Source organism: Sapajus apella, unplaced genomic scaffold, assembly GCF_009761245.1.
Source record: "Sapajus apella isolate SASKATOON/1434 unplaced genomic scaffold, GSC_monkey_1.0 scaffold12, whole genome shotgun sequence".
Taxonomy (NCBI): Eukaryota; Metazoa; Chordata; class Mammalia; order Primates; family Cebidae; genus Sapajus; species Sapajus apella.
In genome coordinates, this window is record NW_022436952.1 from 2,645,037 (window position 1) to 2,782,796 (window position 137,760).

The window sequence follows — 137,760 nt, forward strand, 5'->3', positions numbered from 1 at the left end:
CAGCAACTGGCCTATATGCCTACCTAATCAGGCAATGGCACTTCCCAAGGCCACAGACAGCCTGGCTTGGGTAATGCAGCCAGCTCTTCTACAGGCAGACGTCAGAGGAGGCAGCCCTAAGGAGGCCCGATGCCCAGGGGCTGGGGGGTCCTGATGTCCTGGTGGGACTGCAGGAGGTTCCCTGGCCCACCTCACTGAGCCTGGAGGCTGTCACAAAGGGGACAAGGGAATGTCAGGGGTTTCCAGGGCATTGGACCGGCCTCAGGCAGGCACAGGGCAGGCATCAGCTCCTCCTCCATTGCTGTTTGCTGAGCGAGAGCCTTCCTGACGGGGCTTACCTCTGTGCCACTGTCACCTGTAAGGCCGGGCCTGGGAAAGGAAGCCTTTTTCCTTTAAGGTGCTCTGATGAACTTTGGGGGTGACTTGGCATGAGAGAGCACAAAAAGAGACACACAGAGATAGAGAGAAACAAACGTACATAGAGCTGAGAGAGAGAGAGGGAGGGAAAGGGAGAGAGTCAGAGAGACAGAGTCAGTGAAAGAGAAGATAGTGAGGGCCCTGGGCTAGTACTAGGCAGGGAGGAGCATTCATTCACACATTCATTCATTCATTCACACATATTTATTGAAACTTACTGTCGTAGATATAGGGGAGATGGGGTGAATTGAGACAGGCTGAATAAGAAGAGACGACATGAGGAAGAAGGCAGAGAGGAACCCAGCGCGTGCGTGGGGCTTGGGACAGAGAGCAGGAGCTCTAGGCCTGTGTCCACTGCAGCTCCTATTCACGGGAGGGCACGCCCTGGCTCCACTCCCGCCTTGTTTAGCTCTGTGACTGTGGCCAAGATATCCTCTCTGAGCCTCAATTTCCTTTCCTGTAAAGTGATTTAAAAACTAACACGCACCTCCTAAAACAGCTGGCGAAGATTAAGTACTACAGGGCAGGCAAAGCAATGAAGGTCTTGCCCACAACGCTGGAGGGGCCTCGATGGAAGGAACCATGACCCTCCAACCACCCTGTGTCCTCCCCAGGCCCCACAGGCGCAGGTCTTTGATCTTAATGGGGGCTGAATAGGCCAGAGGGATGGGCTATTAACAAGCGAGGGAGCTGAGAACCCAAGTCACTCAGACGGTCCATGGGGAAGTCGGGAGCAGCCACAATGCCACTGACAGTCAGAAAGATGTCCCACTATGTGCCAGGCCCACACCGGCAGTTTTGCAATATGAGCTCTTCTAAGCCTCACAGCAACCTTGTGATGTCAGTACTATTTTTTTTTTTTTTGAGACAGACTCTCGCTCTGTTGCCCAGCTGGAATGCAATGGTGCGATCTCAGCTCACTGCAATCTCTGCTTCCTGGGCTCAAGCAATTCTCCTGCCTCAGCCTCCCAAGTAGCTGGGATGACAGAAGCCCACTATCACACCCAGCTAATTTTTGTATTTTTAATAGAGACGGGGTTTCACCATGTTGGCCGGGCTGATCTCGAACTCCTGACCTCAGGCAATCCAACCACCTTGGCCTCCCAAAGTGCTGAGATTACAGGCCTAAGCCACTGTGCCTGGCCAAGGTCAGAACTATTTTTTTTCCCACTGAAATCCTTTGCTTGACTTAACTCCCTATCCTGTAGCCACACGGGACTCCTGCCCTGGCCGTCACTTTGCTTGCTCCCACCTCAGGACGTTTGCACGTGCTCTGTGCCCCTCCCCTTTTTCCTTCTCCTGGCTCACCTCTCCTCCCCCTTCACTCAAGTGTCTCTTTTTCAGGGATAAGATCCCTGATGCCCCAGCTCATGCCACATCCCTTATTATGTGCTCTCCGTTCCCCCACCAGCCCTGCTCGCCTCAGCTGTGAACTGCATGTTTATTTTTGCAGGTCTGTTTTATCCCATAACTGTCCATTGAGGTAGGGACTTGCTCATTACTATCTCCAGCACTCAGTCCAATGCCTGGCGAATAGTAGGTGCTCAATAAAGGATGAATCCAAATTTACAGTGAGGAAACAGGTTCAGAGAGGGGAAGCAACTTTCTCCAAAATAAGTGGAAGAATCTGACTTTGCACTGTGACCTGCCTGGCTCCAAAGCCAGTGCTCTCAGCCTCTCTGCTAGGTGTGTCCCAGCAGACACAAGCCTGGGGTGCCTAGAGTCAGGTGGAGGCACCTATGCGGGCCCACCCTATCCCCTCACTGTGGTCTGATAGGGTCTGGCTGGGCAGGGTGGTGGCAATTGCCTATTGTACGAGAAAGAATCAGTGTTGACAGACAGGAGCAGGTACCCACAGCCCTGTGCCAGTGGGCAGTGCACGCTTGCCTAGATGGCTCATGGAGGTGGGCCCATGCTCCAGGGGAGGAGCCGTGACTCAGGCATTGCTCCCTCTCCCTCAGGCTGACTCAGGTCCCTCCCTGGCCCCACCTGGGGCTCAATGACAGACAGCAATGGGGAGCAAGTGGGGGGTGTGGGAGGCTGCTTGCAGGCAAGCAAGAGGGCTCCCACGGCCAGAGCAAAGCTGTCCTTGTGCTGCCTCCAGGTCCCCATGCCCCCAGTGGATGATGCCTTCCCTGCTGGGGACACCTTGCAAGTGGAATCTTTGGTTCCCTCTCTGTCCCTCTGTCTGCCTATCTGGGTCCTCACATCCCCTTCTCTCCTACTCCATCCATTCCCCAAGGGGAGGGCCTGCATTTGGGAGGCTGGCACTGGGCACAGGCTGCAGCCTTGCACATCAGCTGTAGAGAGGCAGTGTCGATTCTCACCGGGTCTCAGGTGCCGGCTGCCGCGGGCTCCATGGTTTTCATTCCTGGTTCATTCTTTGGAGGGTTCCCATGGGAGGTGGTGAAGGTGGGGCTCAGAGTGCAGACTCTGAGCCCTGAGAGGCTGGAAGAGTGGGCCACGTCACAGGACCTAGAAGAAATCACTCACTCAGGCCACGGCGGTTGGTCTTCCTCCTCTCTGGCCCATCTTGCCCAGTCTGATTACCCATGCCAGGCAGAGAGCTTGGGATAAGGGAAAAGATGGTGCCCAGCTGCAACTGGAGTAAGACGTCCTAGCGGGACCACAGGTGCTGCCGGCTCCTCTTTGTATTGGAACAAGCCAGATATGGGGGGAGGAGGGCCAGTATGGTGGGGGCTACATGTGGGCAGCAGTTGGGGATTCATCTGGGGAGGCCTCTGTTTTTATGGCCCTTGGCAACACTGCACATAGGGGCTTCACATGAGGAGACTGAAGCCAACTTTGAGGACCACAGGAGAAGGGAGGGTGAGCTTGGCAGGTGGTCTCGTCCTGCCTCTCTGGGGAGCTCCTGCTCTCTCCACCCCACAGTGGTTCCCATGCACAGCTCACTTTCCCCGGGCAGCTGGGGGGAAATCTGAGGGACGAAGCCTGCTGCTCTGGGCTGAGTGAGGCTCTGAGCGGGGCTGGAGGGTGGGAAGCAGAGAAGGTGGGTGAGGACAGGGATTGGGGTTTGGCATCAGGGCTGGAAGCCAGGGCCACCTGTCAAGAAGGCTAGCTGGCCAGGGGTGCCCAGCTGGGAGCTTCTGCTCAGTCTGGACAGTCTCAACTGTTCTCAGGATCTCCCAACACAGACACATTTGCAGAGGACAGAGCAGATTCTGGAAGCGCCACTCTGCTGGCTCTCTCCACAGTGGCCCATCCATGACACCACCAACTTCTCCATCTAGCTAAGGGGCCCAGGACCCGGGGCTTACTTCCCAACCAGAGTGGCAGCATCAGCCTGGGGATGGGGAAGAAGGTAACTTCCCAGGCCTGGGACCATGTTGCCAGCAGATTCCGGGCCTCCTAGGAGAGCTTGGCGAAGACCTTGAATGATTTAAAACCACTTAAGAAAGTAGAAAGGGAATGAACTGATATCCACTAGTCTTGATCTAAGAGTCTCCCATGTATTAAGCATTCATAAAATGCCTTCAGTATTCTCTGAGTATTGAATAAAAGAGAATGAAATTCTCTTTTAATTCTCAAAAATAAAACTACCTGTTTAATTTTTAACATATTTTGTACCACCCATTTAAATGTTTATTTGACACATGTTGGTAAATTAACTCACCTTTCATTTCAACAAATATATTTATAAAGGAAATCTGACATTACTACCAAAAGAGGAAAATCATAATCACTTTCCAGAAGCAGAAGGAAATGATATACAGAAAGACTTAACTTCTAATTAGACGCTGTTACTTTCTAAAGGTTCTGAGCCCAAAGCTGGCTCTGTTTTTTTGAACAGGGTGATTGACAAGTGTGGCAGGGTGTTAGAGAGGCCACAGTGTCCAAATGAGATTTCCTCCTTGACTAATCAGAAGATTGAAAAACAGGAAAAGAGGCTGGGTGCAGTGGCTCATGCCTATAATCCCAGCACTTTGGGAGGCTGAGGCAGGAGGCTCTTTTGAGCCCAGGAGTTCAAGATCAGCCTGGGCAACATAGTAAGACCCCATCTTTATGAAAAAAAAATTAGCTGAGCATGGCGGTGTGTGTCTGTAGTCCCAGCTACTTGGGAGGCTGAGGCTGGAGGATGGCTTGAGCCCAGGAGGTCGAGGCTGCAGTGAGCTGTGATCCCACCACCGCACTCCAGCCTGGATGACAGCATGAGACCCTGTCTCAAAACAAACAAACAAACAAACAAACATGGAAAAAGGAAATCTCTCCAACGGCTTCAGTATTAATCTTATTCTTAGTTTTTGAGATGGAGTCTCGCTCTGTCGCTCACGCTGGAGCGCGGTGGCTCGGTTCTCAGCTCACTGCAACCTGTGTCGCCCAGGCTCAAGCGGGTCTCATGCCTCAGCCTCCTGAATAGCTGGGACTACAGGCATGTGCCACCACACCTGGCTAATTTTTTGTATTTTCAGTAGAGACAGGGTTTCGCCATGTTGCCCCGGCTGATCTCAAACTCCTGAGCTTAGGTGATCTGCTGGCCGCGGCCTCGCCAAGTGTTGGGATTACAGGCGTGAGCCACTGCACCCACCACTTCAGTATTATTTAACAGTCTCTGAGCATGACTTAAAATCACCTCGAGAAATACCAGTCATCTACGCTGCCTAAACATGTAGGCATTGCCTCTTCCAGCCCCTTGCTTACCATCCTGGCCTCTCTTACCTTACCTTTAGCTCTTTTTCAGCAATGAGCATCTTTCTGGAATGTCTGGTATCTTTCCTCCCTCTCATATGGGTTGGGATTCTATTTGGACCAGACGTGCAAGTAAAAGATGAGGAGGGCCAGGCTTAGAGGAGATCTTGCTGCCAACAGAGAGAGTTTTCTTCTTTTTTCAGTACATGAACTTTTACTCTTTGTGAAGTGCTTCACAGAGCCTGGAGATGAGTGTGAGACGCTGTACAAACTCAGAGGGCTAGAGGACAGGAAGACGGAGGAGGAGGCACACGAGGGATCACTGAAGATGAGTGATGAGTAGTTTTCTGCATAGAAAAGATGGAGAGGGACGTTGCAGTTTGAGGTCATTGCAAGTGCTGAGCATTCTTGGAGGGAAGAAGGGCGTGTGGGAACATTGTGTGATTTTCTAGGGGGTCTGGAGGATGGTGGGAGATGGGACAGGAATGGAAAGACGGCGACCGGTCTAAGTGCCAGGAATGTGGACCTTATCTTGAGGGTGAAGGGAAGCCAGTGAAATGACATTGTCAGACATGGATTAAAAAGATCATTCTGGCTGCTGTGCACGAAGAGTCGGAGGGACACGGGAGAGGCAGGGAGGGCAGTTAGAAGCTGATGGCTAAGGTCTGGGTGAGGGCAGAGTTGATGGGGACTTAGGGAGCTGGACGGTCAAAGGCAGCAGAACATTTCTTGAGCATTTCTCATGAAGTCTCTTACTAGGAGATGGACAGACTATTCATATCAGCCTTTTTCAGAGGAGGAAACTGAGGCACAGTGTAGTTAAGTAACTTATTGAAGTCACACAGCTCGTGAGCACAGAGCTGAATGGAGCTCAGGTAGTCGCACTGGAGACCAGCGCCTTCTTCACCATTCTCTTCCAGCCTTGGTGACCAGAATATACATCCAACTTTCTGCCAGGAGCAGGGATAAGTCACACTTCTCTGTATCCCCTCCCAGGGCTCTGTATGGAGTAGGAGCTCAACCAAGGTCAGTTCCACAGCCCCTGCTGGCCCTGCAAAAGGACAGGACAGTCGAGCCACTTGCATTGCTGCTCGGGTCAGCTGGCGTCAACACCACCTTGTTTATTTGGTCCACTTTCTCCTCCCAGGCCTTCGTGTGAACGCTGCACACTGTCCTCGAGCGCCGGCGGGCACAGTCTCTGTGCCTCTCTCCATCCCTTGGCCACACCACTTGTCTCCTCATCAAACTGGAGTCTCCCAAGGGCAGAGCCTCAGTCTCCGCAGAAAGCCTTGAGGATCCTGAGAGCAAGGACTGGTTTCTCATCCATCTGGGGCTCCAGAGGGCAGGGGCTGTGCCTCCGCATCCTCTGCGATAACTCCCTAGTACCCTGGTTCCATCTCAGTCCACAGTGGGCACAAGGTGGGAGCCAGGAGGGATGAGACAGTAATTACCATCAATCGAGGAGGAGACTCTGCTCCTGGGAGTTTCTATCCCAAAGGGGCTAAGTCTCAGACCTGCTGTTGGGGCCAGCCGGAGAGCAGACTCCAGGATGTAGGTCACCCCTGTGGCGGCAGAGCTGATTTATGGTGGCCCTGACAGCCTAATATCATCAAATTACCCCACACAATGGAGAGAGGCTGGGTCACCTCCAGGCAATCACCAAAGGACGCTGAGCCTGGGGCAGCCTGGTTACCTCTGTATCCCAGATCTCCTTCAGATCCGTGGGGGGAGGCTGGCACAGACCAAGGGCACACCCAGGCGTGCCACCTTCAGCTGGGGGTATAAGTAGGCAGCCCAGGGACGGCTCTGTACCCTGCACTTGGGAGTCAGCAGCACTCCTACCACTGCTTCTCCGCCCGTGAGCTACCAGCTGTGTCATGAGCTGCAGACAGTCCTCCTCGTCCTACTTGAGCCGCAGCGGTGGCGGGGGTGGCGGTGGCGGCAGCATGAGGTCTTCCTTCAGCCGCTTCAGCTCCTCAGGGGGCGGTGGAGGAGGGGGCCGATTCAGCTCTTCCAGTGGCTATGGTGGGGGGAGCTCTCGTGTCTGTGGGAGGGGAGGCGGCAGCAGTTTTGGCTACAGCTACGGCAGAGGGTCTGGGGGTGGTTTTAGTGCTGGCAGCATAGGCGGCGGCTTTGGGGGTGGCTCCAGAAGTTTTGGTAGTATTTCTGGAGGAGGCTATGGTAGTTCTGGGGGCTTTGGAGGTGGCTTTGGTGGTGGTTCTGGAGGTGGCTTTGGTGGTGGTTCTGGAGGTGGCTTTGGGGGTGGCTATGGGGGTGGGTTTGGGGGCTTTGGAGGTGGTGCTGGAGGCGGTGATGGTGGTATCCTGACTGCTAATGAGAAGAGCACCATGCAGGAACTCAACTCTCGGCTGGCCTCCTACTTGGATAAGGTGCAAGCTCTAGAGGAGGCCAACAATGACCTGGAGAATAAGATTCAGGATTGGTACGACAAGAAGGGACCTGCCGCTACCCAGAAGAACTACTCCCCTTACTATAAGACGATTGATGACCTCAAAAACCAGGTAGGTGCGGGAGACAGCAGTCTCTCTCTGTCTGTGTCTCTGTCTTCTTTCTCTTACATTCTTTATCTTCCAAAAACGTAAAATACTAACTCTCAGCTCAGACAATAGCCAGGGAATCCATCTTTTGGAAATGCACGCTTTCATCAGAAACAAACTTGTATTTGGTTTCTGGGGATCCCAGGATAGAACCTTGGCCTGTGCTCTGGGTGTTCATTTCCACTTCCTCAACTTTCAGAGTTTGGGCGGAACAGAGAGGAGGTCTGGGTGAACATGGGCAGGGCTGGGACTGGACGTGGAACCTCCTTTAGACCTGGTCTAAGTCAATACTCTCTCTTCCTTTGTACTTCTCCTGGGTTCCTTTAGGAGCGGGTCTTGATCTTTTAAGGTATTTTGGACCTGGTTGTACATGTTCGTTGTTCAAATGATGGAGAGGATCCAGAACTCTGGGAATGGAAGTTATCCATCCATCCATCCCTCCCTCCCTCCCTCCCTCTCTCTCCCTCCCTCCCTCCCCCCACGTGTCCATCTATCTGTCCAATTATTCATCCTCTCAGTTCAGTGAGTGACTACCCTCAGCGTAGCTCTGAGGAGACAGTCATGTGCTAGACTTTGTTCTGGTGGAGCTCACAGCCTGGCTCTTCAGCCTTCTCACTCATTCCTCTTGTTTTCCCTACTACATGTCTCTGGGTGTGCTGTTTCTTCTATTCCAAACCTCTTCTGTCTATTCACTCATGTTTCATCTTAGCCATCCTTCAGGGCCCAATTCAATTCCCAGCCACCTCCTTCTTGAAGTCTTTCTTGATCTCCCATTGCCATAGGCCACCTCCCCTTTCCTTGAACTCTTTTTAGGACACTTTGGACTTTGCAGTCAATCGTGGGCTCCTTGAGGAACAGGATGTCAGTAATTTCTAAACCCTACAGTGCCCTTTGCAGTAGATCTTCAAATATCTGTTGAATGAATGAATGAAGGCCACACCAAACATCTTTGCTGAAGGCTGGAAGGGGTCTGTGCCATGTCCTGGCTATTGGAAGTCCCGCATTCCTCCTGAGAATCTTCCTGGATGGAACCCTCACCTCCTGTGGCTTTGCCTGGCCTCTTGCTCTCCCAGCATTGGGCCATGGCATGATTTCATGGCCGTGTCCTTTCTTTTTTTTCAGATTGTGGACCTGACAGTGGGCAATAACAAGACTCTCCTGGACATCGACAACACTCGCATGACACTGGATGACTTCAGGATAAAGTGAGTCCTGCTCCTCTTTTCCTCTCCCACCGTCAGCCCATAACGCCCTGAACCTCAGTGCTCTGGAGGGCCTGGCAGGGCCTGGTTCCCTCTTGATTGTTTTCTATGCCTGGCCGGTCTGCAGGTTTGAGATGGAGCAAAACCTGCGGCAAGGAGTGGACGCTGACATCAATGGCCTGCGGCAGGTGCTGGACAATCTGACCATGGAGAAGTCTGACCTGGAGATGCAGTTTGAGACTCTGCAGGAGGAGCTGATAGCCCTCAAGAAGAATCATAAGGAGGTAGCGTGCTGGGGCTTACAGTTTACTGGGGAGAGGGAGGAGCAGAAATGCAGGGATAGCAGGGAAGTGTTGGCGCTTCACCTGGGAGACACCCTCTCCTTTACTCTTGAGGACACTTTCAGCTTCTCCTTGCCATCACCTATGGTAGTGGGTGGCCTTTGGCTTCACAACTGTGCCCCCTTTTTGTGCCCTGCGAGACCAGAGGGAGAAAGCTGAAAGGCATGAAGAGGACCTTATCCCTGACCTCATCTCTCCTTCCTCCCTGGCAGGAGATGAGTCAGCTGACTGGGCAGAACACTGGAGATGTCAATGTGGAGATAAACGTTGCTCCTGGCAAAGATCTCACCAAGACCCTCAATGACATGCGTCAGGAGTATGAGCAGCTCATTGCTAAGAACAGAAAGGACATCGAGAACCAATATGAGTCCCAGGTGAGCAGAGTGGGCTGCCCATTCACCCTCCTCTCCCTGCATCTCTGCATCTCTCCATCCCTCCCGTCTCCCATTCCTTCATCCTCCTACGTCTCCATTGCTCAGTGCAGCTACCATTCGTCCATATTCCAACGGATGTCATTCAGCCATCTTCATTCACTACGCACAAACATCATTACGAAGTAGCTTCTTAGTGCCATGTTTTATGTAAAGTATTGATGTTTCAGAGGTATTGATGTCCCAGATATGAGCCAAACAAGATTGCTGCCCTTGAGAATCTCACAATTTCTTAGATGCGTGTGAACAAAAGCAGAATATGAACAACTTACTTCAATGCTATGTAATGTAAGACTCTAGGAGAGGGATACAGTGTGTCTCCCATACTGTACTGAGCTCCGTGGTGGTTCCCTTCCTCCCTGAGTCTCCAGTGCCTAGCCAGAGCCTGGCACATACTTGAAGGCATGGTCTGTACTGTCTGTGTGTCTGTGTGTGTGTGTGTGTACGTATGTTTGAAAGGTGGGGACGTTTGGAATAAGTTTAGATTAGAAAGATGGCCATGAGACAAAGTGTGAAGGGCCTTGCAACCTTGTTGAGAGAGAATGTCACGTTGAGAGGACTGGACAACCCTGCATGGCTGGAGGATACCCAGAACTCAGAATGACTTGTCCTGGCTTCAGCTCAGCCTTGGCCCTGGAGGCGAAGATCCTGGTGAATGGGGCAGAATCTTGCCCACTGAAGCTCCTGGCCCAGCTTGATGCTGAGTGAGCCTTTGGTTTTGCAGATAACCCAGATCGAGCAGGAGGTATCCAGTAGTGGTCAGGAGATACAGTCCAGTGCCAAGGAGTTGACCCAGCTCCGGCATGGCGTCCAGGAGTTGGAGATTGAGCTGCAGTCTCAGCTCAGTAAGGTTGGTATTGCTGCTGTGGACTCTTTGCCAAGGTGGGGCACAGGAAGGCTTTGCATCCCAGGAGTGGGAAGAAGAGGAATTACGATGTAGCATCCCTCTTAAAGCCTTCTCCTGACCTCTAGAAAGCAGCCCTGGAGCAGAGCTTGGAAGACACGAAGAACCGCTACTGTGGCCAGCTGCAGATGATCCAGGAGCAGATCAGTAACTTGGAGGCCCAGATCACTGACGTCCGGCAAGAGATCGAGTGCCAGAATCAGGAATACAGCCTTCTACTCAGCATCAAGACGCGGCTGGAGCAGGAAATCCAGACCTACCGTAACCTCCTTGAGGGAGGCCAGGAAGACTTGTAGGTGCCCCAGGATTTGGTGGAAGCTCTGGGGTCCCTAGGCCTCTGATACTACTTCTGTCTCTCTGGATAGAGGCAGCTGAGGAAGGTTCTTACACACAGGGTCTTATGGGTTGAGGACTTCGTCATCCTGGGGGTAGGGGGACCTCATGCATTTGGGCTTTGGGGAAGGTGGATGGTGACACTGAGAGAAGGGGCTGCTTCCCTGCTCCAGGGAGGGGAGGGCTTCATAGTCCCAGCTGGAGGCTCCTCCCTCCCAGCTCTGGTGCCAGCCTAGACTCTGTCCTCTGCTTCCCAGGAAGGAAAACAGAAAGATTCATGTTTGGGTCCTGACTCTGTCCAGGTCCATCCTTCATGTATGTATGTGTGGGGGGCGCTCATTTTAACTCTCTTTCTTTTTTTCCTTCTTTCTTAGTGAATCCTCTGGAGCTGGAAAAATTGGCTTTGGAGGCGGCCAAGGAGGTCAAGGAGGAAGTGGATCTCGAGGTGGAAGTGGAGGCAGTCATGGAAGAGGATCCAGGGGAGGAAGTGGAGGCAGCTATGGTGGAGGAAGTGGTTCTGGAGGAGGAAGTGGAGGTAGCTATGGTGGAGGAAGTGGCTCTGGAGGAGGAAGTGGAGGTAGCTATGGTGGAGGAAGTGGAGGTGGCCATAGTGGAGGAACTGGAGGCAGCTATGGAGGAGGAAGTAGCTCTGGAGGAGGAATTGGGGGTAGCTATGGTGGAGGAAGTGGTTCTGGAGGAGGAAGTGGAGGCAGCTACGGAGGCGAAGAAGGAACCAAAGGAGGAAGCGGTGGCAGCTACGGAGGGGGAAAATCTGGTGACCAAGATGAGTCAAAAGGTAAGAGACAATCCTAGGTTGTGGGGTGGAGGGAGGCACAACTCTAGGTTGTGGGGTGGAGAGTCAAGGTATTACCGCCCCCTTTTTTTTGAGTATTTTTGAATCTCTGGGGAACACAGATTCTGAATAGAGCTAAATGTTAGGGAAATCTCCAGTGAGGTGCCAGAGACCCTTTGGTTCTGAATTGATCATTATTTTTGACAGAGCCTAGGATGAGGCTAGGGCCAAATCTACACATGGCCGAGTCTCAGTAGTGTGGGAAATGGGGTGAAAATTGTGCATTACCATGACACATCCTATGAGGTAGGTTTTAGTATAATCCTCATTTTAAGGAAAATGAAGTTCAGAGAAAATAACTAACTTGCTCAAAGTCATACTATCACAAATGAGGGGTTCAGCTCTGTGGAGCTTCACAGCCAGTACCTTTAACCCACATGAGGATGGGGGACCTGGATCAGCAACAATTCAGGTGGAAAAGAGACTCAGAGTTTTAGTCAGTGGTTGGCTTGCACAAGTTATTACATGATGCAACTGCCAAAGGATGAGCATAACCTAACGTAAGAGAGACTCACACAGGTGAGCTGGTCTCCAGATCAGGGAAGATTTCCCATGTACATGTTGAATTTTATAAAATAAAAATGTAATATGAAATTACAGTAAAAGGCTGTGTAATATGACTGGGAATGTTTAGTTCTGAGAAGACTTGAGGTGCCTGGGAGCTGCCCTGCAGGGTGTCTGGTACGATTTTGTGTGTCCGGTGCACTGCAGGGCCATGGATGTGCATCTAGGAATAAGCCTGGGGCCATCTTTGCCTCAATATCCAACAACTGACTAACAAATCTGTTGAATGGAGGGGGCTGGCTCATAAGCCCTCCATTCTCAGAATTGGGAGTGCATCTGCCAGGGTTGCTGCAACAGAGATTCAGGAATTTGATGGGGACCACTAGGTTGGGAGACCCCAGGGTCCTGCGATCTCAGGATTTTCCAGCTCTTTGAGTTCCATTGTCCTGCTTCGAGTTTCCCCATCTTTCCCCAAGTCCCGGCCTCTCTGACTCCTGCTCATAGGCCTCCCTTCTCCTCATCTCCTTTCCAACTCTCCACAGGCTTCCATGGGCGATACTAGAGCCCCTGTAAACTTCTCCTGCCCAGCCCCAGCTGAGCATCCTCAGATGGGCAGACCCCCGATGAAGCCTGCTGATTGGATCCTGACATCAGGAATAGGTGGCAACGAGCCCCTGTGCCCGTTTGGGACTGGACTGGCTTGGCATATGTGCCTCTGGCTTTCCATTGGCTTCCAGCCCTGCTTGGCCTTGATGACTTCAGGGTTGAGGAGACAGACCTCCTTCCTCTCTCTGGCCTGGGGTGATCTCACACCCTGCATGACCTTGACTATAATAAAGCTTTCCTACTGCAAATCAAACTCAGACTTTGACTCATTTGTTCTTCAGCTCATGTTTGTAATCCTAGCACTTTGGGAGGCTGAGACAGGGGGATCACTTGAGGCCAGGGATTCAAGACTAGCCTTAGCAACATAGTGAGACCTGTCTTTACAAAAAACTAAACAAAAACAAAAACAAAAAGTTAGACAGGCATGGTGGCATGTGACTGTAGTCCCAGCAACTCGGGAGGCTGAGGTGGGAGGATTGCTTGGGCCCAGGAGTTGGAGGCTTCAGTGAGCTATGATCGCCTCACTGCATTCCATCCTTGGTAAGAGAGTAAAGGGATAATCAATTGAATCTGCTATTAAAGTGTGGGTTCACTTTTCTATTAGTTAACTTTTGGTTGTAACAAAGGAACTCAAATTTAGTGGCTGAAAACAACAAGTGTTCATTTAGCTTACAGTTTTGTAGTTTAGACTGGGCAGCTCCGTTTCCCTTTATGCATCTATGGTTTGCTGCCAGTCAGCCAGGTGGCTCTGCCTCTGGAAGTTGGCTGGATGATGGTTGGAGCGATGAGGATGGATGGGCTATGGGATCCCCATCCTCCAGCCAGTTAGCTTGAGCAAGCGTTCCAAGATAATGAGCAGAAACATGCAAGGCCTCTTGAGGCTTAGGCCCAGAGAAGTCACTTTGGCTGTATTATATTGGCCAAAGCAAGTCACAACTTAGGCCAGATTCAAGAGCAGGGAACTAGACTTCTCTTGAGGGGAGGAATTGCAAAGTCACATGGCAATGGGCATGGATACAGGGAGGGCAACAACTGAAGGAATTTTTAGCAAACAATCTACCACAGTCGATTGGCAGGTTGTGTGTTAGCTATGGAGAAAAACAAGACAAAAATGATGTGGCATTTGCTTGGAAGTTTTCAAGTAAAAAATATAGGCAAAAATAACGTCCTTCAAGGCAAAGCAATGGTCATGCCACAGGATATCAGCCAACAATATTCTCTAAGGATTCTGATAGTCAAAAATCCTTTTCATCACTAGGGACACATAGCCCTCTCAGCCTATGTACCATGTGCCAGATACTATAGCTGCCGATCAAGCTACTCCAAAGTGCAGAGGCTGGAAATGACAAAATTCATTTTGTTCAGGAATCTGCAGTATTGACAGGGCTTGGTGGTGACTGCCTATCTCTGCTCCTCTTGGTTTCCTTGCAGCTCACAGGCTGGGTCATTTGAAGTCTTAGTCACTTACATATATCTGCCCTAGCTGGGGCTCCCTGGACATCTCTCTCTATCTCTGTGGAGAGTCTCACTGTGACCCCTCCAGCACGGTAGTTTCAGGGTAGCCCGACTTCTTACATGCTGTCTCAGGGCTCCCAAGAGACATGTCCCAAGTGAGAAACCACCGGAAAGAGGCTCTTTGACTTTATCACCCGGACCGGGAAGTCACACAGTGTCACTTCTTCTGTAGTCACAGGCCTGCCTAGATTCAAGGGAAAGAACATAGACCTGTGGTAGGCAGAATTCTGAGATGCTTTCACAAGATTTCTGGCCCTGGTATACACATATCTTCTCCCAGTTATTTGATCAAACACTACTGCGATGGGATTTTGGTAATTAAGTTCTCAAATGTGTTGATCTTAAAAGAGATTATCTGGCAGACCTGATTTCATCACATGAACCCTTTAAAATCCAGGAGTTTTGTCTGGCTGTCACAGAAGTCAGAGATCTGAAGTCTGGGAAGGTTTCAATGTGCCCTTGCTGGTTGAAGATGAAAGGGGGTCATGGAACAAGGAATGAGGGTGGGCTCTAGGAGCTGAGGGTTAGCAAGAAAAAGGAGATTGCAGTCCTCCAACTGCAAAGAACTGAAGTTTTCCAAGATCAAGGCAGGCGTTGGAAGCAGATTTCCCCCTGATGAGAATTCAGATGAGAGCTCAGCCTGGCTGACATCTTGATTTCACTTATGTGATATCCTGCAGAGAGAATCCAACTGAGCCTGCGAACTGTCAGTGAATTCACAGGTGCTGTTTTAAGCTGCTGAGTTTGCAGTAATTTGTTAAGCAGAAATAGAAAACAAACACAGACCCAGTCACTAGATGGAGGTGTGTCCACGGGACGTTGAAGAACAGCGTGTGCGATGGGATATATTGATGTGGTCATTTCTGGAAAACACAAATTGCCACAGGCTGGCTGAAATCACTAGGAGAGGGGGTGAAGTAAGTGTACACTGAGGGCACTAAGTGACGCAGGAGCCCAGGGGGACTTAAGATCCTGGAATACGTGGAGACGGGAGCAGGCAGGTCATCGGCATCTCTGGGTCAATGGTGGCTCTAGCAAGATGCCTGAGCAGTGAGAGTTTGTGATTGCTTTTCTAGAGCTCCACTGTTAATGTGCAACTGATTACTCTTCTCTGGTTCTTTTCCTGCTACCTGCTGTCTTCCTCATTTACCATTTTACAAATCTTCTTATTTATTTATTTATTTTTTTATTTTTGAGAAGAAGTCTCACGCTGTCGCCCAGGCTGGAGTGCAGTGGCATGATCTCGGCTCATTTTGACTTCCACTTCCTGGGTACAAGCAATTTTCCTGCCTCAGCCTCCCAAGTAGGTGGGACTGCAGATGCCTGTCACTCAGCCCAGCTAATTTTTGAATTTTTAGTAAAGATGAGGTTTCACCATGTTGGCCAGGCTGGTCTCGAACTCCTGACCTCAGGTGATCCACCTGCTTCAGCCTCCCAAAGTGCTGGGATTACAGGTGTGAGTCACTGCACCCAGCCCATTTTATGTATCTTTTCTCTACTTCAACTTGAGAAATTCTCCACTTTGAGTCTGAAGCTCTCCGAGGGAGAGGCCAGAAAGTTGCTTTTCCAACCTCCCCTGCATCTTGGGCATGGGCCTCTGACAGTTCTGCCACTCGGGTGCGCCCACACAAGACTTTTTCTTTTTAACCACGGCATACCATTGGAGTGAAGGACTTTGATTTTGATGTAAAGGAGGTGCTGAGTGGAATTTGTTATGGCAGGAACAAGGCTGGGCAGAGACATGTGGTTTGTTGAGGAAGCAACAGCGGCGTGGTGGCCAGCAGTGACAGCAGTAGTATCTTCCTAGAGCAATCATTGACTGGGATTTGTTCTGTTTGCATACCCCCAACCTGATTCTCTGCACATCCTGGAAAAGATGCTCAGTAGTTCCTCCTTATTTCACAGGCAATACATTAGAAGACCCTGAGTGGATGCCTGAAGCTGTGGATAGTACCTAGTGCTGTATACACTACGCTTTTTCCTATACATTCATAGTTAAGATAAAGTTTACTTTATAAATTAGGCACAGGAAGAGATTAACAACAATAACTAATAAAATAGAAGAGTTATAATGATATACTGCAATAAAGATTATGTGAATGTGGTGTCTTTCTCTCTAAATATCTTATACTGTAGATCTCAGCAACCTCAGCATATGATTTTTTTTCTTTCCGTAGTAAGTTGAGAACTGTCATCTTTTCTCTTAAATAAAGCACTTTGCGTCTTCCCTTTGGCAAATCTGAATTATCAGCATCACTGCTCTTGCACTTTGGGGTCATAATTAAGTCAAATAAGGGAACACAACACGGCAATAGTGTGACATTTGATCTGACACCTGAGACAGCGACTAAGTGGCTAGTGGCTGGGTGGTGTATACAGTGTGGAGAGCTGGACTAAGTGACGATTCCTGTCCTGGGCGAGACGGAGTGGGGCTGTGTGAGGTTTCATTACACTCCTTTAAAACCGGTGAATTGTTTATTTCCGGAATTTTCCATTTCGTATTTTTGAATGACAGTTCACCACAGGTACTAAAGCTGTGGAAAGCGCAACCATGGACAAGGGAGAACGACTGTATTGCTTTCTCTGTAGGTGAAAGCAAATTTATTCTGGTACGCTTTGTTTATTGGGATAGAGAAAAAAGAATTTCCCAGTGATAAACTGTAAAATAATTCATGGCCATCCTCTAACATCTGTTCATGTTCTGCACAGAAAAAATAGGCAAGTTAACCCTACATTTATCAAATACTTTTTTTTTGAGGTAGGATCTCACTCTGTTGTCCAGGCTGGAATTCAGCGGTGCAATCACAGCTCACTGAAGCCTTGGCTTCCCAGACTCAAGCAATCCTCCCATCGCAGGCTCCAAAGTAGCTGGGACTACAAGTGTGTGCCACCATGCCAGGATAATTTTTGAAGTTTTTTTTTTTTTTTTTTTTTTTTGAGACAGAGATCTCACTGTATTACCAGGGTTGGTCTTAAATTCCTGGGTTCTCTGCTCATCTTGCCCTTCCAAAGTGCAGGGATTACAGGCATGAGCCACCCGCTCCTGGCCCGTCTAATCTTTTATGTGGCACTAATTTCTGTCATTCCCTTAGGGACGGAGTATTGTTGGCCATTTTTATAAACCACGTAATCCTTCCTCCGTGGATCAGGAACCAGTTAGTGACTATGTCCAGTCTGCCGCAGACACTGGGAAATAGCCACAGGATTGGTCTGAGACACTGCTGGGCTCATGAGAAGCAAACTTGGGCTAAAACTCCATTAGTCATTTGATCTCTGTATTGGTTACACTCTCAATTGCAACGAACAGAAACTACTCTGGCTATTTTAACAAGCAAGGGATTTTCGAGAGCTCTAGATGTCTCAGAGAGTCATTAGGAGGGCTGGGGAAACAGAATCTAGGCTGATTTTCCAAGAACCCCTGAATGACAAAGCAGAGTGGGTCTGCCAAGGGAGTTGCTGCCTCTGCCAAGACCATGAAGCCACCAAGTCAAAATGGAGCCTTCTGAGTCCATTCTGGACTCATTCTGGACTCAGCTTGAGTTGCAGAGCCACACTGCTTCTGCTGTGCATACCGGTAAGCTGGATGCCCAGGTGAACCTCATTTCCTCCCCGACCTATCTTCTAAACCAAGCCCACACGAGTGCGTCTGACTGGTAGAGCCTAAATCGCTCAGCTCATTCAGTGTCAAGAGAGGCTGGGAAATGCAGTTTTTAGATCTGCCTGGAAAAGAATAGTGACCAGATGACAGATACAACCTACATGCACACGAGCTTCCATTCTAACTGGGAACCACAGTGTTGCTCTGCCTTTTCAGAGATTCGAATTGGTTTGGAGCCAGTGTCCGATCACCCCTAGAGGCCTCAGTAGTCAGCGATTCTTGTAAATACCTGCAGATTCCTGTGGGAGGGTCAGGGTAGCAGTCCCCGCCTTCTCCGCACCCAGGTTCTTGTCTGGTGTCCAGGAGGAATCAGGTCACACGAACTGTGTGAAAGGTGATGAATGCGAAGACTTCATTGGGCGTTGGGCGGCTCTCTGTGGATGCACAGTACCTGCTTGTGGTGTTCCTGCAGGACCCTTCCTCAAAACCTCCCTTTCATTCCAAGTTTTCTGGGTCTATGAGCCAATTCTGATTTTGGAATTGGAATCACAGGGCTCAAGACAGGTCTCTTCCTGACCTAAAGTTTTTTTTAGGGGATGGGGTAGTGAATGTGGCAGGTATGGAAGAGCGACTCACTCCTATCTGTTTCAACAGCCTTCTCATGAGCTTTCCTGTACTCAAGAGGCTGGTAATCTAAAACCTACCCTTTTCCCGGCTCCCCTACAGCCATAGCTTAGGTTTTCCCAATCAGATGCACTCTGTGAGTCATGAGTTGAGTGGGGAGAGAGGTAGAGGGGGAAAAGTCGAATGCTTTTTCTTTGTGTAGACCTGCCAGGATCCTGTATGGCCCTGGGGCCAACATCTCTGGTAGTGGCTTCCTGATTCCCAAGCTTTCTGACTGTGGCAGACCAAGAGTTCCCTTGGGGGCCACTTCTGTGGTGTTAATATGGAAGCCATGCCAGAAGCCCAATATAGAGTCTGTTCCTTCAGCCTTCTAATGATTTTGCGAGCACCTAATGCCCTGTATTAAATTTATTTCTGTTAAGAAAGTGAGACTGCTTTCTGTTACTTAAAACTGAAACCTAGCCGGGCATGGTGGCTTACGTCTGTAATCCCAGCACTTTGGGAGGCCAAGGTGGGGGAACCACCTGAGGTCAGGAATTTGAGACCAGCCTGGCTAACATGGTGAAACCTCATCTGTACTAAAAATACAAAAATTAGCCAGGTATGGTGGCGGGTGCCTGTAATCCCAGCACTTGGGAGGCTGAGGCAGGAAAATCCCTTGAACCTGGGATGCAGACATTGCAGTGAGCCGAGACTGTACCATCTCAAAAAACCACAAAAAGCAAAAAACAAAAACACTGAATCTTGACTGGTGGGCTGCTCATGTATTTTTGTCCTAAAGACCCATGGTCAATTGACCACTATCACAGACTCCTACAGATTTTATCCTAGTCCAGCACTTCAGCTTTGCAGTGTTGTACCTGAGATGTCATCTTCATTCAAACCACGAGGCCTAATTCAACTACAGCACCTTCCAACCACATCCCCAGAAAACAACTGTGTGTTTTTCAAAGATGCTGTGTTCCCCGGATCTATGTATTTTTCTCTCCTCTCCTCTCCTCTCTTACCCTCCCCTCCCCTCTCCTCCCCTCCCCTCCCCTTCCCTTTCTCTCTCTCTCTCTGTCTCTCTCTCTCTCTCTTCCTGTCTCTCTCCCTCTCTCTTTTGATGGAGTTTTGCTCTGTAGCCAGGCTGGAGCGCAGTGGTGTGATCTTGGCTCACTGCAACCTCCGCCTCCTGGGTTCAAGTGATTCTCCTGCCTCATCCTCCTGAGTAGCTGGGATTACAGGTGTCCGGCACCACTGACAGCTAATTTTTGAATTTTTAGTAGAGACAGAGTTTCACCATGTTAGCCAGGATGGTTTCGATCTCTTGACCTTGTGATCCACCTGCCTCAGTCTTCCAAAGTGCTGGGATTACAGGCGTGAGCCACCACGTCTGACCGATCTATGTATTTCTTAATGGCCAGAGTCTACACAGTGTCTTCTGGGCTCTCACAGTTGGTGAATGAGTGAATGGGTTCCACACGCTAATTCTACTCCAACATTCCTGTCTCCCTTGGCAGTCAGATTCCTTCTTCTTTATTACAGAAAGGATTTTCTAGAAACAACTTTATTTAGAATAAGCCATCATTGAGTTCAGTTTCTGTCATCTAACTGAGCAAGCATTCTGATCCACTTCCAGATGCTCAATCTAGCAGCTGAACTTCCGATCTCTGGTGAATGCTGCCACATTAACTAAGCTGGATCAAAAATTTATGCCCAATCCCAGCCTTCACGTTTCTGCTCATACAGATTAGCAACAGCTTGAAATTATCCAGGTGTGTAAACCTTTTTCTCTATACTTTGTCTTTGTAATTTGGCTTATTTGTAATTTTGAAAGCAAATAAAGGGTGGTAGGGTGAAATATAAAGATAATTTGGAGTTTGGAGTGCTATGAGTCAATTAAGTTCTCTAACATATTCCTGTTTGTGGGAAGTGGAAAAGTTCCTATTCAAAGTTTCCTTTCTTGTTTAAAAAAATTCATAAGTATTAGAAACAATAGTTTGTCTTAAACACTTTCTTTGAAAGCCTTCTTGCCTTTTTACTAGAAGCCCTGTCCTGTGTAGCTGTTGGACATGCTTACAGGCATGTAGTACATTCTATGTCCTTGTACTTTAACCAAGATATCTGTGCTGGATGTGCTCACAGGCATGTCCCAGCTCACGGCCTATGCCCCTTCCTTATTTGGACTTCCTTTTTTGCTCTCCATTGCTCTTACCTGTTTAGAAAAGCTTCAACTTATTAGCCAATTGGGTTTTAGTTTAGATCGTGAGGTCTGGCTCCAGCCAATGGAGATCAGACACAGCAGTAAGGACAACCCCAACTGCGTAAGAAGTAAATATGTCTGCTTTCCTTTGTTCATTGCACTCTTGTGGCAAGATTGCTAGTGGGAGTACCCTTTTTGCAGGAAGTAAAAAGAATTGCTTTGCTGAAAGATTCTTTGTCCCAGTACTAATTTTACTTTGCAGCACCAAAAAGAAAAATTTTATACACAACACTGTTCCAATTCTGTGGGTGTTTCTCTTTCCTGATCAGTGCTCTTTTATATAAGAGAGCTGCCATGTTGTGATTTCAACTTGGAAAAGTCAATTTTGAGTTTATTAACTACTTTGGCTTTTTAACTACAAGAAATGAGATTTTTTTTTTTTTAATGGCACGATTTCAGCTCACTGCCACCTTCACCTCCTGGGTTCAAGCAATTATCCTGCCTCAGCCAAGAAATGAGATTTTTTTTTTTTCCAGATGGAGTCTCACTCTGTTGCCCAGGTTGGAGTGCAATGGCGTGATCTTGGCTCACCGCAAACTCCACCTCCTCCGTTCAAGTGATTTTCCTGCCTCAGCCTCCAAAGTAGCTGGGATTACGCCACTATGCCCAGCTAATTTTTGTATTTTTAGCAGAGACAGGTTTTCACCATGTTGGTCAGGCATGCCTCGAACTCCTGACCTTAGGTGATCTGCCCGCCTCAGCCTCCTAAAGTGCTGGAAGTACAGGCATGAGCCACCACATCTGGTGAAATGAGATCTTTTTAAAGCGTAAGTAATTGTGGAAAGTCCCTGGTCCTCTGACTGTCTACAGAGTCAAGATCTTAGAGCTTCGAGTGTATTGCTCCTTCTCTAAGCTCTTCAGTTCAGTTAAAAGAAACTAGCCAACTCCAATTTTATTCACATGCTGTGGGCATCTAGAATCTTATTTTAACCACAGCCTGATTTTCACTGTCTTCAGGCCCATCTAGATCAGATAACCAAAGTGATTCTCATGTCATTCATTCAACAGCCTTTATTGGATAAATATATATCAAGCTCCTTTTATACCAGGCACTGTTCTAGGTGCTTGGGTTATATCAATGAACAGAAGAGACAAAGAATTCTGACTTTATAGAGCTTGCATGATAGGTAAGGGTGGGCAAGAGTAATAAATGTAATAAAGGAACAAACAACACTATATTTGAAGGTGGTAAGTGCACAAAGAAGCAGGGAATATCAAGGGGGACTGGAGCGCTAGGGCCGGGCCGGCAGGAGAGCAATGTTAAATAGGATGGCCAAGGCTGGGCTCACTGCGAAGGCCAAATGTAAGCAATGACTTTGAGATGGAATTGTTCTCCTGATGCCCTTCATGGGCGGGAACTGGAGCAGTCTGTTTCACTCAGCCGATTGCTGGCCACTCCTTGTAGGAGGGAGTGTGCAAACCAGAGCAAACGAATGCTGGAAGCGGCCAGTCGCTCCTCTCTGGCGGGAGCAGTCTCTGTTCGGGCCCTGCAGCAGCGTCCAAGTGTGTTATAACCCATGCTCTTTCAGCTCTGCTGTCTAAGGATGGCCAAGTGCCAACCAGCTCAGTGGAGGGTCAGGGTGGCAGCCCCGGCCTTCTTGGCACCCAGGTTCTTGTCTGGCATCCAGGAAGAAGAACCAGATCACATGAGCTATTTGAACCGGTGATGAATGCAGAAGACTTGATCGTCGGGAGGCTCTCAGTGGAAAGGGAGGATGGAAAGGGGATGGGAAGGTGATCTTTCCCTGAAGCCCCACTGTCTCCAGCAGGGCCCCTCTCCAAAGCTGCACTGTCTGGAGTCAGCCAGATGGATCCACAGTCTCTGACGCTCAGTTGCTTTTCTGCTTGCTGCTCAGCCGCTTGCATCCTCAATGCTCAGCCGCTTGTGTTGCTCTGCCAGCTGAAGTCTCCAATGGGCACAGGATGGGGGCAGGCAGGCCAGAAACGTACCATTTGGGGGGGAAAATGGGGTCCTTTAGGGTCAAGGTTCCAGGCTTAAGAGTGCAGTTTAGCCAGGAGCCCAGCCTTTCTGTATCAACTTGATGGAGTGAGGGCGGCAGTCACGCATGTGTCGGGACCACTCCAGGCACAGCAGCTGGTGCTGACGGTCATCCTAACATACAGGCCCTTGAGCAGAGGAGTGACAGGCCACTCGATGAGAGGCTGCGAGGGCAGGAGCAGAAGCAGAGAGCCCAGTTTGCAGGGAGGCAATCCAGGTGAAGAGCCCCTGGCACTCAGAGTGAAGACGGTCAGAGGTGGCTGGATCCTGAGCACCAGCTGAAGATCGAACTTCCAGGCATTCCTGAAGGACTACCTATGGTAAAAGAAAGAAGCCAAAGAGGTCTCTGAGTCTTTTGTCTGAGCTGCTGGATGATAGGAGTTGTGGGATGGAAGATGGTTGGGATGGAGGATGGGGAGTCAGTTTCAGACATGCTAAATTGACATTGTCTTTAGGACACCCAAACAGAGATCTTTTAGAAGTCACATGCCAGTAATCACTCTTGTTACCAACTTCTGTATCCATCAGGGTTTTTGCCTGCAAAGATCGGAAGCCACACTCTGAAGCCAGTTTGTTAAAGGATGTTAGGTAAGCCACAGAATCTTCAGGAAGAACTCCCAGAGAACAGGCCTGAAGGCAGTGCAGCCCAGAGGAAGCCCACCCTTGCCACCATCTGCAGGAGCAGATTCAGTAGCGCATTCCACTTGATGCTATCACCAAACTTGTGGCATTGCTGCTTCTAAAGCTAGAGGTCTGCAATTATTCCACCGGGTGCCTCCTTTTTTAGGACCTTAGCTCCCAGCTTACAGGCTTATGTGATGTGTTTGACCGGTCATGTGCCTGTGCTTCAGCTGCAAGGGAGGCTGGAAGGCTAATTTCTGGCTTCTATAGGAGGGAGTCACAGATACCAGGAGGAGAACTCCTTTTCAAAGGAGCCGGGTGACTAAGTTTAAGAACAATTGTACACAAGGAAGGAGCAAGGACTAACACTGATTGAACACTTAGCAGTGTTCCAGGCACTGTGCTAAGCACTTTATATAAGATAAGGGAATATGCCCCTTATCTAATCATCTCAGCAACCTCATGATGCTGTTCAGTTTTCATTTTACAAACCAGGAAACATGTTTAGACTTGCTCAAAAGGTCACACAGCTCCTAAGCAGTGGAGCCAGGAACTGAATCTAGGAAGTCTGATCCAAGGACATTGGGATTATGAAGCCCATTTTATAGATGAGGAATTTCTAAGTTAGAGAGGTTAGGTAACATGTCTAAGGCCACATAGCTTGTAAATGATCAAGCAAAGACATAATTCCAGTTTGGCCTGGCTCCAAAGCTGGCGCTCTCTTTCCTGCTCTCTGTGGCCTTGAGCAATTATTGAGCCCCCAAGGAATGCTGAGGCAAGCAAATCCCCTAAGCAGAGGCTTGTCAAAACTGCCTTATGCGGGCTGGGTGCGGTGGCTTGTGTCTGTAATCCCAGCACTTTGAGAAGCTGAGGTAGGCGGATCACTTGAAGTTAGAAATTCAAGATCAGCCTGGGCAACAGAGTGAGATCCTCCACCTAGAAAAAAAAAAAAAAAAAAAAAAGAAAAGAAAAAAAATTAGTCAGGCATGGTGATATGCACCTGTTGTCCTAATTACTGGGTTACTGGGGAGGCTGAGGTGGGAAGATCACTTGAGCCCAGAAGTTTGAGGCTGCTGTGAGCCATGATCGTACCACTGAACTCCAGCCAGGGAAACAGAATGAGACTCTGTCTCTAAATTTTAAAAAAGAAAATATAAAAGACTTACGTGGGAAGCAATGAGTGTACAAAGAGCTGGGAATAAGACAGGTGACCTGGTACAGGTAGCTTCTTTCCTGGGACCTCAGTTTCCCCCTAGAAGGCCCTGGGTATGAGCTTGTCAAAGGGAGGAGTGGGTGAATGAGCAGAGTGAAGAGGTGAGGATGGCAGGGGAGGGCCTCTCTTATTATTCATATAATTGCAACACTCCACAAATCTCTACCCAAATCTCTAGAGCTGTGATCTGGAGTCCCCGCCCCCTGAGTGTCCACCTTGGTTGTGGAGGCTGCTGCTGCAGCTTCTTGGGCTCAGGCTCTGAAGCGCTCCCCATCTCAGGCCCAAACAGGAACAAAATCAATTCCTTTCTCTGTTCCTCTTACTAGACTGAGAGCCACTGGGATTGTCTGAGGGAATTCTTGTGAAACCAGAAAGAAAGTTCAAGAAATGAGCCAACAATAGCAAAATAAACCCAGGAGAAACAGTATGACATGAGCTAAAAGATCACGAGAAAAGGTAAGGGCTGGTGGGTCCTCCTCACCTGTCTCGTTTTGAAAATCTCCAATTGAAGTCGCTGTCTGTTTTAATCCCCTCTCCAAGTCATTCATTCATTCGATCTTCATCGAATGATGAAGGTGCCTCCTGTGTCAGGGGTTGGGAATAAATGAAATTGTGAGGGGAACTGATGAGGTCTCTGCCCCCATGGGCTCACAGTCTGGTACCTGAGGCAGACAGGTAGATGTACAAGTGCTGAGCAAGTGCCATCGGTGATGAGAGGGGCGGGCTGTCCTTTCAGATGGGGTCTCCTGACCTAGCCATGGTGGCTGGGGAGGCTTCTTAGGATGAGCATGGGCTAGGAAGCTTCCCTATGTAATTTTATTGATTTCTCACAACTGTGTGATGTTGCTATTGTTGCTTCCATTTACAGATGAGGAAACTGAGGCTCAGAGAAGAAAAATTCCTTGCCCAAGTCATCTATACCAGTGCTTATCTGGCTCCCAATCACCTGCTCTTAGCACGACCCCTCTGGCCTCTAACAATTTTTAACTTTTTTTTTTTGTTTTTGAGATGGAGTCTTGCTCTGTCACCCAGGCTGGAATGCAGGGGTGTGATCTTGGCTCACTGCAACCTCTGCCTCCCCAGTTCAAGCAATTCTCCTGCTCCAGCCTTCTGAGTAGCTGCAATTAGAGGCATGCGCCACCACTCCTGGCTGATTTTTGTATTTTTAGTATAGACGGGGTTTCACCATGTTGGTCAGGCTGATCTCGAATTCCTGACCTCAGGTGCTCTACCTACCTCGGCCTCCCAAAGTGCCGAGATTACAGGCATGAACCACTGCACCCGGCCAACACTTTTTATGATCAGCGCTGTGGCATTTGTACCTCTTCTCCAAAAGGTGCCTTGATCTCTCCTCAGGAAGATCAAAGCTATTGGAAGACATGAGTGTCAGAACCAGAGAATGTGGGTGCAGAGGGGACCTGGGTGAACACCCAGCAAGGACAGACCGTCCCTAAGGACTGCTCTGCACCCACACGCTGGGTGTGACACTCATGTGTCCTCAGACGTCTTTGATCCTCTTGAGCTTTCTTCCTACCCAGGAATCCCTTAATTCATCTTTGCTGCCATCAGCACCCTCAGCCTCAGGGACATGCCATCCTCACCTGAACTCTCAAATATGATTCCTTTCATTTCTTGCCCTCAGCATGACTCAGTCATGTTGGGGTTATCAGAAGGAGTGTCTGTCAAGATGGAGGGAAACCTCAGGGAAGCAAATCAACACCAAATTCGTAAGAGTCAAACTTGAGATCCAAAGATGGGGTGTGGGGGGGAGGAAGGTGAGCTTCCGTGAGCTCTCTGCTCACTGGGAGCCCCACGTGGAGACTCTGTCTGCCTTTATCAAGTCACTAACCTCTTCATTCAGTGGGTACTCACCGAGGGCCTGTTCTGTGCCAGGCATGGGGCCAGTGGCTGGGGCCACTACAGCGACCCAGGCAGAGTCTGCCCCCAGAGTCTTGTCGGGGAGACCAACAAGTAGCAGCCACCTCCATACAGTAGGCTGCATTCCATCAGGGGGAAGCCCAGGGTGTCTGGGCCACACGGCAGGAGCAACTAACACAGTCTTGGGAGTCAGGGAACATTCTTTGAAGAAAGTGCTGGGCTGAGACCTGGAAGATGTTGCATTTGAAATTTGGTGGAGGTGATATTTGGTGGAGGTGATATTTGGCGGAAGTGATGATATTCGCTGGAGATGGTATGTGTGTGTGTGCGTGTGTGCATTTGCGTGTGTGTGTGTGTGTGTGTGTGTGTGTGTGAGTTGGGGGGTGGGCATTTCTGGGCAGGGGGAACTGCATCAGCAAAGGCCTGGAGGTGTGACTGAAAGCGCCCACCGGAGGAGCTGGAACTTGACCTTCCTGGGGCTATGGTGCGGAGGACGAGGAGGGGCTGGCGAGGGATGAGGGGATGCTGGTGGGAGTGGGGGTCAGCCGTGGAGGACTTGTTCATAGTAGGGAGACTGAACTGTACACCAAGTGCCGCAGAGAAGCACATGCTCCTTCTGTTTTCACCTTTTTCTTCCCCTGTGGTGGGGGAGGAAAACCTGTTGGCCAGGACCTGCCCACAGCCTTTGTTCTGGATAAGCCCCTCATGCAGGAGGACACAGGGAAAAGATGGGTCTTCCTCCTGACCCATGGAAGCAGCACTGGCCTGGGGAGCACCACCTGCCAATAGAGGCTGTTGTCCATGGAGCACACTCCTGGGAGGGAGGAGGGACCCATCTACCCACTGAAGATGGACACATGTCCCGTCAGAGTTTCCGAGAAACTCCAGCCCTTAGGCAGAATGGGACAAGGAGAAACAGGGTTGGGTCTGTACTCGGGACTGCAGAAGCTGAGCATGGGGAATAGTGGGGACAGTGCCCCTCCTCCATCCCAACCCCCCAGGCTTCCCAGTGTCTCTTTCTCCCCCGATCCTTCCCTTGGTCAGCCCAAGGCTCTGTCATTGTCCCACAAATGCCCACGCCAGTTCCTCGCACCTTGTTTTCTCTGATGTCCTCACAATCACGCACCCTGTGCCCCTGAGCTACGTACACTGTCCTGTGCAGTGTGTGCCATGAGAACTGTATTGCTAATAACGACAGCATTTAACGACTCCATGGGTTGAGCTTCTGGTAGGTCCCAGGCACGTTAGACAGACTGCCTCATTAATTTGCACCTCAGCAATTGGAGGAAGGCTTTGCTGTCTCATGAATGCATGGTGGGAAACACCGATCATCTCTGATGGATGCTGCCAGGTAGCTGCTGCCCTCAATCTGACCTGCCCTCCGCAGCTGGACAGGAGACTTCCAAGAGGAGGGAGTCCCCACGGAAGATGGACACATGTCCAGTCAGGTTCGGTGACTTGCCCAAGGTCACATAGCTTTTAAGTGATAGGGCCTGGCTGACTTCACTCTGAAGTGAGTCCTCTTTGCAACAGCCTACCCAGCTGAGCCCCTCCAGTGTGTAGAGAAGGCTTCTCCTTTGAGCTGAGAAGATCTAACTTTGATCTCAGATGGCAGTGGCCCAACTGGGCAGGAACTAGCTGTACTAACTTCTAAACAAGTCACTTCTGCAGGGAGAGGCAGAGGCTAGAGCTTGCTGAACTTGTGTGGATGCATCACTGATAAAGGAATGGGGTGAGAGCTGAGGACTCTCCGGCTCCACTGATTTATGATTCTGAAAGTCATTAATCTTAAAGAGGGATCTGCACCCCCAAGCTTTCTTCCCCCGACGGGGAGGGGGGCCTCGCCTACTCTCTCCAATTTGTGGCCCCCCTCAGCTGCAGAGGAAGGCTTTCTGGTTTTCTCCTAGGTCCAAACATGAACAAGATAAAATCCTCTCTGTCCTTCTCTTGGTTCTCTTCTCTTCCTTTCCCTTCTTGGTTACACTTTGGAGTTTTCAGAGGAAACGTTTGCCAAGTCCAGGGAAGGCTTCACGGAAATGAACTAGAGCCTATAAAACCCCATGAACAATACAGAGAAGTGGGAACCGTTTTCTTCACCGCTGTGGCTGCAGCGCCCCCTTGTGGCCATGCTACACGCCAGGAAATCGAGTGTCAGAGAAACCACAATTTCAGCGCCGGGAGGGGAGCTCTCTTTCCTTAGAGAGGTGGCCTCTTCCAGTGTTTTGTGGCCCAGAGAGGGGAAGACGCATGCCCAGGGCCACACAGGTAGAACGCAGGCATGTGGACTTCCAGCCCTCCTGGGGCTCTTTCTCTTGTACCGCTCTCAGCTCAACGTCCCTTATGTTACTGTAGGGCGGTCAGGGAGCAGCCTGGGGTGTGGGGCGTGCCCTTGCTGAGACAGGCTCCCTGTGACGTTCCTCCCACACAGCGTTGAGCAGGGTCAGGGGCGCAGAGCGAGGCGCTGGGAGGAAGGAGCCCGCGGCGGGCAGGCTGGCGAGTCCCCGCGCGGCCTCCAGGAGGCGCTGTGGCGCCGAGTTGGCGAGGCTCTTGGCTCCTCCCGCGTCGGTGGCGGAGGGAGCCGCCCCTGCTGAGGACGCAGGGAGCTGCCGCCGGCCTGGGAGCCCGCAAAGCCGGGGCCCTGTGGCCGGCAGCCTGCCCTGTCCGGAGCCGAGGCTGGCTCCAAAGCGGACATCACCGCCTCTGTCCGGGCTCCCGTGACGGGCCGCTGGCGCACCCCAAAACTACCTCCCCCAAACTTTGCAGACGCTGCCTCGTCTCTCTGAGCCTCTGAAAGGCCGGTGCGGTGGGCAGGGCAGGATCCCTGTTCCTGCTACGGACTGGAAAAAAGTAAAAGTTTCAGAAGGCCGAGGGCTTGCCCAAAGTCAGCCAGCTGGTGAAAGGCGGAGCCTGGCCTCAGGGCTCTGGACCACAAGCCAGCCCCCCAGCCCTTTCCTGCACCACTCATGGCTCCCCCGAGTCTGGCTCGGGGTAGAGGGGAAGATGCTACAGGGGGAGGCAGGAGGCTTTGGAGTCGCTCCACTACCACCTGCCATGCCATGTAACCTCCTCGAGCTTCAGTTTCCTCATCTGTAGAATGGGCAGTGATCCTCTCCCTTGGAAGGTTGTTGTAAGGAGTGGACATAACAGATGTCAAGAGACAGCAGGGTGCCTGATCCAGTGTGGCAGTGTGGGGACCACGGGGCCCTGTCCACGCGTCCGTGCAGCCGCCTCCCCTAGGATCCAGCTGGCTCTTCCTCGTGGAGGTGTGGTGAGCTGCCTTAGACTGTGGTGCAGAGCGTGGGGGTGGACATGCTCTGGCCGCTGTGAGCCAGTGCAGAGATGGCACCAAGAGGCGCTGACTTTGGTGGTGTCAGGGACAGGGCAGTGGGAGGTCGGTGGGATGAGTCACTCACCAGCTCAGATTGTGGTGTGAAGGGGGAGTGTGGAGGCTGGGTCGGGCCTGGCAGCACCAGGCACAGACCTACCAGGCAGGGAGGCAGCCCTCTGGGACCAAGGCATGGCACCCCACCAGGCCACAGGCCCAGCCCCTGCACTGCTCTGTGCTTCCCCGGGGTGAGGGTGGGTGAAGGAGAAGTGTGGCCTGGGACCTGCCAGCGTGTGGGTCTGTGTGGGGAGAGCTGGGGTGAGGGTCCGGCTGCTTTTTTGTCCTCCTGGTCTTCTCCAGTGCCAAGGCCTTTCTTCCCGCCTGTGTGCAGGGGATGGGGAGTGTCCCTCCCAGGCAGCTCCGTGGGGCCACCATCTAAGACAGACAGACTGAAGCAGTGTCCCCACATCTACCAGGCATGTTGCACCTGGCTGTTCACGTAGATGATCAGTGACACCTGCATCCACCAGGGGCCCTACAGGATGTGACGGACTCTCAGGGTTGACCAAGTGTAGAGAGGGAGCTATTCTGGAGGTGTGGACAGGAGCAGCGGGGATCAGACAGCCCAGAGCGGAGGAGCTGTGGGAAGCTGAGCGATGGGGAAAGGGAGCTTGAGAGGGTGTGGTCAGGGGAGGGCTCGTCGGCAGAAGCCTCGGAGCCAGCAGCTGTGGCCAGAATCATGGCTGGGCAGGGAGAGGCGGGGGATAGATACACAGGCCCCTTTCTTCCTGTTCTCCATCTTCTGCTGTTGCCTCCAGGTGGATGGCTGATTCCAATGGGGCAGCTGGAGGGGTGGGAGCCTGTGACACAGAGATCGGCCTTCTAGGCACAGAGCAGGGCAGAGGAGGGTGGAGAGTGGATCTGAGGACCCAGGGAGAATTATCAGCACAACTAGTGTCTGGGCAGTGCGGGCACAGATATGAGCCAGACCCTGGCCTTGAGGAGCTCACTGGCTGGTAGAGGGGATAAGAGTCAACGAGTTGTCACCCATATGGAGAGAGGACAGTGCCCGGGAGAGGGTCAGGTAAAGCACCAGAGGGCTCAGAGGAGGAAGAGTGAGTGCCAGGGATCACAGAGGCCTGAAGGGAGAGGTGATGTATTAGTCCCACGTGGCTGTTGTAACAAGTGCAGCCAACTCAGTGGCTTAAAACAACACAAACTTACTATCTTCTAGGCCTGGAGGTTGGAAGTCTGAAATGGGCCTTATGGGCTGAAATCAAGGTGTCATCAGAAATGCTTTCCTTCTAGGGGCTCTGGGGGAGAATCTGTCTCCTGGTCTCTTCCAGCTTCCAGGGGCTGCCTGCCTTCCTTGGCTTGTGGGCCCTTCCTCCTTCAAAGTGCCTCACTCTGACCTCTGCTTCCACGGTCTCATCTCCTCTCTGTGACTTTGACCATCTTGTCTCTCTCTTACAAGGTCCCTTGTGATGACTTTGGACGCAATCAGATAATCCAAGATAATCCCAGCCCCATCCCAAGATCCTTACTATAATGACATCAGCTAAACCCCTTTCTGCCGTGAAGGGTACATACTCACAGGTTCCGACTGGCACGTCTTTGGAGGGCCATTACTTTGTCTCCTACAGGCAATGGTGATGAGGCAGTTTCAACCTGTGATGGCCGAGGGGAAGGACCCTGCAGGTGGAGGGCGCGTCCTGAGTAGAGGCAGGCATTTGAGGACTTAAGTACCATTGGCCAGCACCTGTGTGTAATTGCAGGAAGACTGTGACTTTGGGGGACAGGGCTGGAAAGCCTGCTTGGACATGGCCCGTGCCTTGCTCTGTTTCCAAATAAGTGCAGTTAGCCTCTGGGGCTGACTGGCAACTGTCGGAGCTTGTGGGATGGCAGGGCTGGCAGGGAGCTCCTGATGTTAGGTGAGCCTTGCTGTTCAGTGGCCCTTCCTCCCCGACCCACCTCTTCTCAGGACCCAGCACGGCTTTAGTCAGCTCCTGCATGGTGAGTCAGACCCTTGCAGTTGTCCACTCAGGGAGGCCCTCCATTGGCCTGTCTCTCTCTTTTTCTTTCTTTCTTTTTTTTGAGATGGAGTTTCACTCTTGTGGTCCAGGCTGGAGTGCAACAGCATGATCTCGACTCACCGTGACCTCTGCCTCCCAGGTTCAAGTGATTCTCCTGCTTCAGCCTCCTGAGTAGCTGGGATTACAGGTGCCCACCATCACGCCTGGCTAATTTTGAATTTTTAGTAGAGACAAGGTTTCTCCATGTTGATCAGGTTGGTCTCAAACTCCCAACCTCAGGTAATCCACCCGCCTTGGCCTCCTAAAGTGCTGGGATTATAGGCGTGAGCCACTGCGCCCGGCCAATTGGCCTGTCTCTTATTCACCCACACCCTCACTGGCAGCAGGCCCGCAGGCAGCACCAGTGCCCTCCCCGGCCTTCCGCAGCCTCTAGGCCTCTGACTCTCTCCTGGTGTTATTTCTCCAACACACTGAACTGTTGCCTGAACTCCCCACATTGTCTCACGTGGACAGGCCGTTTCCCACAGCTTTCCCTGTGCTAGAAACACCCACCGCCCAAGCCCCTTTCTTCCCGCTCCTCATTCTTCGAGTCTCAGCATTTTGGAAGAACACATTCCAGTTCCCTCCATCCCACTGCACAGGGAGCAGTGAGCAACTCCCACACATTTTTTGTTTTGAGACAGGGTCTTGCTCTGTCACCCAAGCCGGAGTGCAGTGGTGTGATCATGGCTCACTGTAACCTCGACCTCCTCGGCTCAGGTGATCCTCCCTCCTCAGCCTCCCGAGCAGCTGGAACTACAGCTGCACACCACCATGCCCTGATAATTTTTTGTAGAGATGTTGCCCAGGCTGGTCTTGAACTCCTGGACTCAAGCAGTCCACCTGCCTCGACCTCCCAAAGTGCTGAGATTATAGGTGTGAGCCACTATGCCTAGCCTCCCATAGAATCTTTTATAAAAACCCATACCTGGCCAGGTGTGGTGCTCATACCTGTAATCCCAGCACTTTGGGAGGCCGAGGCAGGCAGACTGCTTAAGTCCAAGAGTTCAAGACCAGCCTGGGCAACATAGCAAGAACACAACTCTAAAAACAACATTGGCCCAGGCATGGTAGTGCCTGTAGTCTGTAGTCCTAGCTACTGAGGAGGCCGAGGTGGGAGGATCAGCTGAGCCCAGAAGTTTGAGGCTGCAGTGAGCTAGGATTATGCCACTGCACTCTACCCTGGGTGACAGAGCAAAACCCCGTCTCAACAAACAAACAAACAAACAAACAAAAACAAAAACAAACCCAAAAAACCAAACAAAAGCCTCCCCCTAACCCACACCTGCTGAGTGGTTGTCCCCTGCAGTGATGACTGACACATGACATTTAACCCCCACATTGCTGGGAATAGCTATGGACTTTATGGAGTGCCAGGCACTGTGCTTCACGCCTGATTTTTCATTTATTCCCCCACAAGCGCTCTGAGGTTGGCGTTATTGGCCTCATTTGAGAGGTGGGGACACTGAGGCTCTGACAAGTGAGGTAATGGCTGTTGCATGACCTGGCTTTGAAATAAAACGGTGGCTTTGTGAATGAAACCCAGGCTCCCCGGCTCCCAGGCCCGGGCTCGAAACCGCATGCCATGCTGTGTGATTATGGTCCATGTTTTATAGGGGAGGAAACTGGAGCTTAGGGAGGTGAATACCTGGGCCTGGCTAATAAGTGGCTCTCGCCCCAAGGTGTGGCTCTTTTCCAAGGCCAGGCCTGTCACTGCCTTCCTGCATGGTCACTTATTAATCTTACCTGCTATGCTATACTGCTAGGCTTCTGTTTGATACTTATTTGTATAGATCTTTCCCTCCCCTACTCTCCCGTCTCCCATCTACAGGGCACTTGCTGGGGGCCAGGCCTGAGTCTCTTTCATCTCTGACTTGGGCATTTGACACAGGGCCTGGCTCAGAGCCCACGCACAACACACGAGTGAATGAGGGAATGAATGATGTTTCCTGGTCGTGGCTTTGGGCAAAGCAAGAAACTGCTCAGAGTGGCCGTCTGTAGCCAGCAGATCCAGAGAGGCTGAGGCTGTGAGCTCCTGCAGGGCCTGGGGTCCCAATGTTCCCCAAACTTCCTGGCAGATTGAATGCCCAAGTTAGGTTTTGTTTTTTTACAGATATATAATTTTGTACTGAATTATGCATGTATTACTTCTTCCCAAATATATATATATATATACACATATATACACACACACAAAATGCATATATGAATTCTTCCCAAATATACATATATAATGCAGGCATTCATTCTTCCCAAATATATATATATGAAATGCATGTATTGCGTCTTCCCAAATACATATATAATGCATGTATGAATTCTTCCCAAATGTATATGTAATATATATATTATATATGCAACATATAATTATGTACAATATATATTTATATATTATAATTATATTTTATTATATTGGATTGCACCACCACACTCTACCTTGGGTGACAGAGCAAGACCCTGTCTCAAGAAACAAACAAAAACAAAAAACCCAAAAAACAAAACAAAAAACTCCCCCCACCTGCTGAGTGGTTGTTCCTTGCAGTGATGACTGACACATGACATTTAACCCTCATGTTGCTGGTAATAGCTATTGACTATATAATAATATATATACTATATACTACATATAATATTGCAATTATTATATATTAATACATACTATATTTTATATAGTATACATTGTTATTATATATTAATATATACTATATATTTGTGAAGAAGTAATACATACATAATTCAGTACATTTTAAAAGTACAACAGATATTCATAAAACATTAATATCTCTCCGTTCTTTGAATCCAGTCTCCCAGCTCCCTTCCCAGAAGCATCCCCTGCTATCAGTTTCTTGTGTATTCTTCTAAAAAAAAAAACCAATGCGCCGGGCGCGGTGGCTCAAGCCTGTAATCCCAGCACTTTGGGAGGCCGAGGCGGGTGGATCACGAGGTCAAGAGATCGAGACCATCCTGGTCAACACGGTGAAACCCCGTCTCTACTAAAAATACAAAAAATTAGCTGGGCATGGTGGCTCGTGCCTGTAATCCCAGCTACTCAGGAGCCTGAGGCAGGAGAATTGCCTGAACCCAGGAGACGGAGGTTGCCGTGAGCCGAGGTCGCGCCATTGCACTCCAGCCTGGGTAACAAGAGCAAAACTCCGTCTCAAAAAAAAAAAAAAAAAAAAAACCAATGCAATTACAAACATAGATGTGCATATCTTCCTCCTTGGCTCACGCATAAAAATATTAGCAAACTCTCTACATTGCTGTGCCGTCTTACATTTTCATTTAATAAAATACTTTGAACATCTTTCCTGTCAATACTATACAGAGCTGCCTCATTCCTTCTGGCAGTGGCACAGTATTCTCTTGCATAGGTATCATATGTATTTATTGTATGCATTCTATAATGAAATTTAGGCATTTCTGATCTTTTGCTATTGTAAATAATACTGCAGTGAGTCTCCCAGTACTTCACATCATTTGGCACATGTGCAGAAGTACACCTGAAAGGTAACACTTGTGAGATAGATTGATAGGTCAAAGAATTATATTAAAAAATTTTTTTTGAGGCAGGGTCTTGCTCTGTTTCCCAGGCTGGAGTGCGGTGGCACCATGTCAGCTAACTGCAGCCTTGAACTCCTGGACTCAAGTGATCTTCCCACCTCAGCCTCCTGAGTAGTTAGGACTGCAGGTGCATGCCACCATACCTGGCTTAAGATTTTGATACATATTGGAAATGACTGTTCATAGACTTTATACAACGAGCAATGTGTGGAGTGTCCAGTTCCCCATATTCCTAACAAATCGTAAGTTATCAAACCTTTTTATCTTTACCAAGCTGACATAAATCATGGGATTTCATGGGATTTCATGGTAGCCTAAATTTGCATTTCTCTTCTCGAGTGAGGTGAAACGTTTTCATACGTCTAAATGCAACTTGTAGCTCCTTTTCTGGGAACTGTTTGCTCATATTCTTTGCCCTTTTTCCTGCAGGGTTCTTGATCTTTTACTTAGTTATTTGTAGGAGCCCTTTATATACAGTATATTAAAGTTATTAACCTTCAGCCTGTGGTAAGGGTGTGAATATCTTCCTGCTTTATTGTCTCCATAAATTGTGTTGCAAGATGTTCTCAGTTTATGACTTTCCACTTCCACCCTAGTTCTTTGCCTCCATGTTCTTATCTCCTTATGTTGTTATTGACCTCATTTTTCCAGGAACTTTCTCTCGCGTTATCTGATTTACAGCTTGTTACCTTCATGAGAGATGAATATTGATATTCCCATTTGTTTGGGGAGGCAACTGTCTGTGGATCTCTTGTGTTTCTGCACATCTTGCAGTCAGAGTCACTGACAGCTTTTGTTCTGGTCTCTCTTTTCAAGGACATGTTAGTAGTGAACTTCCTTGGAAGATATAGATGGCAACTTCCTCTGGAAAAGAGGCAGATTTTTTTTTTTTTTTTTTACTGTTCTGTATAATAACAACGATATTTCTCTCTGAAGGAAAGATCAAACAGGTTTGCTTGCAGCCCATTATAAAAAATTTGTTTCCCAAAGTGTGGAGTTCCTCAGCTGTGATGCAAAACCCACTGCATACGCTAGGGTCAAGCTTTGCGTTGTCCTCATGGTACTTGGGTGGGGGCAGGGATGGAGGGCTACTTGCTTAAGCTTAGTTTAGTAAAAGCACAGAGCTGGGATTTGAATCTACAGCTCTTTGCAAACATAAAGCTCAAGTTGCTTGCTGCCTGTGAGTAATAAATTTCTTTGTCTCTGACCCAGGGTTTTGTGTCTTCTGCCAGCATCCATAAAACTGTGGCAGGACAACTTTTTAACTTGTAAAAAGAGTAAAACTTTAGACCTTTACATTTCTTGGCAATTTGTCAGCTGTGCAGAGTGAGGCTTTGATCACCTGTGCCCTGAGTCACCCAGACAGAAAGCAGCAAAACTAGGTGTCTTAACCTCACACTGCAAACTTTAGTTATGCTAATGTGGACTTCCTCTGTCAGCAGGTAAATGGCCCGGCCCATGGCTAGGCTTTTTTCAGCTACTTTATCATTGTGCTTCTCCCATAGTTCATGGCTCTCATGTGTTGGGCTAGTGGTTCTCAGACTTTAGTGAGCCTCAGAAGCGCCTGGAGAACTTCTTAGAAATTCAGACTTAGTACATAAGATGCAGGTTCATCCACAAAGACTCGATTCAGTAACCTTGGCTCCCCTCCCCATGGGTTCTGTCCTGAGGGTGGAAGGACCACACGCCGAGTTGCTGCTGTAAAGAACAGGCTGACCCTGAGAATTTGTGAGCAGGGATTTGATCAAAACTGGCTTGAGACAGAGGAGTCTGGTGCTGGGCTGAGTTGCCGGAGGAGGTCAGCTCTGGGGGAGGAGGTCAGCTCTGGGGGAGGAGGTCAGCCCTGAGGGAGGCAGCTGTGGTCCTTGGGTCTTAAGGTGATAAGGCGATGATGGTGGGGGGCAGCAGAGGGACGGAGTGAGCCAGATGCAGGAAGCCCTGTGTTTCCAGCCTCAGGGCTTCCCGCACCTGGCTGCCTGACCCACCTGGTATTTTGCATGTGTCATCTCCTGGCTTAAACAATCACTGTTGGCTTCTGCAGGAAAAAAATAAAAATAATCAAATCTTGTGGCTTGACCTGCGAGGCCCTTTGTTGTCTGATTCGAACCAGCTCTGCAGCCTCTGCTCCCGGTTTTCCTTCGGCACCGTGGTTAGCCCGCTTGGTGCAGGCCCAGACCTTGTGGGTCTGGTCCAAATCCCAGCTCTGTGCCTTACCAAACTAAGCTTAAGCTAGTAGCCCTCAGTTTCCTAGTTGGCAAAATGGGAGTGATGACAGTGTCTACGGCATAGGGGAGCTTCGACGATTTAAGCAAGTTCATGGATGCCAGACTTGAACGGAGTTAGGCATAGAGCAAGAGGCCAATGCATTTGGCCTGTTTTTATAAGATCATGCTTTTTTACTGGAACTTCCCGCCGTCTGCCACCTCCGCATCCTCACTCCAGCACCATTTACCGTGGCTCACCATTTACTGTGGCCCTGTGCAGGGTCCCCTCCTTCAGGATGCCCTCCCTGCTTACCTGGGCCTCGCTCCCTCGCTCAGCATGCCCTCCATCTGAGCTCCAGCAGCCCTGGGTCTGTGTCCCTCCTCCGACCCTGGCCTGCCTCTTGCCTTTGTCAGGGGCCTGCAGTGTTTACCTCTTTCTCTTCTCTGAGCTCAGGTCGTCCCCTGGGGACACACATGCTGGGTCCAGGGCACCTATCTGCAGGTGGATGAGCAGGACACCAGCTGTGGGACTTTAGGCAGACTGAGGCCCCACTCTGTCTCAGTTTTCTGACCATATAAACTACCGGAGATAGGCTAACGTAAGTGTTTGAGCTTTAAAAGAGGGAGAATTGTTGCTGAAGCAAAATCTCCCAGAAAGCTGAGTATGCAAAAGCAGCGTGAGTGCATGTGTGAGAAGGCCTGGGAGTGTGTGAACACATTTGTGAGCATCTGTGTGCATGTGTGCATGTATGTATGGGTGGGTGTGCGTACTGTGTGAGGTGTGTAAGTGTGTGTGAATATGGGTGGTCACAGCAGATCCGCCCAGCTCCCACTTCTCCACTTAAGGCTCAGCAGGTGAGGCTTGAAAATCTCTGGGCTAGAAGAATTCTATGCCCCTAAGGAAGGAGATCCAGGCATCTGGGATTCCCTCCCCCTCTGTCATCCAATGTGCAGCTCAATAGAAGAGAGAGCAGGCCAGCTGGCGCCTCCTGAATCTCCTTCCTGAAAATAACACGCTTGGTCTTGGGGAAACTCTCTGGAAGACACTACTTGTACTTAAAACAAGATCAAACCAGAGACCTTTTCACATGTGAGTCCTAAAACTGTAAACCAGAACCCTTTCATATGTGATTCCTGAAACTGTAAACAGAGACCTTTTCACATGTGAGTCCTAAAACTGTAAACCGGAACCCTTTCATATGTGATACCTAAAGCTATAAACCTAAGATTCTTCCATGTGTAACATCTGAAGTATAAGCCTATATAAAGGCAGAACCTTCCTTTGTTAGAGGAGCTGGGTTTTTGACAAATTACTGCCCGGTCTCCCGGCTGAATAAACTCCTCCCTCCTTTATTCAGTGTTCGAGAGATCCGTTTCCCTCAGCTGCGCCTGCTACACCCCCACCCTGCAAGCGTAGGAGTTTTGTCTAAATCACCTTGCTGGGCTTTTAGAAAATGCTTACTATGTTTCTTTTTTCGTTCTTCCTTTTTTCTTGAGAGGGAGTCTTGCTCTGTTGCCCAGGTTGGAATGCAGTGGCTCAATCTCGGCTCACTGCAGCCTCCACTTCCCATGCTCAAGCAATTCTCCTGCCTCAGCCTCCTGAGTAGCTGGGATTACAGGTGCCCACCACCATGCCCAGATAATTTTTATATTTTTAGTAGAGACAGGGTTTCACCATGTTTGTTATGCTGGTCTTGAACTCCCAACCTCAGGTGATACATCTGCCTTGGCCTCCCAAAGCACTGGAATTACAGGCGTGAGCCACCGCACATGGCCAAGAAGATGCTTGCTATGCTTTTTAGCAGTCAAGGTGAGGATAGGGATGAGGTACCGTGGACATGGCAGGAACGGGAAGCTTGGGGTTCCTGAAGCCTCCTCTCTTCTCTCCATGCACCAGTCCTTCCTTCTGAAGCCCCAGACGTGGATCTCTCTGTTGGGAGGTGTTTGTTTGGTTTGTGTGTGCCAGGCCCTGGTTGTATGTTTACCCAGCGAGGACAGATATCTCTAGTGGGTCTTCTCATCCGCACAGCCTCCAGTCCTAATCCCAGGCAAGGCCTTTGGAGGAAGCACTCCCCTCTCCCACCCCGCACATTCCACTGGAGGGGGAGGGGTCTTGGCAGGTCTGAGCCAGGGGAGAGCAGGAGACACTTCCTGGCGCTCTGGTTCCTTGGTGCATCCCGGTGCCACCCTGGTGCTGGCACCGCTGGCAGGCCTCGGGCTGGTGCTTGGACATCCTAATGAGGGCTGACGCTGGCACTGGGTAGTTCCTGCCTGGAATGGAAGTGAGGTGCCTGAGGGAGCCAGTGAGGTTTGTCTTCTGTTAACACTCTGTGTGTATGTCTCTGGGGTGGGGTATTGTTCCCTTTCAACTGACTTCAGAAAGCCCTTCAGATACCAGGCCGCTGTCATGGGGTCAGGCGTCAGCTGCTCTTCCTTGGGGCAAAGGGGATCTCCCCCGTCTCCCTTATCTCCCCCAGAGCCCCCAGGCCTGGGCATTCCTGGTATTCCCAGCTCCTGGCAGCCCATCTTGCTGTGCCATTCTCTGTGGGTTTTGCCTGATGAGTGTTTATTCTGCAGCTGGCTGGAGCCAGGAGGAGCCAGCCCTCAGCATCCTGTCTCTAGAGCAGCTCTGAAGTTCCTTCCAGCCACTCTCAGGATGTCCCTTCTCCCCACCCCCCCGCTCAGCTGGTCCAGAAACTCACTGGTCTGACAACCCCTGCCTCCAGTCTGCAAGGCCCCGCTTGCCAGCCTAAAGCCAGTGGAGCCTGGAATAAGTCAGAATTTGAAAATCATAAGCACTCCCCTCGACTCATGATAGAGGTGAGACACGCTCACTGTGGCTTTTTTGCAAATGTGAAAAACACAGATCTTCACTGGAAATCATCTCTCTCTTGGCTGGGTACAGTGGCTCACACCTGTGATCCCAGCACTTTGGAAGGTTGAGGTGGGTAGATCACTTGAGGTCAGGAGTTTGAGACCAGCCTGGCCAATGTGGTGAAACCCTGTCTGTACTAAACATACAAAAATTAGCTGGGCGTGGTGGCTGGTGCCTGGAATCTCAGCTATTCAGGAGGCTGAGGGAGGAGAATCGCTTGAACCTGGGAGGCAGGAGTTACAGTGGGCTGAGATTGCGCCACTGTGCTCCAGTTGGGTGACGGAGTAAGATTCTGTCTCAAGAAAAAAAGAAAGTTGCCTCTTTCATCCCAACCCCTAACTGTGGGCTCCGTCTGTGAAGGCAGGGCCCAGGCGGACACAGCCCTTGTCCTTCCCCTCCCTCCGTGGGAGTCAGCGCTGGGAGATCGGGGTACAGTCAGTGCTTGGTTAGCAGAATCCGATTCTCTCAGGACTCCTTCCAACGCAGATGCAGGAGGACCCCGGGTGTGATTCCTGTCCTTCTGGAGAGGGATCAGATCAACCACCGTCCCAGATGAGTTTCCTGACTGCAGGGCAAATGCGAGGCTCACACCTCAACCAGGAGCACGCAAGGTTCTCTCCTTCCCGAGTCCTCCCCACAAATCTGCCAGCCTGGCCTGTTGGCTGTGCCCTTGAGATATTCCTTGCACCAGGCCACAGTTCCTCTGATGTCTCCCCAGAACGAGCCCCCAGTGTCTCTCACCTGGACTCTGCGAGAGCCTCTTATCAGATCCCCGGCTCCCTGCGCCCCAGAGTCTATTCCACAGGGAGCAGCCAGGGGCGGGGAGGGCATCCCAGTGCTCCTCTGCTCAAAGCACCATTACTCTCAGGATAGAACCCGGCGTCTCCGTTAGCCTGCAGACACTGACTGCCCTGTCTTGACCTCCCCTGGGCTTGTCTCCTGCATGCCCTCATCCTGGCTCACCCCTTTTAACCACTGGGCCTGCTCAGTGTTCCCTGAACAGACCAAGCTCTTTCTTCCTTAGAGATTTTGCCTCTGCTGTGCCCTTGGCCTGGAATAATCTTCCCTGGGGATCTGGGGGCTCCTTTGCCTCATTCAGGTCTCTGTTCATGTGTCACCTCCTCAGAGAGGCCTTCCCTGATCACCCTTCAGTGGCCTTCCCTGCTGACCCCCTTCCCGGCTTTGCTACTCTGCCCCCGACCCCCAAATGAAAGCCCCAGGAGGGCAGGCAGCTTTTGACTGGCCTGCTCTTGAAGCCCAGAGTCTAGAAAGTGCCTGGCACACAGAGGGTGGACCATAACTGGTGTTAAATGAAAAAAATAAAAGGGCTTCAGGAGAAGGCTCTGTTCTGGCATAAATAATCATTATATGTTTACTAATGCCGGAGTCAGCCCTGGGGCTAGATACGGAAGCTCGAAGTCTAGATGGGGAGACAGAGCTGTTGTGTGTGCTGGGCGGGAGGGTGGGGGTGGGAAGGTGGACCCAGCCTGAGAGGGTCAGGATGGACATCTCGGGGAGGAGACGCCCATGCCATTGGAACTGAGAGGCACTGTCATGGCTGCCATCCAGGTAAAGGGCAGGGAGGGTGCTTTGGCCTGCGCCGGGTGGAGGTGGCCTCCAGCACACAGCGGGTGTTCAGTGAAAATGCTCACAGTGTCCAAGACCCCTGCAGCCGAGGAGGACAGTTTGAGTTTCTGGACGGGAACCTTCCCAGGTGAGGGGAGTAAGAGCCGAAGCTTCCTCTCAGGAGTCGTGGGATGAGATGGGTTTGGAATGGAAGGATTTTGCCTGTGGAGGGGTCTTGCTCATTTGGGACTGTCCACAATCTGTTCTTGAGGGATGCAGCATCACCCCCACAGCCCACCAGGGTCCATATGGGAGGGAAGTTTGCCACCCAGAAGGGAGTGGGGGACCAGCCGGGCGACCTCTCCTGGGGGCTGGGAATTCTGGCAGGCACCGGCATATTTTCTTTCTCTCTGTCCTGTGTCTGGCACTCTCCCTGCCCCGGTCCAGTTGGAATGGGCCACAGCTTGAGGTGGGGCAGAGGGGTCAAATGAGGCTCACATTGACCAGGGCAGGGCAAAGGCTGAGAGACATACCCCTGGCTAAGGCGGGTGGGGTGGCCTCCCGGTGTGGAGTAAGCCTGAGCTTGCTCACGTATGCCCCTCCAGGGAGAGGGAGTGAGGAGGAGGCCAGGCCCCTGTCTTCCCAGGGTGTGGAATGTGGCAGGGGGAGGGGAAGGGGGGAAGCTGGCCCCTGGACCTGGGACTATTCCCTGCAGGACTCAGCTCTCTCTCCCCGCCCCCACCGTCTGCCCTGATTCCAGTCAGGCTGGTTTTTCCTCCCCTGAGGACTTAGAGAGGAACACCAGGGGCATCCTGACCCAGCTCACCCGCCCTGCCCTCCCCATTCCTGGGCTGCAGCAGAAATGGCCAGACCGGGCTGTGGGGAGGCTCAAGTCCCGAAAGCATCAGCCTCCAGACCTGCGTACGGCTTTGGGCTGCTCCTGGCATGGCCAGTGTTGCCCAGTCCTGGCTACTGGGCTCTTCAAGACAGTGAATAGGATTCTTCCCCATGTGGGCAAAAGTAGGGCTCCCCAAGAGAAGGCATGGGTGCTGGGGCTGGGGGATGGTGGTGGCAGGGGTCTTGGTGAGCTGAGACTATACACAACTCGGCCAGCATCTCTGGCACACAGCAGAGCGTTGTGCAGGGGCCCCCCTTTCATCAGTTCCATTTGTCATCAGGTCATAATGGCATGTCTTATCTCTGTCCTTTACTCTCCCCCCACCACTATGGCTAGGCTCAGACCCTCTCATCTGTATCATCTGTAGGATGGACTATTTTTTTTTGTTTTGAGACGGAGTCTCACTCTGTTGCCAGGCTGGAGTGCAGTGGCACAATCTCGGCACGTGCCACCACGCCTGGCTAATTTTTTTGTGTTTTTAGTAGAGATGGGGTTTCACCATGTTGGTCAGGCTGGTCTTGAACTCCTGACCTCAGGTGATCCACCCGTCTTGGCCTCCCGAAGTGCTGGGATTACAGTCGTGAGCCACCATGCCCGGCCCAACAAGTTCTTTAGGGTTTTCAACGTCACTATTCATTGTCATCACTTGTTCCGCTTAATTTATGGTAATTTCTAGTTCTCCGCAGCGTGGATGTTACATACTTACTGAACATCTCCTGCCATTGGTGACTGTTTCTGTCTGCGCTACAGCAAACAATGCTGCATGGGTCATCCTTTGATCTGCCTTCCTCAATACACCAGCCAGCATTTCTTTCAGGTGAACATGAAGAGTGGAACTGATGGCTCACCGGGTGTGTGAATGTTAAAAAAAAATGATGACACTGTCAAATTGCCCTGCAGAGCGGTTACCACAACCCACCTCTCCACCAATGTGTTTGAGGAGGTTCGTTTGCTCACAGCTTCCCTACACTTGACTTCATCAATCCTTGTGAGCAGGCCAGTCTAATAAGGAAAAGTAAATCTCCTATCTTCTCCTGGATTGGGGAGAGGTGGTCCCCTGGCTGCCTTAGTTGGGTAGGGGTCTGGGAGGGGCCTGGTGCTATTGACGGGAACTTCCAGCCAGCCCTGCTTCAGGTCTCCCTTCTAGGCTGCACCACAGACTTCGAGAGGAAAAAATTGCTTTGCATTTTTGATAGAGACAGGGTTTCACCATGCTCCCCAGGCCAGTCTCCTCAGCTTCTCTGGAGTATGTTGAGAACGTGCTTGCCTCTCACGGGCTTCCTGCCCTCCCCTCTGTTAACTTCTCCCTAATCCCCCAAACCCTAGGTCTCAACTTTCTTCCATCTTCTCTGTTGCCATTTTTGAGCTTTAAAGCTTTTGTTGAAATTTCTCATTTTCTCATCTTTGGTCCTCCCTCCCTCCCTCTCTCCCTCCCTCCCTCCCTCCTTCCCTCCCTCCCTCCTTCCCTGCTGGGTCTTGCTCTGTCACCCAGGCTGGAGTGCAGTGGCACAATCTTGGCTCACTACAGCCTCAACCTCCCAAGCTCAAGTGATCCTCCCACCTCAGCCTCCTGTCTAGCTGGGACTATAGGTGCACACCACCATGCCCAGCTAATTTTTTGCATTTTTGGTAGAGATGGGGTTTTGCCATGTTCCCCTGGCTAGTCTTGAACTCCTAACCTCAAGCAGTCTGCCCGCCTCAGCCTCTCAAGGTGCTGGGATTAAAAGTGTGAGCCACTGTGCCCTGCCTCTTCTTCCATTCTCTTAAAAGACTCCTTACTGTCATCATAGCAGGGTTTTAGGAAGGAGTGAACATTGATGTAGCTATTGAACCTACCACATTTCACCAAAGCTAACTCGTTTCTATACTCCCCCTACCAGATTGTCAGGCTCTTAGAGGCAGGAAATGTTTGTATTTATTTCTGTGCCCCAGCCTCTGGCAGCATGAGTGGCACAGAGCAGCACTTGATGCATGTTCACTGAATGAATGGAGGAGCGGTCGAGGAAGTACCTTGTGCTGGCGGTCCCTGGGGAAGGGGAGGGCGTGCAGGTACGGAGCTACTAATTGACAGGACATGCAAGCTCATGAAGTTTTCCATGCATTTACCTTTCCTCTGCTCCAGATTATAACAGAGCCTTCTGCTTTGCTCATGGACACAAGTCTGTCTCTTCTGCTAGGCTCAACTTGGAAGAGACTTGCTTGAATGCCCCACTGACTGAACAAACAAATAATTGTGTATTAGAGCAGGCAGGGCAAGTTGGGATCTTGGCAGATGATACAATGCCTTCCCCAACTTGATGGCTCTTTCTCCAGGCCAGCAGAAGAAGGCACCTTGACCCCTGTCTCATGAGGGGAGGGCAGCATTAGTGATTGGGACTGTGGCTTGAGGAAGTTAAAGTTTGGCTGAAATACCCGGTCCACTACTTACTTGTGTGACCTTGGACAAAGTGTTAATCATTTTGAGCCTCAGTTTTCTTCACTGTAAAATGGGGACAATAATACTTAATCAGCATGGTTCACTGAGATAATATATGCAGAGTGTTTAGCATGGAGCCTGGCCCAGTAGATGTTGGCTATGATCATCTACTGTATTAGTATCACCTTGGTCACCATTATTCTTGTTGTCATTATCACAGCATTTCATTCTATCCAAAGACTAGGTCTCTCGCCCCTGGCTTCTTTCCTGTGGCCTCCAACCACTATCCCATTTCCCGTGGGATGATGAAAACTGCCCTACCTTTAACCTCTCTGCTCCAGGAACCATCTGCATCTGCTGAAGGGTAAGAAGCTTCTTGCGAATGTCTGAGTGGAGATGCGGAGAGGGCCTCAGCCTCAGTGTCAGGAGTCAGAATCCCAGATCTGCCTCAGTTCAGCTGGTTGAATTATCATGTGACCCCAGGAAAGTCACTTTACCTCTCTGAGCATCCTAGGACTGGATTGGCTTTTTCTGTAATTTGTGGGTTATTAATAGATATTTAAAGATTCCATGGTCCAGTATGTTTGGGAAATACTGGTTAAAGAAAGTTAAATAGAGCCAGGCGTGGTGGCTCATGCCTGTAATCCCAGCACTTCGGGAGGTGGAGGCAGGCAGATCATGAAGTCAGAAGATCGAGACCATCCTGGCCAACAAGATGAAACCCTGTCTCTACTAAAAATACAAAAATTAGCTGGGTGTGGTGGCACATGCCCGTAATCCCAGCTACTCGGGAGGCTGAGGCAGGAGAATAGCCTGAAGCAGGGAGTCGGAGGTTGCTGTGAGCCGAGATCGTGCCACTGTACTCCAGCCTGGCGACCGAGCGAGACTCTGTCTCAAAAAAAAAAAAAAAAAAAAAAAAAGACAGTTAAATAGTAACACTTGTAGCCAAAATTATAGTAACAAATACTATATAACAATAACAGTATATAATAATAATAAAATAATAATACTAATGCTGTTTGAGTGCTCACTATTTGCCAGACGCTGTGATCAACTTTTTACAAGCACCATTCCATTTAGTACTTGAAGCAACCCTCTGAAATTGGTATTGTCATCATCATCATTATCATCGTCTCTATTTTACAAACGAGGGACTGAGGTTTCCAGGGCTTCTGGTACTGTGCATTGTGAAACTCCAAAAGAGAGGCAGAGAGAGCAGAGTTTCTGATCTTATTGGACAGGGACCTCTTTTCCCACAGGGATCTCACGGTGCTGGGGTTCTATAGAGTTGAGCTAGGGAAGACTGGGCAGGATCCTCCCTGGGATTCCGTTAAGCTCATTGCTCCATATCCATCACTTCCGACCATCTGTATCCCTCTTCTGTAGACCCCAGAACTGAGACTGGAGACACGACCGTTGGATGGGCGCTCCTCTGGCCAGGTTCTGCCCTCCTGAAGCCAGAGGTCGACAGGAGCCTCCTGGTTGTGAGCACCGTCTCCTGAGTGGGAGCAGCAGCTTGACCCTCAATTTCATCTCTTGGTAGGGCAGCCTCTACAGACGGTTCTCCTGAGTTCTTGATGAATCAGAAAGTACCAAAAGCCACATAACTCACGGCCAGGCACTGTTTCTGGACAGAGAGAAGGAACAAGTATTCTTCTTGGCCCAGCCAACAGTTCGGTCGGGGGTTGACTGTCCTTGGAACTGGCATGATAAGATTTTGAGGGAAGGCACCCAGAGGAGTTGTTTTGCGGCCGAGATTTCCCTGGAAGGGAGAGCAGGGCCTCTGTCACTCTTGGCTGATGGTCAAGAAGCTGGAAGCTGGAATCTGATCCTCCTGGCTATGGACCTTCGGCAAGTTACTGCCTCTCACAGAGCCTCTGTCTCCTCATCTGTAAAATGGAGATAAGAATACCCTTTCCACTGGGCTGCTGTGAGGATCCAGTGAGATCTGAAGAGGCTTTGTAAACTGCCTACCCTATAGTCAGCTGTTCTTCTGTTTATGGTCTTAGAGTAGGAAGTTGGGACTCCAAGCACCTCTGAAGGTTAGGGAGCTCAGAACACCTTAATTTTACCAATACAACGGTTGATTCTATTCTTTGTTCTTTAATACAAATCCCTCCCCAGAGCCTCCTATCAGGCCAGAAAAACAGAGCTGCCTGTGGGGCTTGGTGTCCATGGCAACTATCTGGTCAATCTCCTCTTCCCCTAGCAAGGAGCAGGCCTCCTTCTCAGGGCCAGATAAGGGAGTGACTCACAGCAGACCAGTCCCAGGCTCCTGGATTTTATGGCCAGTCTTGGACTCCCTTTCTTCCCCTTGGGCTCTCCAAAGACCTTCAGTCTTCCTGCAACTGATTCACTAGTTAAACAGCCTCAGACTGGCCTTCCTGAGGGCTGAGAGCTATTCCTGGTGGGTTAGGGCTGTGTGTTTATGGGATTTCCTGCCCCAGTTCCAGGATGAGTTGGCAGCTAAAAGAAAGTTTGCTGGGGACTTAGGTTTCTGAGGTCAGAGACAAGTCTCTATCAGTCACAGGTAACCCAGGTGATAATACACAGAGAGGAGGGCTGAGCTGGGATGCCCCTCTTTTCATGAGAGGAAACTGAGGCCAGGAGATGGGCAGGGACTGGGCTGTCTCCCTTAACACCCTCTCAGGAGGGACTCTGTTCCAAGCCTGGGTGAATGCTCTGCCATAAAGACAAGAAGAAATCATGGGGACAGTTCTGGGGACAGGCGGGGTCACTGGGGACAGGAACTGAGGTGAGGTTCTTGCAGTGCCCTGCAGTGCCTGGCTGGCCTGGCCCTCCAAAAAGATAAAAAAAGGTGGGTGGAGCTGTTGAACAGAGCAGGGCTGGGTCTGTGTGGGGAGGAAGGTCTCGTCTCTATTGTGAAAACCCTTACCTTGTGCCCGGGCAGCTTGTGTTACTCCCCCCAGCTCATTCATGCACTCATCTTCATATGAGGAGGGGGACATGCATCCAGCAGCCCTCTGACGAAGGAGGGCAGGGATTCCATCTCATTTTTGCCTCTCCGTGGCAGATGCTAAATGCCTCATGGGCAAGTTACTGGCCTCTCCCAGGCTCTGCTTTCTCATCTTGGAAACATTAAAGCAGCCCAATATGCTGTGGTTGAATGAATGTATGCTTTGGGGGATGGAAGGGAGGGGGTTATCCTGGTGGCTAGGGATGAGTGGGCTTTGAGAGTTCCAGAGTGGGGGTTAGTCCCCATGTGGGAGTCAGGCTTGAGCTTGGTATTGCAAAGGTGCCAGCTGCCAGAACCGCTCCCTGCAGCTATTCTCAGGAGCCTATTGTCACCTGGGGCACTGAGTAGTCACAGCAGGGTGAGGCAGCTTTGTCTTGGGAGAGCTGGGTTCCTGCAGCTCAAAGTGCCCTCATCCGGAAACGTTGGGCCTTTGCCAGAGGGGACTAAAGGGGAGTTGGGCATGGGTGTTCTCAAGAAGCGGGTTCTGTTCCCAAGAAGCGGGCTGTACTTTCCAGTGGAGTGTAGGAAGCTATGAACACACTGTGGAGAGTGGGCTGGTTAGGATCGCAAGCAAGGGCTCCTAACAGCGCTCTGGAGGGAGTGCTCTGAATGGTTAATCATTGGGGCTGGGTGTGGTGGCTCACATCTGTAATCCCAGCACTTTGGGAGGCCGAGGCCGGTGGATCACTTGAAGTCAGGAGTTCAAGACCAACCTGGTCAATATGGTGAAAATGACGTCTCTATTAAAAATACAAAAATTAGTGGGGCATGGTGGTGGGCGCCTGTAATCCCAGCTACTTCCGAGGCTGAGGCAGAAGAATTGCTTGAACCCGGTAGGTGGAGGCTGCAGTGCACTGAGGTCACACCACTGCACTCCTGCCTGGGCGACAGAGACTCCGTCTCCAAAAAAACAAAAACCAAAAAACAAACAAAACCAAAATCACTGTGTCAGGGTGTGTAGGAATATGACCCCAGAGGGACTGTAATTTCCAGTGGGTGCCAACCTCTGGGTGATCTTAAAGTGTGAGGGTCAGAACGTGGGTGTCTAAGTACGTCCCTGATGGGGAAAAGCCTAGAAGAGGGTCTGCAGTGCGAGAGTGGGTGAGTGTGGGTGGGAGCTTCTGCGAGGATCGGGGTGGGGCAGCTCCGGATGGCAGGGGCCTCTGCTCTCTGGGAGGAGAGGGTTGCGGGCAGAGCCGCCAGGAATTGACCAATGGGTAGAGCGCCCGTATTTGCTCTCAGGAGCCTGCAAATTCCTCAGGGCTCAGATATCCACCCCTGACACCATTCCTCCCTTCCCCCCATTCCCCGCCCCACTTCCCGGCCCCTGGCATAAAAGGCGCCCGGTGAGGGCCTCGCCGCGCCTGCCGTGATCGCAGCCTCTGGGACCAGGGTCACTCCGTCCGTGCTCCGCCTCGCCATGACTTCCTACAGCTATCGCCAGTCGTCGTCCACGTCGTCCTTCGGGGGCCTGGGTGGCGGCTCCGTGCGTTTTGGGCCGGGTGTCGCCTTTCGCGCGCCCAGCATACACGGGGGCTCCGGCGGCCGCGGCGTGTCCGTGTCCTCCGCTCGCTTCGTGTCGTCGTCCTCCTCGGGGGGCTACGGCGGCGGCTATGGCGGCATCCTGGCCGCTTCCGACGGGCTGCTGGCGGGCAACGAGAAGCTCACCATGCAGAACCTCAACGACCGCCTGGCCTCCTACCTGGACAAGGTGCGCGCCCTGGAGGCAGCCAACGGCGAGCTGGAGGTGAAGATCCGCGACTGGTACCAGAAGCAGGGGCCCGGGCCCTCCCGCGACTACAGCCACTACTACAAGACCATCCAGGACCTGCGGGACAAGGTGGGCGGAGGCCGCGCGAAGTGCACCTGCCGCGGAAACCCAGCCCCGCGGGCCGGGCGAGGTCCCAGGCGGGGCGGCGGGCGGGAGCCCGTTAGGACAAGGGAGGGCCCGCAGGTGGGGCCGAGAAAAGGGGGGCAGGAGGCGGGGTGGGGGGGCAGGACCTCGGGGCGGGATGCGGAGGCGGGGGTGGTGGAAAGGGGAGGGAACTGGGCGGGGCAGGTAAGTAGGCGGGGCCTCTGGAGGCTGCGAGGTTGGAGCGCCCGGAGGGGGAGGCGGGGCGGGTTGGCGAGGCCTGGGAACACTGAGGGCCGAAGAGTGGTAGGAGATGGGACCCGACTGTGGAGTGCCCAGAGGTCTAGGCCGGGGGCTGCGCTGCCACAGGAAGATGCGAGAGTTTGGCTTTGGTGATCTGGTCCACCCGGGGCCAGTCCTGCCCCTCCGACCGCAGCATGGGGCCTCTTGCATTCTGTTTCTCTGGCCGCAAGGGTCTGGTGTCCCTCGCGCCAAGGCTTTGGCCTCCTCCCACTCTCTCGCCCTGGGGCCCATTTCTCTAGGAAGAATGGGAGATCCGGCTGTGGCTTCTGCGCGGGGTATAGGAGGGATGCTGGGTAAACCTCTGCTGGGGAGGACCCGGTACAGAGGCAGCTCCCTGTTGGGGAAAGTACAGATCTGCGTCACAGGCTCTTACAGGAAAACTCAAAGGGGCCTGTGGGGTAGGGCTTGGTCTCCACCCACAGAGAAGGAGAAATTTATTGGGTCGTGAAGACATTTATCAGAAGCCGTGGGACATTTACACGCTGGGTCTCCCAACACAGATTCCCAAAATATTTTCTGGTGCTGTACTCGTGGCATAACCCAGACCCACAGACCAGGAGGAAGAGCTAGAGATGTCAACAACCAACAAAAACTGTGCTTTACACACTTGTACAATTGTGACCTACAGGGGTGGGCACTGTTGCTCATACCTATAACCCCAGGACTTTGGGAGGCCAAGGTGGGAGGATTGCTTGAGCCCAGGAGTTTGAGACCAGCCTGGCCAACATGATGAAACCCTGTCTCTACTAAAAATACAAAAATTAGCTGGGTGTGGTGGCGTGTCCCCGTAATCTCAGCTACCTGCAGCAGAAGAATCACTGGAACCTGGGAGGCAGAGGCTCGGTGAGCCAAAACTGTGCCATTGCACTCCAGTCTGGGTGACAGAGTAAGACTCTGTCTCAAATAAATAAATAAATAAATAAGCCAGGCATGGTGGCATGTGCCTTGCAGTGAGCCACCATATGTGATCAGTGCCACTCCAGCCTGGGCAACAGAGTGAAACTCTGTCTCCAAAAAAAAAAAAAAAAAAAAAAATGGTAACAGACAATAAGTACGTTTTACTAGGCACCCTAATGCATTCTTTTTCTCACCTGTGTGTTTGTGCACATGCACACACACAAATGGGTGAAACAACTCTCTCCATACTAGGAGAGATCCCCTCTGATATTTTATAGCATGTTATGTTGCATTAAAAGCTATACAATCAGCCAGGCGCAGTGGCTCATGCCTGTAATCCTAGCATTTTGGGAGGTTGAGGCAGGCAGATTGCCTGAGCTCAGGAGTTCGAGACCAGCCTGGGCAATACAGTAAAACCCCACTCTACTAAAATACAAAAAAATTAGCTGGGCATGGTGGCATGTGCCTGTAGTCCCAGCTACCTGGAAGGCTGAAGGAGAATTGCGTGAACCGGGGGGGTTGCAGTGAGCTGAGATCGCGCCACTGCACTCCAGCTTGTGCAACAGAGTGAAACTCTGTCTCCAAAAATGACCAAAAAACCCCAAAAACCAACAGTCACCACCTGATGCATTGGCTAATGAGCGATGACCTGCTTTTTGAAAAACAACCCAGTTACCGTAATCAATGATAAGCTGGCAGTTGTGAATGCACCCCTCAGTGCAGGACCTCAGGTTGGGGTGAAGTTGGATGAGGCATCACCCTAAACTTTAGTTTCTACCTCTGTAACATTGGAGCAGCCACTGACCTAGCAGTGGGGAACCAGAGGCTATCAAAGATGAGATTCACAGTGCCTGGCACATAATAGATACTCAACAAATGGGCTTCTTTCCCTGGAGGCAAAATGTGCTTTGGGTAGGGGTGGCTACAGACAAAAGTATAGACAAAATCTCCCCGGGTCTGGTTTATAGACCCCCTTCAGGCCATTTAGAGTTTCCTTGCACACAGGTCTCAGAGATTTCCTCCCTTGCCTTCCTGCCTCCTCTGCCCATGCCTCCCTGGCTCCAGTGTTTCCTCCTGCCCCAGCTCCTGGGCATGGACTGTTTCCAAGGCCTCCCAGAGAGTGGGCCAGTGGGCGGCAGATGTTGGCTAGGGCTTTGGTGTCTAGGGAGCAGGGGCTTATTCATTTGCTTCCCTTTGTCTTCTGGGAAGAAAGTGAGTGGGCAGCACCTGTGTGCTGCACTGGTGCCAACCTCTCCCTCTGCCTTCCAGATTCTTGGTGCCACCATTGAGAACTCCAGGATTGTCCTGCAGATCGACAATGCCCGTCTGGCTGCAGATGACTTCCGAACCAAGTGAGTGTCTCTGCCCTGGAGGCTGCGGAAGCCAGGATTGGGATTGGGGCTGGTGGGTTTGGAATCTGCCCTCACCTAGCCTAGCTGGCCTGAAGCTAAGACCCCTGTGGACTCCTGAACTCTGGGGAGGTAGGGAAGTCTTCAGAGATGCAGAGAAAACTCTGCCTGGCTGCAACTATTTTTTCTGAAAGGTTTGAGACGGAGCAGGCTTTGCGCATGAGCGTGGAGGCCGACATCAATGGCCTGCGCAGAGTGCTGGATGAGCTGACCCTGGCCAGGACTGACCTGGAAATGCAGATTGAAGGGCTGAAGGAAGAGCTGGCCTACCTGAAGAAGAACCATGAGGAGGTGGATTTCAAGCTGGGCCTTTCTTCCATCCTTCCCTAACCTCCCAGGGCTGAAAACTCTTTTATTCTTATCCTCTGACCATGGTAACACTTGGCGCACCCTCACCATGGCCCTGGGTGTGGGTCATGGATCCCAGGGTTCCAAAAGGCATCAGTGAGGACCCAGTCTGTCCCCCAGTGCTAGTTACTAGGTCTGCACCCGAAAACTAAGCCCCTTTGGCCTGGAGGGTGGGGGAGTGACCTGGGCCCGTTCCAGAGGGGCCTGGATCCTGATATGCTCATGTCTGCTGTATCTTTTCAGGAACTCAGTGTGCTGAGGGGCCAAGTGGGAGGCCAGGTCAGTGTGGAGGTGGATTCGGCTCCGGGCACCGATCTCGCCAAGATCCTGAGTGACATGCGAAGCCAATATGAGGTCATGGCCGAGCAGAACCGGAAGGATGCTGAAGCCTGGTTTACCAGCCGGGTACGCAGAGGGAAGCAGGCACGCTTTGGGGGTTGGCAAGGAGAGAGGGCTCGGTGTTCCCTACGCGAAGGTTGGCCTGGTGTATTATTCCCTCTTCCTTCTGTTATTCCCTCTTCCTCCTCTCTCTGCAGACTGAAGAACTGAACCGGGAGGTCGCTGGCCACAGGGAGCAGCTCCAGATGAGCAACACCGAGGTCAGTGATCTGCGGCGCACCCTCCAGGGTCTTGAGATTGAGCTGCAGTCACAGCTGAGCATGGTACGTATCCCCTGGTTCCCTGTGCCATGCACACTTATGCCCTTGCAGCAGCCTAGGGCAGCCTGGCTGGTGGCTATGCCCATGTCCTCTCCGGGAACCAGGCCCTGCCGAGTCATACCCCCCTCTCCCCACCCTCAGAAAGCTGGCTTGGAAGGCACACTGGCAGAAACGGAGGCGCGCTTTGGAGCAGAGCTGGCGGTGATCCAGGCGCAGATCAGTGGCATTGAAGCCCAGCTGGGCGATGTGCGGGCTGATAGTGAGCGGCAGAACCAGGAGTACCAGCGGCTCTTGGACGTCAAGTCGCGGCTGGAGCAGGAGATCGCCACCTACCGCAGCCTGCTCGAGGACCAGGAAGATCGCTACAACAACCTGTCCGCCTCCAAGGTCCTCTGAGAAGGCAGCAGGCCCGGGGCATCTGCTGTCCTTCGGAGGGTGTCTCCTGGGTGAGGAGATGGGAAGGAAGGGACCCTTATCCCTAGTGCTTCCCCTGACCTGCCAATAAAATTTTATGGTTCAAGGGAGGAAGGACATTTGGTTTGTTATTTCAGCCCATGGAGAGATGAGTCAGGCCCCGCCTGGCCCTGTTTAGGTTTTATTTGAACCAAAGTTTGCTCTGTCCCAGGAAAGGGAGGGGAGGATACACACATACCTTGACTGTAATGGTAATTCCTGTTTGCGGAAGTCTTCACTTATTTAACCCGGCCCTTAAAATAACCTTGTGAAATAAGTGCTGCTTCCATTTTACAGAGGTAAACTAAGGCTCAGAGAGGTGAAGTGGTTTGTTCCACATGTAACTGCTCTAATGTGTGGCAAAGGCGGGATTTGAAATTGTTTTTGCTTCCAGATTTAGTTTTCTTTCTACTCTGCTCCCCGGGGGTTGAGGAATCTGAGCGAAATTAATGTGTGTTGAATACCTAATATGTGCTATCGAATCAAAAACAGTCCTAAAAGGTAGTTAGTATGAGCTGCATCTTATAGATGAGGAAGTAGGCTGAGAGAGGTTAAGTAACTTGTCCAAGGCCACACAGCAACCACATGGCAGAGCCAGGGCTAGAACCTAAGTTGCCTGATTCTTAGCCCATGGTGCCATCCCCAGCCAGGTGGTCTCCTGGAGTTGACCACCTGTGCCTGCTGCTTGTGCCTGTCTTGCTGACACTCCAGTCTTGCTCCATATGAAGGCTCAGGCCGGGTATCCCTAGGGGCAGTTCCTCCTGACACATTTCTCCATCTTACTGACACTGGGGATTTCGGGCCAGGCATCCTGCTCGGGAGGCTGTACCTGTCAGTGTGTGTTGCGTGGGTGCACGTACTAGAACATTCACTGGGTAAGCCCTGCAGAAGCCCCTTAACGCCCACCAGCCCATACCTGGGCCCAGGGCCTGGAATGGGACCCAGCAGTGACCCAGACCTCCCACACAGACCCCCCAACCTGGATTGCCTGGGGCCTACCCTGGGCCAGCAAAAGAATCAAGTCCCAGCTTCCTGGTACAACTCTGCCCTTGGGTGGGTATGGCCCTGCTTCTGTGGTTTACAGCTCAGCTGCCAAGAACAGAGCCCAATTCGAGGTGAGGAAGAGGCCCCGAAAGAAGTCCCACTTCTTCCCGGTGGAGAGGGGAGGGCTGCCCAACCCTGTAAGTGACAGGGGCAAGTGAGGGACACTTGTTCCGTGCCCACATGCTGCTAAATGTCCTCAGCACTCTGCTAAGGAGGCTGGAGACCCCATCACGGCCATGGCAATCCCGAAGAAGGAGCTATTTCCTCCTTTTCCTGGGGGTCTCAGGTTGGTTATGAACATGTGACCCCAGAGCCCTGCTGCCGTATCCTGGACTGGGACCCCCTTCTGCCCCCTCCCCAGCCATCCTGTTCTAGCCTCCAGCACCCACAAACCTCCACCCCCCTCACTTCTCAGGAAGCCTTGGTGCTGAAGGAGAGGCCTGGCTGTACCCTCAGCTGTGACAGCCCAGAGGCACTTGTCCCTGCCCGTGAAAGCCTCCCTTGTCACAGCTGAAACCTTCCCTCTGCCTCAGGGGCCCCTGGAATGTGACTGTGGGGCGGGGTCTGTGCCCACACAGGTGGGGCAGGTGGCTGAGTCTCAGGCCTGAGTGTCAGGAATGAAGCCTGTCTTTGTGTGCACAGTGCGGGGTGGGGCTGGAGTGGGGACGCTTTTCTGTCTCAGCCTGGATTCCTCGGACAGGAAAGAGAGGGGAGGGGGGAGGGGGGGAGTGCCTTTACACCCTGCTGGTCATCATGGCCACTTCAGTCTGTTGAGCATTTCCCTGAGTCATCTTGCTCCATCTGAGTCTGGCTAGGCTGGAGTTATTTCCATTTTCCTGATTGGTAGAGTGAGGCTGAGAAAGAGGAGGCATCATTACCCAAAACCGCACACCTGGTCAATGGGAAAAGACGGGTTTAAATGTAGCTCTCTAGGCTCCAGTCATGCCCTCTGTCCCTTGTTTCCCTGGGGAACGGGGGAGGTGTGGGAGGTTCTAAGGTAGACGGAGACTTCCTTCTTGTGTCCTCAAATGCTCACTGTGGCCCTGAGGCTGGGGGAGTCTGTGTTAATGGCCCAAGTTTAAATCAGGAACCAGGCTCAGAGAGGGTGGGTCTCTTTCCACTGGGCTGCACTGCCTCATCCCAGAGAGAAAAGGCCGGCTCCAGAGATGGCCCCATCTGGCTGCAGTGGGCAAAGGTCAGAAGCTGGCACAGCATCCTGGGCAGCTGCCTGGGGCAGGGCCTGGGGCTACAGCCTGGGCTGGGGCCAGACAGAACTTTATCCACCCAAGGCCATCCCACCTGGCGCTAATGAGGAAGCCCCGGGCCCCACCCAGACCTGGAGCTCACAGTAGCGGTTTGGACTGAAACCAGGGATTTGTGCTTGGGACAGCGAGGGGGTTAGCTGCCACCCCTCACCTGGGCCTGCAAGTGTAGGGAAAGCCACCTCGAGGGGCTGCTGGAGGAGAGTCAGGTGCAGAAGGGGATCTGGCTGGGGTCCAGCCCTCCCTCACCCCAGGGTGAAGGGCGAGTAATTGTTCATGTGTTAATTGCTGGGGCCGCAATGTCTGCAGAGACTTTTAATGAGCTCTGGATGATCTGAGTTTGATTATTTTTCTTTCGGAGAAAAAGACAATATCCTCCTACCCATGAGACAATACCACACTGTGCCCAGCATTGGAAGCTGGGCTCACTGCCAAGCTGGGTGAGAAGGAACCTACCCCCAGCCTCGCAGGCCTGCATCTCCCCTTGCCATCCCAGCTCAGATGCAGGAATTTGGGGTCTGCAGGAAGGACTCTTTCTGTGCCCTGTTTTGTTGAGGGCCTGAGGACCTGTTTGAGTCCTGGCTATGTCCTTTACCAGCGGTGCCACTTTGCACAAATTGCCTCACCTCTCCAAGTCTCAATTTCATTCCTTCTGAAACTTGGGCGGGGGTCACCCTCTGTTGTGAGGATGAGAGGAAGCCACGGATACAAAAGTGCTTCATAAATTGTGAAGTGCCGGGTAGAAGTAAAGGATTATGTTATTATAGCAAAATAAGAACGTAAGAACAACCTGCGCTGCCCCATAGGAGCCGGCTAAGGAGGAGTGATGCTGCTGAGCCTAAGAACATGCTCAGGCTCACAGGGCATGTTCTGAAGCCCAATGCCAAACCCCTCCTGGTGAGGGCACTCCGGAGGCCCAGGTGTCGGTCATGCACCCTGGCCCCTGCATACCTGGCACCAGGGTGGGGATCCAAGAGGAGGCAGGATGGGGGCTCTTGGGCCTCAGGGCTTCCCTGGAAAGTGAGAGTTGGGAGCACCCCTTCCCATAGGTAAACTGAGACTTAAAAAGGTAAATGTCCACAATCTTACCATAGTAATTGGTAGAGTCAGGATTTGAACCCAGGCCTCACAGTCTTACCACGGTAATTGATAGAGCCAGAATTTAAACCCAAGCCTGAGGGGCTCCAGAGCCGTGTCCACTTCACCATGCTTCAACCTGGGCTAGGAATCCTCTTCCTGAGTTTCTGTAAGCCCTGGGGCCAGGTCCAGAGGGGGAGCCACACCTCCAAGTGGCACTGCCCACAGGTATCAGGTGTCCCTGGAAAGGTTTCCCTGAGCTGGTGGCAGGGAAAAGGGCTCTCCTGAGTGTTCAACTCCCCTGTCTGTGTGAAGTGATGCCTTGGTCTTTGAGATCTCCAGTGTCTTCCAGCCTGCCCGCCAGCCTCCCGTCCTTCCTTCTACAGCACTCAGGTACATAGAGCCTTCTGCAGTGGCTCCTCCCCAGCCAGCACTTGACAGGACAGATGGGGGCTAATCTGGCCCTGCTAAGCAGCGACATGCCTCTCCTGGAGAAGGCAGGGGCTTCCTGGAACTTGCCCCAGCCTTATCAGCGGAGGTTTGCCCCAACACATCCCAGAAGCGAGCAAAGGTTCAGCGACGTGCAGCTGGCAGGTGTCGGGATCATCAGTCATCCCCTTGTCAACCCTGAGCCTGCTGGGCTTTTGTGAGGGTGCCAGGGACACAGGCTGGAGGCTGGCAGGAGGGGAGTAGGGGTGGGAGGAGCAGAGTTCATCTCCCACACCAGGGAAGGGACATCTCCCACACCAGGGAAGGGACAGATGCTGGCTCCTCTGGTCACTTCAGCTGGACCCTGGCTTCTGTCCTCCACTTGCCCCCAGGGACCCTGCATTCCCATTCCCAGAGGCCTCCTCATTCACTCACTCACAGGGTTTTGAGTTGGATAACACAGCGTAATGATCGGGAAGTGGTAACTCCCAAACTGAGAACACGGAGCTGTCCCCTTGGGGAGAAGCTCAGGTCTCGGGGCAGTGGAGAAGCCCAGCTGAGGGCACGGTTGGCCTGAGCTGCTCTCAGTACAGGCAGAGGCCTTGGTAGCCGTTCGCTCCCTGCTGCTGTCTTCTGGCATGGAGAGATGAACCTGTAATCCAAGTGTTAAAACGGTGCCCTGGGGGAAAACACCATTAATTCTGAATCATCTCTTTTGTTGCATTAGGAAAAAAACAGAAGAGAAAAACTTCACAGGAGCCATTCAGGGTGTGCAGGCAGCTGTGTCTGTCAGGAAGGCAGAAGGAGTTGGCTTTGCTTTGGGGGAGGAGACCAGGTCCCACAATACCCTCAGAGGGGTATATAAGGAGCCCCAGCTGGCGGGTGGCAGACGCTCTGCTCTGAGTGCAGCCTGGGCCCAGCACCTCCTGCCAGCATCTCTTGGGCTTGTTGAAAACTCACGGGCACTGGCTACCTGGCTATGACCACCACATTTCTGCAAACTTCTTCCTCCACTTTTGGGGGTGGCTCTATCCGAGGGGGTTCCCTCCTGGCTGGGGGAGGTGGCTTTGGTGGGGGGAGTCTCTATGGGAGAGGTGGAAGCCGAAGTATCTCAGCTTCTTCTGCTAGGTTTGTCTCTTCAGGGTCAGGAGGGGGATATGGGGGTGGCACGAGCTGTGGCTTTAGCGGAGGGGCTGGTAGTGGTTTCGGTGGAGGCTTTGGATGTGGCATTGGTGGGGGTTTTGGTGGTGGCTTTGGTGGTAGCGATGGTGGCCTCCTCTCTGGCAATGAGAAGATCACCATGCAGAACCTCAATGACCGCCTGGCCTCCTACCTGGACAAGGTGCGTGCCCTGGAGGAGGCCAACGCTGACCTGGAGGTGAAGATCCGGGACTGGTACCAGAGGCAGGCCCCGACCAGCCTGGAACGCGACTACAGCCAATACTTCAAGACCATTGAAGAGCTCCGGGACAAGGTGAGTCCTCAGATGCAAAGAGAGGGCAGCAGGTGGCTGGTGCCCTGCACACGCCTCTAACGTCAGTGTCACTGCTGAGTCGAGAAAATCCTTTCCTGCCCAGGCAATGACTGTCTGGTGTGCAGCCTCAGCAAATTTGGAATGCACCTGCTGTCCAGTGCAGAGGCCGCACACACCTTCTCTACTTGCTGGTGTTGGGGAGGGAGGGAGGGGTCTTGGGAATCTGGCTAGGACCAACGGGGGCACAGTTGGGGGCAATTATAAAGAGCAGCTTGCCAGGCGCAGTAGCTCACACCCGTAATTCTAGTGCTTTGGGGGGCCAAGGTGACAGGATTGTTTGTGTCCAGGAGTTAGAGGCTGCAGTGAGCTATGACTGTGCCATTGCACTCCGGCCTAGGTGACAGAGTGAGAACCTGTCTCTAATTAAAAAAAGAATAATAATAATAATTAAAAAGAGCAACTCAAACTCCCTACCTCATGCACACTGCTGGCTTCTGCATAAAGTGTTTCTTTACCTCTTTGGCAAGAAAGGGATTGGAGTGTAGCCTCATGAGTCCCCGATGCTACAGCCTCTTGTGTTTTCCTATAAAGAAGGCTTTTGTGCTAAAAGTACTGTTGGGTCTTCCGAGACCTGGGAACCCATGACCCATTCTGCCACCCACTCACTCACCGTTTTACTCCCTGAGACTGGGTTCCTCATTTGTAAAATGCCTTCTTTAGCTGGCCTCTAGGTTGCCACTGGCTGGAATGTTCTTTAGATTCATGGCTGTGTCAAGGTGTGCAGGATGCAGTGGCCATGACTTGGTCCTCAGGGGCGCTGGTGGAGTGTCTCTGAGAGGGCCATTGTCAGAGCTGACTGCACCTCACTCTGTTACTCTCTGGGGCCACCAATTCCCATAGGCAATACTGCCTCCTTGGTCTTCCATGCCCTGGAGACAAGGAGGGCAGCTCCTCAGGTGTCTCAAGGAGGGTGGCACGTGGCAGAACAAGAAATGGACACTCAAGATGAGGCTGGACTCTGCCCCCCCCAGAGGCCCTACGGATGTTTGCTGGTGGTGTCAGTGGGGTGACTGTTAGTGAGGGGCTGGCTCTGGGTGCAGAGCAGAGAGCAGCAGGGGAGAGAGAGGACTCCTCTAGGCACCAATCCTGTCTCCTGCAGATCATGGCCACCACCATCGACAACTCCCGGGTCATCCTGGAAATCGACAACGCCAGGCTGGCTGCGGACGACTTCAGGCTCAAGTGCGCTCCCGCCTCCCTCAACTCTTCCTGCATTGCCCGCTTTACTTGGCCTTCTCCTGGCTCTGACTCAGGAAGCCCAGACCCCTCTCACTTCCTTTTTTGGCCTCCGTCTCTCCTCTCAGGTATGAGAATGAGCTGGCCCTGCGCCAGGGCGTGGAGGCTGACATCAACGGCCTGCGCCGAGTGCTGGATGAGCTGACCCTGGCCAGAACTGACCTGGAGATGCAGATCGAGGGCCTGAATGAGGAGCTAGCCTACTTGAAGAAGAACCACGAGGAGGTGAGAGGTGGCCCCCATCATCCCCGAACCTGAGAGAGGTGGGGAACCGCTTTCCAAAATGCACTTAAATTGCTCAGAGGGAAAGACTGCTGCTCCAGGAAGTCCTCCCAGATTTTCCTGAGATTAAGTTGGTGGGAGGCAGAGTGGGGCTGCTGGTGCTTCCTCATAGTTGACCTGGGGCTTAGTGGTTCAGAAACAGCCCTCCGCTCCCAACCAGGTGTCCTCATGGAAAGGAAGGGGCACTGTCCCCTGGTAGCCCAGACCATAGCCAAGCCAGGTGGCTAGTATGAATTGCTATCGTCCTGACTGGCTTTGTGAGCTCACGTCAGGGGCCTGCCGTCTCAGGGTCCTCCCTTGGAAGGACCTAGAGCAGCAGAGAGCTCCTCGGAGCTGAGGGGTCCATGTGACCAAACCTCTTCATGTGCAATGTGGAACAGCGGTTGGGGTGCTAGGGGCAGAGCCAGGATTAGCATGTGGGAACGCAGACTCTCAGGTGTCTCTTCTGTTCTCCATCTCTAAATGCGCCCCTCCCACCCTGCAGGAGATGAAGGAGTTTAGCAGCCAGCTGGCCGGCCAGGTCAACGTGGAGATGGACGCGGCGCCGGGCGTGGACCTGACCCGCGTGCTGGCGGAGATGCGGGAGCAGTACGAGGCCATGGCGGAGAAGAACCGCCGGGACGCTGAGGCCTGGTTCTTCAGCAAGGTGGGCCTGACCTCCTGCCCTGCCCTGCCCTGCCCTGCCTGCCCAGGACCCTCAGTCTTGGAGGAGGCACCAGGGCTCACTTCTCTCATGCATGACCTACAGACTGAGGAGCTGAACAAAGAGATGGTTTCCAACACAGAGATGATCCAGACCAGCAAGACGGAGATCACAGACCTGAGACGCACGATGCAGGGGCTGGAGATCGAGCTGCAGTCCCAGCTCAGCACGGTACGGCCACCGCGTCCCCCATCCCGGCCTCTCGGCTGGTAGAAGCACCCACCCTTCCTGGCTAGTTAAGCCTTGGAGTTCTCAAGTCCCCTCAAGAGGTGGTTCCCTGCATTCCATTCAGTGCCCACTGCCTCCTGCCTGCCCTCAGTGGGTTCCTTTTCAGCCTGATGTGTCTACGTACCTGTCGCTCCCCCAGAAAGCCGGGCTGGAGAACTCTCTGGCCGAGACGGAGTGCCGCTATGCCATGCAGCTGCAGCAGATCCAGGGGCTCATCAGTGGCCTGGAGGCGCAGCTGAGCGAGCTCCGATGTGAGATGGAGGCTCAGAACCAGGAGTACAAGATGCTGCTGGACATCAAGATGCGGCTGGAGCAGGAGATTGCCACCTACCGCAGCCTGCTTGAGGGCCAGGATGCCAAGTAGGCGCCTGGGCACAGGGGGAGGAGTGCTCAGGGCTGGTGGTGCCTAGAGTGCAGGGTCATCCTAAGGGAATGGCAGGGTGTGGCAGCCTGGAGAAACTGTGAAAAGAGAACTGAGCAAGGAGAGAGGGTCTGGACTTTGCACTCTGGTCCTTGACTGTTACCTGGGGCAGGTCACTTCCTCTCTCTGGATCTGTGTTTCTTCTGCAAATGATAGAGGCTGGGCTAATGATAGTGAAGATCTAGTGCTCATTCCATTCTCTGCATGAAATAGATGGGTATTCTTGTAGATCAGAATCTCGGCCAGGCGCGTTGGCTCATGCCTGCAATCCCAGCACTTTGGGAGGCTGAGGTCAGGAATTTGAGACCAGCTTGGCCAACGTGGCCAAACCTCATCTGTACTAAAAATACAAAAATTAGCTGGGCATGGTGGTGGGCATGTAATCCCAGCTACTTGGGAGGCTGAGTCACAAGAATCATTTGAACCCGGGAGGTGGAGGTTGCAGTGAGCCGAGATCATGCCACTGCACTCCAGCCTAGGCAACAGAGCAAGACTCAGTCTCAAAAAACAATCAAAAAACCCCCCCAAAAGAATCTGTCTACTTGGGGGTGGCAGGCCTGGATGGGCTAGCAGGATGTCCCAACCCTAGAGGAGTCATGTGTGTGGGTGGTGTAGGTTCTGGAGGAGACTGCATAGCTATCTACTTGAGCTTCCCTTAGGGACACCTGAGCTTCTGCCCTTTGCTTAAGTGAGCTTCCCTCTTTCTTTCAGGATGGCTGCCGTTGGCATCAGGGAAGGTAGGAAGGCTTCACTCTTCTGGTGTGGGATGGGGAGGGCCACCACTCCCTGCAGACTAGGGAGGGAAGGAGAAAGAGCCCAAACACCCCATTAGGCAGAAATGTTCCCATTCCATTGGATACCTCTTCCCCAGCGGGCCCTCTATCAGCCCCAGGTAAGAGTGGGGTTGGCAATTTATTGAGAAAATTCCAGGTTGAGTAGGCTTCGTTCAGGGTATGTCTCTCCCCAGGCCCCATCTTTATGCACTTCTGCTAAGATGCCCACAGTGACTCCCCCTTCACACGCAGCTTCAAAACCCTCATGTGGTTGCTCCCTGCCGGGCATACCTGCCATTGCCACTGCCCAGCTTTGTGATGAGGAATTCAACAACAGATCTCTGGCGGCTCTTAAGGGGTTGGTTGGTGGCCATTCTCAGGGGTGCTGTCTAGTTTCCCCAGAGCCCTGCCAAGGTCCTGGCCACTTTGGGAGAAAGGGGAGGTTCCCCCAATCCAAAGCCTCCTCCTTCTCTCTCTAGCCTCTTTGGGAGGTGGTGGTGGCAGCAGCAATTTCCGCATCAACGTAGAGGAGTCAGTGGATGGAAAGGTGGTTTCTTCCCGCAAGAGAGAAATCTAAGTGCCCATCGCGGGAGAAACATCCCTTGCCACCCCCCACTCTCATCAGGCCAAGTGGAGGACTGGCCAGAGGGGCTGCACACGCAAACCCCAGTCCCTGCCTTCTGAGAGCTGGAAAAGGTCCCTCGGCATCTCATTTCAGGGCTTTGCATGCGCTCGGTTCTCCCTCTACCTCTCCCTGACTTCCTTAGAGCAAGGAGGTGCAAGAAGCAGCTGTATTGTGTAATGCGCTCATTTGTACGGTGTCTGTTCCGGCAATAAAGAATTACTTTTCCTTTTGCAAATATATCTTGGCAATATGCCCAGTCTTTCTTGATGGGGTCCCAGCTGGCCTCTGACCTCTGAGGAGACCCAGGGTCCACATGCTGACATCTGCCCTGACTTGGGCCTCTTCCCTGTGTGGCCACAATTCATTCTTTTGGGTACCCAGGGTGCTGGTGGCTGGGACAAACACAGTGCCTCTCAGGCGATTTGCTCTTCTTGGTCACCATGGGGTGACCAGGGAAGTGAGGGTTGGGAAGTTCCCTTAGAACAGTTTGGTGTACCCAACACAGGACTCAGCACATCTCACAATGGTTCATATTTACCAGGTGACTGATTGCATTGATTGTGCTGGTTCACCACTCCATGGCTGGCACGATGCCAGGCACACTCACCCACGGGGCTCATTTAATCCTCACCACTGTAGGTGGTCAGGATTTTATTCCCACTTAGAGATGAGGTCACTGGAGGCAGAGAGAACAGTGACTTGCCCCGGGCCTTGTGGATGGGTGATAAGCAGCAGGGCTGGGCCCGGGCCTGCATCCGGAGGACTCCAAGACCAGTGCTTGCTCTAGAACCGCAGGCCCTCTTCACAACCTGCTGCTGGGACCCTCCTCCTTGCTTCTGACCCTCACCACATGTGCTGCTCCAATCTCCCCTCCTTTCTAGCCAGGCATAACTGACCTCCAGGGTGGCCAAGGCAGTTCCCATCTTGACTGACACCTTTTCCCAAAAGGCACTTGAAGCTGACACCTTTTTCCAAAAGGCACTTATATTGCCCAGAGGGAAAGACAACGACTCCAGGAAGCCCTCCTAGATTTTGCCAAGATTAAGTTGAAAGCAACATCGACCCCTCTTACCCTCCTTAATCCAAATCCTGCTCCTGCTCCCCGATCCCCGGCGTCTCCACCCTAGTCCTGAAAGAGCAGTAGCATCCATGCACACATTGTTTGCGGCCTCTGGTCTCAGGCTGTTTTCTCTGAGCTGCTGAATTGATAGTCCCAAACACAGGGCAGGAATTGAGGAAGCGGAGAGCTCTGGGTGCAGAGGCTGGGCTGGCTCAGGCCCCGGGGTGAAGATTGGGGGTGAGGAGGGAGAACCGGTTTCTTGGTCTCACCGGGAAGAGCAGGTTGGAGGTGGCTCTGCTCTTTGGAGAATCTGATCTTTTGAGGGAAGAGTCAAGCCCTCTATCCTCGTGTGTCTCGCTGTGCAAAGCCCCTTCCCCACACACCCCTGGTTGGAGAGAAAGTGGTGCCTGCCCTTTCTAGGGAGATTTAATTAAGAATCTGTCTCCTGAGAACACACAGAGGCCAGACTTCCCTGGGGCTGGAGGAAGGAAACAGAATTTATTGGGTGTCTACGATAAGTCAAGCCCTGGGCTAGGCGTTCCAGGACGGCGTCCCACTAACTCTTCCAACAGCTCTTTCAGCTCGTAGCAGCCTTCAGCATCAGTTTCAGAAGAGGAAACTGAGGCCTGGAGAAGTTTAGTAACTTGAATGAGGTCACAAGCCAGGAAATGGTGAAGCTGGGTCTGGGACTGGTCGCTCTGATTCCAGACCCTTGCTTTGCCCTTTAAGATGTGAGATGACAGAAGCTGCAACACTTTTCTTAAGAGGTGTGCTAACCAAAAATTTAAAAGCCGTCTCTCCCTCCTTCTCTCTTTTTTTAAGAGGCCATGTCTTGCTCCATTGCCCAGGCTGCTCTCAGCTCCTGGCCTCAAGTGATACTCCTGCCTCATCCTCCCGAGTAGCTGGGATTATAGGAGTGAACCACTGCGCCCAACAGAAACCCATTTCTTAACCTCTGCGGGCAGCATGTCCAAACGCCGTAGAGTCCATCAGCGTCAGAAAGATTGTCCTCGCATCTAACCTTAGTTTCTCACGCTGTGGTTTAAGCTCACCCTGACACCCAACCCGTCAGCTGTGATTCCCCAGGTCCCAGGAACAACCAGTCTCCTTCCCACCTCTTTTGGTCCCTGGCAGTCAAAGCTGGTGGCCTGGCTGCTGCTTCTGCCTCACTGGCCTTCAGGCCTCTGTCAAGAGGTCTGTCCAGCGTGCCTCCTCTCCGGGCCAGACTCTGGCTTGAGGGTAGGAGGAAAATCTCCTGTCTCCCTGGAGTACCGATTTTTGCTCTCCTGGAATGCCTGGAGGGGCTGTCAGAGAATTCCTGGGAACTTGCCAAGTCCCATCCCCAGCTTGAGCCTGGAGGGAGATGCCCGCACCAAGGGATAGCTCATGCCCTACTGAGCCTTTAAATAGTCTCTGGGCAGGGAGGGTGCACCTTCTGACTGCCCTGGGCTGAGGTCAGGCTTGGTTTCCAGCCAATCAGAGAAGCAGGCAGTGGGCGATGCCTCTCCCTTCTCCCCACAGAGAGAGGGCGGCTTTCTGACTAGAGATTAGGGCCTTGTCCTCTGCTCAGGCTGGGTTTCCCAGATCAGGCATGAGACATGCTTGCCGCTATCTCCCTGAGGACTGTGGCTGGCCCCTGCCTCTCTCTGAGTTTCAGTTTCCCTATTTTTTTTTTTTTTTTTTTTTTTTTTTTTTTTTTGAGATGGAGTTTCTTGTTGCCCAGGCTGGAGTGCAATGTTGGCAATCTCGGCTCACTGCAACCTCCGCCTCCTGGGTTCAAGCAATTCTCCTGCCTCAACCTCCTGAGTAGCTGGGATTACAGGCATCCATCACCACGTCCAGCTAATTTTTTGGGTTTTTAGTAGAGACAAGGTTTCACATGTTGGCCAGGCTGGTCACAAACTCCTGACCTCAGGCGATCCACCTGCCTCGGGCTCCCAAAGTGCTGGGATTACAGGCGTGAGTCACTGCACCTGGCTCAGTCTCCCCATTTTTCAACTGGGAGTCTGGTTGGACAAGAGGATCATGAGGGTCTCTATGAGATGATCTGTATCCTGGGACCTCAGAAGGGAACCTGTGTTGGCATCGACGGTGTTCACTCTCTTCACTGCTGAATTCTCAGTGCGGGTGCTAAACAAAGCTTTGTTTAATGCATGAACTTGCTTCTTTGCTTTTTCCTGCCTTAGACATGCTTCAGTATGCTGATCATGTGCCCACCTGGTGGTCACCTATCCCTCCGTGGGCAGCTGGCAGCACAGGGGGAAATAAGGAGCAGACAGCTGTTCTCCTGAGATTTTTTTTTTGATTACCACCTGTGGCTCTCCTGAATTGGGGCTGGATAGTGTCCCCATTGGACACTACTCATGTTTGCCAATCCTCACCTAAAGCCAGCTGACAAAATATCCCCGAAATGGCATCTCAGGCATTCATTCTGAGCTTTCCTGTGCCAGGAGCAGGATTTGGGGATATATTCAGCAAAGGTCCCATCTTGGGGAACCTGAGATGGAGTAGGAGGAATAAGCTAGGAAATCTACCTTCTTTCATTTGCCTGGTGGCCGTGGGTGCCATGCTGGCTGTAGGGACCAGAGAGAAGGGGGGTAAACAGTGTGTCCCTGCAGGGTAGAGGCTCAGAGGAATCCTGACAGGTTGCTGAGCAATGCTGAGCTTGCATTTCCTTATGTGTAAAAGGGAAGCAACAGCAACTTCTCGCCCGCACAGTGCCTCCTGGGTCTCTGGTATTGAGGAGCCTGGAACACAAACTCATCTTGTGCTCAGTTTTCAGGGGTGGCCACTGAGGCACTGAGAGCTTGAGTGAATTTCCCAAGATTACACAGTGAGTTGGTGGCGGATGGAGGATTGAAACTCAGGTCTTCCTTGTCCAAAGCCCTTGCTGAGCTCGCTGGGTGTCTGAGAAGCCTGGGCGGCATAGAAGGGATTGTAAAAAGTTGGGAGATGCAAGAGCCTAAGGCATTGAGGCTTAGCCTTGAAAGACTTCTGAGTGGTGCTGTGCCAAGCAGGTGTCTCTGAGGAGGGGGAGCTGCCTAGAGGGCCTAGGGTGATTCTCTGGGGAGGGGCTGCCTTTCAGGACAGGCCTCTGCCCTGTGGAGAAGCGTTGAGACCCTTTTTGAGGTTGGTCAGTTGTCCTGGACTCTGGGTCCCACGGAGTCCAGGGAGAGAGGTGCCTGATCCAAGCAAGGAATTCCAGATTAGAATCTGGGGACAGGGTTGAAGCCTCACCTCTGCAGATAAACAAGCTAATGACTGTGGACAAATCTTTGAGAATCAGAGACTCAGAAAGGCAACTTGCTGAAGGAAACTTAGAAATCGTTTCAATGTAGGGCCCACGATGGGCTGGGGGTACAGCTGGAAATTCACGCACTTTCCCCCCGATTCTTCTTCTTCCTGGGCCTCAGCCCTCTGAGCCTTGGCATTCTGGGCCTCAGTTTCCCCAAAGGTGACATGAGGGAGTTGGATGAGAAAGTTCCTACAATAATTCTGTGCTGAATGAGCACTCCCATGGGCCGCCAAGCTTTGGAGCTCAGACTAGGGACAGACAGTAGGCGGGCCGACCCGACCCGTCAGGCCACCAGCTGCTCAGGCCTAGCTACTGTGGGAAGCAGGATGGTCCACTGGCCCAGCCTGGGGTGACAGGTTGGCCCGAGAAAGAGTAAGGCCACAGAAGATGGCCTTGCTTGGATGGGGATGGTGCCGGCACTGGCCTGGAGGGATTTACCATGGACATAATTGCACTTTCGAGTTTAAGCAACGTGTTTAAACTCTCTGGGCCGCAGCTTTCTCACCTGAGAAAGGAGTATAATAAAAACAGCAGAGGGGTTTTGAGGACCGAATGAGATTACACAGGCTTCAATAAATGGTAGCTAGTGTTATCTTTCAACCCGTATAAGAATGTGAACACAGAAAAAAAAGCCCTACTTTTTCTTATCTATAGCCACACTCAACATAGAACAGCTCTGTGACCCCATACCAAACAGTTCTCTGACACTAAGCGGGTGTCCTACAAGTCCATGCTATTCTGACACTAACTGTAATTAGCACGGACCCCACAGATTAAGGGCTCAGTCCCGCAAGACTGTCCCCACAGCCAACTGCAAAAGCCATCTGCAAAGAGTAGGTCCCCGGGTGACCCACGTCGGTCTGATTTGGCTACAAATCACCACAAGGGGGTGATGACCCCCTGAGTAATTCGGCAGCACAGCTCACAGAACCCAGGAAAGCAGGGCACTTATTTATTGTTGTCAATGACTGACAAAGGGCATTTTAAAGGCTAAAAATGAACAGCCAGACAAAGAGATACACAGGGCGAGGTGCAGAGGTGTCCTGAGAGCAGGAGCATCTGTCCTTGTGAAGTTGGGATGCAGCACCTTCCTGGCACGTGGACGTGTTCTTGGTCTCCAACCCGGAAGCTCTCTGAGCCCCGCAGTTCAAGGATTTGTATGGAGGCTTCATCACATTGCCGTAGTCAATTACAACTCAATGTCCGGCCCCTCTCCCCTTCCTGGAGGACCGGGGATGGGGTGGGCTGAAAGTCTTTGCAGTGACCAGCCCCCATCCGGAGCCCACTAAGAGTCACCTCATTAGATCAGGAGACGCTCCTTCCACTAGGAGATTCTAAGGGAGTAAAAGTTCTATGTTAGAAACTGGGCTCAAAGACTCAATATTAGAACAAAGATGTCCCTAGCACCCTTATTACTCAAGAAATGACGAGTGTTTGGGAAACATTCAGAGATCAAACATCTGAATTCTCAGCAAGGCTGCTGAGATGCTGTCAGGGTAGAGAGGGCCAGAGGCCAGGTCTAAATCTTGCCTTCTTGGTGTCCTTAGACAAGCGACTTTCCCTCCCTGAACCTTGGTTGTCTCACCTATAAAATGGGGCTGATGCAAACCCTCTCCCATTGTTGTGAGACTCGGTGACAATGTGTTAAGCCCAGCCTTGCTTGCAGGGGGTGCTCATGAATGCAGGTTTCCCGCTCCTTCCCTTAAAGCATTACCGGGAGGAGACTGGAGTCATTGGGTTTCTTTTTTTGTTGTTTTTGTTTTTGCCAAAAAGCAAAGCAAAAAGCTTAAGACGAGGTAGCAGTGCCTCTACCCCAGCGCTTTCTCCTTCTTCCATTAGGGCTGGGTAGAAATAGGAAGAAAGATGGGTCCCTGAATGGATCTCTGCCCAGCTTCCTCCCAGAGGGCTCTGGGATTCACTGCGGGTTGGAGGAAGGCATTCCTGTATCAGGCATTACAAGTCCCTGCTCAGCGGGGAGGGGGTGTGCCCTGACCCCGAGAAGGCAAGAATGTTAGGGGCCACTCCGTGTTTGTATTACTGGGGCTTTGGAGGATCTGCCGCATTGTTACTCTAAGAGGCGTTGGCCTGAACCTGCTCGTCAGCCCTGGGAGGTTTGGAGCATTGTCACCCCAGGCCTGGCAGGTTCCATTAATCACCTTCTTGTCAGTTTTGATCCTCTACCGGGAGAGCAAGAGCTCCTGCTTTGGGCTGAATCACTCCTTTTCAGAGAGAGAGCTGAGCCATCAGCGTGGGCAGGAGGGCCGGGCAGGGTCAGGGGTCAGCCCAAACCCCCAGCCTCGCCAGGCTGTTAGAACACTGGCAACGTGCCCTGGCTCTGTCCCTGCTGATACCCGTGCGTGAAGCACAGGCCCGCTTCTCTACCCCAGAAAACAAAGGGCCAGAAAGCCCTGACTCAGATCTCTCCTTTCTGATCTTGCTGAATCAGTGAAGGGGGTTCCAGGAGAACCTCATGCCTGCCGCCCCACCCAGCCCCTGGCCTCGTATCATCCAGACCCTCGTGCCTGTTGTGAGCCAGAAAGCCATTCCCAAGATGCCGTCTGCAGCAACCCTGGACCCTCGGTGAGGGGGGCCTGGGAGTCTGAGTCCAGGGTCCTCCATTGTTAGCCCTGGAATGGAGGACCTCCTATTTGGGCTTCACAGATGCCAGCTGAGGGCCTTTTCTTCCAGCCTGAATGGGGAATCCGCCTCTGGCAGGGTCTTTACCTAGTCCCTGAGTTTCTCAGCTGCATCTCAAGATACTAAGCCGAGACCCTGGCCCCAGGTCCTGGGTCACATCCTTTTATGTGGCCTCTTGGTCAAACACTCATAAGCTGGAACAGACCTCATGTGACTGGCATACTAGAAAGGGCCCTGCTCACGTTATTACAAGACTGTCTTCCTGCCCCTAAAGCAGCTAGCGTAATGGAGTGAGGAAGCCCGAGGGCCAGACTGACCCAGGGCCTCTCAACCTCAACACTATTGATATTGTGGGTCTGATAATTCTTTGCCGTGGGGACTGTCCTTTACCCTATAGGATGTTCAGCAGCATACCTGGTCTCTAGCTACCAGTAGTACCCCCAAGTTGTGACAACCAAAGTGTTCCGAGACATCATCAAATGTCCCCTGGGGAGCAAAGCACCTCCTAGCAGAGGACCGCTGAGCTTGTCTATGGGGACAGAAGTTGGAAGGGTGGTGGTATCAGGGGCGTGGAGTCAAGTAACTGACTGGGAAAAGGTGCAGGGAGCTTTATGGAATGCTGGGAATGTTCTGGGTGCTGTTTACACAGGTCACGCCTGGGTCAAAAGACATCAAGCTGGACATGTGAGCTATACATTTTACTGTATGAAAGATATACCTAAAAAATGCACCTTACTGCCAGACAGAACCAGACTTGGATTTCAGTCCTGATTCTGCCCTTAAGGTTCATTTTCCTCATGTGCAAAATGTAACAGTAGGAACCTCCTCCTGAGGTGCTGTGAAGGTTATATGAGATGATGAGTGTGAGGTACCTTCACCCAGTTCCTGCCTAGGGGGAGGGCTCTGAGGATATTCGCTGTGATAATGGATAGGGCCACTTCCTCTTTCCATGCCTGAGTTTTCCCAGCTGTGTCTGATGGTCCCTAAGATCCCTGAAGGTCTCTGTCTCTGTGACTTTTTCTGATGCTTTGGGGCCATTGCTTTCTCAGCCTAAATACTTTCAAGGCGGTTGATTCTATCAGACCAAGTGAAGTTTGTCTTCAGAGTTGCTGGGACCCCTGGAGTAGATGAAGTATTAAGAGGGATCCAGGATATCCCAGACAGAAGTTGTAGGTATAGAAAAAAGGAAGGTCGAGGGCTACGGTGACCTGGCAAAGCACAGAGCCACTTTGCAGCCACCACTTCCCTTGCAGAGGCTCCTGGCAGGCCTTTGCATTTCAGGTCCCGTTCTAATACTGGGTGGGGCTCAGAGCCTGCAGGGTGAACTCCTTAAGTGGAGGTGAAATAGAATTCGCTTGTCAAAAGGGCAGTCTCAGGCAGAATGCTGTCCCCTCTGAATCATTCCTTTTGTTAAGGATTAAAAAAAGCCACCCCCAAAAGGCACAACCCACCCTGGAGAGAGCAGAGGTAAAACTGGGCTTGTGGGAAAAAGAAGTGCAGTTGGCACCAAGTCAGAGGGTGGGGAAGGGAGGAGAGAAGACATCCAGCCCCTGTGGAGGTGTATAAAAGGTGTCCACTCTGGGGAACAGCCACAGTCCTCGGCCCAGGCCAAGCAAGCTTCTGTCTGCACCTGCTCTCAATCTTGTCCTCACCATGAGCCTCCGCCTGCAGAGCTCCTCCGCCAGCTATGGAGGTGGTTTCGGGGGTGGCTCTTGCCAGCTGGGAGGAGGCCGTGGTGTCTCTACCTGCTCAACTCGGTTTGTCTCTGGGGGATCGGTTGGGGGCTATGGAGGTGGCATCAGCTGTGGCTTTGGTGGAGGGGCTGGTAGTGCCTTTGGAGGTGGCTGCGGAGGTGGCCTTGGAGGCGGCTTTGGTGGGGGTTTTGCTGGTGGCTTTGGTGACTTTTGTGCTGGCGATGGCGGCCTCCTCACTGGCAATGAGAAGATAACCATGCAGAACCTCAACGACCGCCTGGCTTCCTACCTGGAGAAGGTGCGTGCTCTGGAGGAGGCCAACACTGACCTGGAGGTAAAGATCCGTGACTGGCACCTGAAGCAGAGCCCATCTAGCCCCGAGCGGGACTACAGCGCCTACTACAAGACCATTGAAGAGCTCCGGGAAAAGGTGAGCCCTTGGAAGCTGAGGAGGGCACTCCCATGCAGGGCAGAGCCTCCAAGGCCACGGAGGTCCCTCAGTGTCGCAGGGGACCAGGTGTTGGCAAAATTCACAGCCTTCTTGCAGGGTGAAAAGCCTCATCTTTTACTACCAAGAGTGTCCATCCCTGATGGGCTTTCTCATGCCACAGCTCCCCAAATGCATTTTCTCTCATTATTCATTTTTCTTGTTGTTATTACTCATGTCATTTTTTTTTTACTGCTTTCCAGACAGTTATGTTATTTGTGACTCGATCTCTATAATCCCAACCCACTGAGCTATTTGGAAACATGACAGGTTTAAAAGCCATTAAGAATGAACGAAATCAACAGAGAAAGAGAGACATGTTCATTCATTGCCCTGGGAATAATTGTTTACTTTGTAGGGGACCCATGCAAACTGATATTCTTAACTGGTGATGGCTAAGTGGGGGAGAGAGAGGCAGAGGCTTAGGCAGTGCTTAGCCTGCATGCCCTCTGTTGAACCCTGCCTGTTAAGCTGTGATACCAGCCTGCTGGAGCAGAAATCTACCAGCCTGGGCTGAGTCCCGGCCATGTGGAATAGGCTTTCAGTGCTTTGGAATATAAATGTTTAGACAAGAAATTCAAATGGATGGGAATATTTGTCGGATTTTCCCTCCACTCAGCTGGGAGGTCAGCTCCTGCAACGTGATTGGGAGACATACAGCACCAAGCTGAGTCCCTCCTGACTTTCAGGGGAGGGGTCTCAAGATAGTGGCCTGGGGAGGGTGCTAGTCTGAGGCTGCCGAGATATGACGAATCAAAGATGTTCTCAGCAGGTCGTTCCTCAGAAATGTACTCCCTGCTTCTTTCCCAGTGTTCTCAGGCATGGAATGTTCAAGCAATAGGAGCAATTGGAGAGAACGCAGCCCCACCCCTCACTTTACGGGAGAGCAATGGAGGCCCAGAGGGAAATGCCTTGTCCTAGCTCAAGTTAGAGGCAGAGTCCCCTGGGAACCAGGTCCTGCCCATGTTTTCCCAGCCACCTCCTCAGGCACATGGACCCCCTAGAGCAAGCTTGTCCAACCTGGGCTGCATGCGGCCCAGAATGGCTTTGATTGAGGCCCAACACAAATGTGTAATCTTTCTGAAAACATGATGAGTCTTGAAATTTTTTTAAATTAAAAAAAATTTTTTTAGCCCATCAGCTATCATTAGTGTTAGCATATTTTATGTGTGGCCCAAGACAATTTTTCTTCTTCCAATGTGGCCCAGGGAAGCCAACAGACTGGACACACATGCCCTAGAGGTTAACTTCTTTTGCATTTTGTAGATCCTGACTGCCACCATTGAAAACAACCGGGTCATCCTGGAGATTGACAACGCCAGGCTGGCTGCGGACGACTTCAGGCTCAAGTGAGTTTTTTCCCTCCCTCTCCTTTCCCAGCAGCCTCTTAGTTTAGAAAAATGCTCACCTGGCCAATGACACTGGCGCATCCCAGGAGTGAAGGTCTAGGAGAAGTATCAGAGTCCAGTGCAGGGGTAGGGGGACTGTTTAATATCATTTATGTCTCGCTTTTCCAAAAAACATTTTATTTTTTTACTATTTCAGGTATGAGAACGAGCTGGCCCTGCGCCAGAGTGTGGAGGCCGACATCAATGGCCTGCGCCGGGTGCTGGATGAGCTCAGCCTGTCTAAGACTGACCTGGAGATGCAGATCGAGAGCCTGAACGAGGAGCTGGCCTACATGAAGAAGAACCACGAGGAGGTGAGCGGGGACTGCCGGCTGCCCTGGGCTGAACCACTCCAGTGAGGAGGAACCCTCCCCTGCAGCCGGGCACAGCCCTCCACTGTGGGACCTGGAAACACTTTCCAGAACACTCTGCCAGCACTCAGACCCAAGGAGAAGGAGGACGAGGAGTCTCACACATCTTCCTTTCCCATCCCCACAGGAGATGAAGGAATTCAGCAACCAGGTGGTCGGTCAGGTCAACGTGGAGATGGACGCCACCCCAGGCATTGACCTGACCCGCGTGCTGGCAGAGATGAGGGAGCAGTATGAGGCCATGGCGGAAAAGAACCGCCGGGACGCCGAGGAATGGTTCCACACCAAGGTACCTGGCCCTCTCACCCACATGGCCAGGGGAGCGGGTGGATACAGCCCCTTGGTCAGGCTGTTTGAGTTGAGCTTCCCCATCACCTTCTTCCTGCTTGCATTGCAGAGTGCAGAGCTTACCAAGGAGGTGTCTACCAACACTGCCATGATTCAGACCAGCAAGACAGAGATCACGGAGCTCAGGCGCACGCTCCAGGGCCTGGAGATTGAGCTGCAGTCCCAGCTGAGCATGGTATGCCTGCCACCTCCTGCCTGGCGGCCACCACCTCTAGGTTTCCCCCGGGCCTGGCTCCCCATGTAACATCTTCTCTGTTGCTCCACCAGAAAGCCGGGCTGGAGAACTCGGTGGCGGAGACGGAGTGCCGCTACGCCCTGCAGCTGCAGCAGATCCAGGGGCTCATCGGCAGCATCGAGGCACAGCTGAGCCAGCTCCGCAGTGAGATGGAGTGCCAGAATCAGGAGTACAAGATGCTGCTGGACATCAAGACGCGGCTGGAGCAGGAGATCGCCACCTACCGCAGCCTGCTCGAGGGCCAGGACGCCAAGTAGGTCCTCTCCAGCCTCTTTATTTTTTTTCTTTGAGACAGAGTCTCACTCTGCTGCCCAGGCTGGAGTGCAGTCGGGCAATCTCGGCTCACTGCAACCTCTGCCTCCCGGGTTCAAGTGATTCTCCTGCCTCAGCCTCCCCAGTAGCTGGGACTATAGGCACATGCCACTATATCCAGCTAATTTTTTTGTATTTCTAGTAGAGACAGGGTTTCATGTTGGCCAGGCTGGTCTCAAACTCCTGACCTTGTGATCCGCCCACCTCGGCCTCCCAAAGTGCTGGGATGACAGGTGTAAGCCACCATGCCCGGCCTCTCCAGCCTCTTAGGATAGTGACCGCAGGACCTGTGGGTGTCAGAGCAGGCAGGGTCTTAGAGATCAGCCCCCTCATGTCAGGAGGAGACCCCTGTCTGAGTTTATGGGGACATTTCCTTGGTGCTTTCTAATTCAGGCCTCTGAGTTAGACTGGAGGGAATAGGGACCATGGAGGGAACATCTGATATTGAAAGAAATAGGAGCTTGGATTCAGCTCATCTGAACAAAGCATTACTATGGTGCTTTAACTGCCTTTAGACCCCTTGCAGAGAGATCAAGCCACCCTTGTGGTCTCAGGGCTCCGGTGGAGGGTTGGGAGTTTGGATAATCCAGAGGAAGGACAAACACTCTGATCTTGGGGCCAGTAATATCTCCCCTTGAGACCTCTCAGACAGACATACACAGACAAGACAGGCAGACAGACAGTCCTGGCAGGCACCTGATGCTGCTGCCCCTTGAGTTGGGGCACAGCTCGGAGGCACTAGAGTCCAGCCCAGGGGCTCCAAATAAGAACCCAAGGCACTCCCCCAGAGGAATAGGTAAGCACCTGCCCTTGGTTACCCTCTGCTCATGGCTGCCCCTCTCCTCTCTTCCAGGATGATTGGCTTCCCCTCAGCAGGTAAGGGAACAGCCCCACGGACTGGGCTGGGACGGGTGAGGTGGAGTTAGGCTCCTGTTTATGGCCAGATGGGGTGGGAGCTGGCTGGGATGGAGGGAGCCAGTGCTGAGATCTCCAGTGTAGGGAGCAGGAGAGCTGGGATGGAAGTGGTCATTTCCTCATCAATTTTCCTTTCAAAATTGATGGCTCTGCCCCATAGAGCTGTTTAGCTGTCTTGGCAAGAGCCACCTTTGGGGTAAATAAAGAGTCCTACCCACGCACCATCTGACTAATGAGGAGTTTGTGAGCCCACCTGGGGGGCCCTGTCCTGGCTGCAGGTGAGTCATCTCCAGTCTGAGCATGTCTTGTCTCCTGTTTCCCAGGAAACGTCAGCCCTCGTAGCACCTCTGTTACCACCACTGCCAGTGCCTCTGTCACCACCACCTCCGGTCGCCGCACTTCTGATGTCCGTCGGCCTTAAATCTGCCTGGTGTCCCCTCCCTCTGTCTTCAGCACCTGGAGGAGGAGAGAGCTGACAGTTCCCCGCAGGAGAGAGGAGGGTCTGCCGGACCCCAGGCTCAGTCCCTCTGTCCTCAGGATCCGGGTCCTGACTCTTCCCTAGTTCCTGGGGATGGGCCTCCCATCTCTTCTCTTCCCGCTGGATCTCCCTCCTCCATGACCTGGCTACACTTGGGTTTCTCAACTTCTCTACCTAAAAGAAAAGATAATTCAATAAAGTTTCCTGCCTTTCTGCAAACGTAGTTTTGATTCTGGCCTGGTTTCTGTGGTGGCCGCTGCTGCGGCCCTGGTTTGGGAGGCGAGAGGGACACAGCTGGGCGGAGCAGCAAATCCAGACCAGGACAGGCCTGGGGGGCGTCCTATCGAGGAAGGACAGATGCAGCCCCATGGGCCATCTGAGCACACAGGCACAACAACGGCAAACACAGAGGACCCGGGCAGCTCACAGACCATGGTGTCCCGCAGACACGGACAGACGGAACACAGCAGAGATGGCGCAGGGGCACAGGAGCCAGTTCCACAGCCTAGCAGATGAGGATGTTCAGTCAGAAAGGCAGCAACACGATGACAGCAGAGTCAAGTGAGGGGAAATGTGGGTGAAAAGTACGGAGGCTTCCGGTTTCCAGGTTCTCCAGGATAAAGGGCAAGGAAGCAAAGCCTGCCACTCCCAACCAGCCCTGGGACCAGCTCCCTGGCTGGCCGCGGCACTGCCCTGGCCCCCTTCTCTCTGCAAAGCCTCCTTGCCCTTTATCCTGGAGAACCTGGAAACCTGAGCCAGGAGCCAGGAGTCATCTGGGCCTCCTCTTTCTCCCTCCCCTGCTTCACAAGTGCTTCCCGTGGGCACCGCATTGGCTATAACGTCCTTCCTGGTCCTCACTATGGGCACGTGGGGGCAGCCTCCTCGCTGGCCTCCCTACCCGCTTGCTCCACACTCCAGCAGGAGCGATTGCTGGAAACTGAGTCTTCTTCTTAGCTTAGAGATACCCCAATCGCTCCCCGCTGGCCACTGAGGAAAGCCTAGCCTCCTCACCTGCCTCCCGGTCCTGGTGATGCAGCCTTTTCTGGCCTCTCCCCAGCTCTGGCTACTACACTAGTCTCCCTTGCCCACCAAAGTTCCTGCCACCCCAAACTGCCCTGGAGGAAGCAGGCAGGTGGCTGGGGACCCTGGGATTTTGTTCGATGAGAGACCTCTGTCTGAGCCAGCTTTCTCTCCTCTTTCTCTCCACACTCCTGTCTTTGTTTTATTGGAGACTACCAGTTTTTTTTTTTTTTTTTTTCTTCTCTAGATGGAGTCCTGTTCTGTCCGCTAGGCTGGAGTGCAGTGGTGCAATCTTGGCTCACTGCAACCTCTGCCTCCTGGGTTCAAGCGATTCTTCTGCCTCAGCTTCCCAAGTAGCTGGGACTACAGGCATACGCCACCACATCCAGCTAAATTTTGTATTTTTAGTAGAGATGGGGTTTCTCCATCTTGGCCAGGATGGTATCAATCTCTGACCTCATTATTCATCTGCCTTGGCCTCCCAAGGTGCTGGGATTACAGGCATGAGCCACCGCACCCAGCCTGGAGACTACCAGTTTTTTATTTAAAATTCATACTGAGATGGACACCCCCTCCTCTGCAGCAGCTGGCTGTGGCGGAGCACACTTGGATGTTCACATGTGTGTGCTCATCTGTCCTAGCACTGACAGCGTGCTCCAAGTGGGCAGGGCTGTGCCTTCCTCAAAGCTGGGGGGGTCTCTCATCCAACAGAGTGCAGGCAGGCTCCATCAATGCTGAGATGAATGAACAAGCTGGGGAAATGTCCCTCCGGTGCCATTTGATTTTTGTCAAGGGGCTTAAGGCAGAGGCTAGATGGAGTTTCAGCGCTTTGGCCATCTGCAACCTTCCTCTGTCAGCATCCTTCTATTCCCTCCCTTCCCATCTCCTGCGCCCCTGTGGAGTTTATTCTCCCCCTTCATTGTCTTCCTTCTCTTCCCCCACCTCAATCCCTGCCTATGGACTGCACACAGTTGTCTTTTTTTTTTTTTTTTTTTTTTTTTGGTTGGGAGTTTTGCTGTCACCCAGGTTGGAGGTCAACAGTGGGATCTTGGCTCACTGCAACGTCCCCATCCTGGGTTCAAGCAATTCTCCTGTCTCAGCCTCCTGAGTAGCTGAGATTACAGGCACCTGCTACCACGCCCAGCTAATTTTTGTATATTTAGTAGAGACAGGGTTTCATCATGTTGACCAAGCTGGTCTTGAACTCCTGACCTCAGGGGATCCACCTGCCTGGGCCTCCCAAAGTGCTGGGATTACAGGCATGAGCCACAGCCCCTGGCCCACACAGTTGTCTTATTCACACAGTGGCCGCTCAGACATGCCTGGCCCAGCTTGCTAAGCCAGCAGAAAGGTGTCCACCCTCCACCATTCCAGATCCCACCCCAGACCCTGCCACCAGCACTATGGAGCAAGGTGGGGCTCAGCGCAAGTTCACGTGCCTGGAACCGAGCCCGGAGCTGAGGCATCAAAGAGAAACAGGACATGCCCTTGCTCGAAGCACCTTTTTACATTGTTGGTGACCTATTTGGTCAGCAGCTATCTATTGAGTGACCACTGAATACCAGGCACTGTGTGGGGTCCCAGCAAAAGAGAGGCAGATGACAGAAAGCCTCTGTCTTCAAGGAGTCCATGGGTTGGCAGGAAGGGAGGAGGAGACACCCACACCAATAAACTGTCAGTCTTCAAAACTCTGCTCAGGTCCCAGCGTTTGCTCTAAGTCTTCTCTGGTCTTCCCCACTGATCTCAGCAAGGCTCTGTGCTTTCAGCAGTTACCAGGTGCAATGTTCGTGGAGCCTAGAGCCACAGGAACCTGATTTGCATTTGTAATCCTGGGCAAGTGACTTAACCTTCCTGGCCTCATTCCTCATCTGCTGAGTCTTCCTTCTTCATAGGTTATTGAAGTCAAGTGCTCAGAACAGTCACTGGCGCATAGTAAGTGCTCAGTAAACAAGATACCTCTGGTCATGACCTTTCTGGTTCTCTTTTCTAAGCTATGAGTTCCTTCCGGGTAGGGTCCGTTTCATCGTCAATCTCATCCTTACACCTAGAATGGTGTAAGGGCTCAATAAACTGTAAGCCTTATAAGGGCTCAATAAATCTACTGAAGGGAGAAACGAGGGAATAAATAGACACAAGCTATGGGAAACGAAAGTGGTAGGCAAGCATTGCACAGAGGGCACAGGAAACAGGAGCCCCTACCCTAGATTGAGAGAGGAGCCTGGGGCCTCAATGCTGAGCTACCCTGGCTGCTCCAAGGCACCCTGGGGTCCAGATCCCGGGCCTTACTGGGCCTGGGGAAGCCCCTCTTCCTGAGACCCTGGGCAAGGCTATTTAGGGGCAGCTCCCTCATTTTCTGAGCTAGTTTTGCAGAACATGGTGGGGTATGAGGGTAGTCGCCCATGGGAGCAGTGAAATGAGCCACACTCTAGGCCCAGTGGGGACTCTGGCCTGGGAGGCTTTCACCCAGACCCCAGGGAGGACACTGAGAAGCTGGGCCCCATCTGAAGACCTCTGTGGCCCCATCAGGAATGCCGGGGAAGCTGAGAGGGCAGGCCAGGAGCAGGCGTTTCTGCCGAAGCTAACCCAGGAGGCTTCCTGAGCCGGAAGTAGAGGGTAGTCATCCCAGCTCTGTGGCCTGAAGGGTGGGAAATCCGCCTCATTCTGCCTGGGACTCAACCCTTTAACATCTGTGTGGGGTGGCCATTCAAGAGAGGGCAGATTTAGCAGTCCTGCTGGGTCAGGGCTCCCCCTCCCGGGGCTGACCTCGGTGCCACGCCCATGCCAGTCTCACACGGCTGCTTCCCAGTGCTGTGGCTATGAGGAAACAGCCCCTTTTGACTGGCAACTGGCTCATCTCCATGCCAATGACTGTTTGTGAATGAGGCCAGGTCAGCACCAGAGATGCCAGAATGAAAGAGATCACGGAAAGGGGAACACAGTAGCACATCCTTTATTCTCATCTTTCATTTCATTCTGTCTTTACAGCAGTCCTGTGAACTGGGGCAGCTGTGCCCGTTTTACACACGGAAAGACTGAGGTCGGGACGAGGTGAAAGACCTGCCCAACGGGAGAGCTGGGACCTGAGGTTCCAATGTGCTTTCAAAGACTGGGACTGGTTCTTTGCCAAGGGTCAAGCATTCAGCTCCAGGATCTGGGGGAGAAGCAAGGTTGCCTCCCAGACCCCAAAGCCTAGGGGATGGAGGAATCAACCTGTGATGTTCCTGAGTTGTGTTGGCGCCTCAGAGCCAGGTCAGGTCCTGGAGGGAGGAGGGCAGCGGTGCCCCACACAGGTGGAGAGGCTCCTGGCGCTTCAGCCACCTCCCCCTCACCCTGAGCAGCAGGCACCTCCCTCTCTTCCGGGCTCCGCCCTGGGGAATGGGCCAGGCTGCTGCCCTCCTCAATGCTGTCCCGCCCGGGCCCTGCAGGGGGCAGCCTTACCCCAGAAAGCAGGTCGGTGCCTCGGTGGCCACCTGCTGGGACACAGGGGGGCCTGGTCTCAACATGAGGCCCCATCTGGTCCCCAGCTGGGCCCTTGACAAGCAGGGTGTGGCTGCAGGCGGATTCCAGGCCTGAGACCCCCTTGGTGCCTATTCCCCCTTTGTGTTGGGTGAGAGCTTGGAGGATCCACAGGAGACCCTGAGTATGAGGAGGGGTGCCTGGGCCTTCCCGGCAAAGGGACTCTCACCATCCCAGAAGCCACAGCAGCGGGTACAGAGCGACAGGTGTGATGATGGACTCTTCCAGCTTTTTTTTTTTTTTTTTTGAGACAGAGTCCTGCTCTGTCACCAGGCTTCAGTGCGGTGGTATGATCTTGGCTCACTGCAACCTCTGCCTCCTGGGTTCAAGCGATTCTCTTGCCTCAGCCTCCCAAGTAACTGAGATTACAGATGTGTGCCACCACGCCCAGCTAATTTTTGTATTTGTAGTAGAGACAGGGTTTCACCATGTGGGCCAGACTGGTCTGGAACTCCTGACCTCAGGTGATCTGCCCACCTCGGCACCTGAGAGTGCTGGGATTACAGGCATGAGCCGCCGCGCCCGGCCACTTCCAGCTTTTCTTATCCAGCTGCTGGGGCCCTTCCTACCTCCCTGCCTGGGTCAGGGCATCTGAGGGCTGCCCAGGGACCTGCCCTCGTTTGGATGGTATCCCTGGGGCTGTTGGTGGCTGGGGCAGAGCAGAATATGTGGACTGTGTCCCTTCGAGCAGGGGCTCCGACAGAGCTGAGCACACTTCACACCCTCCATACTCCTGCAGAGTTTGAGAGAAAGTAAGTGGTTGGGGGGTGCTGCCGAGGCTTGCACGGGCACCTGTTGGGGTGGGTATTTGGGGGACTTGGCCAAGAGCTGGTATCCATTTTTATGAACAGTCATAATGACTCTGTGGCTTCTTTCATCTAAGGATCTCAGGCCAGTTTGAAAGTAAAATCCATAGTGTCAGGCATGGTTAATCACAGCCTGGAGCCTGCAGTCTGGTTTGCAGGCACGCTGTTGTTCGTAGGAAGAGAGCTGAATCAGCTGCATGCCGGCCCCTGTAAATGCAGAACAATCGAACAGCGTGTTTGGGAAATTCGCTTTATGGTTGAGCTAAGTGATACTTGAATCCAGGGGACGCTAGACACTGAGGTCCCAGATCTTTTCTCCCAGTGGGCCTGGCTGTGCGTCTCCCACAGTCACAGCTTCTCCAAGCACACCAGGGAGAGAAAGGACGCTCTGAAATGCTCCAACCATAAAAGTGAGGCGGGGGAGTTAGGGACTCAGTGGGTCCGAGCAGAAGATGGTGGACTCTTCCAGATGGGAGCTGGCCGCCAGTGCAGCTTTGCAGGGAGAGCTGGCCCCAGGTGAGAAGGCAGTGGGCCCTGAGATGCGGGAGGCTGAGCTTGGCCACAAGAGGACCAGAGAGGTACGGCTTAACACTGGGGTCAGGGTGGCTCTCTGGGCATCTACCATGTCAAAAGCAGCTTGCAGCAGAACCTCGAAGTCCTGGGCAAGTGCAAAAACCACACCCCAGTGGGAGAGAAAATACTTTTGTATTTTAGAAGAGATGAGATTCCTAGGGTAACTTTGGGCCTGGTAAAGTGGGACTTTGAAGGCCCGATTAAGGTCAAGGCCTGATGGGGGTTCAGGACCAGGCTGGGAACAGCAGGTTGGGAAGCTGGACCCCTGCTCCTCGCAGGGCCCTAGACTCTCAAGAGAAGCCACTGCTCGGGACCAGGACCAGCGCTGTGGAGGGGCACCCAGGCAGTGGGTGGTAGCGGGGGAACCTCCTTCATTGCTGAGTGCCTGTTCAAATGGTCCTGAGCCTGGTGAGGCCGGTAATAGCAGGGGGCAGGTGGATATTTGTGGCACAGTCGGGGGGTGGGAAATGGAGCAGACAGAGACTTGCCAAATCTTGCCCAGGAAGGTCTGAGTCACCATGCTGAAGGCAGCTGCTGTCAGGGCGGAATGTCACTGAGGTGGCCAGGATGGGAGGCAGGATAATTCAGTCTCCACATTTCCAAGTACTGTTTGGACTTGGGAGGGCGAGAACGGCATCCACTGAGAGCAGGTGTGAGAGGACAGAAAGGCACAACTCTCCAAGGGAAGCCTTCTATGCCTGAGAACAGCCAGCCATGGTGACAGGCCACCAGGGGAGGAAGGAAGAAACAGCAGCATTTGTTGGCCAAGGCTCCCAACCCGTGATGCTTCCTCCCTGAGGGTTTCAGACACAGGACACTCAGTTAGATCAGAATTGCAGCTAAACAACACACACACACACACACACACACACACACACACACTCTCTCTCTCTCTCTCTCTCTCTCTCTCTCTCTCTCTCTCTCTCTCTTTCTCTCTCTCCCTCTCTCTGTGTGCTTCAAATATCACATTTTAAAAATTTGCTAAATTTGGCAATTCTCTCTTTATTAGGTCTGTGAATGGCCCTGAGTTTTTCACCATCAAAACCGAAAAAACAAGACTTTTCCTGGATTCTTTGGAAAAGTTACACTGGTGGCCAGAAAGGTTTTAATTGTAGGGCTTCCCCCTTCTGTAATGCGTTCTTCAACTTTGTGAACCTGTGATTGCATGCCTGCACTTGAATCCACCCTAAGCTCTCAGTGGATTTGGCTTGAGCTGTTGACGGGGTTATTTGACGCGGAATATATAGGACCCTGCTTTTCAGGGAAGGGGCCCGGGATCCCAGGTGCTTTGTTGCTTGAACACATCCTTTGTTCCAAGGAAAAATCAATTGTGTGGAGGAAATGAGGATGAGCTGTGGGTCTCCCAGGGTCCTGGGTGACTGCTGGGTGCTGAGTGGGTCTGAAGAGGTTAAAACATGAAATCAGCATTTCTTCTGGTGGAAAATTCTCTAGGATCTAGGTGTGTGGACCTCAAGGGTGGAAGAGGCAGTGGGAGAAAACCTAAAGGGTGGAACTGAAATCAGCAGGCTGCTCTCACAAACCACTGGTCTTCTGCGGAGATTTTATTCTCATTGGTGCCCATTTGTGGGCAGCCTGGCTACCCCATAGACTGCTGTCTGGTTTGCTTCCTCCGCTGTCTTTGAGGCCCTTGGGTGGTGGTGACCAGCACAGCCTGGCCAAAGCCCAGAGAAGCAGAAAAAGATGCCGTGCTCGAAAAACCCCCTTCCTCCTGGGCACACTGTGACAGCTATGCCTTGTACTTGGGAGGGGCTGTACAGAGCTGGGCAGAGGGAGACTTGGGCCTGACATTTTGGGTCTTTGCCCACGGAGAACCTTGGTTTTCAGACAGAAGTTCATTTGAGTGTGCAGACTTCTTTCTGCCAAAGAAGGGGCCACAAATTCAGCGGCTGATGTTGAATTTGGTGGCCTTCCAAGATGGGCTCGGTGAAAGGCCAGCACGCTTTCTGTTCCTATGGCAGCAGTTACCTACTTCCCCTTTCCCCAAGCTGGGATCGTGGTGGACAGGACGTCCTGTCAGCACTGCAGACTGCAGGTAGGGTGAAGGCTTTTGGAAGCTTCTAGAGTAAGTGTCAGAGACCAGATGGAGACTCCTAGCTCCATCTAGGAGGAGACGACGGCAGCTCGGGACACAATCCCAGACCCTACCTCTCTGGGCAGCTGTCTTTTCTCAGACTACTGGGTTAGGCCTCTGAATTAGTGTTCCATTAAACCAGGGTGGGCGGAAACAGCGTTGGACTGGGGTTCTGACTTTATGGGTTCTAAGAGCAGTTTCAGTCTCTTAAATCTGTGAAACCATTTCCTGTTTATGAAGCCCCTTTGGATGTAGTGATTGTGGCGTTATGACCTCCACTGAACTATTGTGAAAGCCGAGGCTTGGAGGGACCCTGCAGCTTGAACTCCACTCTTGCCGAGTCCAGCCTCAGGGCCCTTGCCCCTGCTGTTCAGCCCTCTATTCTCTGAATCCCTTCCTCTGCAAAGCAAAGTCTTTGACTCAGTTGGCCAGAGATGCCATTTCAGGCCTGACATGCTGGGATGCTGGCTCAGTGTCCCTGTGACAATGCACCGCTGATCCGGCCTTCTCGGGGAACAGCCTGGGAGGGGGTTAATGCTGCCACTTGGCCTGCGGAGGGAAAGCCAGGAGGAAGCCTGCACCATTGCTCTCTGGGTGTGCGGTGCTGGAGGCAAAGGGAGATCTGAGGCCCATGGGTGTTTGGACAGAACATGAAACCCAGTCGTGTCATGGGCTTGAACCTCCTTGATGCTTCTTCATTCTGAGGATCAATGCCAGAGAAGGGACAGGGCAGTGGGGATGGTGAATGAATCACAGACACATCCAGGCAACTCCTGGGACCCACAGCGTGTGCTCGGTTACCTGATCCTATACTGTCTGAGATCATGGGTGCCAGCTCATTGTCCAGGCCCTTCCTTGTTCACACTGGGGCTCTGAGGCCCAGTGTACTGGGGCCTCATGCTGTACTGGAATTTGGGGCAGAGCTGGGCCTGGAGTCCAGGTCTCTTAACCCTTAGCCCAGTGCACTTTTGACTGATGTTAGAAAAATGGTCTCAGAATATGATTCTACTTTGAAATAAAACCTGATGCAGGGCAGCCCTGGTTTATACAACCGTGAACAACTGGAAGTTCTCCCTGGCTGGGCTAGCACGGGAGGGGGCGGCCTCTTAGAGCTGCCAGGGGAGGAGAGCAACCCTGAGCCCTGGGTTCTTGTCTCTGATACAGGTCGAGCGTTTGTTGCTGTAAGCCTTACCCCATCCTGTGTTGTCCCAGGCTGCTGGGTGGGAGAGGGAAGAGGAATTCCTCCCCAAGTCTCTCTCCGCACTTCCCTTGGGTCGGGGGTTGGCTGTGCAAGTCAAAAATAAGGAAAAAGGCGGGACATTGAGGGCAGCTGAAAGACTTTCTCCTTTGACGAGCTGGTCACCTGCTCCAGGGAAGGTACAGTCCACTCTCCACAGCCCTAGGGGTGCCTCCCTGGTCCACAGCGGCCCTTGTGATGCTCAGGTGAGAATGATGGGGGTATTTGGACCTTCGGATCAGCAGACTCCTTGCTTATTCAGTTGTCCTGAGAGAAACCTAGAATCAGCCTCAGTTATGGATCGTACAGTACAGGGTTTAAAACAAAAAAGAAAATGAGAGTATTAACTTCAGAAGCCAGCCAGCCATAGATCCCAAACAGAGAAGAGCTGTGCAAAGGGCTTGGTGCGGGCTGCCCTTGGGCCCATTTTGCAGGACAAGCATGCTGTGTCACAAACAAGGTAAACTGAGGCATAGGTATATTGAGGACTTGCCTGAGTGGGCCCAACAGGGACAGCCAGACTCCGCACTATTGTCCCAGAAAATCAAGTAGGGGATACTTAGGGGAGTTTGGGTCAGAGCCCCAGTCTTGGTCCTGATAGTCCGGTGGTTCTCAGCTGGGGGTGGTTTTGTCCCCTGACCCCCAACTCCGGGGACATTTGGCAATGTCTGTAGACATTTTTGGTTGTCAATACTGGGGCAGGGGGTGGCTACTGGCATCTGGCGGTATAGTCCAGGGACACTGCCAAACGTTTTACAATGCACAGGGCAGCCCTGAACAGCAAACAATGACCTGGCACAAAGGGCTGAGGTTGGAAACCCTGTGACGATCCACTCCTAGGCCCCGCCGGGAGAACTGCGGAGATTGGATGGTTGTAAGGATGTCATTACTAGGGCAACTGGGGCTCTGGGGGCTGATGGTCTCCTCTTGCTCCCAGAGGCACTGCACGGGGGGCCACTGCCAGCTGCTCCTGGGCATCTTGTGAAAGTGTCCACCTTGCTGGGACAGGCATGATCCTCCATAGCTAGTCCTCCCTAGGTGATTTCAGAGAGAAGCTTATAAAACGTTTTAAGAGGCTGGCAAATTACAACTTGAGAAGCACATAAATGCTTCCATAAACGCCAGCTTTGCAAACAAGCGTGTGTGGGGGCAGAGTGAGCAGGTTGCCCAAGCCTTGGGAAAGTCCACGTTTCAAGGCGGAAGACCCAGGCTTATCTTTGGCCCTTAATTCTCAGGTTCTCCTCTCTCGGCTTGCTTAACTATCTGGCAGTATTTAGCTTTTTTCTTTGTATTCCTCCTCTGTCCAAAGAGTCTGCCATTGGCCATTTCTGTGACCTGTTCAGGGACCAGGAGGGTCAGAGCAGGTCGTTCTAGGCTCCTGATTCCACCCTCAGAGGTTCAAGACGCTGACGGCCACAAAGGAAACTGCCCTCCAGCTCTGCCCAGGGATCCAAGCATGCAGATTCCATAATGGCAGGAGTCTGTGATGATGTGTTCATTGACTAAGGGACTGGCTATGGGGCACCCCCTTCTCCCACTGCCACCCTGCTGTGCTCAGTGGGAAGACAGACCATGCTTAGCAGTGCTCACGCTTACGAACATTTGCTGACCACAGCCATAAACCATCATCAAAGACTCTCCTCCTAACCTAACCAACACTTCTGCAGGACCCAGTGGCTTGCAAAACACTTTCATTTCATATCTGTGGGAAGCAGGTGGGACAGAGGGATGATCTCTACTGTTCCGATGAAAACACTGAGTTTCTCAGGGAGGAAGTGATGTGCTCAGTATCTCTGAGAAAACCAGCCACAGAGCCAGGATTTGAACTAGGTCTCCTGTCCCTAAATTCTGGGTACTCAGACTTGACCCCAGTTGTGTGGGGAAGCAGTGGGGCAAGGAAATTGGATTTGGTGTCTGAGAGGCCGGGTTTCAGACCTAAGCTCTGCCAGTCACTTCCTGTTCACCTTGAGCAAGCTATTAAACCATTCTGAGTCCCAGTTTCCACATTGGTACCAATGAAGATAACATCAGCCACCTCCTAGGATTGTTATGAGGTGTGAATGAAATAACCAGTAGCCTGGTACATCACAGGTGCTTCCTGAATTTCTGTTCCTTTGCTCTCTTTTACCATCCCAGCAGCCCAGGCAGGGTGAGCAGCTATGAGGGGTGGTGGCAGTGGATGGGGGTGACAAGGGACAGACTAGGCTCCCCAGGGGAAGGCAGATAGAGAGAGCAGGAACCAAATGTCATTCGTGCAGCCACTCCCAATTTATGGGACCTGGTGCAGACTCTTTGAAGAGGCAATAAAACTCATTTTCTGCTAGGAAATGACAACAGTCGAGAGTCCTGACTTAGCAAACCAAATTCAACAAATTTTTTTTTTTATAAGGCATGGGGTTCTGGATGGGTAGCAAAAATCACATTCTAATGAGATTAGCTTTCGGGAATAGGAATAGGCTTTCCCAAGAGCAAGGGATGTGTACCATGCCAACACCCCATGGAGAGTGTATATAAATGCTCCGCAGAGGCCTTGAGTCCAGAACCCAAGCTGCTTGCTAAGCTGCAGCCTTCCTCTGCTAGCACCATGGCCGCCCAGATCTGCACCCCGACCTTCTCCATGGGGTCTGCCAAGGGCCTCTGTGGCGCAGCAGGCGGTATCTCTCGGGTGTCCTCCATCCGCTCTGTGGGCTCCTGCAGGGTGCCCAGCCTCGCCGGTGCTGCGGGGTGCATCTCTTCTGTTAGGTCGGGCCTCTCCAGCCTTGGGAGCTGCTTGCCTGGCTCCTATCTGTCTGCTGGGTGCCACCCCTCCGGCTTTGTTGGGAGCGGGGGCTGGTTCTGCGAGGGCTCCTTCAACGGCAGCGAGAAGGAGACCATGCAGTTCCTGAACGATCGCTTGGCCAACTACCTGGAGAAGGTGCGTCAGCTGGAGCGGGAGAACGCGGAGCTGGAGAGCCGCATCCGGGAGTGGTATGAGTCTCAGATCCCGTACACTTGCCCAGACTACCAGTCCTACTTCAAGACCATCGAAGATTTCCAGCAGAAGGTAAGAAAGACCTGACCCCTCTCTAGCTGAGCAGCCTAACTCTTAGGCGGCGTCTGTCTCATTCCAGGGCCTTTCCAGATGGGACGGTAGCTTTTAGGGAATTCTCTTGGTAGGGCTAACTTTTCTCTCTAGGCCTTTGGTTTCCTCGGGGACCCAGGCTTCTCTGCTTGCACCTCGTTGCCAGCCATTCCTCACGCCCCCTTGCTGTCTCAGCTGTAGGAAGGGAAGGAACATGTACCAAGCCCCTACTGGATACAGCACTGTGCCTGACACCTCCCTACTCCCTGACTTATTTATTCTTCATCTTGGAGAGATGAGTATTGCTGGACCCATTTAACAGACGTGGAAGCTGAATTTTGAGGGGTTCAGCAACTTGCTCAAGATCACACAGCCTGAGTGTTAGACGCAGAACCTGAATCCAGGTCTGCCTTACCGTGATGTATCTCACGGTGCCACCCTGAAGGCTATAGGTGCCAGGACTGATGGCCACTGACATGCTTGGGATGCCCCCGTGGGGTGCATGCTTCCCCCATACCTGGGGTGTGGCTCAGGGCTGGAAATGCTAAAGGTGGTGATACATAGTAGCATGGCCTCTGTGAGCTGAGCTATCCCTCTACCTGCCTCCACACTGCTGGGCCTCCTGTAGTTCATGGGAAACCTCTTGTTCCCCAGATCCTGCTGACTAAGTCTGAGAATGCCAGGCTGGTTCTGCAGATTGATAATGCCAAGCTGGCTGCTGATGACTTCCGGACCAAGTGAGTGGGCCTGATCAGGGAAGGTTTGCCATGCCACTCCCTTGCCTCTGTCTCCTGCCTTTGGGAGCTGGTGAGGTGGGGATAAGGACCATCCCGCTCCTGACTGCAAGTCAGCCACTGCAGCTGGACAGCAGGGCAGGGGACCCTGCCTGTGTGGGGTTTCCCTTGCTGCAGACTCAGGAGGGTTCTGTGTGTGCAGGTATGAGACTGAGCTGTCCCTGCGGCAGCTGGTGGAGTCGGACATCAACGGCCTGCGCAGGATCCTGGATGAGCTGACCTTGTGCAAGGCCGACCTGGAGGCCCAGGTGGAGTCCCTGAAGGAGGAGCTGATGTGTCTCAAGAAGAACCACGAGGAGGTGAGGCTGGTGCCACGTGACCTCCCAGCATTTCCCATCCAGCTTAGGGAGCCACTGCTGGTCCTTGGGCTTAGAGTGTGGCAGGAACTATACATTTCCTTACATTTCATTCTCATTTCATTTCATCCTTACAGTCATCCCAAGAATTATAAACTGTGACAAGCTCCATTTTACAAACGAGAAAGCTTAGGTACAAAGAGGTTAAGTTGCTTGCCTAAGGTTGTAGAGGGTCTACACTTCTGCCCACAACACTAGATTTCTTTTGTTTTTTTTTTTTTTTTGAGACAGAATTTCACTCTTGTTGCCCAGGCTGGAGTGCAATGGCGTGATCTCAGCTCACCACAACCTCCGCCTCCTGGGTTTAAGTGATTCTCGTGTCTCAGCCACCCAAGTAGCTGGGATTATAGGCATGTGCTACCATGCCCAGCTAATTTTTCTATTTTTAGTAGAGTTTCTCCATGTTGGTCAGGCTGGTCTCGAACTCCCGACCTCAAGTGATCCGCCCACGTTGGCCTCCCAAAGTGCTAGAATTATAGGTGTGAGCCACCATGCCTGGCCAACACGAGATTTCTATTTGGGCTCTAGTGCCTGATAACGGCAAATTAATTTGCCTAGGGCTTGTATCATCTCACAAATATCCCAAAGAAGGAGGTAGGTATATACCAAGGTAGGTATACGTAGAGGGAGACCGAGGCTTAGAGAGATTTAAGTATCCTGTCTAATGCTATGCAGCTGGCAACTGAGGGAAGAGGGTTTGAATCCAGGTCAGTGAAACCTGCAATCCAGCATCCTTTTCACAACCTCATGTCACCCTCTCTCCTCTGTGCAGGAAGTCGGTGCACTCCGTTGCCAACTTGGGGACCGACTGAATGTGGAGGTGGATGCTGCCCCCCCAGTGGATCTCAACAGAATCCTGGAGGATATGAGATGCCAGTACGAGGCCCTGGTGGAGAATAACCGCAGAGATGTGGAGGCCTGGTTCAACACCCAGGTGGGGTTGGGGTGCCCTGGGACTACAGGCTCCTGGGCTGGGGTTACCTTTTGAAATAACTTGGTCTGACCATGCTCTGAGCCCTCGCATGTGTTTAGACTGAGGAGCTGAACCAGCAGGTGGTGTCCAGCTCAGAGCAGCTGCAGTGCTGCCAGTCTGAGATCATTGAGCTGAGACGCACGGTGAACGCCCTGGAGATTGAGCTGCAGGCCCAGCACAGCATGGTGAGTGGCTCCTGCCTGCGTGGCTGGCCACAGTCTGTGGCAGGTCCCCGACCCACCAGCCTCGGCACGCAGGATCTCATGGGGTGTGATCACAGGCCTATGCAGATGTGCAGGGCTGTGGGTTTCTGGGGTTGGGGGATTCCTCCCCATGGGCAGCTCTTCCTCTTTGCCATTGCAGCGGAATTCCTTGGAATCCACCCTGGCGGAGACCGAGGCCCGCTACAGCTCCCAGCTGGCCCAGATGCAGTGCCTGATCAGCAACGTGGAGGCCCAGCTGTCTGAGATCCGCTGTGACCTGGAGCGGCAGAACCAGGAGTACCAGGTGCTGCTGGACGTCAAGGCCCGGCTGGAGGGCGAGATCGCTACCTACCGCCGCCTGCTGGAGGGAGAGGATTGCAAGTGAGTGGCCCTTGGGCTGGGGGAGGGCTTGACTCAACCCCCAGTACCATGTGGAGGGCATCAAGCCCAGAAGTGGTTGTTGCCCAGATGAAGGGGACTAAGCCAAAGCCCCTCGAGATTCTCCATCTAGTCCCAGGCTTTGGCAGTGCATAGTGGGAGAATCCAACCTAGCACACACCGCGTGTTTTGCACCATCTTTTCTGGTTGGCAATTTCTGCTCTTAATATCCGCAGTTCGGTCCTCTCACCCTAGGGGAATTTGGAGGCACTGAGACGGTCCGAGGCCACCCATCTCGCTCGATCCTCTAGACCTGTTTAACACGAATCTCAGCCCAATGCTCCGATGCCAAATGTACCCGGAATGATTTTGTTTCCCCAGGCTTCCTCCCCCACCTTGTGCCATGGCATGCAAGCCTGCCATTAGAGTTCCTTCTGTCCCCCCGGCGCCCTGTGCCCCGGCTGTGGCCTGCATCCCTGCTCCCCAGGCTGGTACTCAGATCCGCACCATCACCGAGGAGATCAGAGATGGGAGAGTCATCTCCTCCAGGGAGCACCTGCAGTCCCGCCCGCTGTGACAGCCCACCTGGTCCACCAGGCAGGGCCCCGACCACAGGAAGGAGGACACCCTGGGACTCCTGGCAGCTGAACGACCCTGTCCCTCTCTAGAAGGGTCCCCCTATGCTTAGCAGGTTTTTCTACCAAAACACTCCCGGTATTGTGTTTCTGGACTTCACTGTGCTTTACGCCATGCAAAACCAGGTTTCCTGGAAATTTACCCAATAAAGTGTGTTCTCCTGGCATAGCAAACTCAATTTTGGCTGACTCTGTTGATGCTCATGTGCTCGTGTGGTTCATGGGGGTGTTTGATCAGGGGCTGCAGGATAGTTGTGGGGTTTGGGTTGAGGTCTATCTTCTCTGGCTCTGAGTGGGAGGAGGTGACAGGGTGATTCAAAGTATTTAATAACAAAGATGCCTCAGGCCCTGCTCAGTGAGAACAGACACTGACCCAGTCTGGATGGGTGCTGGCCGTAGCTCTCAGCTTGGTGCTGACCATGAGTAGATACCTTAGGGAGGCCCCAAAAGAGGCAGAGGCTCCCGAACCAGTCCTTCTCTGTAGTAGCCTGACCAGCCTCTTTCCCCAGCCCCGCCCCTTCCCCCTCTTTGTTCCACTCATGCTCTGGGGCCTGAGGTCTGCACCCCTGAGAGATTTGGTAGCGATCTCTCTTTTTCTCTCAGCTTCTCCTCTCTTGCCCAGCTCCTGTCACTTTACTGCCTGACGCTGGGGATGGTTCAGGAGAGGGGGGTCCCAGGAATAAGCAGAGAGGGCCAAACTCTAGGCAACCAGCCTGAGCCAGCCACGCCGGGGAGGGCGGTCAGGGAGAGCAGGGCGGTGAAGGTGGAGGGCCAGGCGAATCCATGTCCCAACAAGGCACACAGGACCAAACTGAAGGGTGCCAGGGACAGTGGGGTGCGGGTGGGGGCTCAGACGTGGAGTTGGGGGACAGGACAGCCAGGCTTCATTGCGGAGCAGAGTTCAGGGCCTGGATTCCACAGGCTAGGTCAGGCAGGTCTGCCGATGGCACCTGACTATTCCAGACCCGGACTCCCCTCTGATGAGAGAAGCATGGCCTGGGAGAGGTCTGAGGGCCTCACGGTTGGTTCCTTTGCCCCCTGCTTCAGTCTTCGTTTGAGAACACAGGACCAGAGAGGGCAGTGACTTGTCCCAGGCACAGAGCAGTGAGTGGTGAGACCTGGCGATCACCCAGCTCTTCTGGTCCTGACTCTGGAACTCTTCTCAGTAGTTTCTCTCTCTCTCGTGCTCACTTTCCTCTGGGCTCTCCTCTGGATCATGGCCAAGACCTCCATCACCTGACTTTGTGTCATGTCGTCCGCTATTTGGTGATTAACAAATATGACTCTTCAATCACTTGCTGGGCAAGCCAGAGGCACAGCAAACACGTATCAGACCCCAGGATAAGATGTGCGTAGGTAGCATCAGAGCATCCTGCCCTGAGCCCGACTCTGTCACTCTACATGCCTGGTCAGGTCATGAGCCCTCTCTGGTCTCTGCAGGTTCATCTGTGAAATGGGGCTGCTGGGAGGCTCCAATGAGACAGTGTGTGCAGCTTCCAAAAAGTGGTAGCTATCAGTGTTGTTCTTACTACAAATGCAGAGTCCCTGGCCTCAGAGTGTCAAACAGAAACCCCCATTGCGTGGGCCAAGCTCTTTCCTTTGTATCGGCAGGGTGCTGTGGTGGGGGCTGCGATGCCAGCCTTGCCCTTGGAGCTGGAGAGTGAACCCAAAGGCCTCAGCCACAGAGGATGCACCTGGCTCTGGGAATGGGGGACAGTCTGCATGGCTCTTTCCCCTGCCCCCCCTCCCCCTCCCTGCTCCACTCATGCTCTGGGGCCTGAGGTCTGCACCCCTGCCTTTGGCCTGAGGCTGGTGGGTGACCAGGCATTCACAGAGAGCACTGCACCTCTGTGCAGAAACAGCCAAGGGTCCGGGAGTGGGCCGAGTCTTCTAACTGGGAAACAGCTGAGCTACCTTGTCACCGTGAGTGAACCACACAGGGCGTGACCTGACAGGTAATTATGTCATCAGCACCTTGCATTGTACAGCATTTTCCCTTTTTACGATCACTCTTCAGTTCACAGGACACACTCACAGCCTCATCTCATGCACACGTTCAGCCCTGAGTGGCTGTATGCTCTTTATTCCTGCATCCTTGCCTAGCTTTTAATTACATTGTCCAGTGCATCTGCATGGGTTAAGAAATGCCTCCTGTCTCAACCTCACACAAACCCTTGACTGAGTTGCGATTGAAATCACTGACCTATGTGCAAATCAGAATTCAATGGTGTTGTGGGATAGGTGGCGGCTGGTCTAAAGTCACACAGCACGTGGCAGACTCAGGAGACTTCTCGGGTCTTTGGGCTCCTATTTCATTGATACCAAGAGAGAAAGGATAGAAAGCATTTAATACAATTTCCCCAGAGTGACTATGATGCTTTATTTCAAGGTGGTCTGGTTTTTCTGATTTTTTTTGTGCTTTCCAGATGTGCTGTCTGACTGTCTTTCTCATTCACACATACACATCAATTAATCAGCGAAGAGATAACGTGCGGAACACGGCCTACATAGCCAATCCAACCTTCAGGTTCAGGCCTATCTAGGAAGGAGCAGGGGTGGCGGGAGTGGCTGGAACAAAGAGTGGATAACAGGCACAGTTCCCAAGGAGCTCACGTCCCGCTGTGGAGACACCTCGCCCCCACACTCCCCCACACCTGGGGAGCGGGCATGGGCAGGGTTTCAGGTTTTGAGGAAGAGGAGAGATCACTGAGGGCTGGGGTGACCAGGAAAGGCTTTAGGGCAGATTTGGATTTGATGGGCAGAAAAAGGAGGAAGGAGGGAAAAGGGAATTCTAAGGCCATATTTAGTGTATCCGTGGCATGATCCGGGACAGCCTGGACCTCATCTGAGCAGAGTGCAATTATCCTGTAAGGAAAGTTACTAGGAATTTGCTAAACAATATCAGTTCTTGCTGATAAGGTTTCTAGATAATTATTTCATTTAAGAAAAGAATGCTAAAAAGGCATAGAAATAGACGAGATCACTTTATAAAACACCCCAAAACAGCTTTAAAAATACATACATGTTTTATCAAATCTTATCAAGAATTTTTTAGCCACACCTTTAGCACTAAATTGGCTCACAGGATCCGTTTCCCTTGGGCAGAATGGCTTTTGGCCCAGAGAACACTTTGTTCTTGGCCAAAGGGGCTGGTTAGTCTGAGCAGGCGTTGCTCACCTACACAGAGAAGCCTGGTCCCCTTCCACGTCTGAGTCTCTGTTTCCTCATTTATAAAAGTAGAAATAGTAAGACCGACTGTTTGTCTTTCCCCGCTCCCTATTCTCTTTTTTTTCCCCTTCCATTCTTTCTTTCCTTTCTTAACACAATTTACCATGGGAAAATCACTCATTCATTCATTTATTAATTAATTCATTTGGAGACATGTAGAAGCCCAGCACTGTGCTTGAAGCTACAGAGATTTCAAAAGAAACTATAAGATCAATCCCTGCCCCCATGCTAACAGTCTCCCTGGGAAAATAGGGCTGAAACATAAGACAATCAGAAGGCGTCAGTTAATAGGAGGCCAAGAAATCCACCAACAGTCACTGTTGCAGGCATTCAGAGCTGGGAGGGCGCAGCAGGGCTGGAGCAGGGGCCAGGCTCCAGGGGGAAGGCCTAGCCAGGACTGGGCCCTTAGAGGCTGTGGGGTGGGCCTGTGGTTTGGAGCTGGAAGGCCTGGGTTTTAGCCTCCCTGGGAAGCCTGTGTGGACCTCGGTTAAGCCGTTTTCCACTCTGACTGTTGGATCCTTCTGTAGGAGTCAGCACTTTTGGTCCACGTCTGTGTTGCAGGGTGTGTGGGGGTCTTAAAGAAGACAGCATGCCTTGAGCAGTTGTACAGATGCTTGTTCAGCCGTGATCTGGGACAGGCTCCTGAAACAGCCCAAGACTCATCTATTTAATGGGCTACTGGTGATACCAATCGCATGAGGTTGTGTGAGGACTGAATAAGAGAATGCACAGAGACAGATCAGTGTGGGGGCCGGTGGGTACTAAACGCTCATTGAATAATGGTTGCTACCATCAGCCTGGTTATTGATAGGGCTGTGTGAAAAGAGCTCCGATTCAGGCCACCAGAAGGAAGGGCTTCTCCATTTCTCAGCCAGGGCTGGGGAAGGCACACCCTCCTAGATGTCATCATGGGCAGTTGTCCAATTAACTGGCCTCTAGGCATTGTGGCTAGAACTTAGACTCTACAGCCTGGACAGACTTCCTGGCAAGGGAAAGAGTTGGGAAGTGTCCATCAGGGCTCTGCAGTATCTAGGGTGACGAGCTGCTCCATTTTGCCCAGGACTGAGGGTTCCCTGGCATATGAAACTTTTAGAACTAAAACCAGAAAATTCCTGGGGAAACCAGGGAAATTGGTCACCGTAGTCATATTTTCTGGGCCAATTCAAGAGCCTTCTGTGTCTCCCTGGCTGCAAGACCCCTGCCTTCCTGCAATAACCAAGCTTACTCTTCCACCTCCTGGGAGCTTCCCGGAGACCTCCTCTACTCCCTCGGGCCCATAAAAGAAGTCAAAGTTGGAGAAAGTCAAGATGGTGGCTGAACTCCCACGCCTGCTTAATGCGGAGGCTGAGGTCTGGGCTCAGATGACAGGTCCCTTTGAAGAACTGACGGGGACTGAGTCTTCCCAGTGATGCGGGGTGGTGGAGGTGAGACTTGACATAGCAGCGGGGCTCCTATTTTATGAGGCTGGTAAATTTTCACAGAAAACTAAATCAGAGGTTAATGAGGGGTTTTAATAGAAAGTGGTGTTAACTTTAACGAGGAGAAAACACTTTGTGAAGGCCAACCAACGCCCACTGGGGTAGAGATATAAATCTGGAGTAAGGAGCTGCTTTTCTGCTTTGGGGTAACTGGTCTTAGAGATCTATCAATTGCCTCTGAGTTGCTGGGGCCATGGCTTCCAAACGCCTCAAGGCTGGCTTCTCTTCTGGGTCTCTCAAGAGCCCAGGAGGGGCCAGTGGGGGCTCCACTCCTGTGTCCGCAATGTATTCCAGCAGCTCTTGCAAGCTCCCGAGTCTCTCCCGTGGGGCCCGAAATTTCTCTGCCTGCTCAGCGGGACTGGGCAGAAGCAGCTACAGGGCTGCCAGCTGCCTCCCTACTGTCTGCCTCCCTGCCGGAGGCTTTGCCACCAGCTACAGCGTGGGTGGGGGCTGGTTTGGGGAGGGCATCCTCACTGGCAACGAGAAGGAGACCATGCAGTCCCTGAACGACCGCCTGGCCAGCTACCTGGAGAAGGTGCGCCAGCTGGAGCAGGAGAACGAGGAGCTGGAGAACCGCATCCGGGAGTGGTGTGAGAAGCAGGTGCCCTACATGTGCCCCAACTACCAGTCCTACTTCCAGACCATCGAGGAGCTCCAGAAGAAGGTAAGAGCTTCAGAGTGGCTTTGGATTCCCAGAGTGTCACCAGCATTCATTGGTAGTTCTGTTCCGATAGGGCATGTTGGAAGTCACCAAGCACGTTCACCTCTGTGGCCTCATTTGCTCCTCCCAATAACCTTAGGTGGGAGGTATCATTAGCTCATTATACAGATGAGAACACTGAGGTTCAGACTGGGTAAGTGACCCAGATGGCAGTTACTGGAGCCAGAGCTTGAACATAAACTCTATGAATTAACTCTGAGAACTTTGGTACTATTGCTCACCCCTCTGAGTTTTCAGTTTTCATTTCCTCTTTTATTTAAAGTCAGGGGATTGGGTTCGATGTATTTAGTGCAGTTCGGCTTCCCATAAGTAACTCCGGGAAGAAAATGCCTGCCAGAGAAGTTTCCTTCTTGCCAGGCTTCATATCTGCTTCTTGCCTGTCCCAAACTTACAGCTGAGTCCTGTGAGGGACCATTTATGACCAGAGAATTCTGGGATACATTGATGACAATGAGCTGCCCTGGACCCCTAGTAGGGCTGGGAGACAGGGGGATAGGAAGAAGCTTCTTTCATCATACCAGGCCCTTCCTGTTTCATTTTCATGCAGCTATCTAACCTGGGTCACAGGTCACAGACACACTGCATTGGAAGGGACCCTGGAGTTTCCATAGTTGATCCCCAGAGCCTGCCTTTAACCCCCCAGTGCCCATGGAGTAGCAGGAATCCAGGACGGCTGACTTCCTCCTTCCAGAGGCAGCCCTTGTCAGCTTTAGGGAGCTCCAAGAAGCAGTGTCCTTTCTTGCAATGAAATAACGTTTTTATACCTCCAGACCCTGTGCAGCAAGGCAGAGAATGCCAGGCTGGTGGTGGAGATTGACAATGCCAAACTGGCCGCAGATGACTTCAGGACCAAGTGAGTTGTCCTGCTTGTCCTATGGTTGGGGGTTGCTAGAACTGGACACAGGTGATGTCTGGGCTCAGGGTTTTGGCTCTGTCACTGAGACATGAAAACAGGACTCACAGCACCTGGCTAGCTTGAGGGCAGACCTGACTGAGATGCAAAAAAGAAATGCAGATGTAGGTGCCCTGTTCTATGCCTGCAGGTATGAGATGGAGGTGTCCCTGCGGCAGCTGGTAGAGTCGGACATCAACGGCCTGCGCAGGATCCTGGATGACCTGACTCTGTGCAAGTCTGACCTGGAGGCCCAGGTGGAGTCCCTGAAGGAGGAGCTGCTCTGCCTGAAGAAGAACCATGAGGAGGTGAGCAGAGGGGAGATGAGCGTGGCAGAGCAGGTGAGCTCGGGGGAGGAGGTGAACATGGGGAAGAGGTGCACATGGTGGAGTAGGTGAGCATGGGGAACAGGTGAGCATGGGGAACAGGTGAGTATGGGGAGGAGGTGAGCATGGGGGAACAGGTGAGCATGGGGAACAGGTGAGCATGGGGAACAGGTGAGCATGCGGAGGAGGTCAGTATGGGGAACAGGTGAGCATGTGGAACAGGTGAGCATGCAGAGGAGGTCAGCATGGGGAACAGGTGAGCATGGGGAGGAGGTGAGCATGGGGAGGAGCTGAGCATGGGGGAACAGGTGAGCATCGGGGGACAGGTGAGCCTGGGAGAACAGGTGAGCATGGGGAGGAAGTGAGCATGGGGAGGAGGGGAGCCTGGGAGGCAGCCCTCTGGGAGTTAGTACTGAGCCTGGTCTGTGCTATAGGAAGTGAACTCGCTGCGCTGCCAGCTTGGTGACCGGCTGAATGTTGAGGTGGATGCTGCCCCACCTGTTGACCTGAACCGAGCTCTGGATGAGATGAGGTGCCAGTATGAAACCCTGGTAGAGAATAGCCGCCGGGATGCTGAAGACTGGTTTGACACCCAGGTAGGTACCTGGAAACAGTCAGTGCAATAGGGGTACATGGTGGCTCACATGGAAGTGACCCTCGGGCTCTGAATCAAGAAACCTAACTTTGAGTCCCATCTCTGTTTTGACCTTGCTGTGCCTCTCGGGCATGTAGCTGTCATCTGAGCAACAATGTCCTTGAGTATAAAACAAATGAGTGGTACTGGGTGATTGGGAAGGTCCTTCTTGGCTCACGATTCTAACTGGCCTCTGTAGCTCTCTGAAGCCAAGTCCCTGGTGTTGCTGACCAGGTCCTGTGTATGTATGTTTCAGACTGAGGAGCTGAACCAGCAGGTGGTGTCCAGTGCAGAGCAGCTGCAGTCCTGCCAGGCAGAGATCATCGAGCTGAGACGCACCGTCAACGCCCTGGAGATCGAGCTGCAGGCCCAGCACAGCATGGTGAGCCCCAAGGCAGGGCGGAGCTGCTATTGGACCAAGCCGAGGAGCACACAGGCTCCCCAGCTTCGTGCTCCGATCACACAGGCAGGCTCCAGGGATCTACGTTCTTGAGCACCAGGGCTTCTCTATGTGGAAAAGAGGGATGAGGGACCAGCCCCAATCACGAATCCCTCAGTGGTAAAAGACAAGAGACCTGTAGCAACTGACATGTCCAAGCAGTAGTTCCTATATTTTTGTAAGCAGATACATCTTCTGAGTAATTATCAGTTACTCAGAGATGACATTAACAGGGGATACTCTCTCGATCAAAGAAGCCACAGGGGCTAATTAGCTCATCTCAAATAAGATGTCTGATTATGGTTTGTCCTAGATGGCTCAAATCCTGATTCTCCGAGCTTCTGTTCTTGGATTCTGAGGCCTCACTGAGACCCAGATGAAGCTTCCCTGCTCCTTCTCTGACCTCTAGAATTTTTCATCCTTACACAACTCTTGCCCTCACAGAGAGATGCTTTGGAATCCACCCTGGCGGAGACGGAGGCCCGCTACAGCTCCCAGCTGGCCCAGATGCAGAGCCTGATCACCAACGTGGAGGCCCAGCTGGCAGAGATCCGGGCTGACCTGGAGCGGCAGAACCAGGAGTACCAGGTGCTGCTGAATGTCCGGGCCCGGCTGGAGTGTGAGATCAACACGTACCGGGGCCTGCTGGAGAGTGAGGACAGCAAGTGAGTATCACTGCACGTGCTCTAGTCTTCTCACTGCAATCTACAAAGCTCTGGGAAGACAGCATGGTGCCTGGAAAGAGTCTGGCACTTGGAGCCTGGAGTCCAGAGTTTTAGTTCTGGTCTCCTTGCAAATCATCATGTAACTCCAGCAAGCCCCCTTTCCTCTCAGGGCCTCTGTTTCCCTTTTGGTAAAACAAGGGGGTTAGGATCAGGTGATTTTTAAGGTGCTTTCCAGTTTGCATAGTCTAGGATCTGCTTTGAGTTACAGCAAACAGCAACTGGAAAATCATAGTAATCTGACTGTTTTCTTTTTTCTAGGCTCCCCTGTAACCCGTGTGCACCTGACTACTCGCCCTCCAAGTCATGCCTTCCCTGTCTTCCCGCGGCCTCCTGCGGTCCCAGTGCAGCCCGCACAACCTGCAGCCCCCGCCCCATTTGTGTGCCCTGCCCAGGGGGCCGGTTCTAAGAATGGCTGACCCAGAAGGCCATGGCCATTGTCTCCAGGGCTTGAACTTGGCCTCTACCCAACTCTAACCCTTGTAGCCCAATCCCCTTTCTTCATGCAGAGCCCAGGTCCAGGGTCTGGTCCTGAGAATGATCAGTGCAAATACATGCCTTAAAGTTTCTCAGAGCCTGTCACGAAGGCCGGCTGCCTCCAAAGGTCTCAACTCCTCATCATTTCAATGGGTGCCTGGGTCTCTGTTCTTGGGCTGCCTCCTGGGTCAGGTTTTCCTTCCGGTGGATTCTGAAATGCAGTCGAGGGCTTTTGCTGGCAGAACAATAAAATGCATTTGCTCAGGCCCCTGATGCTCAACTTGCCCCATTCTGGTGTTGCTGGCTTGTGTCTCTGTTCTGTTTAGGGGTGACTGTTGGGCAGATGAATGGGAGATGTGTGACCAAGTATGACCCTTTGGACGACAGGGTTACTGTGCCCCATTTGGGGTGGGTAGAGGCCTACACTGAGGCCTTTGGCTTGGCTTCCCCAATGAAGACCTTTCTCCAAGATTCCAGTGTGGGCCAGGTGTTTCCAGACCTCTCCTGAATCCCTCTTAGTATATGTGGTCACCTGGGATACCAGAGTGGGATGGACAAAACTGAGATTGAAGCCGAGATCATCATCATGGGAAGGGTTTTAGGCCACTCTATCAGCCTCATGTCTGTGGTCCTTGTAAGACCAGTAATAGGGTGTCTCCTACCCAGGATACTTTTAGGGGTGTGTTTACATCACCCCCCTCTTCCATTGCAGCCCTTTCATGCAGCCCTCCAAGTTTAGCAACCCCCTTAACAATCCACAGCCCATCATAAGCAGGAGATGGAGAGTGAGCTCGCCTTCACGACTTCTATCCCTAACGCTGAGGCTCTTGTTCTTGGGAGGTTCATGCATGTGCTCGCATGCTCTTGGCATCTGGCGAGGGGTACAACGAGCCCTCCTCAGATGGGCATGAGAGTTCCCAGCATCTTGACCCAAAGGCTCTCATCTGTGTCCAGAATGTCCTCCCCAAATAGGCCAGGCAAATAGCAAGTTCCATTAATCCCGGTGGGAAAGGGAGAAGGGCCAAGACCAAAGTTTCTGAGCTGAAAAGGAAGATGTGCGTTCCCAGCTGGCATGTGCTCCTCATAAGATGCTGAGAGTACCTGCTAAGCATCTTCAGTCATGTTAAGAGAGCTGTAGTTATGTCCAGGGGGGAGAGAAGACAGCTGGAAGATGCTGACCAAGGCAAGCTGGAGACCCTCGTCCTTGAGGACGTCTGGTATAGTTCATTGTGATTTGAACACAGAATCCTCCCCTCTCTAGCCCCCCTTTGGTTGCTCCCAGTCCCCCTTGCTCCCGGCATCTGGCACCACCTCCGTGCTGGTCGTTTTGGAACCCCTTCGCTAATTTTGCTGAGGCTTAGGCTCTGAAAGGGGTGGTTGCCTCAGGATCATTCACTTCACTCAATAAACCCTTACCGAGCATCCCCCTGTGCCAGGAGGTGTGTTAGGTACCTGGGAAGGACTGGTCTGTGTAGGAGGGAGGCTTTGAGAAGAAACAGGAAGGACGCTCACTTGCCACGTTGTTTCTTTTCTACCTCAGTGGTGGCAGGAGACTGGCTGAAGGGGGCCTTGACATTAGTGCAATGAACGTGGGCTCTGAATGTGGCGTCGGATGGACCTGGGTTCAAATTTCCACCCACCACTAACTACATGTGGGAGCTTTAGCAGGTCATAGTCCCTTTCTGAGCCTCAGTAAAACAGAGAGCATGACACTGATGCTATGAAGTCCCCAATGCTTCGCCCAGCACATGGAGGGTATTTGAAGATGGGTCATCACTACCAACTCTCTCTTCCAGCTGGATGGCTGGATTGCTATGAGGTGGGGTATCCACATTTCTGTGCCCAGGGTTTCATTTCTGACATTTCCTTCCTGGTAAACCAGGCCAGCTAAAGTGAATGTGCAGTTGCATGGTTCATTATCCAATTCCTATTCTGAGCAAAGTCAGCAGGGAGCCTCATGGTCAGCAGCATGTGGGTGCTGCCTGGCGCACATGGGCTCCAGTTAACTGTGCTGTGTATAGGTCACACTCTTCTTTTTGGTGTTCTCTGTGGCACAAGCCCTTTCCAAACCCATTCTAGCTCCCTCCAAGATGTAGCTAACTAAATCATGTATAACCCTACTTCTAATTACTATTTACCTCATTTGCTTGTGCTTTTTAATTATAACACTGTTTCTACTCAACCACGAGTTCTCAACCTTGCCTGTACATTGGAATGACCTGGAGGGCTTTAAAAAATACCGATGCCTGCTCTGAGACCTAGAGATTCTGCTTTAGTTGGTCTGGGATATGACCTGATATTGGGATTTTTGAAAGCTCCCTGGGTGATATGAACATGCAACCAGGGTTGAGAGCTTGTTTGTCAGGTGGAGGATCTTTTGGCAATCCACTTGGGAGTTGCAATTGGGTTGCTGAAAGGTCCTCCACCTGACTCCAACCCACTGCAGGAGGCTCAGGGGAACTCTGACATAGACTCTAGCACTACTAGGCCTGGTCCCTATTATGCTTGACATGGAGTCTCGCTCTGTCACCCAGGCTGGAGTACAGTGGCATGATCTTGGCTCACTGCAACCTCTGCCTCCTGGGTTCAAGCGATTCTTTGGCCTCAGCCTCCTGAGTAGCTGGGACTACAGGTGCATGACACCACGTCCAGCTAATTTTTGTATTTTTTAGTAGAGATGGGTTTCACCATGTTGGCCAGGATGGTGTTGATCTCTTGACCTCATGATCTGCCTGTCTCAGCCTCCCAAAGTGCTGGGATTACAGGCGTGAGCCACTGTGCCCAGCCCCCCATTATGCTATTGACTTTCTCATTTATGCCTTTTCTCTCTCTTTTGATTTCAAATATGTGAAATAAATTTTACATTTGTTATTTTTTCCTTTTTGGTGGCTGCATAGTATTCCATGGTGTATATGTGCCACATTTTCTTTTTCCAGCCTACCATTGATGGGCATTTGGGTTGGTGCCAAGTCTTTGCTATTGTGAACAGTGCTGCAGTAAACATACATGTGACTCTGTTTTTAAGGTTTCCCTTTGGTCTCCTCGGCCAAGACAGGGTCCGTTCAGTCAACTGGGGCTTGGGATTTTAGTTTTATTTCTCATTGGTGACACTGACGCTTCCCAGATATTTCAGAAGAGCAATTTGCCTTTGTCCTGAGAAAAGCGATCTCCCTGACATTCCTTTTTCTTATCCTCCAAGGAAAGCACCATGGCAGAGATAAGAACTAAGGACTGCTTTCCCTAGACCCATGTTTACCACTGACACAAAGCCATCAAACGTAGATACAAGTTTTGCTTAATATTTTATACATTGAACACTAAGAACAAAGTGTATTTACTGTGTTGGGAACTTTGAGCTCTCACTCACAAAGCATGCAACAGGATATTTGGGAGGTACTGTTCCCGTTGAAGGCAGCTGAGAGGTAACTATCAGTGGACAGTGATCCTAGCATGTGTGGAGAACTGCCAAGATAAGTTGAACAGGGTGATTTACATGAAGCATGTAGGTGGCTCCTGGGAATGAACTCACCCTGAGGAAAGAGAGGTTAGAGTCCACACACTGGGTCTAAGATATTCCGAGCACAGCATGGAGTGCCACTCAGATGATCTTTCAAGGTCTCCTGCCTAAGCTGCAGGACATCAACAACAAAGAAGGAAGCATTAAATGAACTAGAATATGAGACCACAAGAATTTAAGACTGGCCAGGCACAGCGGCTCACACCTATAATCCCAGCAATGTGGGAGGCTGAGATGGGCGGATCACTGTAACCCAGGAGTTCAAGACCAACCTGGATAACCCAGCAAAACCCTGTCTCTACAAATAATACAAAAATTAGCCATGCGTGGTGGTGTGTGCCTGTAGTCCCATCTACTCAAGAGGCTGAGGTGGGAGGATAGCCTGAGCCCGGGGAGTTCAAGGCTTCAGTGAGCCATGATTGTGCCACTGCATTCCAGCTGGGGTGACAGAGTGAGACTCTGTCTTTGAAAAAAATAAAATTTTTTAAGAATTTAAGACTGAGATGTGATGATAGACAACATCAACCCACAGCAGGGGAGATAATATCAACATCATCTCAAGGAAAGAAGACATAATTAGCAGGTTGGTTATCTGGGGACAATCTGCGGACTCGGGGAGTGGCCTTGGCACAAAGCACAGCACACACCGTGATGGGAGCCATTAACCTTGGTTAGACGTCAGAGGGCAGCAGTAGGAGCCGGGCACCCGCACCATGGTCACTGTTAGCATTTGCAGGCACCTGACTTGTAATATCCTAATCTGATTCTAAATAACTTTGTGGGTGAGGGTCCCAAAATACATATGTAGTTCCCCTGGTTAAACAGTTCAAGTGAGAAAAGAAACACTTTAAAAATAGGTTGGGTATTGCTCAAATATGGAAGATGGCAAGATGGTGCTTTTTACCTTTGAGTTATTCAGTATTTCACAAAGGCGGGTTTCAGAGATGCTTTGAGCACTAATAGCGTTGTGTCTCCCAGGAGGATGTATGAGCTCTGGGTGCTTGTTGATTTATTTAAGCTCCTTGTAGATTCTGGATATTAGACCTTTGTCAGGTGGGTAGATTGCAGAATTTTTCTCCCATTCTGTAGGTTGCCTGTTGACTGTGATGCTAGTTTCTTTTGCTGTTCAGAAGCTCTTTAGTTTAAATAGATCCTATGTGTCAACTTTGGTTCTTGCTGAAATTGCCTTTGGTGTTTTGGTTATGAAGTCTTTGCCTATGCCTATGTCATGAATGATGTTGCCTAGGTGTTCTTCTAGGGTGAAAAATTGCATTTCTAACACGTTCCTGAGTCAGGTTGAGGCTGCTGGTCTAGGAACTACACTTTGAGAACCACTGATAACACCTTATTAAAATAATAATCACAGTTTTTGGGTCAGAGGATTAAATGGGAAAATTAATGCCAAGCACTCAACACCACGCCTGGCAGTCGTGTACGTTCCACAAGTTCTGGCTATGATTCTGAAGGGTGGCCTGATAAGTCTCATCCCATGTAGTTGGTATTGCCAGCACACCTCCTTCCATCTGATGCTATCATCTCCTCTAAACAGGTAATCCAGACAAGGTCCTGAAATTTATGGCTGTTGCAGAGAATCAAATTGTGAGAGTAATCAATCTGACCCTTTCGACTGGCATGAGGAAACTGAGGTCTGGAGAGACAAAATGACTTTCCCAAGGTCACATGGCAAGTCAGAAGCACCATCTCTATGCTCTACTTTTTTTATGCAGTGAAGGGGCTAGGTGGCATTTTCCCTTTCCTGTTCTTGTACTGACACTTCTGGGAATGCATGAAACATAAGGCAAGTACTTATGCCTCAACATTATATCAAGAAGATTACTGAATAAAAAAGTCGCCAGAACACACACATACTAAATGTGAAGCTCACAGCTTTTGCAGCCAGGACCCAAAACCACGCTCCAGCATGTTACCTTCTTAAGTGAATGCCCAAGGCTTCTATAGTTGGGCAAATCTGCTCCCCGTCTCCTGGCTTAGCTCATTCCAGGGCTATAGACTGTCCTTTCCCAAGGGAGTTGATTCACACTGCTTCCATGCTCTGAGATCCTGAAGTGAGCCTTCCTCATCCGCCACAACAGAGAGTAAAAGTAGAGCCTGTTCCAACTGTTCTATCTCAGTCTGTTCAACAAACAGTTATTGAGGACTTGACAATTGTGTATGTGGTGTGGTGATAACTGAATGGATGGTCCAGAGAGGGTCAAGACAGGGCAGCTGCCACCTGGAGATGTTCATGATATGGGTTTTTCCAAGAGGAAGGGTCCAACTGGAAAGACGTACCTGATTCTTAGGCTTCTGTTTGGGTCTTTATTTTTTTTTTGGCATTTGAAGGGGTGCACCATTCCTGGAAGTACTGCAATACCAGGTCAATGCATAGAGTGGACAGAGCAAGCTCCTATTCCATCTCCCTGCTCCAAAAATTCATTTACTATATTGTTCTTGGATAGAGGACATATCAGATATTAAACTGATACCACACTTGATCTTACCTAAAAAGGCTGAGAAGTGAGGCTGCCTGTGTCTTGAGTTCATTCTCTCCCCACTGATGTTATTTGCTTCCCCTTGGCAGGAAGATGAGGCCTGTTAGAAAGCCTCTGAGGCTCCTTTTCCTTTCTGCCTGGATTTATGTGGCTGCCAGTATCGGAGCAGTTTCTACCACCCACACATTTCCTTGTTAAATGATCAGGCCTCTTCCCACAGGGAAGACCTTCATTAAAAGAGGCAGCTGCTGCCACACAGACCTGCAGGCTTTCTCAGGGCTGGAGCATGCGGGGGTGCAGTGGGCAAAGCCAATGGAGGCACAGGCCAGGTCCCAGCGGTTTCCTGGAGGCCCTGCCCTAGTAATGAGGGCCCAGGCGTGCAGCTGACCCTTTGAAGATGTGTTCTGAAGCTCTCTCATGGTGATCAGTGACAGGAGCCCAGACTCCTGCTTTAGCCAAATGATAAGGTTGGGCTCTTTTATGAGGAAAGGAACTCATCATTGGAAATCAAATTACAAATTAATTAGCAGCTTCCTCTGGGGCTGAGTGTAAACATCAACACCACCCAATGAGGAATTTCTATCATGAGCCCCCTCACTGCAAGGGCATAAATGGCAAGGGCAGCATGGGGTCTGTAGACATCCAGGCAGCTGTGGTGGAGGAGAAAGGGCTTCTCCAACATGACATCCGCCTGCTGCGTCACCAGCAACTTGCAAGCCTCTCTCAAGAGCTGCCCCCGGCCTGCCTCGGTCTGTTCCGGCAGTGTGAACTGCCGGCCTGAGCTGTGCCTGGGCTATGTCTACCAGCCCATGGCATGCCTGCCTTCTGTCTGCATGCCCACCACCTTCCGGCCATCCAGCTGCATCTCCAAAACCTATTTATCCAGTTCCCGCTGGCCAGCCAGTGGCATCTCCAGCGCCATGGGCCCCGGCGGCTGGTACAGTGAAGGGGCCTTCAATGGCAATGAGAAGGAAACCATGCAGTTCCTGAATGACCGCCTGGCCAGCTACCTGGCGAGGGTTCGAGAGCTGGAGCGGGAGAACGCGGAGCTGGAGAGCAGGATCCAAGAGGCCTCTCACTCCCAGGTGCTCACCATGACTCCTGACTACCAGTCTCATTTCAGGACCATTGAGGAGCTCCAGCAGAAGGTGAGGGCAGTGGCGAGGTGAACAGGCTCTCTGGGAAGGGATCTGGACTAGCTGGCATTCCAGATTTGAATCTCGTTAGCTTATTAAGCTATGTTCAGGACAAAGAGACCTCCCTAGGGCACAGGGTTATTTTATAATGTGAGCACTTGGCCTGAGGCTTTCAGGTGGAGAGATCTGGGATTTAGTCTCAATTCTACCGTTGCCTCAATGCATGACTTTGGGAGGTCCCTTCCCTTCCCCAGGCCTCAGTTTTCTCATCTGTAAAACAGGGATGATAATGGTCATTATCTAATGGGGTTGTCAAAGGATTCGATGAGATGATGCAGGTCAAGTGCTTGGAACAGCCCTTGGTCCACGGTGAGTTTTCAGTAAACGTCAAGGACCCTTCTAACTGTCACATGAATGACTTCAGACATGAGATTCTCTCCTTCCACATTGCTTAGCGCATCCAAAATGGGGAATTTGAATTTACAAAGCTCCAGGCTCCTAAAGAATACATCTCAAGTTCTTCAAGGACTAGCAATTCACTAAATATCTTCCAGAGTTCTGGGGAAGAGGGCCTTCTGCAGGGCTGGCTGCTGGGGTGCTGGATGCTACCTTTGCTGCTGTCTTCTCCTCATTTGGATTCTTCTTCCTTCTTCTCACCCTGAACTAACCCTCTCCATGTGCCCTGGCCCACAGATTCTGTGTACCAAGGCAGACAACTCCAGGATGGTCGTGAACATTGATAACGCCAAGCTAGCTGCCGACGACTTCAGGGCCAAGTGAGTTTGGCCAGGGGACGGGGTTGGGGGAGGTCCTGTCCTCACAGGCTCTCTGGCAGGTTTCCATTAGTTTCACGGAGGGTTGGGAAGTGCCGGCAGTCTAAGGCCTTCCCTGAGTTCTGCATTCAGTTTGACCCTCGGTTGCTGACCCTGTCCCTGTGCAGGTACGAGGCGGAGCTGGCCATGCGGCAGCTGGTGGAGGCCGACATCAACGGCCTGCGCAGGGTCCTGGATGATCTCACTCTGTGCAAGGCCGACCTGGAGGCCCAGGTGGAGTCCCTAAAGGAGGAACTGATGTGCCTCAAAAAGAACCACGAGGAGGTGAGGCTGGAAGTCACGCTGAAGTGGCCCCGGGAAGCAGAGGGGAAAGAACGTGGGGTATGGGGTTGGATAAACATGGGTTGAATTCCCAAGCCTGACACATGTTGTTTCAGTGAATATGCCCAATTTATGGAATCTTCCTGAGCCTCCTCCTCTGTAAAATGGGTACGGCACTATCATGGAGGGTTATTGTGAGGATTTAATGGATCGGATATGAACATGGAAATCCCCAAGGCATGGGTATGAAACACCCGCCACTTGCTCAGTGCTCAGAAGTATAGTCCCCTTCCCTTCTGCATTTCCTGGGCTAGTGACTGCCACGCGCTCATTCCTGGTGACTGCACATGTTTTCTCGAGAGCCACACACCAGAGGTGGAGTGGTGCAGTGGTGCCAGGGGTGAGTTGTGTTCCGGATCTCATGTTGAATGGCCTGTCCATCTCTGCCTGGCCAAACTCTCAGAAGCAGTCCCATCTCTTCCGAGAGGGCGTAGAGCTGCAGTGGTCTCCTCCTTGGCCCCCATCCTTATTTTGTCCTCTCTTCTATTTGCACATAAACTACTCAAGCTGAAGCCACAGGCAAACCCTTCACTTTGTTTTTTCCTTATCTCCTGAAATTTCTCAGAGGGAAAGCCCTCTGCTTTGGGCACCTGTGTGCTGCCAAGCCCACCTGAGCCATGGCATTTTTTCCCCTCCTCCCTGGTTGACTCTCAACCTCTTGACTTGGGATTTGAATGAACAAGTGCCTCTGAATCTTGGCTGGGTTTCCTCAGGCTTAAGTGTAAAGTAACAGCCAGTAACCACGTACTCACTGAGCACCCCCGGGTGCCTGACTCATCTCACTCAAATCAGAGAACTGGGAACGACACCAAGAAGCCACTAATGAGAAGTTATCACACACCCCGGCAGCCTCAGTGATAACTTTCCCTCTTTGGCAGCCAAGCCTGGGAGGCAGCTGCCCTAACCTGGGCCTTGAACTAGTCAAGCTGGGCTCCTGCTACCCTCCTCCCAGGATGAACACAGGCTGGGAGGGTGGCTGGGAATACTAGGGGGACCGGTTTCCCATTTTAGCCCAGATGCATCCAACAAACCAGGACGCTGCTCTTGGCGTCTGCCAAAGTAATAGGAAATGTGCTGCAGTGAGGTTCCTGTCACAGGGGTATTCAGCTGGAGTCTGAAGAGCACTGGGATGCTGCCGGGTGGACTGCAGTCCTTGGGGGCCGTCTAATACTTCCGTCTTCAGCATCTTCTGTTGCATCTTTTCATGTCTCCTGGGGAGGTGAGGCAGGATCGTATGATTGTCACACTTGCCTGGAGTTCTTGTGCCTTTTCAGGAAGTTGGTTCCCTTCGATGCCAGCTTGGGGACCGCCTTAACATCGAGGTGGATGCCGCGCCCCCGGTGGACCTGACCAGGGTGCTGGAGGAGATGCGGTGTCAGTACGAGACCATGGTGGAGGCCAATCACAGGGACGTGGAGGAATGGTTCAATATGCAGGTGGGACTCTCACGGTGGGGGCAGCCTCCTCCATGTCCCTAGGAAGGGACTCCAACCTTCTCCTTCCCCCTACCGCAGATGGAGGAGCTTAACCAGCAGGTGGCCACAAGCTCTGAGCAGCTTCAGAACTACCAGTCAGACATCATTGACTTGAGACGCACGGTCAATACGCTGGAGATCGAGCTGCAGGCCCAGCACAGCCTGGTGAGAGCTGCTGGGTGGGCACCCTCCCTCTGGATCCTAGGCATACTGAGCATAGGTATGGGCCTCCAGGAAGGAGGAAGAGGAGGCCCAGATCCCAGCCACTGTGGATGCTAATCCTGTTGACCTTTCCTGGAGGGAGACTTCGTCCGAGATCCAGCTCAGAGATAAAAGAGGCATATTTCAAATCAGACATGTGTTATGTGGCCACTGTCAAACTTGACTCCACAAGAAGACTTGTTCTGTGCTTAGCCTGCCTTTCTGAACCTGGGAATCTCAGTATCACCCATCCTGATGCCCAGGCTCTTCTCTGGACCAATTCAACCAGAGTCTCTGGAGGTGACGTCAGGTCATGAGTATATTTTGAGGGCCCCCATGTGGCTCTAATGTGCAGCCAGGGTTGAAAACCACTGTTCTAAATGCTGCCATCAGGGAGGTACTTGGGAAATCTCAGATCCAAAGCCCGAGGCCAGACAAAGGTTGCAGAAGGAAGGAGAAATTTAGGATCAGACTTACGAATTGAAACTGTGGTTCCATCACGTACCAGCTGTTTACCTTTGAACCAGTCATTTGACCTTTCTGGGCTTCCGTTTCCACAGTGACTCAGGAAGGGAAGGCTCATTCCCAGCACCAAAGGGAGGTTTGGCTCTTCTTGTTTCTTTCTGAAGCAGATCATGACAAATAGCTCCTTTCCTCATGGTTATGTCTTCCTTTGCCTTAGAGGGACTCCCTGGAAAACACGCTGACGGAGAGTGAGGCCCGCTACAGCTCCCAGCTGGCCCAGATGCAGTGCATGATCACCAACGTGGAGGCCCAGCTGGCAGAGATCCGGGCTGACCTGGAGCGGCAGAACCAGGAGTACCAGGTGCTGCTGGATGTCCGGGCCCGGCTGGAGTGTGAGATCAACACGTACCGGAACCTGCTGGAGAGCGAGGACAGCAAGTACGTAGGCACAGCTGAGGCTCAGAGAGATGGGGGCGGGGATTCTGGGAGGTTATAGGAAGCAACTGGATCTACCCTTGAGGGACCATCAGCTTAGAACCCTATCCTACCATGGAGCCATTAAGGAGATGGTATGCTCTGAAAGAAGTCAGGCAGTGGTTTTCATGCTGCCATCCTGTACCAGGCCCCTTGGAGACCATTGTGTCTCATTCTAAGGTGGCAAACACCTTCTAACTGCCCGCCATGGGGCAGGCTTTATGGAGGATACCAAGACAGAGGAAGGCAGGGCATATGCTCTCCTATTGTTTCCATGTGTTCAGGGAGATAGGCAGACAGGTGACGAGGTGGTGGCATGTAGGGAGCTTAGAATGAAAGGCAGCTTTGTTAATAGGACCTGCACAATCCTGCTCCCACCTCTTACCCCAGCCTCACCTCATAGCTCCATTGCTCTCAGAATGGAGGTTTTGGCATATTAGGAGGATGATCAGTAGCCTCGTGTAATTGAGCCCTAGTGGGGAGCAGGACAGGAAAGATCAGCTGTGGCCCGTTTATGGAGAACGACACAGGTCGTGCGGGGAAGGGAGGGCTTTATTTTATAGGCAAGTGGAAGGCCTTACTGTTTTTTTGAGGAGGAAATGAGAGAATTTACTATGTGTCTTCTCCACTAGATCATAAACATCTAGAATGCAGAGACATTATAATACATTTTTATTCCCTGTACATGGCACACAGTAGATCCTCAGTAAATGTCCCTCAAGCTCAAAGCTCTTCCTCAAGAATATGGCCCTGATAGCAGCAGGAAGAACTGAGTAGAGGGAGGGGAACCAGGCAGAGAAAGTATTCAGGAGACCCTGGCCACAGCCTAGGTAAGCAGTGGGGAGGGCCTGAGTTAGGGCAGCAGAGGCATCAGCTCTAGACACTGTGCAGGTAGAATCAGCAGGACTTAGTGGCTGTCTGAATGCAGGGTACCTCTGGGTCATGGACACCTGGTGGACTAGTGACTGATGTAGCCGTTTCTTATTCTGCATTTAGCCCTGCTTCTCTACCATTCAGAACCTATAACTTCAGGGCAAGTGTTGCAAAGTCAAATATTTGCAAGGGCCAGGTCATTAACATGCATGAATGATGTGGGTCATATGGAGACTGTGGAAAAGCAGACAGCTCTTGCCTTGTCCAATCCAGGCAGTGCCATGTCCTCAGGGCCATTTCCATTCTGTGAGAAGCAGGTCCAGTATTGCTGGATCTTCCGATAGTTCCAAGGAAGCTGAGAATCTGGATTTTTAAAAATGTTAAATTCTCCTGATGCTTAAATATTTTCAACAAGTTAAAGAAAATACAGTGCCAAGCAAATGGAACACATTTCAGGTTGCATGTGATCCTCAGGCCTCCCATTGGTTCTCTGAGCTATTGGGTTTCCATCCAATATCCAGTGTGTTGTTTCTGGTTTTAAGTGCATGCCTGTCAATCTCTGAGATCATCCTTAATCCTTTTACCATGTATTCGTTCTTCATTCATTTATGTTGGAAACAGATGCTTGGTGCTGCAAAGAGAAATCAGCACTGAGACAAACGATCTCTCAGCAAGGCAATTTTACTTTCTGCAGAAAGGGTGCTACTTGCCAGCAGTCTTGCCACGAGAGTGTAATGAACGAAGGAAAGTCAGGCATATTTACTCCTTATGCATTGGGTCCTTACTGCTGTGTCTGATCTCAATTGGTTAGAGCCAGACCTCACAATCTAAACTAAACCCAATTGGCCAACAAATTAAAGCTTTTCTTAACAGGTAAAGACAATGGAGAACAAAGGAAAAGAGGGAGTCTAAATAAGGAAGGGACAGGAAGTTGCTTGCAAAAGGACTTAGAAAAGTAATAACATAAGTATCTTCATTAAAGTACAAGGACAAAGAATGTACTATGTGCTTGTGAGCATGTCTAGCACAACTATCTTGGTTAAAGTATAAGGACATAGAATGTACTTATTCTCTTATATCTAACAGCTACATAGGATAGGGCTTAACAAAGAGTTACTAGCATAAAGCAAGAAGCTTTGAAGAAAGTTAGTCTTTAAAAGAAACTATTATTTCTAACATATATTATTATTAAACAATAAGTGAGACTTTGAGGAGGAATTTTTACTCTCTACAATTTGTTATTTTGTCTTATCAAAATATTCTTATTTGGTGCCTATTATATGCCAGGTATGCAGGGTGGGCATGTGTATGTGGCTGCTGGCCTCACTGCCTGGCAGGGGAAACAGACCATAATAGAAGGATTACTAATCACGATGAAAGGAGATACCTGTACCATGGGGGCTTTGTCTCAGAGAGATGGGGAGTCTTCAAGGAGGATGTGACATTTGAGTTAAACTCTTAAAGAAGAAATGTAGGTGAGTGGAGAGGGAAGAGGGTTCCAGAGATGTAGGATGCAGGGCACAGGTCCTGTGGCCTGAGCAGTATAGTCCCTGCAGTAGCTGGAAGAAGGTCAGAGTACCTGCAGCTCCAAGAGCAACGGAGCTGAGTGAGGCTGGGGCAAGAGGTGGGAGCAGGATCATGCAGGTCCTATTAAGGAAGCTGCTTTTCTTTATTTTTTTATTTTACTTTAAGTTTGGAATACATGTGCAGAACGTGTGGGTTTGTAACATAGGTATACACGTGCCATGGCGGTTGCTTGCACCTCTCAACCATTCATCTAGGTTTTAAGCCCTGCATGCAGTAGGTATTTGTCCTAATGTTCTCCCTCCCCTTGCCCCTGACTCCCTGACAGTACCTGGTGTGTGATGTTCCCCTCCCTGTGTCCTTGTGTTCTCTTCGTTCAACTCCCACTTATGAGTGAGAACATGAGGTGTTCGGTTTTTTGTTCCTGTGTTAGTTTGTGAGAATGATGGCTTCCAGAGGAAGCTGCTTTTCATCCTAAGCTCAAATGGAAGCCACTGAAGGTTTTAGGCAGGGGAGAAACATAATTGGATTTGTGACTGTAGAAGATTGCTCTGGCCACTAAGTGGACAGTGGTTAGAAGGGGCTCAAGCAGGGTTGGGGAGATCAGTTAGGAGGACAGAGGTGACTAGGGCAAAGATGGTGGGGGCTGGGACCAGGGAGGCTGGGCAGAGAAAGCACGGTAGATGGGGTTGAGAGGCATCCGAGGGATAGAATCAGCAGGACCTATGCCCGAATGGGCCTTCTCTACTAATCCTGTCCCTCTGTGACTTTCTCCTGCAGGCTTCCCTGTAACCCGTGCTCCACTCCCTCCTGTAACCCCTGTGCACCCTCCCTGTGTGTGTCCCGCACCGTCTGTGTGCCACGCACCGTCTGCGTGCCTTGCTCGCCCTGCCCCCCGGGCCACTACTGAAGTCCCTCTGCATCAGTGGATCCTGGAGGGCCTGGTGTTCTGTGGCCACCAAAAAGAGCAGGGGCAACCCCGGCCAGCAAGGAATATTCTGAGCAGGACCGTGGATCACCTGCAACAAGCTCTGATACTCCAGGGGACGCTCCAGCCCTCACCACTTCGAAACTGCCTCTTTTTCCCGTGGGCGAACTGTTCTCTTTGGTGATGTTTCTGGTTGTCTGTGCTGCCTCAAAGAGCGAGTGTTCTTAGTTAACTGGCAAATAGAGCGGCACTCAATGGCCCTGCAAACATGTCTGTCTCTGCTTGTCACTTATGCTGCTGCGTCCATAAGCCAATCCTACTCAACAGGTCTCAAGAGGAACGTGGGCAAATTCTTTCTTTGTTTTTATGCCTCTTCTGCTTCCACAGAGGCTTGAGAGGTGTTCACTAAAAAGGCCCGCATGCCATAAACCAGTTAAAACTAATCAATTGCTCTGGGGCCAAGTCATAAAAGAATAAAGGGAGGAGGGAGATAGTTATGCCAGAAACTTAGGCCAAATTACTGTAATTGAGAGTAATAAACCCACCTCTAAATCTCATTACAGCTGGGACAATGGGATCATTCATTCTTTCAAAATATCTTCACTGAGTAGCTACTGGGTGCAGGTTCTGCATTAGAGGCTGGCTAATCCAGGGGAGAGTTCCCAGATGCATTGTTAGTAAAGCCCCATTGGATTAAATGAGGCATTCCTTGCAGCAGTCTATGAAAAAGATACCATTATTTCATCCATTTGGTAAATGAGGAAACTGAGGCCCAGAGAAGTTAAGAAACTTGCTGGAAGTCACACAGCTGGTAAGTGACAGACCCAGGACTGAAATCGAGGCCTTCAGGCTCTAGAGATGCTCAGACAATTCACATTCACAGTCCTGTTTACAAACGACAGCTTGGTGCGGGGGTATAAAAAATGCAAGTGATCACGACCATTCAGACACTTATAATTACAGGAGGAGCTAAGACCAGTGCACATAAGACTGCGCTTCTTTCCCCGTAAGGGCGATGTAATAGTAACAAGAATAATGCTGACAATGGTTACTACTTCTTGAGCACTCATAATGCACCAAGTACTGTGTGGAGCATATTACATAAATTAACTTATGCAGTTTCATGACCACCTTGTAAGGTATGCATAGTGTCCATTTTAGACATGGACATGGAGGCATAGGGTGGTCAAGTCAGTGGGTCAAGGTTACACGCAAGGACAAAGACTTGAGCCGAAGTCTAGCAGCACAGCAGTGTCATTTTAACCATTCTAACTGCCAAGTTCCTACCCGGAAAGAGTAAAGACTAGTCAAAATTGGGAGAGAGTCTTAGCCCGAGAAGATCTGAAATGAGTCTTGTAGCTGGTGGCATTTGAAATGGGTATTTGAGGTTGAATAGGGGGTCTATGGGGCACCAGATAGGTAAGTAAGTGTGTGGGGGTCTTCAGGAGAGCCGGGGTCATGTGTGGGAGGCCCTGGGGGCCTTGCTGGCTGGAGCAGTGGGCTCCTGTGAGAACTGATGGGGATGAAGCTCAAATGGTAGAAAGGCCTCAGATGGTGGGAGGGGGGGTCTTGGGTACCCCACAAAGAGCCTGGACTCTGGACTCTATCCTGAAGGCAGAGGGAGGGCTGCTGCAGGATTTCAGCCCCAAAATAACATGGCTGTAGTGGAATCTTAGAAAGTTTCACCAAGGAACACAGACAGGATGGCTGAGAGGAGGGGACAGGCTGTGGAAGAAGCGAAAACAGGGTTTTAGCTAAGGCAATGCCAGGAGTCATGGAAAAATGAAGAATCAATGTAAGAGACACTGTGATGGGCCTGACATGGCAATGGACTGGCCATGGCAGGTAAAGAGGAGAGAGCTGGGGACAGGAATCTTGAACGCCTTTCTGAACCTCACCCTCCAAACACAGAGTTGTTTTTTAATGAGCTGAGATGATGTGTCTATTAAGTATCCTCCCTCTGGCCTTGCCAAGAAATGATGAAAAATGAATTGGGTCCTGAAGCTGCCTGTAGGGTCTCCAGACATGATCCTGCAGGCATTCCTGGCAGACAAGGTCATTAGCCTGACAGCGGAGACATGAACACACTGCTCAGCGAGCTGTGGTTCCTGGTTGGCGGGTGGGTAAAGTTTCAAGGAGCTGAAATGCCAAGGGAGAGGGGCTTCTGGCTAACTGGATTTTCTCATAACTGTGCAAACCAGCAATCCTTAATTTCAACCCCAGTGCACAACTTTTCTGGAATGTGCTTAGCTTGATAAGCAACACACTGAACAGACCAAATCTTTGGTTCTATAATACTAGACCTGTTCTGTCCAATACGGTAGCCCGTAATGACTTATAGCTGTATACCGAGACATTCCCCGAGTTGCACTCGTCACCCGTGGCTAAGTGGTAGTAAATAGGACAATACACACATGGAGTGTTTCCAACACTACAGAAAGTTCAACTGGACAGAGCTGTCTTAGACTGTCAGAACTAGAAGTAGCCTTCCAGATGATCTGGCCCAGCTCTCCCAGTTTTGCAGAAGAGGCATCTCAGACCCAGGGAGGTGGAAAGATGTACTCACAGACACAACCAGTAGGTGGGAATGGAAGCCAAGGGTTTTGGTGCAAGCCTCGGAGGTCTCTCCAAGCACTTTATGCTTTCTCCAGGCTCCCCAGGTTTATTATTATTTCAGGCTGATACATATTTCCCCTTTCCCTTTCTTTCGTTTCCCAAAGAAGGGAGACATTTTCTCTGAGAAGCTGAAAAGTCTCCCTGGGAATATAGTTCTCTTAAAAAGCATCACTAGCAACTACCAAACTCTTTGAGCACTAGGGTCAGTAAGAGCAAAGACCTCGAGCTGCAGCCCAGAGCCTCAGCAGGAGTGATGGCACAGGAGTTGCAGGCCGGAAGTCCCTGCCCCTGGGCGCCCTGGGGACTTCCACGGTCTCTTGTTTTCCCAGCCCATATTGTTCCAGTCCAGCTTGGTCCCCATTCCCACACCTCTGTGTCCTTCCCACTTGCCAAGACCTGTCTGACTCCCCAGATGCCTGTTAAGCATTTTTATATGAAACCAAGTCCCACAGCCCAGGGCCAGGAGTACCCTCTCTGCTGGAAATGATGCCTCTCATCTTCTCTGTCTGGGTGGTACTTCAAACCAGAGGTGTCATGAGCTACCCTCCTGCCTAGCCTGTCTCATTTGATGGATGAAAAAGCTATGGGCATAGAGTTTGGGACATATTTATCCCCCACCAGCACCGGGATCTCCTGGAAACTGGACTCAATGTACCATGCATGGAACTTCTCAGAGGAACTCTTCCCTCATATCAAAGCATTTAGATCTAATTAACTCTTTATAGGGGAAGAGTTTATAGGGAAATGTAGGCAGGATGCTGGCCAAGTCACAAAACCTCTGTCTATTTGATATTTTGGAGAAACTCTCACAGGTGGATCCTCTCTGAGTGGGACCGGAAAAAAAAAAGTGTGCTATTTATTTATTTATTTAGAGATGGAGTCTTGCTCTGTTGCCAGGCTGGAGTAAGGTGCATGATCTTGGCTCACTGCAACCTCCATCTCCCAAATTCAAGCAATTCCCCTGCCTCAGCCTCCTGAGTAGCTGGGACCACAGGTGCGTGCCACCATGTCCAGCTAATTTTTTTGTATTTTAGTGGAGAGGGGTTTCACCATGTTTGCCAGGATGGTCTTGATCTGACCTTGTGATCCGCCCGCCTCGGCCTCCCAAAGTGCTAGGATTACAGGCGTGAGCCAATGCGCCTGGCCAGGGTGTGCTTTTTAAAGACATACTTCCCCCAAGGCTATTAAAGAGTCTGGGACTTACCCCTGCTGCTCACTGCCCTAGTGCAAAGCATCCTCTTCTGGGGGTGGCTGTGAGGGCCAATAGGGCAGAACTGCCATTCAGGGAAGACCGTCCAGAGGGCGACAGCTTCTTGAAATATTCAGGAGTCGGGTTAGGCATCTGGGAGATGGGCCATGTGTGGACTCTGAATTGCACTAAATGAATTTTTCCCTCCCCACTATATTAGGAAGCCTTTTAGAGTGTGATCAGAAAAAGAATATGCCTCTTCCAGGCTATAACCAGGAAAATCATTAATAATAAAACAATATTCTTTTTAAATTTCATATATATATATATTTTTGGAGACAGAGTCTTGCCCTGTAGCTCCAGCTGGAGTGCAGTGGTGTGATCTCAGCTCACTGCAACCTCTGCTTCCCGGGTTCAAGCGATTCTCGTGCCTCAGCCTCCTTAGTAGTTAGGACCACAGGCACATGCCACCACCCCTGGCTAATTTTTGTATTTTTAGTAGAAATGGAGTTTCACCATGTTGGCCAGGCTAGTCTCGAACTCCTAACCTCAGGAGATCCACCTGCCTTGGCCCCCTAAAGTGCTGGGATTACAGGTGTGAGCCACCAAACCCAGCCTGTATTTCATAAAATTTAACACTTGAATGCAAAGATATCAATTCAGCTAGTGGGACAGTTCCTAAGATCATTTGATGTCTATTGTTTTTCCCAATTGGTCAAGACAAATTTATATCTAAATAGCAGTGTCTCTTCATCCTAATATGTAAACAAAGTCACAAATGAGCATCTTGGCGTAATGGAGATCAGTGCCTTTGGCTTCAGAAAAACTGGGCTAGACTCCCACTTCTGTTCCTAACACGCTGTGTGATTTTGGCAGAACTCTTACTCTCTATGCATCTCAGTCTTCTCCCCTTTAGAAATGGGAGCAATTCTACCTTTTTCGCAGAAAAGTTGGGAAGAGTTGTTGGGATATAATGCATATAAAAATGCCTGTCACGATGCCTGGCATATGGTGAATGTCAGGTAAAGAAAACATGCTTTGGCAACGAATTTCCCTTCTCTTCCGATTTTTCCCAGTTGCAATGACAGCTGAGTCATATTTTGGAGCCATTCTGAAGCCCAAATTTCAGAAACAACAGCAGCAGCAGCAGCAGCAGCAGCAATGACACATGGTAGCTTTGCTCTGCTCTGAGAGCACTGGATGAATTTCCAATCTTGATGCAAATGCCCTGGTAGTGTGGAGGCCCTGGTGTCTGAGCCTCGGTGTCCAGTTCTGGAGTCTATTATCCATTCCCAGATGCCCCCCTCTACCCAGCCCTCTGGCTCCAGAGCAGACTGAAGGTCTCCCATGGGCTCAAGAGATCCAAATTTTAAACCTCATTCATTGTGCTGGGTGGAGCAGGGATGGTAACTACAGCTCACAGGTCAAACCCAGCTGCTACCTGTTTTGGTAAATCAAGATTTTTTTTTTTTTTTGAGTTGGAGTTTTGCTCTTGTTGCCCAGGCTGGAGTGCAATGGCACCATCTCAGCTCACTGCAACCTCTGCCTCCCGGGTTCAAGTGATTCTTCTGCCTCAGCTTCCCAAGTAGCTGAGATTACAGGCATGTGCCACCACGCCTGGCTAATTTTGTGTTTTTAGTAGAGACAGGGTTTCACCATGTTGGTCAGGCTGGTCTTGAACTCCTGACCTCAGATGATCCACCCACCTTGGCCTCCCAAAGTGCTGGGACTACAGGTGTGAGCCATTCCCTGCCGCGGTAAATCAAGTTTTATTGGAGCATAGCCACACCCATTCATTTCCCCGTTGTCTATGTCTGCTTTGTGCTACAACAGCAGAGCTAAGTAGCTGTATGCAAAGAGAGTATATGACCTGCAAAGCCTAAAATATTTACCATCTGTCTTTTAAACAGAAAAAGCTTGTCCATCTTGGAATGTGCTGGGAGCCCTGGGACCAGTCCTGGCTCTGTCTCTGACTTGCGTGGCATCCCTGGGAAGCTCACAGATCTTCTCTGGTCTCTGAAGCATGAAAGGTTGAATTAGTACTTGAAGTTTTCTTTAGTTCTAATAACTTAGCAGTCTTTGCTCTATTACTCTTTAGGGGTTCCTGAGGCTCTTATCAGAGAATTGTACCTTTTTGTGTACTGAGGTTCAGTAGAGAGGATGCTTCACCTTAGAGCCAATGCCACTCCTAGAGAAATGCCAGATAGTCATTCAGGGAACAAAGCCTACCTTTTCAATGGGGCATCTTTAAAGAGATAACATGGAACGTTTCTTTTCACAACAGAAGGCAGTAACGAGAAGTCCAAAGTCAGCCCTCTGTTTCATAAAGTGGGGAGCCACTTCTGAGAAACCGAATAACTGCTGATGGGTCGTTCTGATGGCAGAAAAGACGAGGATTCTTGGAGGAAAACTTGTGTATTGCATCTGTTCCTATGGCAGGTGAATAAAAGCTCCAGGCAAGGAAACACTCACACCTGTGCACTTGGTCCTTGTCACCAATCTGCAACTCAATTAACCATCACAGCTAATTAACACCCCCCTCCACCCCACCGCCAAATGCAGAAATCCCTGCCCCTCAAGCTTTGGGAAGAGCCATTGGAAAGCTCCTTGCTCCGGGCAGGCTGTGGCAAGCAGCCACTCTGGAAACTCTGTACCCAAGGTCTGTGCAGATCCCAGCACTAGGACTGGGGCCCACCTGTAAGACAGTCACCAACATAGTAGCCATGTCCTTAGAACTGTGGCTCTTGGTCAGTCCAGCCTGGTCCTGCCAGCTGTCACACTGCGTGTTCTCTGCCAGGGACCAGGAACATCCCTGCCAGCATGGGCACCTGTGGCTCATTCAGTGAAGACATTCTCAGCAGCAGAAGGTGCAGCAGCTGGAGCAGGAGAATGAGAAGTGGGGGATGCTGAGAGCCAGCAGTGGAGCAAATTACAGTGCCCCAACATATGCTCCCATTACTGCTCACATTTCGAGACCATTAAGGAGCTTCAACGAAAAGTAAGATGAGACCTTGAGCTCTGGCATCAGTGGCATGGAAATAGAAGGCTGAGTACTGGCGATGGGAGAATTGGAGGGGTTTCCTGGGGGGATGCCATTCCATGAATGTTCATGATGATGGATTGAAGGTGCCAGAAATGAACTGTGGTGTCAAGGGCCCAACCGCTTGGTTCTACATCCAGTTCCATTCAACAAGCATCACTGCTGATGACTGCGATGATGTCTGTGATTGGGATATCGATTTCTCTCTTCACAATCCAGATCTTGTCTGATTTAAGCACATGCCACCATTCACCCTTGATTCTACTAGATGTCAAACCTGAACTGGGAATTTTCACCTACATTTTAAAAATTTTGAACCATTTCAACAATCCTCTAAGGTGGATATTATTACTTCTATTTTATCTAAAAAGAATAATGCACCTTTATTAAGGGTTCACTAGATGTCGGAAGCTTTGACAAGCATATATGCTGGTTGCATTTAATCCTTATAAGGATTTGATGAAGCAGACAGCATCACATTTTCCATTTTACAGATGGGAAGATTTTAAGCTTGAAGGGGTTAGAAGCTGTACCTAAAGTCTCAGAGCTGGTGAACCCTCAAGCTGTGACACAGGTCCACTCAACCACTATGTCAGTGCCTTTGGGGAGGTGGATGAGGAGGAAAAGGGAGAGTGAGTGAACCAGAAGCAGGTCTTGGCTATGCAGATCTGGGTTCCAGTCCAAGGGGCTGTCCCCTCAACCCCCTCACTGCTGCCCAGATCTGACCAATGGAGTCCCATAACTCCTCTCTCCAAGGGGTCTACAGTGGTGTGAGAAGAGAAATCCCATCTGTGTCCCAGAGCTCAGCCTGTTTTATTACAGATAGGAGAAAACCCTTGGATACTTCATGCTTAAATATCCACCATAAGGAAGGATGGAAACATTCTCATGTGGCTCAGATCAGTTTTTTTTTTTTTCATTTATTCTAGGGCTTGGGGAGAATTCCACGGAGAGCATCCTTGTGAAGCATGGTGTCTTTCATTCCCAGATCTTACCCAGGAGGGGAGGGGATGCTTGATTGGCTGTTCAGGTGGACAACGTGAAAAGAGCTGTGACAACTTTAGGACTGAGAGAGTCCAACAGGAGCTGGGAACTGTTGCTCCCTGGCACTCTCTTTGTCCATCTCTTTGGTGTCAGGTACAGGTCTCTGTGGAGGAAGCAAAGGAGGGGCAGCCTTTGAAAAGTATCCCTCCAAGGAAATGTTTCCACTGACCGAAGAAATGTTAATAAAAAGATTCAGTCCCAAAGAGTTTTAGGGGTAATTTAAGATGTTGGGTTGGCTGGGCATGGTGGCTCACACCTGTAATCCCAGCACTTTGGGAGGCCGAGGTGGGAGGATCACCTGAGGTCAGGAGTTCGAGACCAGCCTGGCCAACATGGTGAAACCCCATCTCTCTTGCTCTCTATCTATATATCTATATATACATATAGATCTATCTATCTATCTATCATCTATCTATCTATCTATCTATCTATCTATCTGTCTATCATCTGTCTATCTATAAAATGTTTGGGTTAAGATCAAGTTCTAATCAAGAATTAAGTCAGCTCTTAATTGAGGGTTGGGTCTCAACAGTCACAGTGGCATTTGTGAGTGTTCACAATGTTTCAGATTCCACCAAAGTGCTGAATGTAGTTGATTCTATCCTCACAACAACGTCATGAGCTAATAATTGTTACCCTTATTTTAGAGATGAGGATGTTGAGGCTCAGAGAAAGAAACTTGCTCAAAGGTACACCTGGCATATGATGGCATTGAGACCCAAACCACGTTCTACCTAAGCATGTGGTACTGTGTAAGGGTTAAAGAAGAAGGAAAGAAACATGAAAAGTGGCTCAAGAGTCAAAGAGGTCTTTTTGGAGAATAAACCTCAGAGGGGCTTCTGGCTGATTTTAGTCTGGAGCATTCTCTCTTACAGACCAAGGATATTTAAGGGTTTAGGAAGTGGGGAGCTTATCATAGGTTTGGAATGTTTCTATGTGAGGGAAAATTTATTGCAGGGTTGGAAGGTTTTTGGTTAGAGAGGAGGCTATCTTGGTGTTGGAATGTTTCTGGTCAGAGGGGTGTTCATCTTAGGGTTGGAACGCTTCCGGTTATGCTGATGTTAGTGGCTGGATTTAGGCTTTTTTTTTTTTTCAATCAAGGGAAACTTAAAAGGCTGATGTTTGTCCAAGATGGTGATGCTCTTGCTCTGTCAAATTGCTGTCTTTCATTGTGCACTAAAGTATCTGGTGGATAGTGAAAGATCAATAAGTATTATTTTATTTAGTATAGAAAGATCCTTCCAATCAAAGCTGATGTACAAGTGCCTCTGGCCAGAGAAGAACAAATGGAGAAGCATGCTGAGAGGCAGGCCACTGGCTTGGATGCTCATCTGCCTCTGTTTAGACAGGTGTCAGAGTGGGCTGGGCCCGGCCAGTGAGTGGAGATCTACATAAACAACCTGCACAGGCTCCTGGGTGATGTGGGTCTGCGCCAGGGTGAGCTGGAGGTGCCGCGGGAGTCCCTCAGGGAGGAGTTTCTGTGTTTGAAAAAGAACTGTGAGCAGGTATAATCAACTAAGAAATGGCTGAGGCCAGTTTCAGGGGGTTGACCAGTAAAAGCTACAGATCCATTTCTTGGGTTTGCACTTGGGCACTGTCCCCACCAGGCAGAGTCTTCTCCCTTTGGCTGACCTTTCCCCTGCCCTGAATGAAAGACCCATGGTCCCAGAATCTTGGAAAAGCAGGACTGGTGAAGACCACACAGGGACCTGCAGTCCAACTCTCTCATTTTAGTGATGAGGAAACTGAGCCCTGAGAGAAGAAACTGCAATAGATACAAAAAAGATGTGCAGAAAATATTCTAGAACCCTGTCTCTTGCTACCTGTGGGAAATGATTCGGATGACAGATTGGAGGACTCAGAGAGGGATTAGACAGCAGGGACTTTTGGACTCACGAAGGGGGCATTTTACAGATGAGGACATGGCAGTTTAGAGAAAGGAAGTGACTGCCACAAGCCACACTGCTAATTGGCAGAGCCAGGATTAGAACTCATGTCTCTTTGATGCTCTTCTTTTTTGAGACAGAGTTTCACTCTTGTCACCCAGGTTTGAGTGCAATGGGGCCATCTCAGCTCACTGCAACCTCTACCTCCTGGGTTCAAGCGATTCTCCTGCCTCAGTCTCCTGAAGTAGCTGGGATTACAGGCACCCACCACCATGCCCGCTAATATTTTTGTACTTTTAGTACAGATGGGATTTCACCATGTTGGCCAGGCTGGTCTTGAACTCCTGATCTCAGGTGATCCACCCGCCTCAGCCTCCCAAAGTGCTGGGATTACAGGAGTCAGCCACCATGCCTGGCCAAAGCTCTTTTCTTTCTTTCATGCTGCCATATCTCAAAAAAATTTTTTTTTTTTTCAGATAATGATTAAAACAGAAGCAACTCTGTATGGGTATCACTGTTTGTGATAAAGTAAAAATAGAGATAATTATTAGATTATTTCAGACATGGAGAGAGAAGCTGACAAGGGGGCTGCTGGGGTGGTTCCGCTGCTCCCCTGGGATGCAGTGCCTGAGCACTCACCGTGCTTGTGCCCCAGGTGGGCAGGAAATTTGGTGGAGGGCCGAATGAATGCAGAGTCCACTCTTTTTGTGTCCATAGGAAGCCTGTACTCTGAGGAGTGCAGGGTGCAAGCTCCGGTCTGAGCTGGACACTGTGCCCACTGTGGAACTGAGCATGTCAGGGGAGATAAGAGGCCAGTGTGAGGCCATGATGGAGACCAACTGCCAGGATGTGGAGCAATGGTTCCAAGCCCAGATGAAGGGAGGCTGCAAAGTAGGGAGGACCCAGCTTCCATCCGGGCAGGAAGGTGATTGTGTCTCTCTGTAGTCCAGTCTGAAGGCATCAGCCTGCAGGCCATGGCCTGTGCCAGGAGCTGCAGTGCTGTCAGTTGGAGATCCTGGAGCTGAGACATTCCGTGAATGCTCTGGAGGTGGAGCATCAGGCTCAGCACAGGTTGGTGTGTCCCTCTGCACATGTGGGAGACCCAGCTTGGCTCCCACTGCCCACGAGCAGTTCCCTGGGGGTCAATACAGGCCTCACTTAAATACCAACTGGGGACTCAGCTTAAACCTTGGTTTTATCTCCTTTGAAGGCAGTTTCTCTTTTTTTGAAATGGAATCTCACTCTGTTGCCCAGGCTGGAGTGCAGTGGCACAGTTTCAGCTCACTGCAATCTCCGCCTCCTGGGTTCAAGCGATTCTCCTGTGTCACCTTCCTGAGTAGCTGGGACTACAGGTGCCTGCCACCATGCCCGGCTAATTTTTGCATTTTCAGTAGAGATGGGGTTTCACCATGTTGGTCAGGATGGTCTACATCTCTTGACCTTGTGATCTGCCTGCCTCGGCCTCCCAAAGTGCTGGCATGACAGGCGTGAGCCACCACACCTGACCTGGAGGCACTTTCTTGTAGATATGGATGGTGAGTGAATCAACATTAACTCAGGTGAGGAGGCCCTGATCTTAAAGGTCTACTGTGAAGAGGAGTAACACAGCATTGGTTCTTCTGGCTGAAGACAGCTAAAGGGAGTTAGATTGCTCTCTGGACCTGGCAATGTCTTAGAGGGAGGCAGGGGAAAGAGACTCACCTGTGGCTGAGGCCCACCTTATAAACTGCTTATCTCCGAGAAGAGGCAGGCACCTTGCGGCTGTGCAGCTTCTCACAACTTCGACTTATGTTTTGCTTTTCAAGGAGTTTGCTCAGTGGGGCAACTTTCTTTCTTTAATGCTTGGGCAACTGCATCTTCTGGTTCCTGGCAATGAATTAAATGAAATTGCATATTGAGAATGTGTATACTGTTGTTACTTCAGTGGGCTTTCGTGAATATCCCGTTTGATGCTTTAAAAAAATAAATTTTATTGTGTATATTTAGAGTAGACAGCATGAGGCTGGGTGCAGTGGCTCATGCCTGTAATCTCAGCACTTTGGGAGGCTGAGGTGGGTGGATCGTCTGAGGTCAGGAGTTTGAGACCAGCCTGGCCAACATGGTGAAACCCCATCTCTACTAAAAGTACAAAAATCAGCTGGGCGTGGTGGCACATGGCTGTAATCCCAGTTACTAGGGAGGCTGAGGCAGAAGAATCACTTGAATTCGAGTGGTGGAGGTTGCAGTGAGCCAAGATTGCACCACTGCACTCCAGCCTGGGGTCTAGAGTGAGACTCTGTCTCCAAAAAAAATAAAAATAAAAATAAAAAATAAAGTATACAGCATGATGTTACAGGATGCATACATATAGCAAAATGGTTATTATAGTAAAACAAATTAACATTTTCATCTTCTCACATAGTTATCCATTTCCTGCCCCTCCTCCGCCCCCATAGCAAGAGCAGTTGTAATATACTCATTTAGCAAAAATCATGAATATAATACTCTATTATTAACTACAGTCCTCTTGTACATTAGATCTTTAAACATGTTCAGCCTACATATCTGCTACTTTGTATCTTTTGACTTGTGTAGTGTATTTAAAACTATGGCTATGACTTATGACTAGTCTATGAAGTCATTTTAGTGGATTTTGATAAGCATGAGAGAGAGAAACACTATGCAAAGACAGAAACAGAATTGTCTATTTTCTTCCCTTCTTAGAGTCCGGATTCTCGAAGATTTTCCAACTTTCCCAATTCATCTTCTGGAGTCTTTTCCCCTCACTATTGCTTGCCAGAGCAGGGCGAGCCTCCTGAGATACTCTCCCAGTGGGTCAATTGCTGAGAAGCCCAGATCAGCAAAAGACACCATCAGAGGCAAGTTTGAGGCTCACAGGTCCCAACGCATGGGATCCAGTTTCTGTGCCTGTGTGCAGAGATGGAAGCTTATGATTGCGCTAGTTTACACCCTCATCCACAGAATAGGATAGGACTTGTTTTCCACGCTCATGCCAACGCTCTGTGTTATTATCCAACTTATCAAAGCCTGATAAGAAAACAATATCTCTTTAGTTTGTATTTCTTAATCACAAATGAGCATACATTCATGTATAGATAAAATCATATTTAATTTGAACAGAAGTGTGCCTTTGCCATTCATCAAAGCCCCAGGAGTTGGATCCCTAGAATAATAAATGTATATGCTCAGCCTCTTCTCTCAAGAGTCTTCATGGTTTCCTGATCTACGATTGTTTGGGACACCATGACCTGACACCCTGGAGACATGTCAGCACTAGCGCTACACAGAGCACTTGTCATAACATTTTTGCATTCACTGCTATGTGTGATGGGTGACGTTCCCACACAGCACCCATCACACATTCGCTAGATGCTTCCCTGCATCTTCTAGCAGTAGGAGCCATGTCACAGGAACGATAAGCTGTGATTCAGGCACAATCTCCAGGTGCTAGTCCGCAGCTCCACACCTTTCCCTCCCACTGGTTGAGATACGCCCATATGTATCAAAATTAGTGAAAATGGCATTCCAAGACCACAGCTCCTCACCTCCCTTTGCAGTACACTTCATGCCTCTAGAGACTGGTATGTCTAAAGTCGGAATCCACGCAGAGAATGTTGTGCACACAGGTGAATGAAGGAGGGTGACAGGCTCCCATCTCTCACACTCCATGTTTATCACTTCTTGTTACTGAACCTGGCCTCATATTCAGATGCCAGGGACCACAGGGACTCTTTTTAAAGGGTTGGTAAGGAAGTCTTAGGATCCCCACCCACTCCTTCACCTCCTTTGAGAAAAATACAAATCAGTGGAATCAAGCGACTTTACAAAGAGTCATACAACATCAGTGTCATTATACAAAACGCCATACTCAATTGAAGACCAAGCCAGGACCCAAGCCAGTTAGCAGAGAGGGGTGTCATCTGAACACAGAAGGCTTCAGCAGTGATGTTATAAAATAACTAACAAGCGTCATGTGTTGTGAATGAATGAAATCATGGCTTTTTGCCCATGGAATGAATCTGGACAGAGGATAAAGTCAAAAGATGGGTGCTACTTAGCAAATCAAAGGAAACGACTTTAAAAGTCTGGTTCTCTGATTTATAGAGAAGCTTGTTGGTATGTGATGAGGTGGAGGAGGGTAACAAAAGGGTGTTTGAAGATGTAACATATGCAGATTGCACCCAGGGGCCTCTGGAGGATGGGACAGCCTGCCCTGGCAATGTCTCCTCACAATGGTGTCTGTAAAGGGTTATTCATTGGTGAGCTCTGACTAACCCTTAGGTAAGAGCTAACCACTACTTACTTTCCTGAGAAACCCAATCTGGACTGAATGCTCAAATTTTGTATTTCTCCTTGATAGAACGCCAATAGTCTGTGTTTCACATATGCATATCCAATTCCTATAGAGATATATGTTCGGTTTTTGTTCAATGCTCAGGGGACTGGCAAAAAGTCTCATTTTTCCAAATATCTGGTTATAATCACTTTGGAAGCTTTGTTCCACATTAGGTTTTTCTCAGTCTCAGGGTCTATATATCTATTGTCACAAATTTTGGGAGAAAACTTTAGGGCTCTCTGCAGTCATGTGTCTTGGATCCCTAGTATCAAGAACTATCTGAATGTGGAATGTGTAATACGACCATTGTAGAGACAGGGTCCCTGGCATCTCCCAATTTAGCCCTTGGAGAAACTGTCTTATTGTACTAACACCCCCACATCTGTATTTTCTGAGATACAAAGGGAAACGTACACAAGGTCAGATTTTTGTTTTACATCTTAATTTCAAATTCTTGCCCAGTTTCTAGGCCTTTTAATCCTTCTTAGTTCTGCCAATGACACAGTAGTTCTCCTTGGGGGTGGAGGGCTTCGTGGTGGTCAAGGTGAAGAAAGAGTTTCTGGAGTTGAAAGAAGCTGATGTGGAGACTAGGCTTTATACTTATTATTTTTTTAGGTGAACGCTTTTCATTAAAATGTAGTTTGTTTTTATTTTATTTTTAATTCTTTTTTCTGTCATTTTGCTGTTTATTTTCAATATGCCTTGTGGCTTTTTTTTTGTGCCTCATTTCCTGCATTACCATCTCTTGTATTTTTTTAAAAATTTATTTATTATACTTTAAGTTCATTCTCAGCAAACTGACATAGGAACAGAAAACCAAACACCACATGTTCTCACTCACAAGTGGGTGTTGAACAATGAGAACACATGGACATGTGGTAGGGGAGCATCACACACTGGGGCCTGGGGGGTGGGGGCTAGGGGAGGAATAGCAGGGGGTGGGGGGATTGAGGAGGGATAGCATTAGGAGATGACAGGGTGATGGATGCAGCAAACCACCACCATGGCACGTGTATACCTACATAACAAACCTGCACGATCTGCACATGTACCCCAGGGCTTTATACTTTATAGTGAGGTTGATCTTAGAAAAATGACTTCACATCTCTGGTCCTCAATGGCTTATTTATTTATGTTGTAAAATTAAGAGTACCCACCTCCCAGATTGGAAGTAAAGATGAAAAGGTATCATTGCTCAATCCCCTAGCACAAAGGGTGAAGGTTCATAACTAACTTTAGAATCAAGGAGGCAAGGCATGAAGAGGGCCCACTCAACGTCCTGATCACGTAACGTCCTTTGACGTTTATGGACAAGTCCTTATTTGGGGTTCAGTAAGATTATTGCTCATTTCTTTTGGTTTGTTTCTGGCTTCTTGAGCTTGCCCTGCTTGGTCGAGATAAGCGGCAGTTTTCGGAGTCATCCTCATTCTCATGAGCTTCTCAGATGCCTTGTTTGAGACATCATGTCTACCCAAGTTACAGTTGTTTCCCAATGGCAGGAACTGTTCTGGCTTAACCGACTATATGGCAAGCGTCAGCACAGTGCCTGGCATTCAGGACGTGACCAGGGGATGCGTGTTGGGCACGGATTTGTCTAAGTCTTGTTGCTCCTCAAAGTGAGTCTGAAGGGCAACCAACTAAAGAAAGAAGAAAATAGGACGTCTTGGCCGGGCGTGGTGGCTCACGCCTGTAATCCCAGCACTGTGGGAGGCCGAGGCGGGTGGATCACGAGGTCAAGAGATCGAGACCATCCTGGTCAACATGGTGAAACCCCGTCTCTACTAAAAATACAAAAAATTAGCTGGGCATGGTGGCGCGTGCCTGTAATCCCAGCGACTCAGGAGGCTGAGGCAGGAGAATTGCCTGAACCCAGGAGGCGGAGGTTGCGGTGAGCCGAGATCGCGCCATTGCACTCCAGCCTGGGTAACAAGAGTGAAACTCCGTCCCCAAAAAAAAAAAAAAAAAAAAAAAAAAAAGAAAATAGGACGTCTTGATAACCCAATGCCATAACATTCACCAATACCAAGACTCAGCTTCTTCCCTAGATAGGGAAGGCTGATTGAGTCTTAACCCAAGTAAGCACCACTGTCATCATAGGGGTCAGTCCTGCTACACCACTGACCAACAGGAAAGTTTGTGCCTCCGGAGTGGACACATCCATAAAGAGGCCAAATCCTGTCAAAGTCTAAGCATCTGATGGCTAAAATAACTTGGCTTCTTTGAAAAATAATAAAAAGCTTCTGACCTCCCACCAACAGCCAATCTGATATCAAAGAGCCAAGAGGCATCTCAGATTCATCAACATTCCTTTAATGAGCTGAGAAACTTTTCATGGTAAACTCAGCAGCTGAGTAACAAGATGATGGCACCACAACAGGCAGATAATCAAGGCAGGAGGTCAAAGCATTGGAGCCAACACCCACCCAAGATGGGGTATAAAAGGGCCGGGAGGAGAGGAGGCTTCAGACTCAGTGACTTGGCCTTCCCAGCTGATCTGAAGCTCCTGTGCAACCTCAGCCCAACACCATGACCTCCTCCTACAGCAGCTCCTCCTGCCTTCTGGGCTGCACCATGGCTCCTGGAGCAAGAAATGCCTCCATCTCTCCCATCGACATTGGGTGCCAGCCCGGGGCAGAGGCCAAGGCTGCCTCCATGTGCCTCTTGGCCAACGTGGCACATGCCAACCGAGTCCGTGTGGGGTCGACCCCCCTGGGCCGCCCCAGCCTCTGTCTGCCCCCCACCTGCCACACTGCTTGTCCCTTGCCAGGGACCTGCGACATTCCCGGCAGCATCGGAATCTGTGGGGCCTATGGCAAAAACACCCTGAATGGCCATGAGAAGGAGACCATGCAGTTCCTGAACGACCGCCTGGCCAACTACCTGGAGAAGGTGCGCCAGCTGGAGCGGGAGAACGCGGAGCTGGAGAGCCAACTCCGTGAGAGGAGCAAGTGCCACGAGTCCACCGTGTGCCCCGACTACCAGTCCTACTTCCGCACCATCGAGGAGCTCCAGCAGAAGGTGAGGTGTGGGATCGCCTGGGCGTGCTGGGTCTGAGAAGCCAGACAGCATGGCAGGAGGAATCCATGTCAGGCTCAGGGAGCTCTGGGTTCTTGGCTTCTCCTGGACATGAGCATAGATACCACACGTGGAGCGGGAGCCTAAGGTATGATGCTTTGTGTGTGAACCACCTTCCTGTTTTCCTCAGATCCTGTGCAGCAAGGCTGAGAACACCAGACTGATTGTACAAATTGACAATGCCAAGCTGGCTGCGGATGACTTTAGGATCAAGTAAGTCCGGCGGAGGAGGGCCAGGATGACTCCCTCCCCATCCTCCATCCCAATGCCCAAATACTTGTTGAGTGAGTGAATCATTGTCCTTTCTTCCTTGCTAGATTCTCCCCAGTAAAATTTTCATTACAATCAAAACTGATAGAAGATGGGAGGGAAAACCCCTCCTTAATCCAAGCATGTGTGTTTGTCCTCCTTCATTTATTTCCCTAAAATGGAGGAGAAGGCAGCCTGAATTCACTAGCCAGGAGCAAAATGAGGTGATTTCAAGGATAAACTGAGCAAGATGGCCGTTCGTTTTCATATATAAGTCAGAGGAGTCATAGATGAGTCTTTGTCCAGATTTAACTATGGAGCCCTAAAGTGCCAGGTATGAGGTACTTAGGCAAAAACCAGAGGGGAAGACAGCTGAAAGCAAGGGAGAAGGAGCCGCGGATCACAGTCGGGCACCTGGCGATTGCTTATCTTCAGTAACTGACGACTGCTGCAACCATATGAGCATTGGACTGGGTCCCAAGACACACGATCTTAGGCAAGTCAGTTGATCTTCGTGAACCACAGTTGCCACAGAATACAATGGCAAAAATGTATATTGTGCAATGTAGTGTTGTGATTGCTTCATCAGACCATGAGCTCTTTGAGAAGAGGGGCTGTGTCTAATTCGCCTTTGAGGCCAGAGAGCTAAACAGAGTGAACAAATGAGGATCCAAGGTGGTGTGGGAGGTGGGAACCCGGGGCAGCCGAGAGGGGCTCTTGGGCTAATTCTTGTTGACCCTGCACCTCCCGTGACGGAAGGCTGGAGAGTGAGCGCTCCCTGCGTCAGCTGGTGGAGGCGGACATGTGTGGGATGCAGAAGCTCCTTGATGATGCGACCCTGGCCAAGGCCGACCTGGAGGCCCAGCAGGAGTCCCTGAAGGAGGAGCAGCTCTCTCTCAAGAGCAACCATGAGCAGGTGTGGCCCTGGCCGCTTAGACTCCCGGTCGGGGGGGGGCAATGCTGGGTGGTTAGGGGAGCTTCCTGGCCCTGGGGCTCTCAGAGCAGAGCCTGGGCTCAGCTGGCATTGGCATGCAGGGCCGAAGTGGGTCTGAGGGTCCAGAGGGCCTCTGTGGAAGGTGCAGACTTGCCTTGGGCACGAGGAAGGTGTCCAAGTGGGCTCTCCCGACTGCACTCTGGGCAAGAGTTTCCCATTTGCTTGTGTATGGGGCTCCCCTCCTGCTGCTTGCCAGGAGTGGGGACCTGAGCTGTCTGCTTCATCAAAGGCCCTCTCCTCACGCAGGCTGTCTGTTCCTTCCTCCCTTCTGCAGGAAGTAAAGACTCTGAGGAGTCAGCTGGGGGACAAGATGCGGATCGAGCTGGACATTGAGCCCACCATTGACCTGGGCAGGGTGCTGGGGGAGATGCGGGCTCAGTACGAGGCCATGGTGGAGACCAACCGCCAGGATGCGGAGCAGTGGTTCCAAGCCCAGGTGAGCAGGGGGTACAGAGCCAGGGGCATCTGGCGTCCATCTGGGCAGGGAGGTGACTGTGCCTCTCTGTGCTCCAGTCTGAAGGCATCAGCCTGCAGGCCATGTCCTGCTCTGAGGAGCTGCAGTGCTGCCAGTCGGAGATCCTGGAGCTGAGATGCACGGTGAACGCCCTGGAGGTGGAGCGCCAAGCCCAGCACACCTTGGTACGTGTCCTTCACCCTCACTGCACTGCAAACGCCACATGTCCTGGTAGTAGCATCCCTTAAAGTCTCACAAATCAGTTCCTTCAATGTTAAGTCAAGATCTGGATTCCTCTATACCTGATGGAGACATGTTTCTGTCAAGTTCAGAGTGACCCAGGGAAATGGTTTCTTCAAAAAGTCAAGTCCACTTGCCTTACAACACAGTGCAGAAGTTCAGTCACTCGTGCCACAAGATTTCACTAGGTGGCTGCTTTTTGTCAAGGACTGGGGATACAGGGATGAACATGACAGTTCCTGAAGTTAGATTTGCGTGTGTGTGTGTGTGTGTGTTTGTGTGTGTGTGTGTGTGTGTGTGTGTGTGAAGTCATGGTCCTATTGACAGTGATCTCTCCAGAGCTCTGAGAATGTGTGACATGTTGGAATTTGCCCCATGTCTGGCGAGTTTGGACATACTTTTCACTGCTGAGTTTTGGGGCATCAGGATCTCTGACCCCATAATTTCCCACTGCAGAAGGACTGTCTGCAGAACTCCCTGTGTGAAGCCGAGGACCGCTACGGCACGGAGCTGGCCCAGATGCAGAGCCTCATCAGCAACGTGGAGGAGCAGCTGTCTGAAATCCGGGCTGACCTGGAGCGGCAGAACCAGGAGTACCAGGTGCTGCTGGACGTGAAGGCCCGGCTGGAGAACGAGATTGCCACGTACCGGAACCTTCTGGAGAGCGAGGACTGCAAGTACGTGTCATCTGGGCAATTCCCGGCCAAATCATTGACCCAGTTCTCATGAGGTCCTCAGGGCAGCAGAGGGTCTGTCTCTCCATAGAACGAGGCTCCCCGTGTACTCCTTTTCCGTGAGTTGTTGCCTGGTCCTGCACCCTCCATGTGGTTGACAGAGTGAAGGAAATGACCATCCGCTTAGAGGGCACTGACCAGGTCTCCGCGGGGGCTGCCTGAGGTAGCCATGATCTGATGAGAGTGGACACGGCGTCTCTGCTCAAACAGGAGACATGACTACTGATCCAGCATATTTTTGGACTTGCTTTTCTCTTCTTAAATTCTTCCTAGGGATTTTTATTCTATAGGATCACTTTAATCATGTAAGGCCTTTTAGAAACCACCTACGTAGTCTAATCCTGGAGGTGCTCACTCGGTGTGAATGGTCACAGGCTTCAGCAGGGTCCATGTACTGTTGCTTTGCAGCAGGGACCCCTTCCTCATGCCCCCACATGGCACTGAGACCCCATTCATTCCTTGCCTCTCACTTCGCTCACCTTGTCTCTCTGCAGACTCCCCTGTAATCCGTGCGCCACGCCTCTCTCCTGTGTGGCTGCCCCCTGTGCTCCTCGCCCAAGCTGTGGCCCCAACACCACCTGTGGAGCCAGCACCGGAAGCCGACTCTGAACTCCTGTGGACCTGCGGAGGCTGGCTAAGGCGAGGGATACCCAGAGAGAGATGCTTGTTATACCTTTAGAAAATCTAGCTTCTAACTTTCTGTATGTATAGGCCTGTCCAAAGGCTATGAGACACCAGGGACAGTGGAATCTTGATGCAAAATCCCTCCTTTCCAGCTCTGGTTTCCCCAGATGAGTTCTATGCCCTCAGTGGATGGGTTCCAACCACCTACGGTGGCTCAGAAGATCTGGATTGGAGAGACATAAGGTTGAAAAAGCGTTCTGGAGTGGGAGTACAGCATGATTTAACATTGCACTTGCACTTCAAGGACACCAACTTTAACTTGAAATTTTTATAGTTTGTGACAAAGGAAGTGAAGAACGGGCTTCCCTGTCTGAGATTCCCCATGTTTCTTGGGCTATTTTTAACATTGCCAGCCTGGATTACAGCATCAGGGAGAGGGAAATAGAACCAGAATTGTACCTGACCCTTTCTTTTCCAATTCCCCTCTCCTATCCTCCTGCCTCCCTACCTTGGATGCTGATTAAGTAGAACATTTCCTGGCATCAAATCCTGAGTTCTCTCTACGTCAGGGTTTCTAGCTTTGACAAAGGACCAGACTTCCCTTTTCTGTGGCAACACAGCCTCTTACATATGGCTTACATAGCTGCTTGCTACGTGAAAGGAACTTTCATAAGGAATGTCTCTTTTTTTTCTCTATAAATTCCGACTCTCAAGACTTGTCTGGCTATAACCTCTTTCCCTATCTAATTCTCCTAGTTTAAAATATAACCAATGACTTCATTTTTTTCCTAGTATTTCCTCCTGAAGTACTGAAACCTGTTGATTTAACGGGTGGAGAACTGCTAGGTGTGAGGTGCTTCCTCTTCTCTTCCTCCTCTCTGCCTTCCTTACCATGATTCAGCCGCGCTGGCCTTTCTGTTCCTTGGACATGGCTGGAGACCTATCCCTGCTCTTCTTCTCTCTGGGGTGCTCTTCCTCCTCCCTATAAATGTTCAGGTCAGGTGCAAGTTTCCTTCCTCTGAGAGCTCCTGCTTGACTATCCGTGTAAAGGACTCACAACCCCTGACACTGTCCTGCTCATTTAGCACCTCCAACAGCTGAAGTTACCTCTGTAGCAATTGTTTTCCCAATCAAAATGCTTATCCAAGATTAGCAATTCTTCACTGCTGCATCTCCAGAGCCTAGCCCACTACTTGGTACATAATGGATGCTTAATAAATCTCTGTTGTAAGAACGAATGTTTCTAGTCCTGACTTTATCTCTGACTTATGGGGTTTTTGAATCATCACTTCACACACCTAAGCCTCGGCATTTTTTTCTGCTACGAAACAGAGATAATGT

At 51.3% G+C, this 137,760-nt stretch overlaps 8 protein-coding genes and 1 non-coding gene across 9 annotated transcripts; 8 read left to right on the forward strand and 1 right to left on the reverse strand.

The window, feature by feature from the left end:
• The first annotated feature begins 6,941 nt into the window (after positions 1–6,941).
• KRT9 (keratin 9) lies at positions 6,942–12,752 on the forward strand. The gene is made up of 8 exons (XM_032279351.1): positions 6,942–7,586; positions 8,745–8,827; positions 8,952–9,108; positions 9,378–9,539; positions 10,321–10,446; positions 10,569–10,792; positions 11,208–11,629; positions 12,733–12,752. The coding sequence occupies exons 1-8, from the start codon at positions 6,942–6,944 to the stop codon at positions 12,750–12,752; spliced, it is 1,839 nt and encodes a 612-aa protein (XP_032135242.1).
• A 36,876-nt stretch (positions 12,753–49,628) lies between these two features.
• KRT19 (keratin 19) lies at positions 49,629–54,376 on the forward strand. Its single transcript, XM_032279714.1, has 6 exons — positions 49,629–50,223; positions 52,705–52,787; positions 52,979–53,135; positions 53,436–53,597; positions 53,729–53,854; positions 53,993–54,376. Exons 1-6 carry the CDS (start codon positions 49,804–49,806, stop codon positions 54,245–54,247), a joined length of 1,203 nt encoding a protein of 400 aa, XP_032135605.1. The 5' UTR covers positions 49,629–49,803; the 3' UTR covers positions 54,248–54,376.
• Positions 54,377–58,480: 4,104 nt separating this feature from the next.
• On the forward strand, positions 58,481–64,155 carry KRT15 (keratin 15). The gene is made up of 8 exons (XM_032279701.1): positions 58,481–59,590; positions 60,750–60,832; positions 60,955–61,111; positions 61,653–61,814; positions 61,917–62,042; positions 62,239–62,459; positions 63,232–63,257; positions 63,773–64,155. Exons 1-8 carry the CDS (start codon positions 59,096–59,098, stop codon positions 63,868–63,870), a joined length of 1,368 nt encoding a protein of 455 aa, XP_032135592.1. The 5' UTR covers positions 58,481–59,095; the 3' UTR covers positions 63,871–64,155.
• Positions 64,156–72,267: 8,112 nt separating this feature from the next.
• KRT13 (keratin 13) lies at positions 72,268–77,358 on the forward strand. Its single transcript, XM_032279709.1, has 8 exons — positions 72,268–73,034; positions 74,358–74,440; positions 74,637–74,793; positions 74,978–75,139; positions 75,248–75,373; positions 75,466–75,686; positions 76,599–76,621; positions 76,984–77,358. The coding sequence occupies exons 1-8, from the start codon at positions 72,564–72,566 to the stop codon at positions 77,079–77,081; spliced, it is 1,341 nt and encodes a 446-aa protein (XP_032135600.1). The 5' UTR covers positions 72,268–72,563; the 3' UTR covers positions 77,082–77,358.
• Positions 77,359–88,004: 10,646 nt separating this feature from the next.
• KRT36 (keratin 36) lies at positions 88,005–92,961 on the forward strand. Its single transcript, XM_032279696.1, has 7 exons — positions 88,005–89,425; positions 90,098–90,180; positions 90,380–90,536; positions 91,366–91,527; positions 91,626–91,751; positions 91,930–92,150; positions 92,529–92,961. Exons 1-7 carry the CDS (start codon positions 88,880–88,882, stop codon positions 92,722–92,724), a joined length of 1,491 nt encoding a protein of 496 aa, XP_032135587.1. The 5' UTR covers positions 88,005–88,879; the 3' UTR covers positions 92,725–92,961.
• A 4,582-nt stretch (positions 92,962–97,543) lies between these two features.
• KRT35 (keratin 35) lies at positions 97,544–101,973 on the forward strand. The gene is made up of 7 exons (XM_032279702.1): positions 97,544–98,152; positions 98,980–99,062; positions 99,253–99,409; positions 99,862–100,023; positions 100,318–100,443; positions 100,945–101,165; positions 101,484–101,973. The coding sequence occupies exons 1-7, from the start codon at positions 97,682–97,684 to the stop codon at positions 101,629–101,631; spliced, it is 1,368 nt and encodes a 455-aa protein (XP_032135593.1). The 5' UTR covers positions 97,544–97,681; the 3' UTR covers positions 101,632–101,973.
• A 5,583-nt stretch (positions 101,974–107,556) lies between these two features.
• LOC116553595 lies at positions 107,557–107,738 on the reverse strand. The gene has a single exon (XR_004269828.1). It is a non-coding gene; the product is annotated as a U2 spliceosomal RNA (small nuclear RNA).
• A 570-nt stretch (positions 107,739–108,308) lies between these two features.
• On the forward strand, positions 108,309–116,495 carry KRT32 (keratin 32). Its single transcript, XM_032279708.1, has 7 exons — positions 108,309–108,856; positions 109,538–109,620; positions 109,785–109,941; positions 111,273–111,434; positions 111,513–111,638; positions 112,357–112,577; positions 115,791–116,495. Exons 1-7 carry the CDS (start codon positions 108,389–108,391, stop codon positions 115,918–115,920), a joined length of 1,347 nt encoding a protein of 448 aa, XP_032135599.1. The 5' UTR covers positions 108,309–108,388; the 3' UTR covers positions 115,921–116,495.
• Positions 116,496–132,293: 15,798 nt separating this feature from the next.
• On the forward strand, positions 132,294–137,657 carry KRT38 (keratin 38). The gene is made up of 7 exons (XM_032279703.1): positions 132,294–133,067; positions 133,255–133,337; positions 134,133–134,289; positions 134,642–134,803; positions 134,881–135,006; positions 135,518–135,738; positions 136,290–137,657. The coding sequence occupies exons 1-7, from the start codon at positions 132,576–132,578 to the stop codon at positions 136,402–136,404; spliced, it is 1,356 nt and encodes a 451-aa protein (XP_032135594.1). The 5' UTR covers positions 132,294–132,575; the 3' UTR covers positions 136,405–137,657.
• The last annotated feature ends 103 nt before the right edge of the window (positions 137,658–137,760 follow it).

What these genes read in the sequence shown, in the direction of transcription:
- KRT32 (XM_032279708.1), top strand. Translation starts at nt 108,389, where the DNA reads ATGACATCCGCCTGCTGCGTCACCAGCAACTTGCAAGCCTCTCTCAAG. An exon ending in AGGAATGGTTCAATATGCAG is followed by an intron (nt 111,435 to 111,512) that starts GTGGGACTCTCA and finishes CCCCTACCGCAG; the next exon opens with ATGGAGGAGCTTAACCAGCA. An exon ending in TGCAGGCCCAGCACAGCCTG is followed by an intron (nt 111,639 to 112,356) that starts GTGAGAGCTGCT and finishes CCTTTGCCTTAG; the next exon opens with AGGGACTCCCTGGAAAACAC.
- KRT13 (XM_032279709.1), top strand. Translation starts at nt 72,564, where the DNA reads ATGAGCCTCCGCCTGCAGAGCTCCTCCGCCAGCTATGGAGGTGGTTTC. An exon ending in TGAAGAAGAACCACGAGGAG is followed by an intron (nt 74,794 to 74,977) that starts GTGAGCGGGGAC and finishes CCATCCCCACAG; the next exon opens with GAGATGAAGGAATTCAGCAA. An exon ending in AGGAATGGTTCCACACCAAG is followed by an intron (nt 75,140 to 75,247) that starts GTACCTGGCCCT and finishes CTTGCATTGCAG; the next exon opens with AGTGCAGAGCTTACCAAGGA.
- KRT35 (XM_032279702.1), top strand. Translation starts at nt 97,682, where the DNA reads ATGGCTTCCAAACGCCTCAAGGCTGGCTTCTCTTCTGGGTCTCTCAAG. An exon ending in TGAAGAAGAACCATGAGGAG is followed by an intron (nt 99,410 to 99,861) that starts GTGAGCAGAGGG and finishes TCTGTGCTATAG; the next exon opens with GAAGTGAACTCGCTGCGCTG. An exon ending in AAGACTGGTTTGACACCCAG is followed by an intron (nt 100,024 to 100,317) that starts GTAGGTACCTGG and finishes TGTATGTTTCAG; the next exon opens with ACTGAGGAGCTGAACCAGCA.
- KRT19 (XM_032279714.1), top strand. Translation starts at nt 49,804, where the DNA reads ATGACTTCCTACAGCTATCGCCAGTCGTCGTCCACGTCGTCCTTCGGG. An exon ending in TCCAGGACCTGCGGGACAAG is followed by an intron (nt 50,224 to 52,704) that starts GTGGGCGGAGGC and finishes TCTGCCTTCCAG; the next exon opens with ATTCTTGGTGCCACCATTGA. An exon ending in GCAGATGACTTCCGAACCAA is followed by an intron (nt 52,788 to 52,978) that starts GTGAGTGTCTCT and finishes TTTTTCTGAAAG; the next exon opens with GTTTGAGACGGAGCAGGCTT.
- KRT9 (XM_032279351.1), top strand. Translation starts at nt 6,942, where the DNA reads ATGAGCTGCAGACAGTCCTCCTCGTCCTACTTGAGCCGCAGCGGTGGC. An exon ending in TTGATGACCTCAAAAACCAG is followed by an intron (nt 7,587 to 8,744) that starts GTAGGTGCGGGA and finishes CTTTTTTTTCAG; the next exon opens with ATTGTGGACCTGACAGTGGG. An exon ending in TGCAGTCTCAGCTCAGTAAG is followed by an intron (nt 10,447 to 10,568) that starts GTTGGTATTGCT and finishes CCTGACCTCTAG; the next exon opens with AAAGCAGCCCTGGAGCAGAG.
- KRT36 (XM_032279696.1), top strand. Translation starts at nt 88,880, where the DNA reads ATGGAGAGTGTATATAAATGCTCCGCAGAGGCCTTGAGTCCAGAACCC. An exon ending in AGGCCTGGTTCAACACCCAG is followed by an intron (nt 91,528 to 91,625) that starts GTGGGGTTGGGG and finishes GCATGTGTTTAG; the next exon opens with ACTGAGGAGCTGAACCAGCA. An exon ending in TGCAGGCCCAGCACAGCATG is followed by an intron (nt 91,752 to 91,929) that starts GTGAGTGGCTCC and finishes TTGCCATTGCAG; the next exon opens with CGGAATTCCTTGGAATCCAC.
- KRT15 (XM_032279701.1), top strand. Translation starts at nt 59,096, where the DNA reads ATGACCACCACATTTCTGCAAACTTCTTCCTCCACTTTTGGGGGTGGC. An exon ending in TTGAAGAGCTCCGGGACAAG is followed by an intron (nt 59,591 to 60,749) that starts GTGAGTCCTCAG and finishes TGTCTCCTGCAG; the next exon opens with ATCATGGCCACCACCATCGA. An exon ending in CTTGAGGGCCAGGATGCCAA is followed by an intron (nt 62,460 to 63,231) that starts GTAGGCGCCTGG and finishes TCTTTCTTTCAG; the next exon opens with GATGGCTGCCGTTGGCATCA.
- KRT38 (XM_032279703.1), top strand. Translation starts at nt 132,576, where the DNA reads ATGACCTCCTCCTACAGCAGCTCCTCCTGCCTTCTGGGCTGCACCATG. An exon ending in TCAAGAGCAACCATGAGCAG is followed by an intron (nt 134,290 to 134,641) that starts GTGTGGCCCTGG and finishes TCCCTTCTGCAG; the next exon opens with GAAGTAAAGACTCTGAGGAG. An exon ending in CTGGAGAGCGAGGACTGCAA is followed by an intron (nt 135,739 to 136,289) that starts GTACGTGTCATC and finishes GTCTCTCTGCAG; the next exon opens with ACTCCCCTGTAATCCGTGCG.